The sequence below is a fragment of the Anopheles nili genome, chromosome 2, assembly GCF_943737925.1.
Source record: "Anopheles nili chromosome 2, idAnoNiliSN_F5_01, whole genome shotgun sequence".
NCBI classification, from domain to species: domain Eukaryota; kingdom Metazoa; phylum Arthropoda; class Insecta; order Diptera; family Culicidae; genus Anopheles; species Anopheles nili.
In genome coordinates, this window is record NC_071291.1 from 8616203 (window position 1) to 8760381 (window position 144179).

Here is a 144179-nt window from a genome sequence, read left to right on the forward strand (position 1 = left end):
GGCTCGGTTCGGGTGATGGTGATTCTGTTCTTTGTGAAAGGTGAAAGTAATTGGTGGTCCAAAAATAGAAAAAGGTGCGCGTAGTTTTTTCGGTTACGCGCCCCGTCAATTTGCCCGTTGTTGTACCCTCATCAGTTTCATCATCCGTTTCGTGGAATTTTGTTTCGCGCGTTCCCACCATTTTGAGTGGAAAATGATCCATCAGAGGCAAGCGTTTGCAAGCGTTTGTAGGAAGGCATGGGAATACGTTTTGCCCGCAACCGAAATCAATTAATTTCTCGTCAACACCTTCCGTAATAGGGTGCGACAAATTGCTTTCAACTCGCCTGGTTGCTGGCACTCGTACGATCAGATTGTCGCGGGTGCATTCCCGGCTAGATCCTCTTATCTAGATGGTCATATAGAAGGAGAGAGTGAGAGAAGGACAGTACACATAAAAACGTAAACCGGTGGCATAGACTGTCCAACTGTCTTCGCCGGGAGCATAAAGCGGTGAAAGAAAATGCACACGCGCGAGCATCAGATCCACGAGATCATCTGTGTGGCTTCAATTTCCTGTTCAACACTCGTTTTCCAACCACTAGCTGGCGCGCTCATTAATCATCCGACCAGGCTACGCTTGTCAAATCCACCCGAAAGGGTTAGCCAGTTGCCTCAACCTGCTGCCGCATGAATTCCGCCACTTTATAATCATTTGTCATACGATAGCAAAACTTGTGTCCGAGATAAAACGAACCCCGCGTTGGAGGGTGGCATTAAATTAATGACCCCACCGTGTCGAAAGCCTTCGTGGGTAGCGCGTGTTTGTTTTACTGATTGTATGCTGGTGGTTGTTTTTTTTGCTGGTAACTATCTTATCAAACACAGGGTGGCCGCAGATTATGTACGAATTTTTATATGCTCCTGCATGATCACGAATTTCGCTCGATGATCAATTCACTTTCATGTGGGAGGAGTGCAGCGTTTGTCGTGTTTGGCTTTCCTTCCGTCCACTCGGGTGGCGTTTGAAACCATTTCCCGCCATCATCATTACCGCGCGTTAGCGATTTTGTGCGACCGAATTCGTAATCCCCTCATCGACCCAGACAAGAGTTGTTTTAAGGCAGCCTTTTCTTACACTTCAAGGCTATTAAGCGTGACAAATTAATCAGCTAAATTTGGCCCATAAAACAAACACAGGCCAAAAACTCGGGTGCCAAACGCAAACCGGCTAGGGGAAATGGCCTCGAGCTTTCTTTTCCTGTCATTAAATTAATTAATTCGATGGTAGCCGCCAATTGAGTGCGCACGAGTGTCGTTTTCTCTGCGATCGGTCGCCGACGTCGTTCGTTGTTTGTTTGCTGGCTTTGAGCGTTGGTTTTTCGGTAGTCCCGTTTGGGGGTGAGTGCGTTTTGTCGTCGGATGCGCGAGCGAGGCGTCTCTGGTCCTCCGCGCTCTGTTGGTGCGCTTTCTTACCTCTTTCCTCGAGATCGGTGGAAAGTCTAACGAGGAGCTGCCAAAAACCCTTCGCATTCACGGGCCGCCTCGTCAAAGCCACTTGATCACGCAGCAGCACCTTCGTTTGCGTTGGTTGCTTTTCGTGCGGAAATTGACACTTTTGTCGGTTGGTTTTAGGGTTTGTTTTTACCAGAGCGGAAATTAGTGCCCGTAGCCAACGATCGAAGGGTGGCTTTTCTTTTTCTGGAGGAAGTATTCTTGCAACACACGTACTGCAGCATTGGTAGCTTATCGATGTCACTGGTGTATGGCTTCAACTGCCCCTGGCGAATATCGATCGAAGTAATTGAATTCCAACCTGATGTTTGGTGTAGCATTAGCAGCAAAAAGGTATAGGAAGATGTCCTTAATTTCCCTTCCTATTAGTTTTCTTTACCGAACCATTACCGCTCATAAATCAAATCAACCCAAAACGGAAGCAGTGAAAAATGAATCGAATATACTGCACGACACGTATCGTTTTCTAAAATATTACCGTACCTCACGAAAGTGTTGCTGCTTTTCCACGGTAGTAAAGAAACCTTGTGTGGGCGCCGCCAAGAGCACGGCTTATGTAAAACCGCTATCCACCTTCCGTTGGCATTAGCCCGTGGAGGATTATCTGCGCTGCATCTGGCCGTTCTTACTGCACCGAGGCAGCCTTGAAGCGATTCGGTGTCCCTTGTGCAGCTCGAAGGTTAGCTCGAAGAAGCCCTAAAAGGCGCATCCACATGTGCGTGGCATATTTTGTTTCCCTTTCTTGGGGGTGAGAAGAAAACACAAAGCAAGCTCCACTGGCAGGCAAATAAACCATTAGCAGGTGACACTTCACTACCGCGTTGCAAGCGCAACTGCACCCGTGCATTCCGAGTGCGAGTGTGGCGTTTTTTGGTCGTGGGGCGGAAATTGCACTTCCCGTATCGGGTAGCTGCGTGCGCCAGGAGAAGGATGTCCGTTTTGCTGCACCGCGCCCGATGATCGGGTTACGGTTCAGTAGTTCTAAGCTGCAAGGGAGCGTGCATCGGCTGGCTGCAGTAAGCCCCGGTGCAAAATGAGAAATCAATCCACCGAATGGTTGCCATTTGCGTGAGATCCATAAAGAAACGAGCCACAACAACGGCACGTTTTTGTGCTGGTGGGTCTGGGAGGATCGTTTTACAGATGTATTACGTTCTGTTGCTTGTCTGCTGTCATTTCCAACGAACGAGGGTGCAAACGTGTGCTGTGGAAATCGCTCCAATCCCAGACCGGCTCAGGCGGATTGGGAACAATACCGGGCACGCCAAACGACGGGTGGCTTCGTAACGGGTGAAAGTGAAAATTTTCGATCCAATTGAAAGTGAATTGAAAAATGGCAAATGCGAGAGGAAGCGTCGCCTCTCGTGCCCGCACATTCCATGTTGGTCCCATGGGCGCACTAAGACCATTTGACGCGGGCACCGTCCCATGTTTACTATTTTACGACACGCCAGTGCCACAATAGAGCCCGCCCGGGTTGTGGCACTGCTGCGCTATGCGAAATCGTTCCTAATCAAGTGAAACACTCGATGGTCAAATTTTCCTTTCGTTCGTTCGCATTACACACAGAGCAGGGATGGGAGGAAGAAACGACTTCGTGATCGTCATTTGCGCCCGGAAAGCCGAGCGAGCCGGAAAATGGAACCATCGCACCGGAGAACGCCGTGATTGAAGTCTTTCGTTTCGTAATGCAAGCGACGAACCCCACCGTGGCGCTCGGTCGGTGTTTTGCCATTATTCTGTCGGTCTCGATGAGCTTCACATTGTGCAATCGGGCTGGTGGGCATCGGTGGCTGGTGTGTGCTGGTTTCGCGTAAATAATCATCTCTCCTCCAACCCATCGTGGTGGATGACAATGATGCACCAGGCCGGGCGAGCTGTGATGGGAATCATTTTCCCTTCAAGAATGTCTCGTAACACGAACGTTAACATTGCTCTATGACAAAACAACGGTTCAGCTCCAACGACGTATCATCGCGGCTCTCTCTCTCTTTCTCTCTTGGGCTGTTTAACTCAGAAAACATTATCAAACGTATCGTTTCGTGTGTTTCGTGATTTTTAAACAATCTTAATGGAGATTGAAATACGAACGGCGAAGGAAAAACGCAAGCAGCCAGTGCACTTTCGCCCATTTCCTTCGCATTAGAGCGAGATTGATAAAAAGGGAATGTAAATTTAAAACCATTTCTCTGTTTTCTGATGGTTTTCTACAATGCTAGCGCACGGTAGGTCAGGTGGCAGGGCTGCGGCCGAGGACACGTGGAAAAAAGGCCCCAAAATTCTTCACCCTCGACGGGCGCTTTCGTGTGACGTGAGGTTTCCATTTCCGCCTCTTAGATTCCGAGATGGAATTCGGTGGCTCCACCGTTCACTTTCGGTGGTTGTGGTGGCGGATTTAATTTAATTTTCCCTCCCCACACGAAACTGGCCGCGGCCGTATGTTGCACTTTCGAACGCATCGGTCACGGGGTTGATGAGGGTTAGAGTGCATGCATTAGCGTAAATTGCTCCTTCAAAGGGTCTCAAGAGAGAGAGAGAGAGAGAGAGAGAGAGAGAATGAGATGAAAAAAGTGCACCGCTTTTCGTCGACACCTGAGCGAAGGTGGAGTGTTCGGTCGTTAAAAGCGCGCTACATGAAGCCACTAGTACGTAACTGGCCGGCACTAATCATTAGCCGTGATGGGACGGAATCGTGGCACATTTATCGCCACTACCGTATGAGAAGCGGCGTTCAAATGCGTCCACCCAGCTGCGAAAGGGAAGCATATTACCGCTTTTCCGACGCAATGCCTAATCGATTCCGATCGACGATTGCTACCCTTAAGGGAGGATGTGTTACGTACGCTCTCTTTCTCTTTTTTCCCCCTTTTGCCGGACATTATGCAAATGGTCAACGGTTTCGGATGCGCACTCGCGAACAAATGCGCCTGTGACACTCGATTCGAGCAGCTTATAGCGGCTAAAGTTTTGAAGGAGCGTGTTTGTTGAATGCAAAACAGCTACTAATTTTGTTTCTATTCTCTTTCATTTTTTTCGTTACAGGTACGTTTGAGATTTATACGATGTAGCGAAATGCCGAATACACAGTAAGCTCAGTAAACTTCCATTCTAGTGTTGGGAGAATATTTGGATGAGAAGCGTATTCCAAGATCGACTGACTGCAAAAACATAATATTTACACTCTCGGTGGCAATTTTTACTACCTCACAAATGTGCTGTTGATTTTTCCACCACACACCAGCAAGGAGAGATGATCGGAGGTGATATTTTCTCTTGCGGCTAGCGTGCCGCCTCCGGAGGGGCTTAAAATTATTAGTGCACGAAAGGAGCACGAGCCTATGCATCTAAAATCCGCCCGCAGGCCCTGAGTTTAACGGGCCGGCGCGCGCCACGACCCGTTTTGCTTTCTTTATTATTGTTATTTTATTTCAAATCGTTCACGGGCTGCTTCGCTGCAGCACCAGACACCATCTGCGTCAGGTTGATGCAGCCTGCGGGCCGTTCGTTCGTCGAAGGGCGCCTTCTGGTAGCATAATTATGCCACCGCCGTTTTCCTGGCCGCCCGGAACGGAAGTCCTGGCTGAAGGTATGGGCCGGTGTGGGACTTTCCGCTGCAAGGAAATCGAACCACCGAACGTCGCATCATTTGCCACCATCTCGCTGAGCGCGTAAAAAGCATAAAGCGAAGGCAAAGCAACGGAGAACTGGGAAAACTTTGCATCACACCCTGCGGCATTCGCTCGGCTTCGTCAAGTCAGGCTCGGGCCCATTCTGGTGGTGGGAATATAAAATTAATAAAAACCCATTTAACGGGCACCGCCGCGATCGTAGGGAGCCACGCTCCGTCAGCAGATATTTGCATTTCGCCGCGCATGTGCGGTTCCATTCGTTCGTCTGAATCGGCCTTTTTGACTTCCCGGGCAATGCATGTGCGCACCGCTTAGGGGCAATCTCTTTATCCCGATTGCGAATAGATCGCGAGCCGCACGAGCGACGGTTCCGGACGATTGGTTGTGGTGCTGGTAATCACCTCAGGGCCTTCGAAGAGCTGAAAAGTAGGCTGCACTGTTTAGTGTTAAATGCATGTTTATTAATTTCCGCGGCACGGTGTGTCTTTTGCATCGGTCTGCCGATAGCATTTCTATCAGCTCGTTCTGCCGGTTGCTATTTATTTCATTGTAGCAAAAATATTGCATCCATTTGTTTTATCGAAAAGGGTTGGTGTGGTTTTAATTAGAACGTTCTGGAAACGGATCTTAAACATCAACATCCAGCACCACTGTACCACTCTTAATCGGTAGGATGATCATGGCCCCCGGATCCAGGACCGTAACGCCGTTGACAGCCTCGAACGGCACGAGGTTGAAAAGGTGTTGATTTGATTTGCCTTTCCCGTCATTCAACCCCCAGCCAATCAGCCAGTCAGCGAGTCAGTCAGAGCCGCTAACGGGCCTGCTCGAAACTCACCCGACAGTGAGCTCGAAATTGCATTCGAAGACTAGCCGCACTAGACGAGGCGCGCGAGATGGTAATCGATTTTAGCTTCGGCTGAAAAAGGGGAACGGAAGGAAAACTCGAAGAAAAAATAAAATCACATCTCGCTGGCAGGCTGTTGGCTGCCGCCGATTCGTTAAGCCGAGACGAATTGCAACGTGGGTTCCCGCGTTTGCAACAATGTCCCGCGAAAAGCGTGAAGCTCATACACAGCTATCGTCGGTTGTGCATACGAGCGGCCCTTTGACCGGTGTGAGTGTCCGGCCGTAGGTTGTCATTTATTTTTCATTCACCGATTCGGACGGAGGCACGCCAGGAAATCGAACGACGTGGAAATGACATTCGGGCATTGGAATTGAAACTTGAACCGTGGACGCCGCGGCTCTCGACACGATCATTTCTCATGCCTTGGTCGCTAGTTGGGTGGCTGGCAGGGGCCATTTTTCCTCGTTCGGCATCATTCGCGGGGATGGAAATTTTTGATCAAAATTTCTCCTCTTGATTCTAGCGAAGTAGCGAGCGTGCGACAAGAAAAGAAGAATCAGTCTTTGGATTTGCTTCCGATCACAAAAACCGAACGAGATTGCACGGTTTCTGCGATGATAATTTGTTACGGGAACACAAAAAGGTTGCAGCGTGGTAATAGTAAAATTTGACGTTGCTTGGTTCAAGCTGATCTCTCGATTGGGTTCCAGGAGAAAGATCACCGATCTGCACTTTTATATTCTCCATAAATTTGGCTTCAAAATTGCGATCAAAATGCGTCGTGCTCTCTCCTTCTTGCCTCCTAAAGCCGTGCCATGCCAAAGGCCTAGCTTGTCAATTACGGACATGACATTAGAAAGGAAACCATGCGCCAGCCAGCGCTCCACAACAACGATGGGAATATGGTCAGCTTGGCTAGCGGCTGGTTTGGAAGGCTCAAATCCCTCGACTCACGAGACTCGATCGTTGAGGATCACGGTGATAGGGGGAGTCTATTCGCTCGAAATTGAATTACCACAGAGTTGAGGCATCATTCACGATGAATGTGTCTTGACCCTGTCCTGTCTGGCGGCTGATTGTCTGCGTTCTCCTGGGGTTAACGCACGGGAACCGCATCCGTAGCGCTGTAATTAGATTATGTTCACTTGAATTACACACGCCCTTGCGTTCACCGGCCGTCATCGCTTCACCATCGTTGAAGTCTTTCGATCTGGTGGCTCAGTCGTCACTAGTGAAGGCTGTGAAGAGTTCAATCCCGACGGATTGGACGGGGTTGTACATGAAAATGATGAAAGATGATCGAGAGAGAAGGGGGCGTTTCGGCCACCGGATCCCGGATTTTCAAATTCCTTTCGGCGGCGCATCTCTTTGCATGCGCTGGGTGGAGTTTGAACGCGTCGAATGCGATCACAGTGCGGTTGTCAAAAAAAAGAGGCTTGCCTTCTCTGGACGGATCGTACGCCGCCTCCTTAGCAGAGCGAGTGAAAGTGGAGCAAGAAGATTGATTTTATGACACACGATGAAATCCTTCGCTGGAATCGTGAACTTGCAAGGGGATCTATTCCGTTACGCGAAGACAATCAAGTTATTTTTATCGCACGGATAATAAATTTTAATTTGCCATTAAGCAGCTCCTTTTTTGACAAGCCTCATACACGTAGCGCTGAAGCCTACCACCACAGGCGTCCGAGCGTTTAGGGATTAATTTTTCACTGCCACAACCCCGCGCAAGGTTGAATGGACGCTACTCAGGCAATTAAACACGCTGCAATCGGGAGGGAAAACACGAAGGCATTAAATAAAAGGAAAAACACGACAAACCCAGCGCTCTAATGCAACCCGCGCGGTTGTTGGCCAAAGGCTAGCTGCTGGCAAACGACGTAAATAGCTCATTTGGCGAAATAATAAAACAAAAACCTTTTCCTGCTTAAATTCCACCCGAGCCGCGGGCGGGTGCATTGAGTGCCCTTTTTCCACTGGCCGGAGGAAAAACACATCAAGGCGGCGCCCTAGCGGGAGAGTACAGCAACAAGCGAGCGGCCCGTTGTACGAAAAGCCCAAGTACATGACGACTTAAGCATGGTTTTATAGGTTTTAATAAACACACTATTAATTAAGCCGAAGGGAGGAAGCTGATGGAGCAAAAAAAAAACGCACGTTTCTCGCGAACACAGGCGATTGCCGCCGAGCCAAGACGTGAAAGACGAGGTCTGCCTTCTGCCGGGAACCTCCAACAGCAGCATGTAGGCGATGTACAGCGGCTGCACTGGCTGTGTAGGTTCCACTATGCTACAGCTGGTTGTACTCCCTGGGCAACTCCACAAGGCTACAAAACCGTGCTCGGGATCGGGAGATTCCTTCGCGCTCTACATACAGACACCGGCGCAAAAGGCCACAATTAACCCTTGAACTCGGCCTGAAGGGCGGCAGTTCTGTGCGACGGGCCGAACAAATGGTGCACCACAAAGCGTTCGTGCTCTATTTTCTTTTTGCTCCATTCTCGACGTGACGATGCTCAGGTCGGTGCGATTGACCTGACTCAAGCTTGAACCACTCGAGTGCATAAGTTCGCATGGAAGCCAGCGTGGAGTTCGCCGCATGAAAACCGCCTAATGCACGACACCGTAAATTCGAAGTGTGCAGCTCGCTGATCGTACTCGAATTGTGCACGTGTGCGGGTGTGGCTTTGGTCGCTTTCGATCGCTCGAGAAACGGGGTGGATTTCTTTCACGATCCACGATCACGCACCGGATGATGGGCTGTGATGGTTGCAGGAAGAACAGAAGAGAGTGCCTTCAAGGGGTGAGTGCAACCTTCCCAAAGGGGTTTGCTTTCGCACATCGCCCCAAGCCGGAGATTAAATCGTAATAACGATAATCGTAAAACCAGGGAGCCATCGCCGGCAGCTCGTTCTCACTCACTCTCGCGCTGGTACATCAGCTTCAGGATGCACTGTAGCTGTTTTTTTTTCAACACTTGCAATGCACTTTCGCCTCGCCTTGTTGGAAAAGCGAACCCTCGGTCAGCCTCAGACATTAAGGCACATTTGCCTGGTGTTGCAAACGGCAACCGAGGCGTGAGGTCTTCCTGTGCGAGCAGTTATCTTGCGCCACCGACTACAGGGCCGAACCGACCGGTAGGTGTTTAGATAAATGGGATAGATCACCCACCGCTATTTGTTGCCGTTGACTAGCCGGGCCTGATGGGCGAATCGAACGTTTCTACTTGACCCAACGATCCGTTTCGTTTTCTGTGATTTTTTTTCCCCCGGTCTGGTATCCGTGCCGTGGTAGTAGCTCGCGTGTCGGTGTACCATGTTTCAACATCCGGAGGTGCAACGGTACAGTGCAACACTCTCGATCGCCACCGGAAACTGGATGGTATGGTCTGAAATCCTGACGCAAGGCTTACGATGGATAAAAAGAGCCGGTGTTCCTTCTGCCAATGTTGGGGTGATAAATTTTTAAGTCACCAACATCGAACGTTAGGAGCGGTTTTTCGTTCGAGTTTCTTATATCCATTTTATCGCTCCGCCGATTTCACACGCAACCGCAACGCTTGTTATTAGTAGTTCGTTGTAGAGATTGATTAAGGGAGTGATTTTTGTTTCCATAAAGAAATGCGGCATGTTTCGTTAGCGGCAGCTCTCATTCGTTTACTTTCTCTCGTTCTTAGACATGAATTAGCAACTGTTAAGAGGGTGGGGAATGTTGTGGACTTTCTTCCGTTCACGTCCTCACCCGATAAGGTCTCAACCTCTCTCGAGGGCGAGCACCGGGTTGCATGTTAATTGTCGTCAATTTGCTCGTCATTACGAGGCGCCTAACCCAAGCTCACGGGTCACCGCAAGCACCAGCGTTTTGCGGTCGTTGTTTGACAACCCTGGCGACCCAAAACCGCCCCCTACGATGTGTTTCTTCGCTGCTCCATTGTTAGCAGCGTGCGTTACATTGTGTTTAGCATAAATCATACAATTAAAGCATTCCACACGGGGTAGCGCAAATAACGGGGAGCTTATGTTGGGTCGCGGACAACGACGATGTTCACACAGCTTCCCGGTTCCGAGGATCGGTTTTCTCGAAGGAAAAGTGCAGGCGTCGTTGTCGGCGGCCCAGAATGTGATAATGTTGTTAAAAATGCAGACGGAAGCGTCCGGCAGCTGACCAAACGACCAGCACCGGGAGTCGCCATCTGGAGTGGTCTCACTTGGGTCATGCAGTCATGTAATTATGCTAATGAAATATTGCTTTTTAATTAAATAATCGGTTCTCCGCAATTCGCGACCATGCTAGCAGCATCCTCACGGTTGAGAGAGGAAACTATTTAGCACGCGGTCGACGGCGTCTGTCGAGAACGAGTTCGTGACCGACCGCTGATGCTGGGCTGGCTGAGCTTGAGAAATATGCGTCCATGCTTGTGAAGCGCGATCTTGCGGTGGAAGTGGATCCTCAGCATCAGGTCCTAATGAGACTCATTAGAGGACGGGTATCAGCGTGTGGATGAGATGAGAAGAGGCTCCAAAGACCAACCTGCTAACGGTTACGTAGGGAAGCAGATCGTTGGCGAAAGGTCGTTAGACAGGGATCGTTAACAATTGGTTCCGGCAATGCGGTTTATGGAAATTATGCGATCACTTTCGTCGTGGTGAGAGCATCTCCATGGACAGAAGGATTTTTTTTCTTCTCTCAGCTCGATAGTAAAACAACCAAAAATGGATCACGGCGACCAAAGTTTTGGTAAAAATATTATTTATTTCTAAATAGTTTAAGATCAAAAGTTCATCATAGAATTTTTCTAGTTTTGTTTTCAAAACCTCGCAAAAAAGTCACAACTCTGCAGATAAGAAAAGAAACTTACATAGACAGATGGCTGCGCGGTCCTTCGATCACCTACAAACCATGAGCAATATTTCGCTTTGAAATTTGATTTCCTCGGAAATGTATATTCGCAGATTGAAAATCGTTTTCCACGCGGATCCCGAAGGTCATCGCAATGATCCGCGCTTGTGTAAGATGCAAAAAAAAACGCTCCCTCTCCCTGTTAGCTAACCTTTCACGTTTCGCGTTCCCTTTTGTCGACCGCACCGGGTGTAGCGAGAAGGAAATCTAATTATGAGCGCCAATAAATTTTTCGCAAGTGTAAAATTCGAAATTAGAAATCGTGACGCTGCCCTTCGGCGACCAGCAGACCACCGTCGCGGAATCGAATTGTTCAATCAAAAGCCACGACGGGAAGAAGAACGCTCAACTTTGCTCTCCGCTGCCACGCCAGAGCACAGTTTCGCGTATTACGTTTTTTTTTTCGCTTCCTTCTCGCGGCTCTGATTACCCGCCAACAGCAGCCCTTAAAGGGGTTTAAGCCCTGCGGTAGGGGTTGTCGCACCATTTGCACCCCCGTAGTGATTTCTCATCAAAGAGGTGGGGCACGTTAACGCAAACACCTGGCTTGGATCCGCAATTGGCGCATCGTTGCCGCGGAAGAAAGGGTCAGAGAGAAAGTGCAAGTGCAACTGGCGGCGTCATCATCGTCGGTGGGCCGCCCATTGCATTGCGAGCTGCACCATCGGTGGAAATCGATGCGGAAGCTAATGAGTGAGCGAGCGTTGTGATAAAAAGGTAGAAAAAAAGAAGCACTCAAGAGGTGGGCAACAGCGATCTGCTGCACTCCGATTCACTCGGCACGAATCTAGAAGTTGGTTAACGCTTGCGCAAATTCAGCAGCCCCCCTGTGGTAGGTGCGATCGCGATAATTACCATATAATGGCGAAGGAAAGCGAAATCAGTCGATGCGAAGCTCGTGAAATGGGGATGAAGCTGTTGTTTACCAAAAGTCAAACCACGGTGCTCGTTGTCTTCTTATCGCACGACGGTTGATGACGCAGTGGAAAATGGGGAAATTTTATGATAACGCCCGAAAGCACGATAAACCCCGAGAAGGTGGAGAGATGGCGTGCGTTCGCGAGGGTGAAGAAAGGTTGTTTGGTTGTTGGCGGGAAAAAACGAAGCACATTTCATAAACGGAAAGCTCTCGATATGCTTTCCCTTTTTAGTTTTGTTTTTCGAAGAGCTAAAGCCGCTTTGAACGCACTGAAGAAAAAACTCATCTATTACCGCCGTGTGTTTGTTTTAGGGACACTCACACAGGGCGTTAACACGAGCCACTGCCACCGGCTATTACTCCATCGGTCAGCTTTGCCCGAAGCTGACAAATGTTACCACATTTGCTGCGCTACTGCCGCCGCAAGCGTTCAAAATCAACCATCCATCCAGGTTGAATTTCTCCCGGCGATGTGTGATACATTGGCGCATTTTCTCCGGCCCGGAAAACGGGACCGAGCGAGGAAAAACGCAGTTCGCAAAATGACGACCACCAAAGAGCAACCGAAAGTGGGTAGCCGTCCGCGGGCAGGAAAGTCCTGTTAATTGCTTAATTGCTACATCACGAACGTTGAATGTTCTCTGCTGCAACGGTGCTGCTTCTTTGCCATGGTCAGGTTCGTCCGATAAACGACCGGATGACGGGAACGAGGACGAAACCATAACCATCATATGGCGGGTGTTCTTCTGCTCACCACATGATGCGGTAATGCACGAACTGCACATTACCACCTTTCGGGTTGCACGATCGCTCGCGCTTGTGGTTTGGCGGACAGCGTGTTTTTATTGGTTTGTTTCGTTTCATTTTTTTTGTTCAGTTACTTTCTTCGCTCGATCGCTCCGGGAGTCTTCACAATGTCCGATTGCGATAGAGCAACTACACTAGCCCGTTCCACGTTCTTGTTCACGTTGTATTGAATCTTGAGGAAAACTCCATTCCCATCCAACCGGGACAACAGAGCGTGTGTGTCACGTTCGGAGGACTCTCAGAGTCACACTCCACCGAGCGCGCGCACGGGCAAGAACAAGTTGATTATGAAATGGTGCGACAAGATCGCTCAGCATAATTGTGTGACATCGACTTCACACTCGCTGTCGCTGTGTCGTTGGTTTCTTGCCGCTTTTTTCTGCGGCGTTACGGCCGATAGCGTCCATCCCGTACGGTGCACGAACTCGTTAAGGGGAGTCCGTTTGACGGTTTTCTCGATGTCCCGAGGGCTTGAGATCGCCATCCGTGTCGCTTCTTGAGCTCAGGGAGCTGCGTCACCTTCACTGACGCCAAATGGCACCTACATGTGCGGCTCGCCCGGTGGCATACCATCGCCCAGGTTTTTTTTTGCCGACCAACCTAAAGATCGTCAGTCGCGCCGAGGAGGAATGGCGTCACAGAAAACGAGAAGAACCACCGTCGATGGACGACGAAATGCCGGTTTTCCAGCACATGGATCTGTTGGACGTGGAAAGAGGCACGCGGCAGGGCTGTTTCGCTTAATGGAATGGACGGCGAAGTTCAATAAATTCTGTTTCGTTCTGTTTTTTTAATGGTTCCTCGCTGTAATGATTTAATTGGTCCCGTTTCTTGATTGAGATGTCTCGCTCTGGCGACATTGTATTTCACTCCTCACCGGGAAGGTGCGCTCTCTGTTTATGTTCTGCTCGGATCATGATTACAGTTTCACATTAAAACATAAGCAATTCGGTGGCAATTTCGTTCAATGTGGTGGTAAATGGTTGTTATCTGCCGGAAATTGAAATGCAAAGTAAAACAGATTTACGATACGTGTCTTATCTTGAATATTATTTTTTTTTATCTTCACCACCCTACCAACTGCAGGTCGGTGAACGGAAACATGTTCGACATTAATCCTGCCTCATGCATAACGCATCAGTTTGAGTGAAATTTCGTTCAAAACGAAAGCACCTTTGGGCAGCTGAGTTAACATTTTTTTTTCTTGTCATGTTCGCTCAACTGATGCCAACACTGATTTGACATTTTGCTCCAAATAAGCAACATCCGTGGAGAGATGGGAAAGTGTAGTTGCAGCAGCTCGCTGAAGCCGCTTTGTTGGAAGTAGGTTGTTGTGGGTTTTATTTTCCTCCTCGTTACGAGCGTGATCGTTTACGTGCCAAAAATAAATCGCACCATCCCGGTGTATCATCCTCTGGTGCTTTGTCGCAGGCGAAAATCGCATGAGTGCACCGTGTTCGCGAATGGGTCTGCATTTCCGGTGCGATTAATATTAATCTTGATGGTAATAAATGAAAGGAATCCGAGACGGTTTTCACCACCGGCGCTGGTATCTTTCCGATCTTGATGAAAAAATCAAAATAAATGAAAAACCAACCAAATAGCATTCACGACGTAGCTTATTCCGAACGATTGCCGGTGGTTTGTAGCAGTTAAATAAATTATATCCGGCTCGCAAATCTTATCGCGGTGAAAGAAACTAAAGAGTTGACGCGATGCAGTGTCGCGGTGGGGTTGTTTATGGTACAATTTTGATTAACGGTTCATGATCTATATTTACCATGCCGCATGGTTTGAGGAGCCTGATTTCGTACATTTTTGATTGTTGAATTTCTTTCGTATTTCATCTTGCAGGGAAGATGTAGATATTGAGTTTATTCCATTCATTTCGCGAGTCGTCCATTTTCCGCGGTGTATCGGCTGGCGCACCTAAATGTAACCTCTTCATTACAGCGCTCCTTTTCCTCGTTCGTTCTACAGAACGATAAATCAGTCGCCACCACTTCGGGTTCACATGGTACTTTCCACTTTTTGCAGCATAATTCACGCGCGTTGTCATTCGCATCTCGATGCGAAATGACACGCCGATATAGAGGTCGGTAATTATCTACGCCGTCCCATCTAAGTTCCGCGCCCATTTTCCGAACCCGGCAGACGATCGGTGGTTGAGGGAAAAATCTTTTCTAAAGCGCTCCCTCGCCATCTCTTTCTTTCGCTGGCGGGTTGTACAGATCGCGCAAGCAACTTGCCAGTTCGTAAGCTGACGTAAAATAATGCCTGTATTCGCTGGATGGGCGGCCTCTGTCTGGCGGTTGTTGGCTTGAGTAATTATGTGCTCGGTGTAGGTTTATAGGCAACAGGCGGCTGCATTCCTTTCATGGGATGGGAAAATTGTGCTGTTGTGCATTCTAGGTCGCACCTTAATGTTGCAACGGGGAAGGGCTCTGTTGTTTTCTTCACCAAAGATTACGAAGGCTATACATCTCTCTCATGATCAATCGTTGTACTGGATTCGACACATTTTGAGAGATGCAATTACACGTTTTTATGTTTTTGATTTTTATAAAAATTTCAATTATAATATACATGATAAATTGCATTGATACTTTAGTTCCTTCGTGAAATAATAAACCATCAAGTTGAACTCTTTTCCACAACTTTCGTTCTGAACAACGTTCTCATGGTCGAGTTCGTCGCCTTGCTACCGTTAAAGTCTTTTGTAACATGTAAGCTTCAATCATGAACTATAAACGGAGCCAACTATGTCGCTTTTTAGAAATTGGGAACGCAATCGTTGCTCGGTCAAAGTTACACATGTTTTGTTCCGTTTTCTTTTTTTTTTTCGCTGGGCAGTCAGATTTACTTGAACAATGTCAACTGCAGTGATCGCAATATGGGGTCACTTTCTACACGGCTGGTAGATGGGCTTTCAATGAATATCGCTGATCAAGCGGCGATTGTGTAGTTGAAACCAACCGTAAGCCTCGTGGGGTCTCCGATGTATCTTCGTGGGTCAGGATACCACACAAGAAGTCACTATCGTCGGTATCTGAACGCGTGTACTTGGATTAAATCATTATCATACATACGTAATTTATTAATTACTTTTTGCCCCGGCGGTGTTTCACCATTGGATCTTCATGTGGTCGATCCCCCGCGGCGGTCGTTTTGATGTAAACTGGCTCCACGAAGATATGTATCGTTTCAGGTCGTAAATATTAATTTAAATTTTGTCATTTATTTTCTTCCGTGAAAGTGCTCGTATATTGCTTAATTTTTCAAAAGCTTATCATTGAAAGTGACTTGTTTTATTACCAAGAAGATTATTCTCTCAACGAGTGAGTACTTCATCGAGTGAGATGTTTGAAGTATCTACCTTAAAGTATCAAGCTGTACAAGTAAAATTGACATAATCGGCCGACCGGAAATGGAACACAATAAGAGAAATGTTCGCAACCACTCCCTTCCGAACGGCCGATGTGCTACTGTGTCTGGTGACCACGCTAACTCTGCAAACCGACCTGAGGCACTTTAAGTTGGACGAAGCTTTTCTCTAAGTTTTAACTCACCTCAGCAGCCCTTGATCTCCTCACTCCAAGAGCACCGGAAACCCACGGAAACGAACTCAACCACCGACTCGGGTGGTTTTGCGCTCGGAAAAGTCAAAAGATCACTCGTTCTCTAATTATTTTCCACATAATTGCACCGGTTCGGTTCGTTTGTTCGTTAATGTCATCGTTCGCTTGGCGTCGAGGCGAGCGATGGAGGGCTACATTCTTTCGCCGTCCTTGTCGCGCATTTCTTCCCGATAGAAATCGCGTTCCTGCGCTCCCGCACCCGCCAAACTCTCGCCATCATACTTCTTTATCTCGGCGCTTGGCACAAAGTAAAAGTAATGGGCGGCGTGGCAATAGAACTAAACCATTATCCCACCCACCCGGTGGGCTGATTTCACAGTGGAAAATGTGCCCTTCGGGTGAGCGAGCGCGATAAACCGCGACTCAGGACTCGAGCGGGGGCCATGCGCTCGGTTTTAATGATTGTTGACAGATCGACGGTGTTTCCGTTTTTTTATCATGTCAGGATGATTTACTGCTGCCGGACGATAGATTTGGTGCCGGCTGAATGGCTCCATCGTAAGGGTGGAGTAGGACTTTCGCTTGGGTCGTAAATTGTGCAACCGTCTGGTGTGAGTTGGTTTTTCTCCTCCCGAATGGGGCCCTCCCTAAGGAAGCTGTTGTTTTATTTTCATATAAAATATTTGTCAAACCCTGTACCCTTTTTACAGCTCCATGTAGAAGCACGCACCTTCGAGTGAATTGAAATGTTACAAAAGCGAAGCAGCGTATTTCTGCGCACCCCTGTTTGGTGTGATGTCGCTTCGGTAACCTTTCAAATCCCATTCCGGCACCGATCGGCTCGCGGACCATCTCACGGCCTGTCAGAACGCTTGACACATGATCGGTTTATGCTTGGTTATTAAGCCATTTCCTCCTTTTCCCCGACAACGTGCCATCGAGAGCAGGGGGGTGGTAGGTTGATGGAAGCGTGTGGGGGTGAACGAGTAAAAGCGATCGGCCGGCCAAGAGTTAGTTCGAGCTTGATCACGATTTTTCTGCTGCTCCATCCGCGAAGCTGACATTTTTACGGACACCGACCACAAACGTATGCATCAATTAAATGACCGCGATCGTGCCTAAAATCGCAATTGGGCGAGCGCAAAGGGCTTGTTCCGTCGGAGGATTGGGTATGGACTCGAAACCCTTACCGCTGGTGCTCCCTGGTGGCTAATGATGGACACAATTGGCGGAGATTATCCAATTGGTTTCTTCTCGCGCCCTACGGTCGCTTAAGGGCGCCCTATGAAGGGCCACAGAGGGCACGTTTGTGCAACAGCTCCACGGTGGTTGATTAGAACGAAGGGAACGCGGGAGTTGCGCAAACATTGCGCCCTTCGGGTTTGCGCCAGTGGCATGTCGATCGGCATTAGCGCAGCAATTCCGTCGCCGTGAGCCCTACCTTCTGCTGGTGGTACGCAAAAGTATGTGACCATGCTTGGTTCGGCTTCGGCGTGTGTGGACATGACGAAGATATCGCGCCACTTTCACTCACAACTCGGCTTGTTAGCTGGTCGGTTGAAATACACCAACGAAAAAAAACGTAATTCCGTTCGCGCTCATAACCTCTTGGTGGAAATAATTAATTTATTTAGTATTCTGTTAGCGTCGATCAGATCGTCGATCGTCGGTGAACGGAGCGTGCTGGGATATTTCTCGCTCGCTCGATAAACGATCATCGATCGATATATCAGGTACACGCATCGAGTGTTGATGTATTGCTTAAGCATAATTTATGCTGCCATACCACGAGAAAAAGGGGAGGTGATGCCCACCCATTGTTTGCCGAACGAAACGCGCCCAACTGCGGCCCTCCTATACGAGAAAGTCGATCTTTATAAGCTCGTCCACCTACGAGGGCGATCGCGGATTATCCTGTCTTTGCCGCACTTTAATTACTTCCTATCATGCTGTGGTACGATCGCTGGCAAGAAGCGTCTCATCGTATCTCGCTGGAACGATCGAGCATAAGCCCCCTTCGTTGCATCTTTTTCGCTCCACCAGGAGGTTTACTGCATCAGGAACAAATATGTCAAAGTCCCGATCACGTTGTGAGACTCATTGGTATTCCGCCAACGAACGTCATCGGTGGGTGAGTGGGCAAACGGGTGAGGGAAATCAATGAACCCCCTGAGCCGTTCGCCTTTCGCGGATTAGCGATCCCCGGGCTGACCCTTCTCAGACAAAACGTACTTATTATTGGTCCCGAGAGCAGCACCAGGACCTTTTCCCTTCATTCTTGCCGTCGCGCCTTTCGTTCACCGTTTGGCTGGCTGACAACGTGTTTCTTTTCTAATGAGCACCAGGCCAACGGACGACGGCGACACCCACCCCATTGAACGCTGGGATTTTCCGCGTGCTCGGAGAAAATTGCCGCCTTCACTGCGAGGCCCACCGGGTGGGGGATGATTGTTGACTGATCGAAACGGCAGGGAAAAGGTGGTGTGGTGCCGAACGAAGGGAATTCGATCGGATCCGCTAATCCGCAAGCGCGTGCATCACCCGCTTGAAAGCCCTCGAGTTGGGCGGTGGTAGAAGACATCGAATTTCCATGAGGGTGGGTACAAATGAAGCAAATAACTGGACTCGACGTCGTGCTTCAAATGCGATCGAGGAGCGTTGATCTCCTCGCGGTCGATGAGGTGTAATTAAAACGTGTCAGAATATTTATTAGTTTATTGTAAATTATAGTTTCTATTTGTGATTATTCCGTTCCGATGAGCTATAAGGAGCGAGTGCGAACTGCTGCCGGCCGGGGTTGTTGGCTCGCGTTGGCTCGTGATAATGATGATAGGATTTACCTGCGATCTGCTTCGAGCCGGAACTTTGTAGCCGGTTTCGTCGGTCGGTTTGTGTGCCCTTGAAAGAGAAGCTATGAAGCAGCTTGAATTGCCACCAGGTGGTGTGGAAATGACTATAATTTACCTCAATGTGCAAGACTAGTTCACTCCATTTGTGGAATAAAATGAGAAAAATAGGCCACAAAGTCCAACCATATAAATTGTGATGAAAAGATTATTTTTCATTTTTCCTGATGAATCTCTTTTTTTGTACTGCTAGCATATTTATTGGAGCATTGTTTAGTTTTGTTACTAGTTATTTATAATTTACAATGAACATATTCAATACGCTTTAGATAAAACCAACATAAAACATCTCTAAAAGTGAAGCTTCAAACTGAGAACTCTCCAGAGAAAGCAAACGTACACTACGTAGCAACCGTTTTCACTATCGATATTCAGCGCACAGATGTGATTAAGAATTCTCATCTTGTTTCTCATCGGCGCTTTCGATGTTGTTGCAAAACAGAAAACATAACTCCACTCGGCGGGGCCAGCAAGTGTCCGAGATCTGTGGACCATCTCAGAAAACAACTCCAGACAAATCACAGCCAACCCACGGGAGACAACTGCACCGATCGACGTCGTTCGCACGTGAAAATGATCCATTCCAGATGAAACACGATAAGTCGCCGTCCGGCAGTCGGTGGCAGTGTTGATGCTATCTCCGTCTCCCGTTCAGTCCGTCATTCGCTCCCGAAATAGAATTAGATAGCCTTCTTGTGCTGCACGATCGAAACGCATCACAGCAACACCTCGGAGTTGAGCGCGAGAACTCAACATGTGCCCACAACGTGTTGTTGAGCTGACGGCACTGTGCCCAGAATGACATAACCGATCGCTCTCGCTATCTCTTTTTCACGGGCAAGTTGGTGGAAACTCCGTGGCGACGGCGTTCGTGTTAAACTCCATTGCAAGCGCTGAGACTGAGACCACGAATCAGCATTCTGGGCAACCAACGGACGAGATTCTGTTTCGTGTGCCGGAGCTAAATTTATGCGCTCGGCCAGCACAATCTCGGTCGGCCAACTGTACGACGAGGACTGCTCCCGTGTCCGTGCAATAGCAGATGTAAAATAACATAATCGTTTCGCGCTTTGCACCGCTGACTGTGCCACTGCGTTGCGGTCATGCTTTCGCTAGCGCGGCAGTGGGAAAGTAGCAGTATCTTTCTCCGACACCAGACCAAAGAGAAGGTGTTATGGCCGTGTTCCGCACGCTGCTGGATGGCGATTCAATGCAAATGAGTCCCCGAAGACCGTTTGATTCCACGCAGCCAAGCTATAACTGTTGCCTCGAGAGTGTTGGATGCGTTTGAAGTTCGTTCTGTTTTTGCAATATTTCATTCCATTCGTATATTGATCATAAATTTATTACGAATATTTGATTCATTTCTGCCTTGCTTTCGTTTGGGAAGCGATTTGTTGGACAACATGTCATGTTAGACGAGGCTAATCCATCCCGCGGGAATTTCATGAAGAAATCCTCCCCAAAAAACAATCCGTTATTTCACGCTCATCGTACAAGCGTCTCGTTCACTAATTGCTCTAATGATTCCAAGCCATTGGGGGAAAAAATCCATCGATCGACTTAGAAATAATCTCTCTCTCTATGCGCACGTTGTGATCACCCAAAGGCGCCTGATTGTTGGAATGTTTATCCATCGAGCGGCAAAATAAATAAGCGAGCCATCTGGGAGGGCTAGAAAAACGAAAGAAATCTTCGACGGATGGCCTTTGACGGGCTGTCACGGCTGAAAGCGACCTTAAAAACGTGGCCCTTTTTCACGTGGGTCGGCGACGTTGCACTCAATCTCGGATCATAATCGAACATCAATTAAATGGCCTTTCCATTTCACTCGCATTTCACCGGGTTAGGGAGGCTTTATTTTTTCCATCCTCAAATGATTGATTTTCTCCTAATCTCTTTCTCGTATCTCTCGCTCTCTTCTATTTGTAGGTAAGTTTGAGGAAAATGTTTTACTGGCCGCCTTTCCTTGTCATCACTGACGTTCCGGCCTTCGTTCGGAAGCAACCAGGGTTTCTTTGGGCCAGTGATTTTTATGTGTGCGCGTTTTAGTTCCATATGTAAGTACCGCTACTGAGTGGATTTATGCTTATCAACAGTTTGTCGGCAACCGTCACAGCCACAATGTGCCTAACATAATTCATTGTGCCCCCTTGTCAACCCCTAATTGCAACGTCCGTACGGTTCCTGCGGAACTAATTAAAGCTGCGTCCAGCTTCCGACTCCGATAATGGCTCCAGCGAGCGAACGCGCCAGCGACTGATGACGGTTTGATTATGAGACGCGCATACCAAGCATAGAGAGCATGCACCTTTCACCTGTCCTGTTTGATCCGCGCTGCGTTCGTGTTTGGTTGCACTTCGAAGGTGCTCTCTCGCTTGCACTAGCGCGCACCCTGCGATGCTACGAATCCGAGCGCGCTTCCACACAAAGGAATTTATGTGCTCCCTTTTTGCACCACGCGGACGCGGCCCAAGGGACAAGAAGATATTGCCCTCTGCCCCACGAGATGCACCCATGAATCATCGGCACAAACGAAGAAGGGCAAAGAAAAGTGCTCGCCGACGAGCTTTTGCTTGTCACCACACACCACAAACCATTGACAATTCGGTGAAAGGAGGCTGTCGGGTGATGAAATCAAAGCACCCGAACGCGCAAGAGAACCGGTGAATGAATGAATCGGCACTTGTTCAGCGATTCCACCGGTGGAAGATGGATCGGTTTGGGGTGCCCTCACGGCGGGACGGCTTGTTTTCCCTTTTTCTAACAATCCGCTCGGTGGAAAAATCGGTCGCAATGTTTCGCCCAACGGCGGGCGTTATATCATAGTCGTCTCTGTCGCCGCGGCATGCACCGGAAATTATGCTGCTGACCGGCGTTCGCAATCCGACGGAGCCCCAAAAAATGTTCCCACTTTTCTATTTCGTTCTGTGCGGAGCTCGAGTTGGGAACATCACCTTTCACTTTTTCGCTCGATGTTTGTCCCACGGCCCGCCTTCTGGTATGGGGTTTTCTGTTGAGGCTGAGGTTTGCTCTCGGGGCGGGCAGAATTTAGGAGTATTTATAGCTTTCAGGAACGTTGGCTGATAAATTGTTGGCGTGTTAGGCGAGCGCAGTCGAAACCGAAAGGGCCCGCGATGGATTTTGGCTAGGGGGAGGAATTTTTGGCTATTTGTCGAAGCCATTCGAAATGAGCCGAATTAGGGAAAGGTGTGTTTTTTTTGTGTATTTGGGGTGAAATTTTATATCGATCTCGAACATCAACATCACAGCCCATTTGAATGTAGCCATTCGTTTATCGCGAAATACGCGATTATCTACATTGAGGAGAGATTTCTCAAGAGCAATAGCGAAACATTTAGGCAACAGTTAATTACTTTCGATGAAAGAACGAAAGTCGGCATTCGCTTTCTCTTGCAATTGTTCGCTGCTCATATTAAACCCACCCGGAACCGCATTTCACGTCGTGTGTTTGGCTAGTTCATGCACTACGCGATCTACAACTGTAACACTACACGCACCGGATCATGTTTCAGGCGTGATGACATAATGAAGACGGCGACAATGTCGCAAACTGGCTGGTGCCACGACAAAGGTGACTGAAAGTACGTACAAAGTCAAGTCTTGTCGAGCAATACGCCACTTCTCGTGAAGGGCAAAAATTAATACACTCACTTCCACGACCGTGGAAAACTCCAGCCCTGCCGAGAGGTTATGCTACCGCCGTTTCTATAAATCATACAACACCTCATGTGTGGAAATAAATATAATCATGAAGTAGAGCAGCGGTGAAATGCAGAGCGTGCAAAACCACTGCGCCATCAGATGCAACCGGCTTTTCCTTGGCGTTTGGGCCGAGCGAGCTGGCCGGGAAATGTGGGAGGAAAAGCTTACCAATCCGCACGTGTGTGTGTCTTTTTCTTTCTCGTTTTTTTCGGTTTGCTCCTTTTTTTTTTGAACGCGGAACAGCGAAGAAAATACATCGCCCGGAGATCATCATCCGCGTTGTCGGCACAACAACCAGCAACGTGGAAGGCGTGAAAACCGCGACCAACCGAAGCGCACCTGGACCGGGGCTTTTCCCTAACGGCCGGGGGGTTCGCTGCCAAGCGCGCTTCTTCGGTGGTGGCTTTAGCTTTTCTCGCTTTTGGCGCTTCACCTGAAGCCCCGTTAATGCCGTTTGCCGTTTGCCGTTTGCCGTTTGCTTGGCACAGCCGCGGGATTTGGGCTACGGGCGGGCGGTTGTTGGTTCAGTTTGACGGTGGGTTGTTCTTTTTCCAGTCAGTTTTCCGCGTGTGCAGCGGTTCCAACGGGCAGCCGGGGGTTTGTGCATCCGCGCGTCGGCTTTTCGAGCGGTCGTGATTTTCGTCGATCCATTTTTCGGGCCACTCAATCGATGATCGAACGGGCGGTGATGGGAATTGTGAACACCGCTGGCGGCAGCTGCTACGGAGAAGCTTTCTTCAATCTCAGTCGCGGGCAAGCATCCACGGAATGGCATGTGATGGACGCGCTAGTCTCGCGCAGGACCGGAAATCGCCGGGCGGAAAGTGAAGTTTGTGGCTGCTTTTCTTCTTGCCTCTTGAATCTCAAGCCCGGCCCGACGAAAACACACTTTCGATCGGTGAGAGCCGGCGAGATCGAACCATTGTTGCCCGGGAGTGGCTAGCCAAGATATTCCGTCTAACGAGGAAATAGTTTGCAGATTACCTCTCGACAACGGACCGAGGCATCGGCCCAATCGGACACCCATCTCGAGCGCAGGTGCTTGAGGAACACTAATAATGATCGGCACGGGGTGAAAAGAGTGGACCTTCGAGTGGTGCGGCTGATGTTGCGTGATGCGCTAATAGGAGGTTAATGAGAGGTTCGCTTTTGCATCGGGATCTCGTGTCACACATGTCTCGTCCTCTTGAGTGTGTCATGTTGACTCCTCTTTGGGTTGGAGCATCATGCTAAAGGCACGCCAGTTTCACATATTAGCCTGTCTTCTTGGGTGTTGGGACTGCAATTGAAAGGGAATTTAAAATGATGCTCCTTGCTAAGCCCATCACGTGCCGCTACGGCACGGTGGTGCTTAAAAGTGGCAAGTGTTTTGGGAGTCGTGAAAAACAAAACACGGACGGACTCGCGTCGTTTCTACACGTATGATCACTTGTTAACGACGTGAAGCATTTTTGCATGTTTCGTTGTTTGTTTTAATTGTTAAGCTGATGTGTTTTGGATGGAATAAAACAGTCAGTTGTCAGTCAGGCGACAAGCTACTTGATTTAGAGCTACCAAAATAGAGACAAAACCATTTTTGCACGTGCTACCGTGCCCGAGTGTCGAAAGAAGAGTGGATGCACTTCACACGAACGTCCGGAAGGTAGCAAAATCCCTCACGTCACTTGCCATCAGAGCCAATAAAATGTCATTTACCCGCAACGCTAAGAAGCTCAGGGGCGTCTGTTTGGTTCTATTCATCGCGAACCAGTAGCTTGCGAAACGTTGCTTTTTTTTTCGCCAGACCACGGTGGTGCAGAAGTGTGTAACGCCTGGATGCGCCTCGCAACGGAATGCAATCTCCCCTCTCGAATGGTGATGGAAAAGCTGCGAAACAAATAGGGAGGCTTTCCGCTTGGTCGATCGAGCACCAGCCAGTCGGCCTGGCAGCTCGTTGAACCACGACGGCCAGAAGCAGCGGGAAGGACGTGTTCGGTCCTGTGGTTTACGGTGGATTAGGCTCGAATCGAACGCTGGCTCGACCCGGTCCCGCCGCGCGGTTGTCGTGTCATAAAACTGTAGAACTAATTTTTGCTCATCACGCTCCATAGTTCCGGCTCCGGATGGGTGGCGCGTCGTTTGGTTGACGCAAATGGCGTCCTATGGTGGGTCGGTTTTTCCGGCACAGATGGAAGCATCTGTATCTCACTCGCGTCCAGTGGATCGATGTCAGTGGAACAGAGAGTGAAGGTCAGTTGGCGAGAGGAAACTGGCCGTTCGAGAATCGATACTGCGACCATCAACCTCGCGGTCACATGGCGACAGTCGGGGTACGGTCGTAATTCCGGATTATCGCGACGAGTTTGTCAGCGAGTAGGAGATCAAAAATCAAATCGACTGGGCAAATAGACGATGAGACAGAGGAAAAGCAAATTCAAACATCACCCCCGGACTTATTCCGGCTTTAGCGGCAAAACACCCCCGAAACGGGCAGGAAAAGCCGTTCCATTAGCGCTGTTGATGCGCTCAGAAGTAACGTAAGCGTAAAAGAGAAAGAGAGTGAGAGAAAAGAAAACAAAAGGAAATGGAAAACACATAAAATACAGCTGACTCGAAAGACACACCGTCCGATGGTTCTGTCGACTAGTGGGGATAAATGAAACGATCATGATTTGTTTGCTTCTCGTTCTTTTTGTCTCGCGTTCTCGTTTGCGCTCGCTCTCTCGCGAGAATTTTCCCTTTGGATCGAAGTTTTTCACCCGAGAGATCTCAAACCCCACCTGGTGGGGAGGCTTTTTTCTCCGGCTGCTCTGTTTTCATGTGCGGTGAGCTCCGTCTGCTCGAGCGCTCTATACACTGTTAAACATTCCGATGGTGTTTTCTAGCCATCGTTAGAGCACTCAGCAGAAAATACAGTCAGTTCATATGCTACGAATCTCCTAAAGTAGAAAATAGATATGAAAATAAGTCTAGGAAAGAGTTTAAATCATTCATGCAGATGAATATCCTTAAATCAATAAATCGGCTGAATATAGTTCGGTTATCATTGTATTGAAGGTTCCATTTGAGTTTTCCCCAGTTACTAAAGCATATTCGAAGGAGAAAGGTAGAAGATAAAAATCTCACTGTATTCATATTCAATTGAAATATAATCCCTCCCAAAAATAAAGTATTTAATGTCAACAAAGCCCGCTAACAAACTAGCGAGCCCAAATCCCTAGCGCTAGCTCTGCCACTCGCGTTTTATGCTCGCTTTCCGTGAGCGCTATGTTGCAGCATAATTTCTCTCGCCCACTCACAGCCCAGAGGGGGGCGAACTTTCGAGAGTGCTATTTTATTAATGTGGCTCCGACCAACATGACCAGAGAGCAGAGCTGACTCTAAAAACCGTCCTGCATACCGATGGAACTCCCGCCTCATGGGGCTGATGGAGATGCGAGAGCGAAGCTGACATGCTGCGGTTGCCTAGCTGTGGCTTTTCCGATGCCTACTAGACGAAGCGCTCTCAATCTCCCATCGCATTTTCACGCATCGCGGGAGAGCACTGATTTTCCACCGTGTATCCATCGGTGGCGTGGGGGTCACATGGGGAGGGAGTGTGCACGCTCTCTCTCTCTCTTTCTCTCGCTCGACCACCTCGACCGGGTCGGCTGGTGGGCCGTATAAAATGCCGCTGGCACCGTAAATAAAACCTTAGTCCATTCTCCAGCCTCGTACCGTGCGCATTCGTACAGTGGTGGGTTTTTCCGTTTCCGATTTTTGCCCTTTTTCCTTCGCATATTCGCTGAGGGATTGCATTTTGGGGGGCATTTTCCTGCGATTTTCCCCCTTGCATCACGTGGCGAAACGACGCGCCTGCTGCAAGGGAGCAGACTGACTGGAGTGTGCTATTCGTGCTTTGTTTTCCTGCTGAGTGCTAGCGTTTTTGTTGTTGTTGTTCTCGTGCATAAAAGGACGGCCACAGGACGAATCACTCTTGGCTGGCTAGACGGCTTGGGCTCCACTTGCCGGGCGGATTAAGTGCTGTGGATAGGGAAAACGGTTTTCCATCGCCACAGCCGGTGCAAGAACAGACGTATGAAACAAACAAAAAAAACCATAGCCCTAAGTGAACAGAAGGAACGGTTCGGTTGTATGCTTTATTGGCATTGCCCACGGATCGGCAGACATTGCACGAGGACAATGAACTATCGCTGTGGCGGTGTTGTGGAACAATAATTGCAAATGTAGTTGATGTGGATGAAATTTGTCAGCCGAACGATATCGTTAGTGAAAATTAAGTGAAAGCCCCTAACGAACCCTAAACCGTGAACAGAATGGAACATTTAGGGACGATTGGAACGAGTGTTTGTGTAATCGACGACTCAGAACTTCATGGAGCAGAGTTTCTTTTTCGGCATTTTTTCTCCATAATTTCGTACACCAGTTGGCTTGTTGGCATGAAAAATGACAAGCTTTAATAAGATTTTGTTACACATTTAATAATTCGCTTTATGAGTATTTAAATTTTTCTACTTTTTGCCACTAACACTTCGAGTGACCGTGAAAATTATTCGATCTAATATCGATCGAACGAGCTTCCAGCGATATCTTCGAGATTCCTCCGGGCTCGACCTCGTTCTGGTACAGTGTGTTATCAGAGCCGCAGCATCCTTAACCTTCACCAACGTGCTTTGTGTTGCGATCGGTCGAATCGGTGCCCCCGTTTGCTGACGTCACCGCTCAGATGGTCTTCAGAAGCTTCAGAATGGGGTGTTTTGGGAACTTTCCTCACACAGCGAGACTCACACGGCACTTTAAAGCTCGTGCCACCGCACGAATATGCTTTTCTCGCTTTCACTTTCTGGGTGCGAGGATGTCCTCGCTGTCAGAGGACATGCGAGCATGCTCTGCTCTCATTTTTGCGCCATTTTCCACGATCCGAGGGCCGCTTTTGCGCGTTGCGTGATGGCATTTTGTCTCTGTTGTGTGAGCTTTTGGTCCCATTCATTGGCTCCGCTTACCTTTTCGCCACTCGGCAAGGGCAACAGGATGCTGGCAGGGAATCCTTGCTCGTCGGGAGCTCGTGAACGATGACTCACTGCGGCATTCCTCGGCATTTACCCACACCGTTACACGTCCGGAGTTGGATGCTGGCAGACGATGCTCCATCCCATTCCCGGTTGTATCGATCCGGCTCGGTCGTGCATCGCCCGAGTTGTAACAAGCGCCCGAGTGTCCTAGGACGCCCCATTCTCGACCGGTTTCATGCCATTTTCCACGCTCCATCTGCCCAACGGGAACCGTACTGTGCAGACTGCGGCGAGAATATGGCACCCATACCAACGAAAATGGGGGCTGATTCGAGCCTCGCGTCCGGAAGATGACAGTTGCCCCTGCCGAAACCCCGAGAGCCCGATTTGTTTGTGCTCGCCATTTTGCCCGCATTGACGCTTCTTGGAGTGGTGTGAAAATTTGTGTCAGAACGAAGTGAGAAAATTTGCCGAAAAACCAAACTTTTGCTCAGCGTGCGAAACGCAACAGATGAGGTAGAGTTGTGCAGCCATCGTAATAGCCTATAGCCTGTCTCTTTACCTTTCCCGGTTGTGTGCAGATTCCGTTTTTGGGCGTTTGATTTCGTTGTTTTCCCATCAATCACAAAACATCGCACGGAACCGCCGCTCGTTCACGTACAGCAGCAGCGCTTTGGTTTCACGCGCGGACGCGTGCTATCAGTGTCGATAAAATCGGTGCACTTTCGGTTTTTGTTTTTCCTTGTTTTCCTGGCAAACGTCGTCTGGTTGACTGCTATCTTTTGGCCTGTTCAACTGTTCCCGAAGTGTGACCAAACTCGCCACAATTGACAGCATTTTTGCAAACGGAAATAAAATGGCCACATACGCCGCATTCAAGCACGTCGAGCTGTACAATGTTGGAAACACGAAGAAAAGGTAAGATTCACATTCACAGGTTGAGAGCTTTTTGAGGTAAAAATGTCTTCTTTTTCCACACTTTTCATCCATTGGAGATGTTATTGATTTTTCGACTGAAGAAAAGTGCCCATTGCTGTATCGGAAACGTCGAAGGAATCGTGTTTCCTCGTAATTCTTCGAACGGGCTCGAGCAAAACCCCCATAAAGGGCACCTCTTTGGGAAAAGTAGCTCTCAGGTTTGACTTTCTCGTAGCCTTAACGCTTTCTCCTTGGTGTTCTCGTGTGCCGCAAATCGTTCTTGCGTGCGCCGACCGTCTCGCCTAGCGCCAATGGTCGCCAGCTGACTGACCTTGGCGTTAATTTCGGTTTTATGTTGATAAAGCAGTTGATCCTAATCCCCGGTCATTTTAATCCCTTCGTTGACCCACTCAGACGTTTCCCGTGCGCGCGCCAACTACGATAATGTCCAGAAGGTCTCAGCTTTGGCTGGGGTTTGGTCGTAATAATTTAGGAAGCATGTACACCTACCAATCGGAATCGAAATTGCGTCTGCGGACGGACCTCCTTTGCTCGGAAAGGGAACCGAATGGGGCCAAACGGCTTGCTTTTCTCGTCCTGCCGAATATTGTCAAGCGCGCTCGGGTGTTCGCCAGGATGGACCATCGAATAAATTAATTTGCTATGCAGCATAATTTCGGGTGGGGTTTTCGCCCCAAAAAACCACCACGTTTGGCCGGCTGTGGTCAGACCCCTGCACTAAATCGCACCTGGTTTGCTGGCACCCGAATCGGCTAGCGAAGAAACATGGTGATTTTATTTATCTAGGTTCTATTGCAAGGATATTCGATACAGCGCCCGAATTTAAGGCACCCAAACCCGGTCTGCAGACCCTTCAGAGTTTCGCCCGAAATCTGGGCCAAAAATGATACTTTTACCCCGTCCAGCCGAGCTTTGCGACTCCCTAGTCGAAGCTGGGTTAAGGGCACCGTCTGCTGGACGTCGAGCTTATTTTTTAGGCGATTCGAAAACGCAACCAAACAGCCATTTCGACTTCGGACCCGGACGCGGTCCTTCACCGTCGTCGGGGTTGATGGATGGAAAGCGCTGATCGGTGGCTTGGCGTTTGGTCGATGGCTCATTTGCAATCGGCTGTGGGCTGGCTGGGATGGATTTTCCACCCCATCGGGTCGAGAACGAGCGGATCAACGCGCGATACCACGATCTAAAGAAGCAAAAGAAAAGCCGCCGTTTCCGAATTAATCGATTTCTGGTGCTCCGAAGCGAGGTGATGGTTTTTATCGGAAAATTCGTGTGAAAGGTGTCATGGTCGAGATTAGTTCCTCGAAACATGCGCTTACACAGTGGGCACAGCGGGAGTAAATAATCCCGACCCTTTTAATGCACTGCGTTATTGAGGTACCCATTGGTCGTACCTCCTCGAATCGCTCCCGCTTATTCTATTCGATCCATTGAAATCCTTTTCCCAACCCAATTGCCGACCTAGTTGTGTTCCAACGGGCCGAGTGTGGTCAATTTCCCTCGATCTCGCACTCGCCCTACGCCAGTGCGGGCCTAGTTGTGAGTGGCGATGTTTAGTTACTTTCTAAACCAAACCCAAACGGCTTGCCGGCATGAATTACACGTAAAATTTCTCCGTTTATCGAATTTGACCCTCTTTACTGGCTGGCCTGCTGCCTGTTGTCTGTTGCTTGTTCACGCTTACTCGCCATCCCTGCTCGGTGCAGTAATTCGGTGATAAATTATTAATTTCTCGATTATTGCAACAGCGACTCTCCTCACCGCATGTAGGGCTGGAGTGAAGTGGGTGGGTGGGTGAAGACCTGCATGCAACCTATTCCACATTTACTCCAATTGCGGAGAAACAAACACACAAAATTGTACCACACGCGTACCGTACCTCTCGCCATTGCGATTCGCTTTTCCGCCCCATCATCATGCTTCGCTCGATTGATGCACCCTCCTCGGTGGCTGGTGGCTCGTGGAAACGCACGGTATGCTGCTCATCACGGTCAGTGGCACCTCCCACCGTTGGGTTACATTTTCGGATGCACGAGCGATGGAAAAATGGAAGCCACCGGCCGGGAAAAATGAACGAAACCGGCGCGCGCAACATCGATGCCAGCATAACGCACACCTTCGCCGTGGAAGCGGCCAGGTGGTGATTTACTTAAACCCACTTCTTGCTGGCTTCTCTACTCGCCCTGGAGGTGGGAGAAAGTGGTACGTTTTTGCAACAAAAGGGACACCGCGAACAATCGACGCACGAGCCGTTGGAAAAGCTGACCGACGGCACGCGTGTTAAGACAGATGTTCGAGGATCTCTCTGGCGCACGTACGTTGCAACAGTGACTGCATGCTCTGCTTACTCTGCATTGGGCACGATCGTGAAAAGAACGCACAGAGCGAGCACTTTCCTTCCATTGTACCGTGCTTTGTACCGAGGAAGTTCTCGTCGTAGCTTGGTCACCTGCCGCGTGCCTGGAGCCCTCGTCGAGGTACGTCATCCAGCACAAAGCCAATATTGACGCTCGGAAGTGCGTGCTGCCGTGTGTGTGTGGAAAAAGAAAAACTTGGGGTTCGTTTGTTTCACTTTTCAACGCATCGGTTCCCGTCTGCTGATCAGCTCGATGTGCACCGATTTAACGGAAGGGCACCGATTTAATTAATTCCCTTTCGATAAACGTTTCACCGCCGCCGTGTGGCGTAGATATGATTATGCTGCGAATGCCCAGGTGGGATTCGTGCATGCAAAAGAAAACATGCGTTGATTGCCACCCGTTTGGGGTGAAAATTCTCCTTTATAACCCTCGCACCGGAGCTTCGGGTGTTCCTTCTTCTTCGCGCACTCGCCATTAAGGGCACCGGCCCGGTCCGTTGTTTTATTAATCAACATTTATTCGAAACACATGCAGGTGCTTTCTAATGGGAAAGTCTCGGGAACTGCGGTATGTTTGCGAGTTGGGTTTAATTTAATTGGATGGTGTTGTTACATGGCTCTAAAGCATCTCGATTTAGTGGAAATGAATAAGTCATTTCGAGGTGAAATATCGTTGAACATATCTTTAGTGGAGATTAGCGAACTCCCTCCGATGGTGCCACGTGGCGTAGCTCATTTTACACACCTTGGGTTCAAAACGTCGAGCACGTGTTGTGTACCGTTCAGTGACACCGAACCCGTGGCAATGATCCGTGTGATGCTCGTCCGGCTCGTGTCCCATATATCGAAATTTGCTCCATTTCCTCCCCAATTCCACAGCCACTCATACACACACGCTGACTGACTCTCTTACACATGATTCGGGCATCGGGAACAATGATGTCGGGAATCGGGAACAGATTCCGCCAATTACGGATAATTACAAATGAGCCACTGGTTGCATTTTTCGGGGGCTCCCAGTCAACGACACCAGTAAAGCCGGTCGGTTGTAGCACGGGCAGTCGTCCGGTGAAGGGGGTTTGCTGGTGGCAGGTGATCAGCACCGGAAGTGGACGATTTTGGTTCCGCATCTCTGCGCTTACCCTCGACATAGAGCCAACCAGAGAACGTGTCGTTGACCACGGGCTGTCGATGGTTTTATTAGGTTTAACTTTGGAGGTTTCAAAGCGATAGAAGATAGCGCAAAAAAAAGCATTAACCCGTACACGTACGTTGTAACACATTCATTAGCTTTCATCACACACATCACATGCGGCCAACGGACCTGTGCCGTGGCTCTAGGAGTCTGGGCTGGTCAACTGAACATACGAAAAAACGAGGGATTAAAATCAAAATGTACCGTCATTGGTGTTATGAGCTTTTAATTCACCATCCAGACGTTCGTCGACTGCGAGTTCATCTTCTGCGGGTCTTCGGGAACTCGGAGGGGCTTTTTTTTGTTATGCAAATGCGGTTATGATTGTAACTGTCATGGAAAACGGCGCTAGCATAGCTGACTCACCCTCGATCCGTTCTACCATCTTCCAGTGTGGTCTGTCCACATTGTGGGGCGTTTTTTTTCCTTTTCTCCCTTGTAAAACAACATTTCGGAAGCAAAAGCGACCGCGGGACATGCTGCTGCTCCCGTGTGTGTGTGTGATGAATAATTAAATCCATGCACACCGAACGGTTCTCGTTTTCCCGTGGCTTGGGAAAGCGAACAGAGTGGGTAAATGCGATTTACCACCGGGCTCGGGAAGCAACTGTTCTTTCCGTCTTGCGCCACGGAGTCAGTGCGCGTGGCATTACAATTAATTATTGTTTTTTATTTTATTAGTGGATTCTTGGGCGGTCGAAGGCAACCGTGTTGCACCTGAGCGTGTCGAACGTGCTCACCCCGCGGGTGGGCTTGCTTATTTTTCCTGCTCTTCGATGCTTTTCTGCCTTTTTCCGACCCACCAGCATCTGCCCGAAGCTAACGGGTTTGAGGTCTTCCATATTTCACGGATTGCACCCATTTTTCATGCCGATTGCATCGGAACGTTTATTTATGTTTTACTCTGAGCGATATAGCCGGTTTTTTTTGTCTTTATTTGCATGTTTTAAAATGGCCAACGGGTGGAGCTTTTTTTTTTGGTTGAAAACCGTTAAACCACTTCGCTTTTTCATGCCGCCGGTGGTGCGCCTTTCCAGTCAGGAAGCAGTGAAAGTGTTACCGTTACCGAACACCGGCATCTAAATATGGAAATAGTCAAAATAGTCAAAACATTGCAGGAAGCGTCCATTCCTCACCCGTGTGGCTAATAAAACTTGAAAGCCTAATCTTTCGTTTTTGTTTGTTCTCTTTCTTTTCTTCTGCTTTAGGTAAGTGATCACCAAAACGATCACCACGATCGGTCGTTTCCTTCCGGTTGCTGCGGCTAGCCTGCGGAAAGACCCTACCCATTCCCCGAGCTATTTAGGATGAAAAAGTGGAAAACCAACAAACCCGGACAAATTACTCCTAGCTGTCAAAACTTCCACACCGCTTACACAGAGCGAGATTTGGGGAAAGATCGTGCTTTAATCGTCGAACGCGTCCACAGCGAGGCGATTTGGGTCTCCCAAACTGTCTCGGTAACTACCGTTTCCTCACCTGATGGAAATCGGTGGCCCTTCGTGGGCAGCTTGGGGTGGCTAATCTCGACCACCCTATCGTCGTATATGTGCCCTTGGGGCTTTATTGCACCCGGGCGCGGACAAACCGGGGCCTTTTGTGGCCGTCTGCTAGCAGAATGGTGCACACGTAGAAGAAAGTAGGACCCAATTCATTTGTCTGATGGCTGGGGAAAACAGCTGCAGGAGCCAGTTCGGTCCAAATACACACATGCACGTGCACCGGAAGTTCGCCGCCAGCATGGCCATAGATCTGGGATGATAATGCGTCTGCAGTGGCACCGAAATGTGTGTGTGTGTGTTTTTGGAAAGCGAACAAACCCCGAAACGATCGCTGGCAGAGAAAAACAAATGTAATGAGGTGTCGTCGCTTCAGTAGAGAGAACGGACGACGTTGGATGTGAACACGGCGCGTTGCACTGAATTAATTCGTGTATCCAGCGGGTTTTGGTGCCTCTAGTGTCACGATGCCCTTTTCTTTGGACTAATGCGACCCACATTCGGTTGCTTCCATTCGAAGTACCGCTAGCTGAACCTCAAAGAAGATGTTCGTTAATGTTGGAACCGATAAACGAGCGCATTGTGTGCTGCTGCTTGTACGAGCAAACGGGCATTTTAAATTAGAACCACAACTGGCCTGAAAGTGTTTCCAATCAGTCAGAATCTCACTAAGCTCTCGGCTAGCTTATATCTTCTCCCCACACGCCAGCAGGTCGTGACAGCTGAAGTGTGCGGTGTATGTGCGATTAAACGCGCCCCGGGTGCAACGATTTGTTGGTTAATTTAATTAAATTATCCCAACACGATCCAGCGATCCCGTTTCCAATGGCTACTTTGCCGGGCATGTACCGCCGTCATACAGCTGGCCCTAATTAGTCACCGGGTCGCGAACAGTGACAGGCGTACAGTGAATTTCCATAGACGCGCACTCGCCCCATCGCATGGCCGGCTGGTGCGATCAATCATATTTTCCACGAGTCGCTCACTAGAAGGCCCTCGTCCCGGTGTTGCGAAGTCTTTCGGCCACTTTCACCCTGTTCTTGGGGGACGTGGATCGCACTCGGAAATCGGTTTTGCTACAAAACCGATTTTACGACCAACCCTTAAGGGCCGACGCGCGCGCACGTGTGTGGGTTGGTGAATGATGACAATGCTACCGGGCGTCCAACTTACTCTACCGCCAAGCCGGGGCTAATGCGCAACGCACCCTAATGGATGCACCACTGCTTCCAACTGCCCACTCGCGGGTGCGTGGTAAAAGCGGGGCATTGAAATTGAAATTTTGACAGTTTTCTTAACCGCTTGAAAAACGATGACACGAGCGGAATAAATCTTCACACCTTCGCCGAGGGTTTGGCACGAACTTTGGGGTGGAGAAGAGATACGCCTCCCTGCGCAGAACATGTTCATCGTGTTATGTTTGCGAGCGAAAAGAGGAAGCGTGATCGGTGGTTTGCGATAAAAGTGGTGAGACTTTTTTTTTCCTCTTTGGGCACTTACGGTGTGTCGGTAATGAAGTTGGCTCGATCGATTATCATACGTCGGAGCACTCGAGGCGGGAGGCTGTGTGTTGGCGCGCAACATTAATCATAAGCTAGGAAAGTAATGCACCCGGCGTGCACTATTGGCGTGCACAACGGCATGTTCGGGCTCGATCGCGAGATGTTGAGATCTCTGAAGGGAGCTCAGGCTACACCGCCTTCATCGAGTTGGTCGGTTGGTACTTTCCAAACTAAGCGCTGCGTGCTGCTATTTATTCGTGCGCAAATGCACACCCGTTTACTAGGCTAGGCTTCTCTGCGACTTGCGTCGGGAAATTCATAATTCGAGCGGTGCATAGAGTCGAATGGAGATATTATAATACGAGTGAAAGAGAGTGTGCTTTTATCTATGGAAGAGCAAAAAATATCTAGTAAACTGTCTATTTCAACCAGGTTTAGTTATATACGAGAAGAAAAGCGTATGGTCTGAGGATAAATGATGGGATTAAGATAGTTTTCCAAACCTTAATGAAGCAATTTTGGAGATGCCTCCCTTGTGCTGATTGTAGAGCTTTATCGATGAGATCCTTTTATTTACTAAAGCTAGCAAAATTAGTCTCCCCTAGTATAATTAATCTCAATTTATCCCATATATTTTATAGTGCTCTAAAACTTGTTTATGGGCAGATTTTTTTTCACGAAAACCTCCACAATCGCAATCGTCTCTTCACGGTAATAAATGTCCCGCAAGATAAGCGAGACCAATTTAAAGCTTATCAATATCAATTCTCTGGTTGTGCTGATCGCACCGCTCGAATCGTCTTCCATCCACGGGAAATGGCTTAATTAACGGAATTTCCTCCCCAATCGGATGGCCGTGCATCGTAGCAATCGGTTCGCGCTTCTTAACGCAGGTGCATGGAATCCGAATCTCCCCCCAGGGACTCATCCATCACACCTTCCCGGGCGGCTGAATTCACACCCCGTGGGCTGAACGGAAAACGCGCGCTGTGAAAGACATATAATTTTATCACCAAAAATCAGCTTCCATAAATTGTCCTCCCTCTCGGGGCTCGGTAACTTTTTTTTCCGTTCAGCTTTCGAATGCCGCTCGGACGAGGAAGAAAAGCTTAAACCTGTTCACAACCAACAACCGCCCCTAAATAAGCGTCCACGATCGAAGGGCTCAAATGAGCGACAATAAAATGTTAATCGGTGGGTAATTTATTTATCGACTATCGCTCCAGCAGACTCGCCGTTCGCGGGAAGTGTGTTTGATGCGAGTGGAAATCAAAATCGGCCCAAGAAAAGGCGACCCAAATAGCTCCAGGAACAGCGAGGCCGACCCAACCGAAAGGTGGCACATTTGTGTGTGAAACTATAGAAATAAAACATCAAAATGGGCCCCCATGGCAACCTCCGAACGTCAAGATGCATCTCGGTAGGCATCTCTATTATTTTAATTAATTTTAGCATGCGCGCCACGTGTTCCAGGCGCGGTTCAGTGCATGCACGACACAAATCCAGCGCCCGGTTGGTCCAACACGATCGCGATGCAATTAATTAAATCGGAAAATTTACATACCAATGGGGGCGGAGGTGTGTGTGTGTGTGTGTCTGTGTCCGTGGTAATCGTAAAACCACAATCTTTCCTGTGCGCGCGCGCGCGTTTGCCATGCCATTTGCTCCGGGTTGTGCCTATCTGTGGTCATTGATCTGTTGGAGCCTCTCCTGGAGCTGCGGTGACTTAGTTTCTGCTCCTATTTCTCTTCCCGATCGGGACGTGGAATCCCGTTTCGTGGCGTCTCGACGGCCCATTATCATCGTGGAATGGAGTGCAATGTGTGTGTATATGTGTGGCTGTGTTGAGATGCAGAAAAGAGATGCCTTCATGAGCATCATGAGTTATGTGCCACTTTTGCTGACAGTTGTTGCGGTCGGTTTAAATCGTATCTCGCCCCCTGTTCGATGAGGATTAGCAAGGCAAGTTCGGCAATCGCTCCACAACGACCGCGAGCGTTATTTACTCCACTAAATGATGTATCGAATGTCGCTGAAGCGTTCTTTCATTCGCTCACCGATTCTTTCATCGGCACGAGAACATGCCGCAAACATTATCGCATCCCGTAATTGTCTCCGTAATCTGCGGTTGATGGCCCGTTGGATCTTGCGGTTCCGTGGAAAACCGCACCCTGACCGAGCAGCGCACTCGTTGCAGGGTAGCAGGATTGCAAGCTCGTTCCCTGCAGTCACTTCTGCACTCGGCGACGCCTGTGTCATGTTTAATTTACTCGTGCACCACGTTTCTCAGTCCCCATCGTGCTTAGCGGACGTCCATTTTTGCCACCCAATGGGTGAAAATTATAGACCACGGGCGCCTCGTTGTTAATGCGCACTCAGGCCAAAGGCCCTAACGAGGCTGCAACAAGCGATCCCCGAGCCGCGCGCTTGCTAGAAATCGTGTTATCATGTCAACCGTATCAGCTGTTAGCTGTGGCCTACGATCAGGAATGTCAATGGGCTGGTCTCGCGTGCGTTGGAAACGGTAGCATCTCGAGACGGAATTCTTGAATGGGGTGCTTGATAGCATTGAATATCGGCCGTCGGATTTCGATTGAACGTTGAATTGGAAGCCCGAGAGTAAGACCGGCCAGCAGGGGTTGCTTGTAAAAAGGACTCATCGAGCGATTAGCTAGCCGCGTCGTTCCACACACGCGCACGCGTTATTGCTCCAGCGAGGGCAATAAATGGAGTGGTTTAATTCAACCGTTTCGTTTTGTGGCTTCGAAGATCACACCGTGCAGATCATGCTGCAATAAATCGAGTTGAATCCGAACGCCCAGGGGCTTGGTTTTATAGCGATCCTTCTAAGCAGGAGCTTTCGCTTGAAAATTACCCAATATTGTAGGCTTCCCCTGTTGCCGTACGCAATCAAACACTGTAAACCGTCGGTCTAAGTGTTCCGGCCGAGGGGAAGTAAACAGCCAAATGGCGTTCAATGAACCTCGCAGGGGGTTTTGTTGTTATTTTCCTCCTCGCTGAAATCCGCGTCCCACGAAGCCACGTTAATCCGCTTAGGGCTCGTACCGAGCGCCTGGAAGAAGAGCTGCAACCACACCACAGGAGCCTATTGGATACGGACGTGGCGCAGCCGAGAACAACCTGTCTGGATGGGCCACGAAGCGACCGGCATGGCGAATGCGATCGGTTGGGAACGGGAGCAATAAGCAGTCAGTCAAAGTTGGCCTCAAGTGGAACGAAACGATTGAAATTTTCCGATTGAAAAGTAACTGGAAACCTCAACCGGCTGTCGGCCGTTGGCTTGTTCGTTAGTGTAGGCTCTACTTCGTACGGCATGGCCACACAGACCTGAGGGATAAGGGTTTAACCGCAGCCAGCTTTACACGGCCTAGGTTCACGTCACTCGGCTCCATCGAGAAGCTGAAGTTTAAGTTGCGCTAATACGATTTTCGACCATAAACGCGAGCGACCGTGGGGTGGTTTTCCTTCGGTTGGTTCCGGATTCCCCAGAACAAGCGCCTCGGTGGTGTATTTCTGGACCTGGCCCAGTTAGCTTGGGTTTCCTTCCACGGAGCGCTTAGAATGCTCGAACGATGGTGCGCCGCGCATTCTTGGAAGCAATTTACCTCAAACTCGTGTGTACTTTGTAGGGCTGTTCTGCGGCAAACGACAACTACGGCGGCTTGTGGGCACGCCTCTAGCGTCTAGTAGCGGTGAAATAGAACACTTTCCCTGTCATTGCGTACCCTCGGTGGCGTCCCTTGTGCGTTGGATGCACGCCACCTAATTTCCCGATCGCTAGAATTGTCGTACGCAGCTCCAATGGGGTTGTGCGGCATGTGACCGAAATAGAATTTCCCCGCGAGTACTAATTTAGACGAGGGAAAGCGTCCGATGCGTGTTTTCCAACTCCTTTCCTTCACTGTCTTTCCGGATTCGACCACCAAATCGTGCTGCTGGTTTGCCGTAACCTGCCACCGGATTGTGGTACCGATTCCGTGAGCTGATGGGGTTACGATTTGTGATTTGTTTACGAAACGCCGCTGGAAGTGGGCTTAGAAGGAATGCCAGAGGTAAAAGATGGCCTACGATGTGTCACCGGAATGTCTAATGATTGGCGTGTTGAATTGTGATCCAATTGAACTCGAGGCTCGAGGTCCCACCTTTTGTTTCTTCGTCCTGTGATCGATGAAGGGTTCGTGTGCCATTTGACACTTAGTTTTGACAGCTCATTGCATTCTGTGGTAATGCTTATGTGGGGTTTTAGAAGTGCAGGCGTCAGCTTTTAAGCGGTTAAAAGTCGAACAGTCAATTGGATGGATCCTGCTAATTGCAAGAAAAGTATGGTGAGTCGTTTAAGTTGCGAGATGGTTTGTGCAAGCCATAAAAATGCTTCAACTTCTCGTACCAAATTTGCACTTGCTCCATTATCGATTGACCCTTCATTCGGCCTTATGGCGCCAACCCTTGCAAACGTCTTCAGTTACTGTTGGTTCTGAAATTAAATACCAGGAGGAAAATATTCTCCAAGCCCGTCGGGAAGTTCATTGCCATGGAAAAGTTGCCCGACCCGAACCCTTGCGATGGCGGCTTTGGTCGCGTGAGTGCAACGCTTTCAGCAACGCGCCTGCAATCCGCGAATCCTCCATACTTGCTCGGACACCTCCCCAAAGGCAGCCCATTTCCGTGGTTCTAAAACAACGACCACATCTCGGAGGTTAAAATTACCATACGACGAGCAAGCGAGCGTGTTTGTGTGGCGTTTGCGGCTTTCCATTGGCAAAAGAAAACCCGTCCAAGTTTGCAACTGCACTCTCTCTCTCTCGCGCAGGGAACTTCACCGGCCAGGACCGTGAACCCTAGCGGACTCCACCTTCACTGGTGCCGAAGACCTCCACGGGACCGACCGACTGTTTCGTGTCTAGCGGTTTAGAACGAGCCTATAAATAACCGTGTCACGTGTGTGTTCCCGTGACAGCCGTCCGTGATGCAGCAACCGACCTAACCGCGGCCAGAGCATGAAGATGCTCCTTAGATTGTAGCGACGACGGTAGCGAACATCCAGGAAGATCGGGATGGCCATAAATGAGTGATGAGGAGTGTCTGTTTATTACCCGATGCTCGTCGTCCACCAGCGCTTCCTGAACCAAAATCGAAAAACCAACGAAAGAAACCAAGCCAACGAACGGTCCGGCGGGTACGGTCTGTTTTATCGCGCTTTTCCGATCGAGAATTGATTGTAGTTCTACCGCTGGCCAACAGCACTCGGCTGTTTGGTTGGTTCCATCAACACCTTCCCACCAGCCAGTGGAATTAGGATGCACCAAGCCCCCAGACCCTAGCGGGGTCGTTCTTTCGTGTGCTTATAAATAGCTCTGGAAAGGCCAACAACTCCCCTTACAGCGGGTGTATTGTGGCAGGCCGTGTGTTGGTGGCGCTCCCGATGGGTTGCATCACTAACCACACGTTGTGGCCCTACAGCCGGTGAGCCTTCGCGAGGGCCACAAACCAAACGCCGGTGGTTCAATGACCTCCCGTTTGGTGCGAGGCTTGTAATGATTTTTCCACCTCAGTCTGTGGTACATCTTCTGCCACCTAACAAGCGACCTGACCTCCTCCACCTGAAACCTAGCAGACCTCAAATAACCCAAACACTGTTCGAGCTCGCGCTCGTGCTCGTTACATTATCAATCAGTGTAATATTTCCCTACGCGCGCGATATACGAGCGGAAAAAAGGGCCACTGTCGATTTATCTTTATGTAGCATTGCGGGCCATTTGTATTTGTGTGGCTATCTTGCACACTATGTAGATAAAGGCTGCCCTATTCCGTGAGAATAGTCGCCCCTTCCGATCGGCGATACGCAAACATTAGCGCCGCGCGGCTCTTGTTTTCCCTGTGAGCAATTTATATTAATGATCCCAGCAATTGCCCGCCATCGCCTGGCAAATGACTAATTGTGCGTGCTCGGAGGGCGCGTCCCCGATAGCCTAAGGGTGTGATGTATGATATGGTGCTTTCTTCTCGCTGCATTTCAGCTCAGGAAGGCGTTAGACAAAAGAAAAACGAGCTACTCACCTGAATGAGCGGGGTTTTCATCGTGTTTTTATGATTTAATCATTTCCGTTCGCACTAAATCATGTTCACGGGGCGTTTCCTTCTGCTTCAGCCGCTCGGTGATCGGTGGGGAAATCAATAAAAATCAATCGTCATAGTAAATTTGCAGCTTCGTTGATCCGTTTCCCCTTCGAATTCCTGACCTGAGTGGATTTGGAAATGGCCTTTCCCTCCTTAGTGATCGCGGTCGACCGATCGCGAATCTTCCGGCCACACGATTGTATGTGTGTGTGTGTGGTTACGCGTGCGAGTAAGGATGTGTTACGGTGGGACCCCCCACGTGTCCCGGGCGTCAGCGTGCGATCGTCGATCTCCTGGGGCGAAAGCAAAATATGCCCGAAACCGCCATGAAATCTCGCCATGACCGAGTGTTTCGATGTTTCCCAGCGCGCGCGCCCATGAAAAGAAGGAGATCCCGTTGGGAGGCATAGGGTGGGTGAGATTTTCGTCGAAAATTAGTCACTTCCCTTTCGCCCATTCGCGCGGCGGCCAAAAACAAAACCAACCCCGCGGAGCAGAGAAAGATCACATAACCGAACCCAAATTAATCTTAAAACACTAAAAAACCGGCCTTAATCCGTAAACCGATCATCTCCATCTCGACAGGACCGGAGAGCTCGCTCGCTCGCTCGCCGGTGGTCCACTGCTTTGGTGCAGGTTGACGATGAGCCAGTACCGTTTGTCGGCACTACTGCGGTTCCCATTGCTTCCCCAGCGTATCTGGGACGCCCTTATGTTATTTTATTGTAGTTTTTTTCTCTTACTCTACCGAATACCGCTTTTACCGCCGGCATCGCGCAAAGAAAGCTTAATTCATGTAGAAGAAAAAAACATTACCGCCCTTTAAGGTTTGTTGCGGTTTTCTTCTCGCCAGCCCTTGCTATTCCATCGATCGACCGACCGCGCTAACTTTACCCCAGCTGTCACTAATCAGCATCAATTAAAGAACTTCAAACGCGGGCGTGATCGTGAATATGGTCCCGAGGGCAGTAAACCGCTCGCCTCGATGGCGTCTTTGAGAGGTGTATGATTTCTTTCGATTACATCGAGACCTGGACTTTGAAAGGGTTGAAATGAGACGAGCTCGCCCTCCTCGATCGTGTGCGGGTGGAGTTTTCCGTGTTCCGGTGTGCGCGAGAGAGAGAGAGTGGTTGTACGCGATTGCATTTGTGCAAACATCACAGGGCCACAACTCCGGCGCAGGAAATGGGTGGTAAAATTTTAACAACCATCGCTCGCCAACGACTAGACAACGTCCGCCTGCGGTGCCGCGTCGTTCGCGTCGAGTCACATTAAATTAAATCTCTGAACCATTTGCAACCTGACGCCCTGGGCGCGGCCCTTTAGGATGGTGTACCGGCTCTTATATGCTTTCTGAGACCTCAAACCCTCTGGTTGTTCGATGGTGATCGCGATCCGAATGGCGTGAGGCTCGATCGAACACACTGATCTTACCGGTTGGGAATGGCTTCGGTTATCTTGGTGCGGGAAAATCACCGTATCGAGTGTCAGCCCATCGGCGCGACAATGATGGTTGTGATCGAGTGTTGGGAAGTGGCCGTTTGCCGTAATTTTACTACCGACTAGTGCCTCGAAGTGAACGGTTATGGCGCCGGCAAAGTGGAACAGATTAGCTCTGCTTCGCGGCGAGTAAACAGCGTCATAAAATTTTGCGAATCGTCCATAATGTTTGCTTAGTTTTTTTGCTCTCAACTCTATGTAACACTTTATCGAAAATAGAAGCCAACCGGCGGACGGGTGATGGAAGCGGCGACATGATCGAGGAAATAACTTCCACCGTTGGATAGTGCATTTTCATTTTCGCGAAAGAGAGAACGGCCGCGTAATGGGCCACGGTGCCGATAAATCACCTTCAGCGCGTTCGTATCCTCCTCCGGAGACCGCGGTCACGGTTTACCGATATCGCTCGAGCCCGTTCACGGAACATCAATTCGGCGGCGTTTGCAGAAGCCGCTGAAAATTGGATGATCTTTCTTTCGCTATTTTTCGAGTGAAAGTCAAACGGCCATAATCGCAGCAGCAGCCGGGTGCGATGGTGCTTCTTCTGCTAAGGCATCATCTAGCTTTGGTGGAAAAATTATTATCCCTGCACTGGTGGGGTTTTCCTGCTCACCTTTAGTAAGGAAAGCAGGGATTAGCGGGAAAGTAGCGATCACATGCACCCACCCAAGCTCCATGACGGTGATGTTAATCGTGATCCCTTCACTAATGGCAACTGAAAATAGCATATGCCTTGCGAGTTTTCCTTCTTTTTCCGCAACGAATCGGTAACAACTCGATCGGAAGCCACACACGCGGGTGTCTGTCGTTCGTGCAGGTGTGCAAGCTTTTTCCCCAGACGGTGAAAGACACATTGTCTGCACTGGAACCCTTTCCACGGTCCGCGAAAGGAAGCGTTTCGTGCAAATCCGACAGCCGTGACGTGACAGATGACATTCTGCTTTTTCCACCTCGGACAATAAGTTGCTGGTTGGGAACTGCGCGGGTTTGCCAGCGATTAGCGGCACCAAGCTTCTATTCGTCCCGAACGAACCGAGATCGGACCTGCAGCACATTAAAAACGTATCAAATCACATTACCCAGCAAATATAGACGGCCGGCACGCGCAGTAAAGTTTTCCCCAAATACATTTCGGGCAACAGCACTAATGGGTGGTTTTCTTTTTTTCTCGTTTTCATTACAGGTACGTTTCGGGGGAAAAAAAACGCCAGAATGTATCGTCAAACCATCGCTCGGGCGTTGTGTGCCACCAGTCAACAATCGTCAATCTGATTGAGTGTGGATGTGTTTCTTTCGTTTCTTTTTTATTTCTCTCATTCCTCCATCCGGAAAACCACACGGAAAGCTCGATCCACCACCGTCCCGAATATCGATGTAACTCTGGCTTCGGCATGGAGAGCTTTCGCTTGGTTTTCGCAACCTAAACCTTCCGACCCATATTAGCATTCAGGGCATGCATAAGTAAATCATAATGTGCGGCAGATCCGCGTGAGGTTAACGGTTCGTGGTGCGGTAAGGCGGTGGATAAACATAAATCCTTTTTAGGACGACGAAACACAATGAGCTAAGCGCAAAAGTTCGTCCTACGGTGGGCTGTGGGTTGCGTTTTATGGTACGCCAGCGCGCGTGTCCTTTTTTCCCCTTTTTATTTCGAGCGGGAATGGCATTTTAGTCCTTGGACGTCGTCGGAGAGCTGGGCCGTGTATCGATCAGTCGGGGGTTGGAAAAGGGACTCCTCGGTCGGGTTGCTCGGAATCTCTCGACGTTGTTTGACGAAATTCCATTGAACTAGTTTCCATCGCGCTCCAGCAAGGACGGACAGTTAGTCCAAAAGTTCGCTTTTGCTGGAGGGCAATTTCGCGCGCGCGACTCGCGTTTCGCCTGTGGCCTGTGGCCTGTCGGTTCGTCATGGCGACAATCGCAAACAAATAAAGGCTTCATCTTTTTGCACGGGGTTCATCCAACTTCCGGCGCGCGCGATGAATCGCAACCGATGTTTTGTTTCGTTTTCTTTTTGCATTCCACAATCGTTGTCTCGCGAAGGGCGACCCAGGACCAGGCTGATGTGTTGGAGCTGGGGCTTTCGACTCGCCACAAGCAATGAATCAACTTTTGAAGCACCAAATCGTCGCTGGATAGCATCGAGCTCCACTTTTTCGACTCCCCCTTTCCATCTGGACGTATAGTAAGCGAAGCGCTGGTGTAACCAACCAACTCCAGCACCACCTATCAAAGGCAAGTGCCGGCAAGCGCTGGTCACAGTTTGGTGAGCCGAGGAAAAACCATTACGTGAGCGTGTGGTGTTCGTGTGCTTCTTTCGGTGGCCACAGAGGTTTCGAGGAGTAGCTCGAAACACGCCAAGGCAAACAACCGGAGGGAAGACCCCTGCCGTGGTTAGATAAGCGGAAAAGGCGTTTCCCAGCGTAAGAACCAATCTGCCGAGTAGTACCGGTCGAGCAGCCGCGGTGTACTGCCCCTGGTGAAGATTACGGGAATTTAGATAAAACCAGTAATTTTACAGCCACTGGCGCGCGGCGCGAACGTTTCGGCCTTTTTAAGACCCACACTGCGAGTCGAAATGCTGTCGAAAAGGAAAACAAAAACGATTAAATTTCCTCGCGAAGGCGGCTTTCGCGGTCGCATCGGAAAACAAATTAGGAAGATGAGTCTCCTGGGGGGCGGAGGCGGTTGGGTGGATGCGGTGACCAACCCATTTCCTTCCGAGCGTCCAATTTTCCGGGAAAACATGCCGAGAAAATTGCACCAGCATGTGGAGAAACGGTCCCGGTAGATCGTCAACAGGGTTTAATGCTCGAATTTTAGTTCTCCCATCCGTGTGCAGGTCGGTTCTCGTGGCTAGCAATAATTATAGTTGTAGATACAATGTTGTTTTTCTTCTGTTTGTTCTGGATTTAACGCAGAACTGCTCACGCTAGCCCGCCCGACCACACGCTGTTCGCTCTTCTAATTGGGTCGTGTCAGCCGCTATCTCGCTGGATCGGGATCTATGCACTAATATTTGTGTTTCCGTTCGTTACAAATTTGTTGGGCTGACTTTTTTTTTCGATTTTGAAATACACGCCACCAGTTAGCTGACAAGAGAAGAGAAGTAAAACTTTTCGAATTGGCACGGATGCGAAGGGAAACATACATATCGTTATTGGGAGCCGTTTATTTGAAATTCATGACCTTCGTGCAATGGCGATGCATGCCAGGAAGTGGAATCTCTTTGTCGTTAGCGTGGGTAAGCATCCCGTCGAATCAAAATCGAAACCATGTACGTACGTTCTGTCTCTGCCCTCTAGATGACCCATTTACTTCACTTCCCATTCGTGCTGGATAGCGCGCCCAATGGCACCGAACAATATCGCCGAGGAGGGAATTATTTAAATTATTTTATCGATACTCCATAAACCGGGTGGCCCATTCCCAACGGGCGCGAGCACGAGCGAGAGACAGGAAACGTCACCAATGCGCCACGGTGGGACAGTGCTCCCTCCGGAAAACAGCCCTTCTAATGAGGGTTCGCAACGCAACCCACCCTCGAAACCTCGAAAAAGGGGAGCTGGGTGCGCATGGATCACAGTTCGGCTGCGACAATATAAAGGCACGCTTTTTTCTCCGCTTTGTTTTTTGTCCGATCCAGCGAGGACGTCGCTGGGGCCCCATTTGGGTTTCGATAAATTATCTCTCTCTCTCTCTCTCTCTCTCTCTCTCTCTCTCTCTGCTTTACTTCAGTCCCAATCATGCACGCACCGGAATGAAGTACCTTCCGGGAGGGTTGTGGCTTCTACGGGCGGCAAACTTCACCAAAATCACGCTCGTTTTGGATCGATGATTTTGGTGCGCCATTCTTCAGAACCGAGAATCGGGTGCTGTTAAATCGAAACGCAAATATGACAGCGCTGTCGGGCGAACGAGACCTCACTTCCGGAATGGTTTAACGAGAGAGAGAGAAAGAGAGCCCATTACACTTCCGTTGACATTGATCGCGTTGCGAGATTCGCCCTTTTCAGTGTCGATCGAGAGGATCGGCCTTTTTTTTTTGGTCATACAAAACAAACGGTTCCGATTTCCTATTCCAATTCCTGACCATCGAATGGGGAACCTCACGCCGGTAAATGGATGCTAATTTTCATTTATCAGACCGCACGAGAGCGATAAATATTCTCCACATCATGATCGTGCGGTGATGGTGGGATCGTGTGGCCTGGAAAACCTTCCGATGCACCGATGGAAATTGAATCTTTGCCACGAACGCACCGAAGGAAGGAAAACGAATGATCTGTCATCTCGGCTAATGTGTCCGTGGCCCGTGGATAGGGACTTCCTCCCCGTGCACACAAATCAAGATGTCGTAGAATGCTGGCGGCGGCGGCGTGTGCGTAGGCCAATTTTCCCGCACCAGTGTACGTGATTCATCCCGGATCGACGGGAGATAAACCGCGACTATGAGCGCCATCGCCCGAACACGGACTTGGTCCGAAGCGGACAATTTATGACACGGCCAGATACAATTTCATGCCCATTATTACTAATGATCCAAATTGTGGCTCCCCCTGGTGTGATGCCCCAGGATACACGGTCCTGGATCGTTTACGTGCCGACTCGGCCATGCGAGGAGATAAATCGGCCAGCGTTGTGCATCGATTTGCATTCGCATTCGTACTCAGTTCAGCTGGTCCGGTGTTTGCGAAAAGCTTTGCCATTTAGCCGGATCGCTCGTGTCCGGGTTTACCCTCACGAAAGGTCTCCATTTCACCTGCTGCCACCGCCACTCGACTTCGCTTCGGGGCATGGTAAAGGTTGATTTGTTTTTTGTTATTTCGCCTAACTCCCTTTTCTCGCTCGACTGAGAGAGGGATCGTGTGAAAGCCGCCTTAGCGCCCCGCGTGTACGGGCATCCATGGGAAGCGCCACGCGAAAAGAAAAGCATCTCCCAGGGTGAAGATGATACGGTCGGTCGGTCGGTCGGTCGGTTCCTTCCGGCATTTGCTTCCGAGGGTGCGGGCGCGCACACACGGCGGTAATGAACTGCATTGATTTTGCGTAACAAAAGCGCAAATTACCGGTTCAATTTGTTCGTCGGTAGCATTAATTCGCAAATGCAGCCCGGGCTGCTTGCGCATCTCCTCTTGTCGGGTGTTTTTTTTTTTGCAAGAAGTGGCTCTTCGAAAGGAAAACGAAACCACCCTCGAACAGCAGGGAGCTTGCGGGTCGGGAAAACAAACGCCATTAAAATAGTTTCCATGCGCCTCCGTGGAGGTGTTTTGCCTTTTGGAGCGCCTGCTGCGATTCCAGCTTCGTCTGATGTGCGGAGTTTTTCTTGCTTTGCTTCTTCCCGCGAGCTGCATTTCCATCTCACCCTGGGCGAATATTTAATTGGCAATAATCACGACGCGGGCGGCAAAATGATGCACACACACACACGCACGTCGTCTCCCGTGATGCAGGATGTTTTCTTAGGCGTATAAGAGAAAGAGAAAAAATGAGACAGTCAAACAAACAAACCCCTTCTGTAGCTGTGGATCTAAAGTGCACTCGAATTGGGTAGAGAAATTTTCTTTTAATATGGCAGCCGCCGGTTCACTGGGGGCAGAAGCGTTGGAAAAGTGCAGGTGGCTGACAATTTTCGCGCAAAACAGCTACTGGGGGGGGGGGATGCTTCAAATTCCATTGCGCTGTAATTGCATTGCTACATGAGCGCTTGTTGCAGAAAATCAGCTGATCTCTCTTTGTCCGATCGCCTGAAGAGGGTGAAAATGATACAGCCCGGGTTGTGGGTGGTGTTTTCTTAATTAAACCTCATTAAAGTTACACATCGTTGCATTCTCTGTGGAGCGATTTATTCCTATGAAAATCCAATTTAAAGAAGATATAATTGCGTTTGATTTTCTTTTTCTATATTGAGCAAGGAAAAAAAAGTCCATTACATGATCTCTTCCTGATCGTCTCGACGGTGGGTTGTTATTTTTCCCTCCCATTGTGCCCGTTCGGCGATCAATTGTATCTTCAGCCTGGGGCAGAGCCAATCCAGATCGGCACTCTCGCGCTGTTGAGAAACTATTTGGCTTAAATAACAAAAAAAAGTAGCCACAACTCATCTATCGATACAGCCAACGGCGAGGACGACGACGACGCCGTTCACGATGATGATGATGATGATGCAAACGGTGGATCATAATGGTGAATTTTATTAACGCTGGCTCGGTGCCCCATTCATGCGGCGGTTGATTTTCCATTCTCTCTTATCTTCAAGAATGCCTCACCACGCCCCACTAGGCCCACCAAAGCTAACGGATTCATCATTCTTGCCGTTCGCCCTTGGTTTAGAACGATGTGGCAAGATGCGCCCACGAGGAGGCTGCTTTTGTGCGCCCTGCCATGCTCCATGGGGCGGGAAATTTCCTAGAACCAAGCGAGGAGTGTTGGCTCATCCCAACTGCACAAACCCCCCGATGACGATTGTTGCATTCCGAAGCACGCGATCATTCTGATCATCTTCGCTGTGCTGCCGTCCTGGCGAGCCGGGTCGGTCTGTTCTAGGTGTGCTGCGAGAGGACAATCGATGTAAAATCACTTCCACACCACGTCCTGTTGGAGCGATCAAGGGAATAGGTGGAGCAAACAAAAAAAAGAACACCTTCACCGTACCGTGGCTATGCGGGGAAGAATGGAAAATGAAATATTCTTCTTTTAATGGATCATCTTTCTCCGGCTAGCAGCAGCACGGCGTTGAGGCGAAGACGCAAACGAGGGAAACGAAATTGTGGAACAAAATTTAATTTATTTTCTTCCCACACACGCTCGCGTGCAGAGCCGTGCTGAAACGGGATGGGATCGAATTGCATCCCGCGAGTAACCCGTGAGGTAGCTGTCTCGTTTGGGAAACCACCCTGGAAGGGTGTATTATTGTGAGGCATCCATGCTGTTGGTGTTGCCTCCCTCATGTGGTCATATTGGCTCACAGTAACGGATTGCAGCGACTGCCGGCAGACGAGTGTGTAAATATTCATCAACGATCGTGTTTATGATGGAGTTAATTGTCTCATGTTTGGTGTGAGGGTTTCCTCTATCGTGCGGTGCAACGGTTGCAGTTGCATCTGATGAGCTGCGGTTGTGTGTTAACGCCATAAGCAGGTAGCTGCTACCACCTGGAGAGGTTCGTCTTCGCAATCGGTAGGCCATGAAATTGTTATTGTTTCACTCAGTGCCAACTAAAACCCTAGCGAATGGCACAAGCACGGTCTTATGAGTGTTCGAGGTGGAAAAAAGTGATCTTCTTCTAGTGGATCTTTTAAAGCACCATTGCTTATGGCTTATTAGGTCAAGTGGCATCTGGTAGCGTATTCCTCAACCACACTAATAGTTGGACTAAGATCTTAAAGTCCAACGTTCGTGAGCCATAGTCATCGCCATTCGTATCAGAGATTCAAACAGCAACATATAAAAATGGCGTTATGAACGCTAAATTCACATTAACTTTATCTGAGACCATTATTTTCGATTTGTTCAGACATTTCTCTGCACCCCGATAATGAACGTTCCACTGAAACCGACGGGCAGCATGGTTCCAGATGGATAATCAGCTCGTTGGAAATATCTCAACCGTATCGACTTGCTGCCGCTCCCGTCTGTGTACTCGACTCAGCTTAGACCCTGGTTCCCGATCCCGAACAATAATTGTAATGCACTCGAAACACAGCCAGAATGCATCCAAATGTTTGCGCCCCGCTGGTGGGAAAGCCTTTGGACGCCTGGAAATAGTCCGCAAGGCAAATGTATTCACTCGCCTTTCGAAATTTCTCCCGCGCCTGGCCCCACGAGGAATCTTAACAGGCTTTTGCTACAAATTTGGTGCGCATTGCGATGGCCATTTACGATGCGGCTCGCGATCGGGAAAGGTGCCAACTAGCTTTGCTTTTGCCCAATTGGCGACCGGATCGCGGTCGCATTTGCTTCCCGCTAACGAGAGAGTCCCAGGAACCAAGGTGACATGTTCCGGCATCCGCCAAATCCTCGCTCCCAAACGACAGGCGCTTGTTTGATCGATGCACCGGCCATCGCGAGGTGCATCGTAATTTATGTAAATTTCCGGAATGTTTTCTCTCCCCCCATCGAGAGCGTAGCGCTGCCGTTTTGGGGAATCGTTGGGAATACGGGGCAAGGCGCTACGACAGCCCGTGAGTGGTCGATCCCACGTCGTGTTAATGGTGTGTTTCGTTTTTATTTATTTCATATGTTTATCGGATAAACATGTCCGAAACCACTGGCCCAACCGCTTGGAATTAGTGGCTGGTGCGTTGACGACATATCGTGGTTCACTGATCGTTCCCAGCGGGAAACTTCCTTCGAAGGGCAACCGACCATTTCCATCTTCGGGGTACAAATTCCTCGAGGGTTGCAACGAACGAGGCCCCTTGTTTCTCATCGGTTGAAGCGCGAGAGTCAAGTGTCAAGTGTGTTGCGCTTAAAACCGGCATCTTTCGGGCGGCTTATCGGTGAGATTTAGCGGCGGTCCATCCGACGATGGGTTTCGCGTTTCCAAACGACTTCATTTCCCGTGCACCGATTGATTTCGAGGCGCTTGTTATGGGCGAATCTTTACGGCGCCGCGACCAGGCGTCGGTGGTGTCGTGTGGTGTATGGTATTTTAAGGAATTTAAAGCTCGTTAGAGCAATCGGGAACGAATGGGGCGCGTTGAACGGGGCACTTGAGCCAGCGCAACGGTTGAAGTGGAACATGACATTAACAAATCGGTGCCTTTAGTGTTTGAACACGCTTTGGATGGGAAATCTCTACGTGGATCGTTTATTAGCGGCCGCCTCCCTAGTGAAAAACGACGTGTTTTGACAATTTTAATCGTTGAATGTTGTTCGATAAATTTAACATTTTCCTAACTCAAATGGGATGTGACGTAAGCCTAAAATAGGAAAGCCTACCGTCGGAAGTTTCCGGTAATTCTGGTTGGAATTTGCCTCCTCGTAAAATTTCACACGACCGATCGATCTTATTTGTGACAGATTTGGGTGCACTTTTTTTTTCGCTACCGGCGAGAGTTTGTGCTCGCTCGATCAGCAAGAAACGAAACCAAAGAGACCCGTGAGAAGGTTCCCATCGATCGTAAAACCGAACCAATCAACTCCCGGCGGTCGGTTGCTAGCAAAAAGGGGGTCGAATTTTCGGGCGGGAACGTGAGCCAAATTGTCAATTTTCTCTCCCCTCACGGCTGCTGCCACAATCCACCCCCCCAAAATGGGGCGGAACACGGTCTATTCGCGAGATCGCGAGATTGAGTCCAGAAGTAGCAGCAGCAGCTGCACCATCGTCTGTGACCACGAACACTGACCACAGCGGACACCATTGGCGATGGAAAATTGATGAATGTGAGTCGTCGAATTCCCTCCCACCGGGCTAGAAGGGGTTCCGCCCTCCTCTCTCGATGGGCCAGTTTGCGCACCACCCGCCGGGGTCACTATGTAACGGGGTCTCGGTCTGATGGAATGTTTGGGTTCGCGCAGGTGCCTCCATCCAGGCGACCGCCGGAAACCTCATTTCTCACGTCGATTAGGCGCACGAGGCCCGGAATGAGGTTACGGGCAGATCGGTGGCCCTTTACATGGTGAGCAACACTGCGTCATCCGTCCGATGGGCGAGTGTACCTGAGCTTGCCCTGCGGAAACCGACTGTTCGTACGTGTCTAAGGCACGTTTATGGTTAGTCACCATCGGCTTATCGGCAAACCCAAAGCCAAATGGCTGCCCAAGGTCGTCGGTGGTCGGTGGTGGGCAGCTCATTAACCCAGACACCAAAGCCGACTCGTTCTTTTCGACTCCTTTTCTACCGGGTACTCTCAAAGTTCGGGCTGGTGCTGGGTCTCTTGGAATCGAAACGAATTTGGTGGCCCACAAATGCCTCTACGACGCGCACAATTCGACAGAAACGCCGCATGCTGCGTGACTCGGTATTCTAATTTTATTACGACCCCCGACGACTGCCAACACACACACACACACACCCACGCTTGAGCGATCGCGAGTGAGCCCTTTTTCTAACGGGGAAAACTCACCCACCCACACAGAGGGTGGCAGACGAGCGCAATCATTCCGATGGTCGCATTCGGTTGACCCCGGCCAACATCTGATTTGTGAGCCTTGACTTCCGGCCTCTTCCGCAGCCCTACAACTCTTCTTTCGTGTCCTTTCGTGGGTCCTTTCGAACTCCTTTCCCACAGTGGTCCTTTACAACACGTGTCGCTTAGGGGTAAGATGTTTGTGCGGACCGAAAGTAAAGTAAATACTTGACCCAAAAATCTTCCACTTCTATTGCCCGTGGCTGGGTGAGTCGGTGTGTTTGTGTGTTTTCGGATTGCGCCGTGATCCTGTGTCGTGTGTGTTCGCATGGACCCCTGTTTGGGCACCCTTGCTTTGCACCCCACCAAAGGGCCCACGCCCTTCGTGATGCCATAAAAGCCGGCCCACGGTTACCTCCTTCCCAGGCGCTTCCTTTCGCCATTGCTGCCATCACCAATTAGCAGCTCTCTCTCTCTTTCTCTTTCTCGCTCTAGCTTACGAGCCTTTTCCGTGGCCGCTTACCTGGTGGTTGGAATCCCCTCAGTACTGTTGGCAAAGCAGCGCCAGCCAGCATAAGCATAAAACATAGCCCGTAGCCCATGCGTCTGTGTGCATGAGCTCGTGTGAGAAAGAACGAAAGAAAAGCGAGCCAAAGCGAGATGGAAAGCTAAACTATGAACGCACACACTCGTGTATGGTAGCAACCGGCCGAGCCGTGTGCATATCCTTTCGGTCGTTTCAAAGCCATAACGGAAAATCTAGTCAGCCTGGTTAGTCAAGTGAACAGCGACGGTGTTTTGGTTTGTTTTTCTTTTTTGCAACGCAGTTGGCTATAAAGAAACATTAGTGAAAAGCTGGTCAAAATAGGTTTTGTGGAATACGTGCTGAAAAGATAGTTGATTTTATTTATTTCGGCGGATCAGTGAAAGAGGATTTCAGTTAGCGAAAAAAAAAACCGCAGATCGTATTCAACGGCTTCCGTGGCCGGCATTTTTAAAATAGTCGCTTGTGGTATTACATTTTGTAGGTTTTCCCCCCCATCGTGCGATTGATACTTGGAACCGAAGAATTAACATCACCATTTTTTTGCCTGTTTATTCCAGAGTTCTGAAACCGCCGGGCGGTGGCAGCAGCGATCTTTTCGGCCCGGAACAACTGGCCTCCAACACGCCGCGCACCATGAGCAAGAACCGCATGCAGTCGAACATCTTCGCGGCCTCGGCGGAAGCCGCCCACAAGAATGGTAAGCATTTCCTTCTCCGGTTGCCGTTTGGTTTTCGCAGACTCTGCATGGTGCACTTGCGGCGCAGCATAATTTTAAAATTATGAAAACGGATCCCTCTCAAAAGGAGCTCGCCTCAAGAGCTGGCGTTTGCGATGGCTCCGTGTGTGCATCATGTTTGTGCTCGCCTTCCAAGCTGAGTTGATGTGTGTGAGTGTGTGTGCGTGCGTTTAAATTCGCCCCTGGAAAGTGCACGTTTGAGCCGTGCGGGAAAATACCCGGTGCCTGATGCTACCGGAAGGGATGAATAAAGGCTCAACGAACGATACTCAAGCGATACGCACTGAAGCGAATGCATCGCTCGAGCAGGAGGGATGTGTATTTGTGTGCATTTGAAGTGCAGTTTTGTTTGCTTGCCGTGCGTTTGGGTGTGGTTGTGGTGTTGTGCAGGCCTTACCCGGACTCAGAATCCTTGTAGGCTTTCCTCTACCCAGCTGTGTTTGCAAAGAGGCGAATTTGTTTGCGAACTGAAAAATGGCAGAGCGACAACGAGTTAGTTCTGTTTGCAATACCGTTAGGTCTAACCTTTTCGGGTATTATTTACATTCAATTAAATAGGCGATAGATAGCACACACCTACATTTCTCGAGATAAAAGAGATCCTTCTAGCAGTGTCAAAACATCAGCGTCGATCATTTTTAACCACTTTGTTATTGCCTGCAATTGTCTAATGTAATTTCTCTTTTCTGGATATATTTTCTTTGCATTGCAGTCTTTCGACAAGGAGCACACCGATACTATTTTCTTGGTACTTTTTACTCAAAATTTACTACATATAACCTTTGCTCTCTGTTCCCGAACGTTTAGTCTGTGATGTTCATTCCATTTAAAGTTATTTTTCAACGTTAAATGTTTCTAGATCTCTTCCTGTAGACATCCTTGTTGATTGTAATGGTTATTTTTCGTTCTTTTTGATGAATTTGTTCTTCCAGTTGCTATTAGAGTTTGAAAATGTCCATATTCTCTATCACTTAAATCGCCTTCTTAAGCGGTATGCTGTTGGTTTCTTGTTCGTTTTTCTTTTCTCTCGATTTCATGCTCATCCAATTCATAAGCTCGCTTTTTAGGTAATCATCAAATTATTGCCCGTCATTCCGATTACGTTATGCTTTCATGCAAAGCTCCATTGAACCACCCGCCCCAACTCTCCCTTTCACGTCAAACGCCCCCAAAGGAACCCAACGGGAGAGGTGGTGCTTGTTCCATTTTCTCATGATCACAGTCGTTTCGATTGTTTCACGAAAATATCCAAACCCACGTAGCCTGTAATCAAGTGTCGTATTGTGTTTTTGTTTTGACCATCGAATTACTAGCGGTAGAGATTACCGTTTTTCTTCATTCGCATCCCTTGCGTTGTTGCACGACAATTTTCTTCCGTTCACCGTGAGCCGAACCTCGGTCTTCTTCTCGTCGCGCTGGCTTGAAAAGGGCGACGCTCAATAAAAAGGTGACAATTGTGTCTTTCCAGCCACCCCCAGCTCCTCCCTCACGGAGGACAATGGGAAAAACGACCGTTGTCACCTTTTGGTGCCGCGCGAGAAAAGACCAATTTTCTTCGGTTCGCGGGACCCAACCTCAGCGCCTGGAGCACTGTGGAGGAGCTGGTGCTTGCAATCGCAATGCTCCGTGCGCATTATCTCATTACGTATCCCTCGTGCCGCCTCGGTGAAGGGCTTCGAGTTGAAGTTCCTTCGAACGAGATACCTTCCCGTAATTTGCTCGTGTGTCGCAAATTGATCGTAATTCGATGAACGCAGGTCGGAGGTACATTCGCTTACGAGACAACGCGTACATCCTTGTCCCTGTCGCGTAGGATAAGTGGCACCGAGTTGTTAGCAGTTTAATTCATTTTAAGGTATCCCCGTCCTCAGTATGCCAGTTGTAGCTTGTTATATTTATCGTAGAGTTGTAACCCTTTCAATCGCATTCCAATCGCGTTGCTTGTGCTGAGGCGCTTGTTCTGGCATGTTCGCGACAACACGTCCATTACGCCATGTTCGAGCGCCTGAGCACGCGCCGACGCTGTACCGTGAAACCCTCCGCTAAATCTTCATCAATGTTTGACGCATGAAGACCTCCGTTCTCTAGACAACGGTTCCCTGGATTGGGAATAAAGCGAAAAGACCACTAGATCCTCTACTAATGATATTACTGTGTTTCGTCAATTCCTCGCAGGATCGGAAACTCCTCGCCGTGGCGGAACTGGACAGGACTCGCACAATCGCCTGTTCGGTGAGCTGAACCGTCCGTTCACTCCGGCCAAAAACCACATGAAGAGCAACCTTCCGATCGGCAACGGGCAGGACCACGCCGATGGAGCCAAGCACCAGAATGGCAAGTCGAACGGAGTGGCCCATCACAATGGCAACGGAACAGCGAACGGACACCACACCAACGGGCACAGCAATGGCAACGGACACATCTCATCGGCTTCCTCGGACAATGGATCTAGCCACAGTAAGTACTCGAGGACGTCCATTTCGGTAAAGCAAGGAAGTCCCGGAAGTCCCGACTCCGGTTGAAACCTCAATTTGTGTGTGGTTTTTACGTGTGCGTGTGTTTTAGTGTGGGATTTTCCGTGTGTATGCCTACCTATTTGCCTTTCTAGTGTTGTTTCGGTTTGGTTTTGGAACAAGCTTTTTATTTGGCAGCCAGATTCTGCACGATGCGCGCTCAAACCTGACATGCTGCTTTTGAGCACTGAACTTCACGCTCGAGTGAACGACAACGCCTTCAATTCCTGACTTAAATTTGACCGTGAAGTGTTGCAATTTATAACCCGAATCGATCACCCTCCCGTTAGGTGGGTGGGAACCGTAACGGATCCGTACGGTTGACGGTCGAGCGCTGACAATTGCGCCGAAAACCCCTTCTCAATCATGTGCGACGGTTCCGGATCACTGAAAGTCTGCTTCTGAGCGCACAGATCGTCACCTTCGATTGCGGCATATTAGCGTGTTGCTTCAACCCGCTGCAGAACCGTGACATTAGCGATCGATCTGGGTTGACTTTGAGCTGGAGGAGATGCGATCTAAATCCAAATGGCGCCGTACATTGTTTCCATTTGCGTCGGGTACCTCCATTAGATCATTGTCTTTCGGGGTTTTGTATGGCATAATTTAAGGCTAGTTTTTGTTTGGTTTCTTTTTCCCTTTCAATGGTGGTTTTCCGCGATGGTTAATCAATTTTTTCGTTGCTTCTTCTACGCAGTCTTCCTGAGGAGATTAAGTAAGTTTCGGTCTGGGCGTAATTATGCGCTTCGCCGCTACCAATTTCTATCTTGCTTCCTCATCTATAGATGCTTGAACATGCAAATACAACGTCGTTACATGTCAACCCGCCACAGGTCACATCATTAGCATTAGTTCACAAAATTACATCCAAATCTCTTTGCTTCATCATTTTTATAGCGTATTTTTTTTGTTGTTTCCTTAAACACACGATTGGATGATTGTAATGATTGGCATGTTTTATCCAAGAATATTTTAATTACATTTGTCGCTCTATTGTGCTTCTGCGAACTTCTGCGAGTACGATTGTGTCGGCTGTCTTTCTTCGAACTCTTTTCAAGATGACGGTGTGGCGAATAAAATATCATCAGCATTAGTGTCATTTTCCGCTCTGGTGAGCCTGTGTTGAATTGCCTGATTGTCGTTGCTAGAGGAAAATGGACGGATTTATTGTTGAGTGTATGAAAGACACAAAAACCACCCTTAATCTGACATCCACTTCTATCGTGCCTTTCGCAATCAGAATTGTAAGCGAACGGTGGAGGAACATTGGCACTAGTGTTAGCTTAGATCAAGATTAGTCATCATAAACAATCCAGGACGTAAGGCTTTCAGTTTTCATTTCTGCAATTCATGGCGCTCTTATTTCATGCATTCTGTATATGTGACATTTCATGGTTAGGTAGGTCTAGCACATCACCAGATACCACTGACGTAGTATTTGAACAGTGTCGCTACAATTCCGCACGATCGGACCCGTATATGTCGGCTGCAACGATCATCTGCTGCACGTGAAGTAGTTGTTGCCAGTAGTTAAAATGTAACACTCTAACGTCTTACGGAACCGAATGTTTGTTTCTGTTTTATGTCTGTCTCAATGGCTTGATCCGTTTCATTCTGGAATGCGCTTGCGTGTATCTTCCGTATGCACCCGTATTGACAATCCGATGCGTATATCTCCCGTATGCGCGAACGCCTGCCTGCCTGTCTGTCTTTGCAACCCCTAATCAACCACATCCTCGCTACTAAAATTGGGCTACCACCACAAATCGGCGTGTTGAAATGTACTCCCCCAAAATTGACTCCGCAACGATAACAATCTCGGACCCACCGAAGGTAACGAAGAAGACGTGTCTCCGGATTCAGCCTACTCGTCCTCGCAATCACATCCTCCGGCCGGACCCGGAGGCATATGGGCACCATTCGATGCAAACGGTGCTGGATTGGTCAGCCTGACTGGTGCTCCTCTCTCGCCGAGACGCCAGCAGATGCAATTCTACCCGAGCGGCGAAGCGCTGAATCCGACGTACGCGTCCAACATTAATCTCTGCATCAGTGATGACATCATCATCAGCGTGACCGAACATGACGATGCTGTGGAACCGCTGACCGTCTTTAACACCGGCAAAGGTAGCTGCGTGTAGATCATCCTCCCAGACGTGGAGAGAAGCGCGCGAAAGGCTCGCATAGCTTGAGCCTGAATTTTCTTCTTTCCCCTTTTTGTTAGACTGCTAGACGTTTGCGTTCATTTTCCCGTTCTCGATGTGACTTGTGACATTGACTGTTTTAACCGCTTTGCTTTTTCTGTTCGCTTTCACTAACCCTCATTTTCAAACGAACTTCAATGCTTTTCCCCACAAACACTAGCATCGCCGAGGTCACCACGCTCACCACGGTTTGCGCAAAGGAACCCGGTTACCGGCAACGGAGTCGAAGACTACGCCGACAAACCACGGAAGCTCAGCTCGAGGCGTGGAGCAGGAGGTAAATTGCGTCGCACACACATACACTCAGACACACACACACACACATACACACACTCGACCTCTTCTATCCTTCTGTCCTGTTACGCCTTCCCACGCCGCTCCTAAAAGCAATGCACAAAAACACCATGGCCCGGCACATTGACGCGTGTTTGTTGAACTGTACTTGTGTGGAACGGTTTGCTGCACTATTCCATATCCTTGCGCCATTTGTTTTCCATCATCCGACGGATCCATTTCCTAACAACATGGATAAGCGAATTATCACGACTAATCTAGGAAGCATTTTGCGCCACGTTAACATGGTAACATGAACTTACGCTTTCTCATGCTGGGTAATGGCTTCAAACGTGGAATATTACAGCATCTTTGCCTACCGCAACTCACTTTGAACGATTTCAGCTGGTTCGATGTACACAGGATGTATCGAATAATGTTCGATCTTTCCGCTGAGAGGATGAGAGACATTGTGGTTGAAAAAAGGAAAGGACCTCGTCGACTCCCACAACACCCTTTATCGAAACCAATCCTCCTGACCAAATGCGCTTATGCAATGCGTGTTACAATAGCTGCAATATACTGATGATGCATTTTTCCTCTTATCAAACCCCCATTTCTCTATCGTAGACGGCAACCCGGTAACCGGCGAAGGATACAGCAAATCGAACGGTGCAGCAGAAATCAACACGACGGTTCCGTCGCTGAACGCAGGAGGCCATGTTATCAATAAGAATCGCATTCCGCCCGGAGGATTCTCGTCCGGCCTTTGGTAAACGGTTTGTTGTACGGTTTGCGGTGAAAACCGGATACGATTGTCTAGCAACAGTCCCCGCCCTGCATACATACACACATACGCACTCAACATTAACATCCTATGATGCCGTCGAAAGCAATGGTTCGTCAACAGTGGACCGTCCGCCGGAGCAGCGGAACATCAAATAGATTGGTATAGCAATGGTAATAAACATAAAAACACATATATTCGACCTCCATCAACAATTCGTCCTCGTGGAAGTTTAAGCGAAGCAGTATGCAGGTTTTCACACGCAACCATCCAATAACGGAAGCAGCAGAACGATATGATTACACCATAAACTGAACGAGCAATCGCGCGATCACGCGAAATGGTTCCGAATACGAGTTTGTGTCGCAAGGAACAAAACGGTCGATCCCGCGAACTAAGTAAGGATACTGTACAATGATGATGATGGTACACATTTTCTGGTTGAAAATGAATGAACCCGAGGGTGAAGATTTGTAGAAATCATTAAAACAGCTAGGAACCGACAGAGAAAGAGGAAGAGGTAAAGGGAGAGAGGTCATCAGATGAGGGAAAAGTTATTCAGGAAATCAGCAAAATCAAAACCAACTAAGCCGCGATCGCATCATAAACCGAAAGGAACAGACAAACTGGGCAAGATGCGACATGTATAAAAGAAAAACAAAAAATGTTGAGCATCGTTCTGTTAGTAGCGTGATCACAGCAAAAGAAAAGAAAAACGAGATTTCCGTGTTAAAATGAAAAGTGTGGGAATGAGATGTGGAACGGTGAAACTAATATGGCACTATATCCATACCGATATAAATTCTTTGTATTAACGAATCTATAATAATCACAAACGAGTGGATTGACGTTGATTTAGCAAAACGTCGCAATGCCCAAGGGAAAGTGTGTGTGTGCAAGAAAGAGACAGAGAAAAAGAGAAGGAAAGTTTAAAAAGATTCATACTGATGCAATCGCGAAAGACAACATGAAAGCTATCAGAGTGGAAAATGAAATTTATACACACATACAAAAACATATATATCAGCGCCATGTGAGAATTAGCTACTGTGGATCACATTGCGTCGTTAGGAAACAAGTGTACACGGTCGGATAAATTCAAATTCAATATTAAAGGAAATATTGCAATAAGAAAGCGGATAGAAATGGATCGCAAGAATTCGAGGACATACTAAACGTATGTAAAACCAAATTGTTGTTGATTCCCGAACGAAGGAAGGCAAACTGTAGAGCAATGTTTTCGGTTCCAAATTGTAGATTTAGCTCCAATCATAATCTCCTTAAGCAAAAGCGATATTGGCCTTACCTCACGGAGGAGTTCGTTTATGACTTCCAACAAAAGTACTGCTTTGGGTATATTTTTCAGTTTTTTGTTGTTGACAAACAAAACACATAGTTCACATTTGCAGAAGGTGTATAGATTCTGGATACATCTACGAGTGGCTTGGTTCCCTCTCATAACTTTGCATAATCACGTGCGCGCGCTGGTAGACGATGTGCGAGTTTGATGGATTTAATTTCCCTAGAATCGGTCTGCCGTGCGCCACGTGTGATCCATCCACTGGTGGTGCAGTTTCATTCGATTATATTTCCGCTTGCTATTATAATTTTTATAAAATTATCAGCTACATAAAACGAATGGAATAGGAAAGGAACATGCGAAAGCGAAAGGATCGATCAATGTGCGATCGATGGTGCGATTCCAACAGGGATGCTTGAAATTATTGCATAAATCATTTAGAGAGCGATCAAGAAGACGTGTTTGTTTGTGTAATATCTGTGTCTTTCCATTTTTTGTCGTACAATTTATGTTTCTTCCTCCCTACCTGGGTGTTTCATGCACATTTAACGATAACTTCCAACGTTCTTATTGCATTTATACATTGCAAAGTAGTTTTGTCCGTTTGAGCGGTTCGAGCGCACTCCCGTCTACCGCCGATGAACGCCGCGAAGTTCGAAAGGGTAAAGGCACCGGGAACCTGTTTGATTTGTGCCTAAACCAACGGACTCCAACCAACCAACCACACACACGAATTCACCATATAAACGAATGTATCTCCTAAACATAACGGAATGAATTATTTTTTCTCTTTTGTAATAATACATTTTAATTTAATAAAAGTTGATTTCATTGATGTTGTTACGACATCCGAAACGGGTTTTCGAACATTGCTATCATTCCGTACGTTTCCGCTAGATGGCGCAGCTGTTGGCTAGACAAGACAGTTAAACCTGCCTTCAATTTGACAGTCACTATGTGCGTGCGGTTGTGCTCAGCTGTTTCTGCCGGCGATTTAGTTTGTGAGAATTTTATCTGATAAATGTAGTTAGATGCGGACTAATTGACATTCTTTTTGTTTAGAATGCACAGAAATGGTGCCTTCACAATAATTTCAGTCATCATCCCGTGAGTTTCGTCATCGCAGAGGACCACAAAGGACGCAGAAAAGAACATAACAAAGCCAGTCAAGACGCCATTGCGCTTTGCTCATAACATGAAGGCTATCGTACAGCGAGTGACCTCGGCGAAAGTGATGGGTAAGCCTTTGATTTGGATCATTTTTGCCATTTGATTCCTTACTCCTGTTCTATTACAGTTGGCGACGAGTTGGTCAGTTCGATCGGACGAGGCCTGTGCGTGCTGGTCGGAATATCCACGGACGACAACGCGAACGATGTAGACTGGCTGTGGGTAGGCGCAACATAACAACGGTTGTTCCAACGACGATCTAACACTCTGCTGTGATGCCTGTGATGCCTTCGTTGCAGTGCCCGGAAGCTGCTTAGCCTGCGTCTGTTCGAAGAGCCGGCCACCGGTAAACGATGGATGGAATCGGTCGTGGACCAGCAGCTCGAAGTGCTTTGCGTGAGCCAGTTCACGTTGTACCACAGGCTGAAGGGAAATCGGCCCGATTTCAGCCGCGCCATGCAGGGCTCGGCAGCGCAACAACTGTACGGAACGTTGCTGGAGAAGCTGCGCGGTCAATACTCGCCGGAACGCATCCAGGATGGCCGGTTCGGGGCGATGATGCAGGTTTACATCCAGAATGACGGGCCAGTTACGTTGGAAATTGAGTCGCCTGTCCAAAGCGAGCAAGAGCGCCAGAAAATGCAGCGTACGCAGGAGCACAAGGCCAAATCAAACGCCAAGGCAAGCGAAAAAACACCGGAAGTAGTTCCAAATGACGGAATTGAGAAGATAAACATTACAGAATAAGAAAAAATCGCCTTAGAATCGTTAGGATTTGACTCACGTGAAGGTTTCTGTATTTAATGGACTCAATAAACTAACATCAAATGCAAACGCAGCTTAAACAATGCTTTTTCAATCAATTTGATGACATTTTTCGTGGAAATTTCTGAAAAACGGTAAGTCTGTTCGTTTTCACGCTGTGCAAAAGACGTCTGAACTGGTTTTTTCGCTCTATTTTGGTACGAAAATTTTCGGATTCTGATCCACCTACTGCAAATCCTGCTCCCCTGGTATTTTGGATCGATTTTTCAGCTAAAATTTTGCTCGCGATCGAAAATTTTTCGATCAAAAAATCCGCCTCCTGCAAATCCTGCTCCCCTGGTATTTTGGGAAAAATTTCGGCCTAAAATTTTGCTCGCGATCGGAAATTTTTCGGTCAAAAAATCCGCCTTCTGCAAATCCTGCTCCCCTGGTATTTTGGGAAAAATTACGGCCAAAAATTTTGCTCGATATCGGAAATTTTTCGGTCAAAAAATCCGCCTCCTGCAAATCCTGCTCCCCTGGTATTTTGGGAAAAATTTCGGCTCAAAATTTTGCTCCAAATCGGAAATTTTTCGGTCAAAAAATCCGCCTCCTGCAAATCCTGCTCCCCTGGTACTTTGGGAAAAATTTCGGCCCAAAATTTTGCTCGCGATCGGAAATTTTTCGGTCAAAAAATCCGCCTCCTGCAAATCCTGCTCCCCTGGTATTTTGGGAAAAATTTCGGCCCAAAATTTTGTTCGAAATCGGAAATTTTTCGGTCAAAAAATCCGCCTCCTGCAAATCCTGCTCCCCTGGTATTTTGGGAAAAATTTCGGCTCAAAATTTTGCTCCAAATCGGAAATTTTTCGGTCAAAAAATCCGCCTCCTGCAAATCCTGCTCCCCTGGTACTTTGGGAAAAATTTCGGCCCAAAATTTTGCTCGCGATCGGAAATTTTTCGGTCAAAAAATCCGCCTTCTGCAAATCTTGCTCCCCTGGTATTTTGAGAAAAATTTCGACTCAAAATTTTGCTCGAAATCAGAATTTTTTCGGTCAAAAAATCCACCTTCTGCAAATCCTGCTCCCCTGGTATTTTGGGAAAAATTTCGGCTCAAAATTTTGCTCGAAATCGGAAATTTTTCGGTCAAAAAATCCGCCTTCTGCAAATCCTGCTCCCCTGGTATTTTGGAAAAAATTTCGGCCCAAAATTTTGTTCGAAATCGGAAATTTTTCGGTCAAAAAATCCGCCTCCTGCAAATCCTGCTCCCCTGGTATTTTGGGAAAAATTTCGGCTCAAAATTTTGCTCGCGATCGGAAATTTTTCGGTCAAAAAATCCGCCTCCTGCAAATCCTGCTCCCCTGGTATTTTGGGAAAAATTTCGGCCCAAAATTTTGTTCGAAATCGGAAATTTTTCGGTCAAAAAATCCGACTCCTGCAAATCCTGCTCCCCTGGTATTTTGGGAAAAACTTCGGCCCAAAATTTTGCTCGCGATCGGAAATTTTTCGGTCAAAAAATCCGCCTTCTGCAAATCCTGCTCCCCTGGTATTTTGGGAAAAATTTCGGCCCAAAATTTTGTTCGAAATCGGAAATTTTTCGGTCAAAAAATCCGCCTCCTGCAAATCCTGCTCCCCTGGTATTTTGGGAAAAATTTCGGCTCAAAATTTTGCTCGCGATCGGAAATTTTTCGGTCAAAAAATCCGCCTCTTGCAAATCCTGCTCCCCTGGTATTTTGGGAAAAATTTCGGCTCAAAATTTTGTTCGCGATCGGAAATTTTTCGGTCAAAAAATCCGCCTTCTGCAAATCCTGCTCCCCTGGTATTTTGGGAAAAATTTCGGCCCAAAATTTTGTTCGAAATCGGAAATTTTTCGGTCAAAAAATCCGCCTCCTACAAATCCTGCTCCCCTGGTATTTTGGGAAAAATTTCGGCCCAAAATTTTGTTCGAAATCGGAAATTTTTCGGTCAAAAAATCCGCCTCCTACAAATCCTGCTCCCCTGGTATTTTGGGAAAAATTTCGGCTCAAAATTTTGCTCGCGATCGGAAATTTTTCGGTCAAAAAATCCGCCTCCTGCAAATCCTGCTCCCCTGGTATTTTAGGAAAAATTTCGGTTCAAAATTTTGCTCGAAATCGGAAATTTTTCGGTCAAAAAATCCGCCTCCTGCAAATCCTGCTCCCCTGGTATTTTGGGAAAAATTTCGGCTCAAAATTTTGCTCGAAATTGGAAATTTTTCGGTAAAAAAATCCGCCTCCTGCAAATCCTGCTCCCCTGGTATTTTGTGAAAAATTTCGGCTCAAAATTTTGCTCGAAATCGGAAATTTTTCGGTCAAAAAATCCGCCTTCTGCAAATCCTGCTCCCCTGGTATTTTGGGAAAAATTTCGGTCCAAAATTTTGCTCGCGATCGGATATTTTTCGGTCAAAAAATCCGCCTCCTGCAAATCCTGCTCCCCTGGTATTTTAGGAAAAATTTCGGTTCAAAATTTTGCTCGAAATCGGAAATTTTTCGGTCAAAAAATCCGCCTCCTGCAAATCCTGCTCCCCTGGTATTTTGGGAAAAATTTCGGCTCAAAATTTTGCTCGAAATTGGAAATTTTTCGGTAAAAAAATCCGCCTCCTGCAAATCCTGCTCCCCTGGTATTTTGTGAAAAATTTCGGCTCAAAATTTTGCTCGAAATCGGAAATTTTTCGGTCAAAAAATCCGCCTTCTGCAAATCCTGCTCCCCTGGTATTTTGGGAAAAATTTCGGCCCAAAATTTTGTTCGAAATCGGAAATTTTTCGGTCAAAAAATCCGCCTCCTGCAAATCCTGCTCCCCTGGTATTTTGGGAAAAATTTCGGCTCAAAATTTTGCTCGCGATCGGAAATTTTTCGGTCAAAAAATCCGCCTCTTGCAAATCCTGCTCCCCTGGTATTTTGGGAAAAATTTCGGCTCAAAATTTTGTTCGCGATCGGAAATTTTTCGGTCAAAAAATCCGCCTTCTGCAAATCCTGCTCCCCTGGTATTTTGGGAAAAATTTCGGCCCAAAATTTTGTTCGAAATCGGAAATTTTTCGGTCAAAAAATCCGCCTCCTACAAATCCTGCTCCCCTGGTATTTTGGGAAAAATTTCGGCCCAAAATTTTGTTCGAAATCGGAAATTTTTCGGTCAAAAAATCCGCCTCCTACAAATCCTGCTCCCCTGGTATTTTGGGAAAAATTTCGGCTCAAAATTTTGCTCGCGATCGGAAATTTTTCGGTCAAAAAATCCGCCTCCTGCAAATCCTGCTCCCCTGGTATTTTAGGAAAAATTTCGGTTCAAAATTTTGCTCGAAATCGGAAATTTTTCGGTCAAAAAATCCGCCTCCTGCAAATCCTGCTCCCCTGGTATTTTGTGAAAAATTTCGGCCCAAAATTTTGTTCGAAATCGGAAATTTTTCGGTCAAAAAATCCGCCTCCTGCAAATCCTGCTCCCCTGGTATTTTGGGAAAAATTTCGGCTCAAAATTTTGCTCGCGATCGGAAATTTTTCGGTCAAAAAATCCGCCTCTTGCAAATCCTGCTCCCCTGGTATTTTGGGAAAAATTTCGGCCCAAAATTTTGTTCGCGATCGGAAATTTTTCGGTCAAAAAATCCGCCTTCTGCAAATCCTGCTCCCCTGGTATTTTGGGAAAAATTTCGGCCCAAAATTTTGTTCGAAATCGGAAATTTTTCGGTCAAAAAATCCGCCTCCTACAAATCCTGCTCCCCTGGTATTTTGGGAAAAATTTCGGCCCAAAATTTTGTTCGAAATCGGAAATTTTTCGGTCAAAAAATCCGCCTCCTACAAATCCTGCTCCCCTGGTATTTTGGGAAAAATTTCGGCTCAAAATTTTGCTCGCGATCGGAAATTTTTCGGTCAAAAAATCCGCCTCCTGCAAATCCTGCTCCCCTGGTATTTTAGGAAAAATTTCGGTTCAAAATTTTGCTCGAAATCGGAAATTTTTCGGTCAAAAAATCCGCCTCTTGCAAATCCTGCTCCCCTGGTATTTTGGGAAAAATTTCGGCTCAAAATTTTGTTCGCGATCGGAAATTTTTCGGTCAAAAAATCCGCCTTCTGCAAATCCTGCTCCCCTGGTATTTTGGGAAAAATTTCGGCCCAAAATTTTGTTCGAAATCGGAAATTTTTCGGTCAAAAAATCCGCCTCCTACAAATCCTGCTCCCCTGGTATTTTGGGAAAAATTTCGGCCCAAAATTTTGTTCGAAATCGGAAATTTTTCGGTCAAAAAATCCGCCTCCTACAAATCCTGGTCCCCTGGTATTTTGGGAAAAATTTCGGCTCAAAATTTTGCTCGCGATCGGAAATTTTTCGGTCAAAAAATCCGCCTCCTGCAAATCCTGCTCCCCTGGTATTTTAGGAAAAATTTCGGTTCAAAATTTTGCTCGAAATCGGAAATTTTTCGGTCAAAAAATCCGCCTCCTGCAAATCCTGCTCCCCTGGTATTTTGGGAAAAATTTCGGCTCAAAATTTTGCTCGAAATTGGAAATTTTTCGGTAAAAAAATCCGCCTCCTGCAAATCCTGCTCCCCTGGTATTTTGTGAAAAATTTCGGCTCAAAATTTTGCTCGAAATCGGAAATTTTTCGGTCAAAAAATCCGCCTTCTGCAAATCCTGCTCCCCTGGTATTTTGGGAAAAATTTCGGTCCAAAATTTTGCTCGCGATCGGATATTTTTCGGTCAAAAAATCCGCCTCCTGCAAATCCTGCTCCCCTGGTATTTTAGGAAAAATTTCGGTTCAAAATTTTGCTCGAAATCGGAAATTTTTCGGTCAAAAAATCCGCCTCCTGCAAATCCTGCTCCCCTGGTATTTTGGGAAAAATTTCGGCTCAAAATTTTGCTCGAAATTGGAAATTTTTCGGTAAAAAAATCCGCCTCCTGCAAATCCTGCTCCCCTGGTATTTTGTGAAAAATTTCGGCTCAAAATTTTGCTCGAAATCGGAAATTTTTCGGTCAAAAAATCCGCCTTCTGCAAATCCTGCTCCCCTGGTATTTTGGGAAAAATTTCGGCCCAAAATTTTGTTCGAAATCGGAAATTTTTCGGTCAAAAAATCCGCCTCCTGCAAATCCTGCTCCCCTGGTATTTCGGATCAAAATTTTGCTCACGATCAGATTTTTTTTAGGTTGATCAACAGGTTGATTGGAAGTCGAACGGGAACGCGTAAAATCTTCAAATTCGTCAATTTAGTGCTGTTTTTCGGCATGGAAAGCTGCTTTTCGGATAATTATGGGGACATTTTCTTTCACCTTTTCCGGTTAAATCAACACACGTTGTTTTCAACAGTTCATAATTTTCTCGTTTATTTCTCCATCCGCTCCGTGCGGTGATTCTTTCGCTTAGCTTTCTTCGTCTTCTTCGCCAGTCATTTAATATATATATATGTATATGTATATTGTATAAATCGATTTTTCAAATGATTTGCTCCAGATATTGCGGAAAAATCTAAACCGAAACGCTTAAAATAAAAGAACACCGAAACCGTCGTCCCGGTTTCCGTAACTCGTCTTTCGCAATTTTTTCTTCCCCGTGGCAAGCCCCGTGTACAATTGCGTGTGGCACTCTCTATCAGGCGCGGGAATGTGTGCTTATAAAAAAAACGGAAATAAAAGTAAAAGCGGCCCGCGAGCCGGTCAATTCACTACTTAACCTACTCCTAAACGCACGGTAGAAGAACTAAATAGACGCTATAACACTAAAAAACGGCTGCAAACACGATATACCGACGGCGGAGCCACATTTTGCGTATTGTGAGTGACCCTTTGCCGGTTTTCTTATGAATAAAAACACGAACAAAGCTTAAATTAAAAGCTTACAGCTATGAATGGAGTACCCGAACACGAGATATACCGGTCGCTAGTCCCTAGCTGTGCTTCTTTTGCCATTTTTCTTCAACGCGCGCATTCTCGCTTTTCTAAATTTGGGGTTTTTTCGTCCTTTGAACTCTCGTTTGCTCGATGGTGTGTGGCTTATTGTGTAAATAGACCAGTTTTAACTACAATCACCACAAAATACGCGCTTCTTTTTCCCGCGAACGCTTCCGAACACCACACGACGAGCTGCGCTTTCCGTTGCACGTGAAAGGATGCGCCAGGACATCCACCATCATCTGCACAACGAAACGTAGGATGGGGATTTTAATGCGCACTTTCCGCTCAAAACTTTCTCATCGGTATCTCGCATTTCCACCGGCGGATTGTGTTTCCCAACAATGGCAACGCCTTTTGTGGCTTCTAGAAGCGCTTTAGTAAGTTGTCCACTTCGAAACCGTGCTGCTGGTGGTTTTGGGGCAGAAAAAAGGATATCCTTTTGATAAAAAAAATAAATTGCTGTGTTTTTTCCTTCTTCTCGAAATGAAACTGATAGCTCTCTCCTAGCCGGCCTCTCAAGGTGTGCCTGGCTTTTGCTCAAGCCTTATCTTTATCTATCTCATGGTTTGTGTGGCCTTCCCGCCTGACTACCGATACCGGTTTAATTAACCGTTCTATTGGAAGTGCGCGTATGTGTGTTTGGATGTACGTATGCTTTCATCTCATGTCGTAATACGTATAAGCTCTTTCTTCAGATTGTTCGTTCCAATTCCACCTGTTAGGTCTCAAATCCTGCAGTGTGCTGTGTCACTCGAGCCGTTAAGGATATGCAAAGTGTAGTGTTTGCGAAACCGTGGTTTGCCCTCTGTCAATTGCCATTGCCCTTTTGTTAACCGTAACTGTACATCGCATAATGTTTCTAAATCGTTCGCTACTACACAAATGCCTTGCATTGCCCAACAAAACGACTGGTCCTCGTGCTTCTTCTGCCGCTTCCGTAAATCGTCAATCAACACGCTTCTCTGAGGGGATGCACTCGGTGAGGATTCTCTTCCTTCTGATCACTCGAAGGATTAACAACAAAACGTACAAGGGCAGTGGAGTTTCAGCGCTCATTTGCCTGCACGTGCATATCCTTATCTTTTCTCTCTGTCGCTTTCTCTTGCTCACGCACGAGTGTATAAATATTGTCCCGAGCTTCCTCCAACTGCATCCAACTGGCTCTGAAGCAAAAGTTGAATCTACTTCAACTAGCGAAATGAGCTGCCAGGGATGGTGCAGGAGTCGTGCTAGTATTTGTTTTCGACCTGCTCGTCCTTCCTACTGCCGGACGGTAAGCTCGACAGCAACATCATCATCAGCAACACCGGAGAAAACTGCAAGTGCACTACGAAAAAACTACCGTTGAAACGCGTCGAGAGGACTACTTTCCGAAACCCGGATAACTTTTTTTTTCCCTTCCTTCATCTGAGGCACCGGGGTTCGTTAGCAGATTATGGATACATTTTTCATTCCACTTCGCTTTGTTTCGCGTTGGTTCAAAACTCGCTCTCATGCTCTATGCTTTTTTTGTTGTTGTAGCCCTATTTGGATGTTTTTAAAGTTCCGATTCAACTAGCCACGCCGTTCAACAGCGTTCATCATGCCCTAACCCTCTGCGTGCAGCATCCCCATTATCGTCCTGTTCGGCCCTACCCCTTGGTGTTACAATTCCATGATAAGTTTCATCTAACGTTCGCTACGGTGGTTTCTCCGCACGATTGAACCAACAGATTTGGGGACAGATTAGAGGGGAGATTCGGTTAACTTCCTTCCTAACTCGCTTCTAACGACCAAAACACGGTGCCCCGGCACGAGCGGAGCGTTTTGGAAATGATATGTCCGACAACAACAACAAAACAAAACCCACTACTCTGCTCGTTCGTTCTACGATTTTCCGCAATGGAACGCAATGGGGAAAAAACAACAACCGAAACGTGTTCGTTTTCTCTCTTCCCGTATCAAAAACCGGTTGAAACCGTTAACACCAGGAGTTGTTCGTTTGACATAAGCTCATCATGTGCAGTGTAATAGTATTGATAATAGTGTACTAGCGGTAGTTGCGGTAGTAGTGATAAGTAGTAATTGTAGTGATTATCTTGATTTTATCAACGTGATCTTTGATCGAACCATCATCGGTAGTAACACAGGCCTAAGTGAAACGGTTTTGCGGTGAGAAACATTTACAAATTCACGCTCACACACAAGAAAAATCTCACACACTCACACGCACCGCGGAAGCGTGTGTAAATTGGGGTTTTTTTTTTGTCGTAGGCGAGCTGCCTCAGGTGGGGTTTTGAGTTTCAACATTGATATAAGCGCGCCCGGTTGTTGCTGTGTTTTGGCTGGCCTCCCAGCAAGTTTCTTGGGCCGCCATTTGCTTCAAAACAAAAGCTTTTCGCTCCAATCCGCACTATATCCGCTTTACACACCCCTATCGCTAATATTAACAGCTTACGATATACTACGGTATCGGTGCGGCGTATGTGTTTGTGTGTGTGTGTGTGGGGGGGAGTTGACACCCTGTCTGGGGTGTGTCCTTGTCGTGCGTTTCGCTCGTATCCTTTTGCGACGAGAACTAGCTTTTCTGTCGCCCTCTAATGCGCCCTGTGTGCCATTAGTAATGAAATCTGTTCGTATTATTGCATGGAAAAACTTCTAAACCTATTTGCCCGCTGCTCTGTTTGGGCTTTTTTTGTACCCGGCGTGGATGGGGGATAAAAAATAGAGTACCTCAGCTAAAGATGAGGACGCCACTATATGACCACAGCGGTGGCCATTTCCACCGAAACCAAAAAGCTCTGGTTTGGTCTCTTCCCGAACTAAAAAAAAAAATACCCCTAGGGAACGCAACGTTCTGATATGGGTGAGTTTTATGGGCCGATGGTGGATCACGGGTCCCTCTTCTCAGCTCCGCCCGCTTTACGTACATTTAAAATAAATACATTTAAAAAAGAAACCATCCGCTCACACACGCACACGAGGGTCTCTCGCTTTCTCACGCGTGAGGCAAAGCTTCGTTTAAAGCCATTGAAATTGAAAACAAAAGCACGACCCTGTCCGAGGTGGGGCGAGAAAGCAACGCGCGGTTAAATGGCATCCTAAACGGTCCAAATAGAAGACCTCGGCTCGGCCGAAAAGGGAAAAGGGAGCGGTCTCTCCTCCGCACTGTCTGACTGTGGTTTTGTCGCTCCCTTTGATCGCGCGGATTTTGTTTTTCCATTCTTTTCCCTTCCTTGAGGGGTTAAAGGCGAGAGCTTTCACAGTGCAAAATCAAAGCTAGCCAAAAAGGACGAGCGACGCTGCTGCTGGTCCCTTCGGGGGTGCGGGAAAAACCGTTCACGGTTGGTGAAACTGACCGAACAAGAAACACAAAAAAAAAACTATGCTAGGACTACAAACTAGGTCCGTTTTATGTAACGATCAAATCCCAAACAACAACGCGGTGCCTTGCTCTTTTCCTTGCAATAGTCCCTCCGGGATCGGATCCGTAGCGTCGTCGTAAGGAGCTGGGGGGGGGGGGGGGGGCGCTATTTTCGTTTTCGTATCGTTTAATTTCGTTCGAATCTCGCGTTCCTTTCGCACCCTCGCGGGAAAGGACATTCCCGTGGCACTGTGCAAATGCAAAACATTGGACCCTGGAATTTCTGTTCTCTCTTTCTCTCTCTCTCTCGTTCACACACGTTTTTTTTTCATTCACCGCTTCATCCTTCCGCAGGGCGAAGTGGAATGCCGTTTACCATCCCACTGAAACCCCACCACACTACGCCACACCTCGTGGTGGTTGCCAGGACCGACAGCAACCCACGCTCGCTGGCCGTCGCTTTTTTCCTGCTATACAACATTTGTTTCTCCATCCCAGCATTCGGCTTGCCCGCGGCGTTTCCTAATCGCGTCCACGCTTTGATCTCTTACCAACGATTATCACATTTGAGAATGGTTACCATCATTTTGATTACAAGAATAACATTCGCCTGTTGCTGTGGCGCAGCCTGCCCCAATTCCGGGAAAAGGTCCTGCCGGCAGCAACGCAGACTTACACCCACACACCGTGGGGGTTTTTGCTCGTCGGAACCGCATTCTCCAGCTGCCTCGGAGAGCCGATCATCCGGCGAGTGCTGCCTGGTTTGACCGAGCCAACTGCAAAAGAAATTAGAAAAGGTAAATGTTTCGTAAAACAAATGGCCACTTCAGGGTTCAATACGAATGTCTACGCTAAAGCACCAATGTCACCACCGTCACCGCCGCATGCAGAGTTTGAGAGTAATGAAACGCGACGCTTACACTCGGACTCACCTTCCAGCAGGTGGCGGACCTCATCGGCCGGTGGCACCACCGCCAGGCTCTGCAGGTTGACCTCCTTCATCTCGTGCACCAGCTTCTCGACCTGCTTCTTCTTGTCCGCGATCGCACCCTCGAGCTGCGCCACCTCGCCCTTCAGCTTGTCGTGTGCCTTGTTCGCCTGGTCCGCGCTCTGGACCGCCAGGTCGATCTCCACCTGCAGCCTGTCAACTTCACAGATTAGAGCCCGCTCCAACAGCTGCTGTCGGTTCGGATCGTACTGTCGGCTATACTTGCGCTGCTCGACCAGAATTTCGTCCATCAGCAGCCGGATCTTGTTCTTGCACTGCAGCAGCTCCGTCTCGCAGTTGGCCAGCTTTGAGCGGAGTAGTGTGATCTCCGATTTGAGCGTCTTCTCCTGTTGCCGCACCAGTTCGCTCTCTTCGTCCACGTACTGGTAAGCCTGCAGCTGGTCGGTCGCCTGCCGGTACTGCTGCTCCTGTCGGCTGATCTCTTGCGTGATCGCTTCTAGTTGATCCGTCTGGTCGCGGCTACGACCCTCTAGAAATCCGATCTCTGAGTCGTACTACGGATCGGCAAGCACAGGAACCAACCCACAGGAAATAAAAAGAGAAAACGAGCCATTAGTCGCGATTGGGAAAATCAAGTGACTGCTTCCCGAGACGCAAATGATTAGTACATCAATGACACACGAGTAGGCGCTCGGGAAGAGCTCTAAGGACGTTCCGAAAAGGATGTCTTAAGACAAGTATCGTCAAACCATCTCTCTTTCTCTCTCTCTCTCTCGACTAACGCACAATTATGAGATGAAGGCTCTAAGGAGGCTAGGAGCGAATCGCGAGCCAAAAGGACCGACACTTGAACCGAGCACCTTCAAGAGCCACCACAAGGGCCATCGTCATGCCTTGTCATCATTATCGTCGTCCTTCTGCAGGGTGATGAACACAACACAATAGTAGCTGTTCATCCCTCCCCCGCCACACGCTTTCGATTTCTGCCATCGAGCCGCTCGAACGGTGCCACTCGAGACCCTTTTCCCTGGTAAAACTGGCAAGACGACCGCACTGGACCGTGCACAGGTAATCGGAACGTAAGTGAAACCCCACGGCCTCCTCCTTAGAGGACTTAGATCGGTTTTGACAGGAGCCGCTCGTGCACACCGGAAGCCCTGACCCAGCAGGCGTCGTGGCACGACTGGAATCGATATTGGAATGGGGTCGGTGTTGCGCTCCTCTCAAAAAGGGCACCACACTGAGTGAACGCGCGCGCACAATCGACACTAATAAGCGGATATGAATAGCGGATCCGTTCCGTGGCAACGAGCGGGAAGTGAAATAAAACACCTCCCGGATGAGGGAAAGGAGAAGAGAGATAAGAATGGAGAGAAGGTGGTCAACCGTGGCCACGAAACCCACCTTCGAGAGGTCCGCCTGTTGGGTATTGATTTTCTCGCGCTGTAACTTGATGAGTTGCATCAGCTCCCGGTAGCCGGTCGTCGAGGACGATGATGAGGCCGCATGTGCGTGGAGAAGGCTATCCGTTCCGGGGTGTCCTGGGTCCTCTTGGACGGTCACTCCCGCCGGTAAGATCGTGGATGGTCCTACCGACGACGTGGAAGAGGCTGACGATTCACCCACCACCGGTGGATGATGATGGCCCATTGCGCCACCGACGATGGCGGAATGATCCTGATGGTGCCTTCGGCTCTGGTTGCTGCTAGCCCCGCTTCCGGTACTACTCAGGCTGGTGAGTGTGTGTGAGAGCGGGCTGTTGCGTGGTGGCGGAGGATCCCGGTACGGTGGCGGAACAAGCGCTCCATTTGACGAAACGCCCGTGACCGGGGAACTTGTCGACGGATGATGCCCGGAGGTTGTCGCCGAACTGCTGCTGATGCTACTGACACTGCTCGTGTCCAGGTGTTGGCTGTCCGTACACAGCAGGTTTTGCAGCTGCAGGTGATGCTGGAAGGGTGGTCGACTCGCTCCGAGATGGTGATGTTCCGGTTTGAGCGTTGCTCCGACGATCACGCTTGCTGATGAAGGAGGTGATCCTGCCGATGGTGGCACCGCTGGTGGTTGCTGTGAAGGACCTCGCTCATTCAGCCCACTGCTGAACACGAGTCCGTTCACCTTCCGGTCAAGCGAGCTGCGCAAATCAGCCGCATTGAACTCGCCGACCACGTTGCCGCCCGAACCGCTACCGGAACCGGATGTCGCAGGGTGTGCTTTCGGTTTTTTTATCACGCTCGCGTACGTCGCTTCCACGGGTTGTTGCTGCTGCTGCTGCTGGGTAGAGCTGGGCGAAGATGTTGGATGATGGCCACTGGATCCGGAAGCTCCACTACCGCTTCCACCGATACCACTGCTCGTGCTAGTGTTGTTCGAGGACGCACTGGAGCTGGAACTACTGCTGCTGTTGCTGCTGTTACTGCTCGTGCTGCTTGTGCTACTTTTGGTGCTTGGGTTGCCATGCTCACTGGTGGTCGCACCCTTCGGTAGAGTTGGACCGGCAGCAGTGACGGCCGCATTTGGTGAATGTCGCTGACCAGCGGTTCCAACATGGTGCAACTTTTGCTGGTGCTGAACAATCCCCCGGACGATGCCGACGTTTTGGTGCTGCTGCTGCTGCTGTTGCTGCTGCAAATGGTGCTTTTGCTTCTGCGATGGCTGCTGGTGATGGGGCGTTTGCTCCGACTTGCTACCGGACCTGGAACGAGAGACCAGCCAGACAGTAATTAATTATTTGCGATTGGTTTTCCGTTGGGTTGGTGCTGTGTAACGCCAGTGTGTTTGTGTGTAAGTGCAAGTGCTTAGTTCCCCCAGCCCAAGACGAGCAGCAGGAGAAGACGACGAAGAGACGCGGTTGATTAGAGGATACTTTTCCACTTGCAATCTCGGAAACTCGGCACGAAATACCCGGCACCGGGTGTAGCGTACGCCCCCCAAAACCAATTACGAAATCGGAGAACGACAGCGATAAAGGATGCGGCCGACACCATGTGCTGGTCAAGGGTTTCCGCACCAGCGAGCGATACACGGAACAGAACAAGAAACAAGACGTCAACCATCCGTGGTGGTGTCGTTGCAATCCTGTGGAATGGTTTGTCTGCCGCGGTTGCATTTCGTCTTGCGATGGACACCGAGTGATAGGCGAGATTTATACCAACATATTGCGCACCGTTTACGGTTAGTTCTTAAGCGCTCCCTAAAGCAACGTTTGGTGGTCGTACAATTACGCCACATGACGGCACATCCGAGTAACAGACTGTGGAATGCCGCGGTTCCAGGAACACCACGGATGCGACAATTAACAAATTCCAGCAATTTGTCCACAGTGGTGATGGTAAACGGGCCGCGAACCCGGTGAACTCTCGACCTGTGGCGTGACACCTTCTCACATGTCCTGGGGGCCGGGAAAACTGGAGTAAATCATCATGCCCACTTCGGGGACACGCTGGCTTGCGAGGGTGATTACAAATGGGAGTTTACAATCGAGATAACCGGTACCGGAGGCCTACCAACAAGGGAGCCAACGAAGTAAGCGCAAATAATAAACACCACACGCCGCTTAGCAAATTCCTTCTCGGACCGGACGCAATAAATCCTTCAAGCCGGAAAGTGCCGCTGTTGTAACGGTGAGTTCGATGGTTCGCGCTGGGCCGGAACACTCCCGACAGGTTGGAATACAAACGACCGGCGAGAGCGCGCGCGCGCGCCTGTGCTAATACTGGTGTAGCATACCGCGAAGTAAAACATCCACCCATTCTTCTTCTCATGGGGTAGCTGTTTCTTATCCGGTATTTTTTTTGACAACTTGCCTCGAGAGCTTTCACCCCTCAAAAGGATGGTGCGGCGTTGTAAAAAGAAGAGCGCCCGTTTTTCTCCAAAAAGGCCCCATAAATAACGTCAACCGTCAGTCACTCCGTTTAGTGCTCTTATTAGAGAGCGCCCTTCAAATTTGTCACCTGCTCCTTCAATCATGGCACACCGGAGACGGCGCCTTCTCACCGGGGAAGTGAGGTTATCCATCGAAAAAAAAATGTTGTTTTCGCTGCCCTTTCAATAGAACCGAACCGAAATAGAGTCTCATTTCCAACGATTCGAACGTTCCGCTCGGTGCGATCGCCGGACCAACGAAGGATGATCGCGCGCGCGCGCACACACACGCAGGTGACTGTCAACTGCAGGACACGATTTATCAATTTTCCAACCATTTATTCCGGCCGCCAGGGGAGAAAAAGAAGACCCGCTTCAATGGTGTTGCTGTCGCGGTTGCGATGTGGTATTAAATTCGAATCGAATTTACACCACGCTGTGGTGGCGCTTCACATCATCAGCGCCGTGGCTTCGGAACGACTTCCGGGAGTTGGAGGCGAAAGTGGGAGCAAAAAAAAAATAAGAAGGACGAGTCGTAAAACGATAATGTGCACTCCTCTAACGTGCGCGCGTTTTGGTCCGTGGCTTGTGTGTGTGTGTGTGTTGTATTTGCCCGGTTTTTCTTCCGTTCCAGCGCTTCTTGGCGAGGATCGTGTTCGCGCAATGTGGCTTCCCGTTGTGTACGGGCTCCGGGTTTCTCGCGGTTGGTGGTACCGGAAGGCAAAGTGGAACAAAAAAAAAAGCAACCACCTCTTTTGCCTCTGACAGACGATATCTGTCAGGGCGAAACCGTTTAAGGGTGTCGTTAAAATGCATAAATTCCCCCTAACTGAATTCCGGCCTCGCGGTGGAATGCCGCGCGAAAACGGGAAGCGAAAGAAGAAGAAGAAGAAGAAGAAGAAACGGGCCCACCTCTTGTAAGTGGATTCCCTCACGAAATGGGTGAAACGGGATCCTCCTACTGTCGTTTGGGTGGTAGCAGTAGCATTCCTTCTCCATGAAGACGGTGGAGAGGTGCGATTTTCTTTTTTCGATAGCAAAGAGAAGTAGCTTTGGACGCTTTTCTCACTTCCGGCGGTTGGATTACCTTTTCATAAATTTGTAGCACCACCACCACAGCACGGCAGCTCGCGTCTGCTGTTTGCGAATAAAATATTTCGTCGTCTGCTTCCGATTCATTAGCGTAATTTTCAACTCCTCGCTGGCAGAAGAACTCTACGTGCACGGACCCATTCGAAATAATGTTGTGTCGCACCGCGAAACCAAACACCCGAAAGGAAGCCCAGCAAATTGGCACGGAATTTCTCCGAAAAAGCGTGACGCCTTCCGCAGCTCATTACGTGGCGTGTTGCGGATGGAAAAGAAAAAATCTCAACGATCCTTTTGCCCACGTTCCTCGGATATGCACGTTCCAATTCACGGCCGCGCGCAAACACATACACCCACCTTCCATTACTTCGTCGCCCGGTTCCTTTTTGTCGTGCGAATGGGGTGCCAGTTTTCCACGGCAATTTCCCGACCAAACCCGTTGCACCGTCCGGTGCGACACCGTTTAATGCGATTAAAAACATTGGCTCGCCACAGATTCAATTAACACTTTAATCGAATTACGACCAACCAGCCGAACATGCGTGTGTGTGTGCAAGCACGGACACCAACCGCGAACTGAGCCTGGTCCGGGCACAGATAGCGGCACGTTCGGCACAGTATCGGTGCGGTTTTGGGGACACATGCGGTGACAACATTTCCCTTTTCCCGAAAGTGGCCATCGAGAACCCACCCACGCCCGTTGAATGGCCTTTTTTTTCTCTGGTGCGTATCCCGATGAAAGGGCTTCCCGGGAAGGCACCGAGAAGCCCGGTGGTTTGGGAGGTTGGTGTTCGCTTTACGACGCGATAAACCATCCAAACACGGACGTACACACACACACACCTGTTCTTGGGGTGGATGGGAGGCGGAAGCACGTGGTGGCTTGAAAGAGGCTTAGTTACGCACACGGGAACTAACCGCTGCCAGTCCGGTGTGCGTGGCGATATCACTTGAACGCCGGCGATGGAGGCGCCTGGTGTTTATTTGCTCATTTCTTACCCAGGGGTGGGCGGCCGTTAACAGGGGGCGAGCCGACACATGCGGGTGCTAATCCCACCTAAATCCACCCATTTCTAACCAGCAGACAATATAATCAGTGGCATTAACGGTTCGCGCCAGCATATGCAGCAGGATATGTCGCGAGCGCGATCCGGGAAGCCGCGATCACTAAAGCGAAACTAATCAGCACGTGTGCGGCAGTGGTGAGAAAGAAATTCAATCGAGTGCTGTCGTTCCTGAAGGATTAGAAGCGAGTCGTGCTCGTGGAAAAAGCGAAACACCAGCATTTAATCGTTGGTAGGAAAATGTGTCACCGTGTGTTTGAGGTTTGTTTTAAATTTGTTTAGGTGCCGCGGGAAAATGGAACCCAAGCTAGATCCCTGAACCCAGACCAATATGGGCTGGGTAAGGCCGAAGGATAATTATTTACTGAGCAGGTCTTATCGAGTTTTATTTCCGGGCATTAGAAAGCGCGCGAGTATGAGTAATGGCTACGGGAGATAGCGTTACTTAAACAAAAGATCACACGAAACACACCAAATGCTGCCCCAGTAATCTTACGAATCTTCCACAGATAGCGGTAATGGCGGTCGTAACAATCTCCCACCAACAGTGATTTATTGGTTGTCGCGTCTCGGAAAAAGGAAAGCGAGAAAGAGAGCGAAATAAATCGCATTGCGCACGTGGTGAATCCCGAAAGCTCACAAAAGCATGGGGATGGGATAGAAATGAACAAAAAAAAACACGCACAAAGCCAAATCCGGACCCAAAATGGTCCAATGATGAAGTGGCACTTCGAAGTGCTGGAGGAGCGAGAGAAAGAGAGTCGTTGTTTGACCTCTCGCTGGGGCCATAAATCAGCACCCCAAAATGCGACCCCCAGCCGTTTAATGTGTGGAAAATGCAGACAGGTTGTAGAGAAATTGTTGTGAGCAGCTCGTGTGTAGCAAAAATTCTACATTACACCCGCAAATGCGCTACTGGACGACGCACATTTGTAACGAATTGTGATTTCAGATTCCCAACCCCAAACATTGAGGGGTCCGATTAAACGCCACATTTAGGAGAATTTTACGAGTTTACACGCTGAGCGTTTAATTTACGATCGCCAACTACCCCCGGACCGAATTAATGCGTGAAAACAAGGGCGTAAAGCAGCAGACCAACGAATGCTAACTGCAGGCTAATAAAGATCGCGCCACGATTAGGCCGATCTTAATGGTGATAAAATGGACAAGCGTTATAAAACCCGGAACGCGTCGTTACGTTATCGTCGCGCGAGATAATTCGCGTGAGATGAGATCGGGAAAGCGATTTCACGGGAGTCATCGATGCAAATGTGGGAAAAAGACACCCACCCTCGCTTTGGCAAACAAACACTCGTCTCGCCGCCCATTTAGTCTAATGAATTGCACACTACCAAATGACGGTAGCAGCAGCCGCGGCCGGTTTATGGGGCGGCATTCGTTTTTCAAATGCAAATCACTGCCCATCGGTCTGTGTCCGCGCAAATGTGGCGCATAAATGAATAGAAACCACACCGACGAGAGCGAGCCCCTTAAAGAGCTCTAAGTACACACTGTAACGAATTATGTGCCATAAATTGTCGTGCTGCCACCGGATGCGGATGGGTCGCTCGCTTTGGGGCGCTGTGACAGTGGAAGATTCAAGCGCAAGTACCACCAGGAGCCATTTTGGCCACCGTTTTTATGGGAGGCGATAATAGGGCGTGAATCATTCCGTCCATCTGTTTGCGCTACGACGCCGTACCATGCTCCAGCGGGTTGATGTTTATGGGCAGCATATTCACCCATCCACCCTCGAGAGATTGCTTTTATTCTTCAATCTGCTGCCACGAAATCTTGAACACCATGAAGACGTCCAGTGAAAGACGGTAGCATTCTTTCGATGAAATTGTTGCCCTTATTTATTCGATCGAGTAGCCGTTCCTACGACATGTTATGTGATTTATATAACGGTTCTCAAGCTGCTTCGAGGATATCACTCATGTTTAGTTCCGCCGGCCGGTGGTTGCGATTAAACGCCCAAATATGGGAACACATTTTTCAGCGATCTAGGAGGGATCTTTCAAACGTTCATTCCTACATTCCTTCAAACGGAGCCTTTAAAGTCGAGCTAAACACACCACGAAAGGTTACCAGACCGTGGTGCCGGGCGGCACCCGAAACAAACAAACCTAACAAACGCAATAATCAAGCGCAACAGCGAGAGCGAGAGAACGAGGGCGAAAAGAATCTAACCTTATTTTGGAGCCGGTGCGGAGGGATCGTTTTTCAAATCAAACAAATCTGTCCTGCGGCGTCCTCTAGGAATGCGCCGTCCTTCTTACGGAATGTGGTGGTGCGCGAGCGGGCTGGATATGTATTCAATTTATGAATGTTGATGTGATTCCTTCGCACCACGGTAGCGGGAAATAGGCGAAGCGATCTCTCGACCAACGCTACGGCACTGAAGGGCGTACGGAAGGTTGAAGTCGGCGAAGAGGACGAGGCTGATACGCAACGCCAAGGGACATCTAACTTATGAAAAACATTCGACATACCTTTAGGCTAACGGAACAGGATGCGACGTCCCTCATCCTTGGGCCACCTTTTCCATCGTTCCGACCCGAGCAATGTGAATTGGCGTTGCTCAATTTTTCAAAATCCCTCAGCGAACTTCGTGCGAGAGATAATGGAATATATCTGGCCACCAAACTCCCCACGTCTCGAGTGTATCCCCGAGACAGGACCGCTGTCGGTGGGTCGAAGGAGAAGTTGGGAAAATACTAAACAAAAATCACCGTCACAAACAGAGGGAAAAGGCGAAAAAAAAACACAAAAGCATGAACCATTGTATCGGAACATCGCTACCTGAAATCCTTTTCCATATTACATTGTATCACCCGGAACCACCGTACGACAATGGTGTGTGGGAAAATCCTTGCGGGGCCTTGGGTCTGACGTGCGGTTCAATGGTGTGTGCTGGAAAATTCCTGCCCGTCGAAGCGTGCAGCAATCGCGCTCCCGAAGGATAGTTTCGAGCGCTCGCAAGGACAATCGACTTCGGCACATATCTTCGACAGCGGAATAGCTCTCGCTTAGCTTGAGCTTATGTGTCACGGCGATTCGATGGCACATTTAGTCGAAATCACCGAGCGATACAGCAATTGCGAAGTAGAACGGACGAAAAAACAAAAAAATAGATAACAAACCTCGAGTGGCCGGGTCGAGCAGGAGTAGAGCGGCTAGCCAGCAAAAAAAAAAAAGCACCGTAAAAGACGCAAAAAAGGATGCGACAAAAAAAAGAGGACGATTCCAGATTGATAATGTCAAACCGGTGAGTGTGGCGTACGGACCAAAGGGCGGAAGCACAATCCGTTCACTTTTAAATTGCTCGGCAGCGTGGTGGAAAACTCCGCCCACGATTCCACCCCCTTCAACCCCGGTGGTGACCGAGCGCGAGACAAAAGTTATCTCCAGCGGAGTTGGTGGAACAGGAGCTTTTTCATACGTCACGTGGAAAATGCCGCGCGACACTGCGGTAATCGAGAAAACGGACCGAGATCGAGGTTGGCGACACAACAACCGCCGGCAGCTTGTTTTCATCATCATGCGCTAGCGTCTCCTTCAATGCGAGATCCACCTCTTCAAGGATCTCAAATCTCAAGCAACAGCAACAACAACAACAAAAAAGGGATGAAAACGCCACCATGAATGCTCGCCCCGAGGATACAACTTTTATTGCGCTTGTAATTGTTTCGGGTTTGTTTCGGGCGGTCCGGAACGCGGTGGCTTTCATTTCCGCTTCCGACGTGCCTGAATGCCATCCACCCCGTCACCCAGAGCTTGGTTTAGGAGTGCTTCTTCTTTAACCTCACTTTATTTGTTGCTCCACTCAAGGTGACACCTGTGCGCAGTTTTTCTGTTCCCGCACGGTGACGGCGAGGAAATCTCGAACCGGAGGAAAAAAGAGAAAATAATTCAGTGCATAAAAAGATGTTCGCCTCGGGTACGCACAGACAAAAGTTTGATTAAACAGTGCGCGTGTGTCGTGTGGAGTTTCGAAAAAGCGGTCAAAATGGAGCCTTGCTCTCGTGCGTATATTTCCTTCCAGAGCCTGCCCAGAAGGGTGCGCTCGTTCGGGATAATATTTGATTGCAAACCAAACCACCCCGAGGAGCTCTGTTTAGCTTTACGGTTATGGGCGAAAAGAAGCCCGTGAAGCATTATCGATACATAATCCTTGGCTTAATGTATCTCAACCCGCTCCGGGCTTTCCATTAAAAACTTCCGTCACGGCTCGATGCCGTTTCGATAATAATAATAAAAGTTGCTGCATTCCGTCGAGCAACTTTTCGCTGCAGCCAAGGGTCGCAGAACAACCGAAACCCTTCGAAAGAAGCAAGGAGTGAATAAAGACAAAGAGAAGGCGAGAGATAGAGAGAGTGAGAAAGGAAATTAAATGCCAAAAACGAGGGTGCCCCAAGCAAAAAAACGACACAAAAAACGACGAACGATTAGATGCTTTCCCCGTCAGGGTTTTGATAATGCACAAGAGGGCTATTGAAACAAAACAAAAAAGGGCCACCCTCGCGTACCGCTGGCGGTTTTCTTTCGCCCGACGCCCACTCGGTCTGGGTCGCAGAAGCGGCTCTCTGTAGCAGACAGCGCGCGGGATGGCAATACTTTCGTCACAACAGATTACACTGGTGTCAAATTATATTTGATCATCATTTATCTTCGTTGGTTCCGGCGAGAGGTTCCGTTTTCCACCCGCTACTGCCGTACTGACTGTGCTACAACAGTGGACTTGGGGCCTGCTTCTGACTCGAGCTTTTGGCGCTGATAGTCCGCGAAAGGGTGGGTGGAATAGAGCCCTCGTTTGCCGACGACGAGAGATACTTTCCCTCTTGTCAGGAGGGTTCGGGATATTTTTTTTTCCTTCTTTACACCCCAGCCCCGGAAGCCAAAAAGTGGGCGTTTGTGGGGCGTTCTTACATCGTAATCGATACGAATATCGCCAAATGGGGCCCCGCAGGTTGGCTTCGGCCTCGAGTGTATTTGTTGGCGGGAATAAAATCGAATGTTGCCAAACTGGATGGAGTGAAGATTGAGTTACACGGTTCCGTAATTAAGTTCTAGCGATGCTTTCATTACCGACCCAGCAGCTATTAGGCGTACGGGCGTATTGTGCGATTTTAATCACCCCCCGGGTCGAATGGTAGCATTAAAAGCTTCATTCAAATCCGAGCAAAAAAAAACATCGCCCTTCAGCCCACGCCGCCGCTGCCGGTGTGCTTTTCACCGCGATAAAAGAACCCACCAACGGAACAGAAAGACTGTAACTGAAAAAAAAATCTGTAACGAAAACGTGCACTCGGAAAAGTGGTCCACGGGGAACAGTTCGTTTACCGGGTGTGCTGCCACCCTCACCGCTGTCGGCAGTGTATCACCGTTGCTTTCCGGTGACTTCGCATCTGTCCTCTCTCTCTCTCTCTCGGTCGTGCTGCCCTCCAAAATGGGCTCCAATCGGATGGCGATGAAACGACGCGAACAATCGCCACACAATGGCCGAGCCGGAAGGGAGCGTGAGCGTGATGAAGAAAAAAAAAAGGTCCACGCGCGCAAACGATGCCACTTTTAGTTTTTAGCTTGCAAACGCCCACGATCGAGTGTCCCGCTGGGGTGTAACAGGGTGGACACACAATTGCGCACGGCAAAGAGAGCATAAATGGGCGGGCGTCGACATGATGTTGCCCCGTGGTGATGCTGGCGAAAAAGAGGGCGCGATGTAAGCATGTGTTGTTCCGCCTCTCTCGCTGTCGAATCTCCCACCAACTCCCCACATGATGCCCACAATGATGGCAATGTTTTTTGGAGCTTTTTTTTTTTGGTCATCTAATAAAACGAACGGCCCAACTCGAAAAGGCAGGCCGATTTCAAGCGTGCCCGCAACGCACGCAGCTACATCAATATTAATGAGCCCAAATTCACGACCCTAAAAATAAACCAGTGAAACCCTTCACTGGGTGGCCTCCTTGCGCATCACAGGACATGGCCCCACCACACACACACACATACGAGGACGAATAGTTACGCCGCGAACTGTGACGCTGTGACGTGGCGGCATTCGCCTGCGACGTATGGATTGGAAAAATAAACAACAACCACCACCTTTCCGAGGTCCTCCTCAAACCAGTGTTCACTGTGCGCGAAATTGGCCCGCAGGTGAAAATCGCTCGATATGGAGCGATAAAAGTTATACGAACCCATCGGAGGGTGAACCAGAACCGGTGTATATGGGCGCCTAGGTGAGATAGAACGAGAGACGCAGCCGTGAATGTAAATATTTATACGTGCCGTTGACTTCCCTTCCGGGAACGTTCCCGAACCCCGTGTCTCGCATCTGCTGGCGGCTGTGAAAATGTACGAGAGCACAAAAAGAGCTGTTCCTTTCTTTACACATCCTCGATGATGGGGTGGGAGTCCTTTTTTGCTCCCGCAGCAAGTTTTTCGGTGGTTTTAGTGCCGCACTGTAAATCAACCACGGGCACGGGCCGGCCCACTTCCTCCCACAGATCAGGAGAGACATGTGTGTGGGAGTGTGTGTGGGTGTGTGTGTGGGTGGTTTCCACATCCATTATTGAGTGCACAAACGAGTCTAGTGTCGCAGCGGCATAAAACATAAGCGCTAACCGTGGCCGTTGTCGTCGTCGTCGTCGTCGTCGTGTTTCGAAGGGCGCCTCTTGGTTCTGTGCTGGCGCATTCTTTGGCTTTCGTCTGGCGGGCGATTTTCCGACCCCAACAGCAGCACGATGGGCACGAAATTGCACCCGATTGGAGGTGCGCAAACTACATTAACGTTGGCTTTCTCCGCCCTGTGCACGTGAGAGCGACCGCGGTCGACGATTTTCGGAGTGTGCTCGTAAAAACAATGATTTCATTCTCATAATTCTCATTACGGTGGCATTCACCGTTCGGGGGAAGGCCAACAACGTCCCGACGTTTTATGGCAAATCGCGATGGCGGAGGTTTTCGTGGCTCCGAATGGGGAGAAGATATTGGCTAGAGTGCTCGTTGCTGGGCTAGATTCTTCCGACGACCAGCATGCAGGAGTCACCCCATTTTCTGGCTTCCAGGAAAGGAAATAAAGCGCAATATGCTTGCTCATAACCTGGCGCAACACGCGCCCCCGTTGGGTTGCTTAATCTCACTTAGACGCGCGACCAGAGAGAGAGAGAGAGAGAGAGAGAGAGAGAGAGAGAGAGAGAGAAAGGCTGAGACGAACGGACCGGAATGGGAATGATTTCATTTATTTGCCATTTTTTACCACAACTTATTACCACCGGGCAAAACCAAGCATCCCGAGTCCGGGACTCGTTCGGGGAGTTGTCCGATCAGTTGTTGCTGGGACCAGTGGAGTCAGAAAAGGCACCAACCGCCACACCACAGCAAACGTCAAAAGAAAAACACAACTCACAACTATGACCCTTCGATACACACCGTCCTGCGGTCACGTCCGTTCCACCCGCAAAGTACACATTATGCGGCGGTTTGCTGTCGGGTTGGAAAGTTGAAAAAATACACACAACTTTCCCTTAATCTCACCACACCATACGATGGCTGGGAAAAGTGGAGTCTCCAAAACAAAAAAAAACGGACATGGCACACCGGGAAAACTTAGATCCCGCGCCGCTGAAGGTGGTTTGATTGGATTCTAATTTAAACTTTTCCCTATACCTCGGACAACCCAACCGACCCCGAATCCCGAGCGATGTCGCTTGATTTTAAGGACATTTTTATGTTCCATCCCTGCGGTTGTCCGTGCATGCGTGTCCGCCTCTGTGTGTGTGTGTGTGTATGGGAATTTTTTTGTTCCTTGAACGGCCGCAACAACGGCAACCTAACGAACTTGGCCGACTGGCAGATTATGAGGACCTCGGACAAGAGAGCGTGTCGCAGTTCTCCAACCCTGCGGCAGTTTGGCCTCTTAACCAGCCCTCCGAGACACCGTAGTGGTGGTGATTGTTAGTAGAGGTAGATCCCAAGGGAAACCAGAAAAGAAGGTGGGGACGCGAGGTTTCGGTGGCATGTTGACCCCAATTTTTCATTTACCAACTTCATCAGAGTTGTTATACTTCGTTTTTTTTCATGTTGTTTTGCTGTGTGCGATGAAACCAAACGCCGGCCTTTGGGTTCTCTGTCGGCTTCACCGTCACGCATACATGCTCACGCCGCCCACGAGGAGGATAAGAAACGCAAAATCAAATTAGGATCGGCGGATTAGGGAAGCGTGTCCCACTGGGTGGGAAGGAAATAAAGTCTCATTGGATTGAATTTTCTTGTTCCGACTTCGGTGCAAAGCGAACCGGAAACAGATGGAGCCGAAACAGACAGAGAGGGAGAGAGAGAGAGAGAGAGAGAGAGAGAAAAAAAAGGACGAGCACACAACGAATGTCCTGGCCAATCCGCACGGCTCATTTCCCGTCACCGGTCGGCCGGATTATGTGAAAGGACCTGCGATCCCTTCGTCCTTTCCTTGAGCGGCAATTACCCCAGCGTACGCCGTCGTGTGCGAAATTCACCGAAACCACGTCCCAACACCCCAGCGATCGGTTTACGATGATTGATGATTTACGGGGAGGCTTTACAGCCTCCCCTCTTAGCTTGGGTGTGTAATAAAATTATTGAATGTTGGTTTTTTTTTCCCACCAGCGCGCCATTTCGCGCACCCCAACAGTCTGCGGGATTCTTTCGCCGCTTACTTTCCGTCCCATTAGTGTACATTATTTATCCGATTCCGCTCGACCGACGCACGAGGGCATAATCACCGGAATTAAGAAAGCGTTGAGAAACTTTATCACTCCCGCGCCGCCGCCCGGCTAATACGGTAGATGAAGTGGCGTTGGAGAAACAAATAAAAAAGAGAGCGTTTGAGGAGGACCAGAGCAGTAGGCAACCAGAAGAAAAAGAAAAAAAAAAGATCGCACACACCGGTCGTAAAATAAAATTGCAAACTCATCAGCGTAAAAACCCGCCCGAAAAAAAGCAGCTTGCGGCTGCATGGCCTTTCGCTGGGGCAATTCTCGAGCGCGAAGGTTTCGTTTCCCTTTTTTTTTGCTATGTTCTTGTCTCTAAATCATCGAACATTTCATCGAATTGCCCAACCCGACCGTGACCGGGAAAAGCGAGAGGAAAATTGAAAACGGGTCCCCAAATCGGTAGGTCATCACCTTTTTTTTATAGTGATTTCATGGGCGAAAAGTAAAAAAAAACAGCGAAAGACATTAAAAAAAAAGGCACACAATCTTAAACGAGTAATTTTTGTGACATCGAGCCACCGAGGGCACCCAAATAAAGCAGCACTGGGGTGGTAGCTGTCCGGTCCTTCTTCGCGAGCACACAGCCAAATGTGCTAATTAACGCAAATTAATTTAATCAACGGCATGGGCGGAGACGCTTCCGGAAGCGTCCACATCCGCGTTTGCCCCGGAACCAGCGAGTGCGATGAATAATTTCGTTTAATTTCATACACTCACATACACGTGGCAATCAACCCAGGGTGGCTCTGTCCGGCTCTCCCTTCTCTCGACAAGGGCACGGGAATATTTGGGTCAATGTTAATTATTAGAAACCAACTTCGTCGCTGCCAGGAATGGAACGCCCTCCAAGGTTCATCGCCGTCATCATCGCCCTTTCATTGCGATCCGATCCAGCGCCCTAAGAGTCGGGCGGGAAAATCCTTTCATTACAGCCGGTGGGAAAATCGTTCCTGCCAACGATGCGACCACTCGAGGTCCAATGGCCCCATTTATCGACCCCAGGAAGGCAACGAGAGAATGCTTTCCGGCGTAGCGGCCGGCAGCAGGCAGTTATTTAATCATTCCGCAGGCTTATTGAGGGATCGATGGCAATCGATGGTCCGAGCAGGCGATGGTTTCCCGGCAAGCACGATATTTGCCACCAGCCCAACCGACGGAAGGTCGATCGAATCAAGCGAAGGTGTGTCATTGAAATGCAGACGAGCGTGCAAACGAAAACAACTGGGTTTCGCAACACCACGCTAAACTGCACTCGGCTACCGGAGCGTCGGACAGGACGACGCTCGCTTCGTCCTTTCACGCCCGGTAAAGGTAAAGAAAATCAGCGTGAAATGAGAGCCCTTGTTTCGATCGAACCCCGGGTGATTGGAAATGCGAATCGTATTTCAATTTGCTACTGCAGCGTCCGGTTGATGGGAAATATGCCTCCTCATCGGCGTGGTGGTGTGTCATTAGTTTCGCAAATCAATAGCGAGCGGGGTTTGATTTATTATTAAAATTTCCATTTTCCTAGCCGCGTGAGGCTGACCCTCTTCGCCGCCCGACGCTCCGTGGGGCACGTCTGCTCATTTCCAGGGATACAAGAATTTAATTTGCACATCCGCCAGCCATCCAGCAGCAGCAGCAGCAGCAGTAGAGCCGGTGGTACTGGGAGCCTAATAGCGGAATTATTTTATTTCTAATTGAAAGCGAGAGAGAGAGTGAGAGAGAAACGAATTTCCCCCATCGGAGAGCGCTGCGGGAATCAAATTTTCATCATCGGCGCACGGGTTGTCTTTCACCCGACGGCTAGACACTGGGAAGGTGGGCCGAGAAATTGAATCCACCGTCAATTAACCGTCGCTAATTCGCACACCGGCGTTGATTCGGTAATAATTTTGTCGCTCCCCGCCATTAGGTTGCGCACCCCACGTGCAGAGTGATGGGTCGTTCGCCGAAGAAGAAGAAAAAACAAGCTGCTCTAAGAATATGCCCCAACGGCTGGTGTATGCGTGTGTTTGAGAGTTTCGATCGGCAGCGAAAGACGGTGTAGCACCACCGCGAGACAGGGAGAAGAAAATAACAACAACAGGACAAGACAAAACAAAGAAAAACACTTCCACACGACCACCGGAGGAATATATATTACCCCGAATAATCCCCAACTAATTAGTGGCCGTATCCTTGCCCAGGATCCCGGCGCGTCCATACGTGGGTTGGAGGAAAAACGGCCCGCAAAGGACGAGCATAGGAGCCTTGCGTTTCCTTTCATCCTCTGCTACCAACACGACGGGGAAATGGGCAGGACGTAAAAACAAATCAATAGATTTTATTGACCCTCCTCGGCTGACGCAGACGGTTGAGCAGTCGTTTGAGGTTACCCTGTCGGTGGGTGGGTTCGGGTGTGTGTGTGTGTTCTCCTTCGCTTGCTTGTGTTGTTACTTGTTTTCCACCACCAACTGATCCCTGTTTTTCCCTTGTTCCGTGAGCCTCCCCCTGCAGGAGAAGGAGAAAAGCTAGTGTCGGAAAGGAGCCGCAGGGCAAGCCAGTAACATGATCCTTTGGCGTAACGCTTCCCGCAGCGAGCTTTTGGCCAGGGGGGGAAAAAAAAGCCAAACACGGAGGATACACACGGCAACCTGCTCGCCCCCGCACTCGGAGATACGGTTTCGGGACGGATTTGGTAGGGATTTATTTACAATCCGTCGCTCACCTTGCGCTGCTCTTCCCGGTGAAGCTTCAGAGTTCAGCAGTTCAGAGAGAAGGTTTTCAATATTTGATGTAGCGCAAGCAAGGTGTACCCGGCAACACCCAAACGCGTAGGTCATTTGTTAGCGCTTCTGCCCACTACCGTCGCTCTCGCATCGAATGGTCTTTTCGATAAATAAAATCACAACACTTCAGGAAGTCAAATAAAGCAGCAGATTGAAAAACGCGCCTGCTAAATAATGAATGTTTGCAGCGTTACGACGAAATTCATTACATCGTATCGATCCTGGAGCATGGAACGTGTATCCCCCACCTGCAGAAGGTCAAACCGAAGGTGTTCGTGTGTTGTTCCTTTTGACGCTGTCGTGGAATGGCCAGACATTTGCACTTCCACTTCCTACGGTGCAAACAATTGCGTGAGAAGCAACATTGTGGCGAATCCGTCGTGATTACTACAGCATACGTTCGTCGTACAATGGCCGTATAAGGACGATATCGACGTTCCGCGTCAAGGCTCACATTTTCCACGCTCGGAAATGACGATTCCTGTCCGCGTGATGGACGGGCTCTGACGGCACAGATCTGGCCCAGATGGATGTGCTTTTTATTGCTCGTTCCCATGATTTCCCAACGATTTGTTGCTGCCATCTACTGCTGGTGCGCCTCTGTCGGTGGACATCATTCGTCCTTTTCGTTCTAAATCGCCGAGCACTGCCGCCTACCGGTGCCGATCCTGCGATCCGCTTTACAAAAACCTGTTGTTTTAGCGCTGGTTTTCCACTTTTGATTCCCTCGCTGAATGGAAGAGCGGGTTCCTTTTTTTACCATTTTTAATTTTTTTTGTCGCTTTCCTCCCAACCGATGAAAAGTACACCCCACCTTAACCGGTGGTGGTTTATTTAACTGCCATTTGTGTGTGTGTTTTTCTTTGCCGTTTTGTGTTTGCACCGGGAGCTGCGACGACGCAAGGCAAGGTTGCGAGAGAAAGGCGGGATCTCGCTCCCCCATCTTGCATTGTGAGTCTATTGTGGAAAAACGCCCCACAACACCGTCCGTTTTCCCGACCGTCCTAAATGCGCTAGCTAATAGAGATCCGCCAGAGCTCTAGCCGGTTCACAGCAGCGGTCCGTTTTGTTGGGAAAACAATCCGCCGGCGTCGGTGGAACTCTCAAATGTTCGGACAGAACACCGGTGCTATGTGGAAAATGGAGCAGAGCTGGGGTTTTGGGGGAGTTGCCCGCCTTTGTGTACCGGAGGATTTAAACGGCATTTATTATACGGTCTCTCCGTGATCCATACGACCGAGGTGATAATGGTGGTAAATGTTCCTAATCGAATCGTCGCTTTTGGCGCGAATTTACCCCATGAAAAGGGAGCCCTCCCCCCCCTGCAGCAGTTGAGCACTTCCGTGGGAAAGTAAACATAATCAATTTGTAGTTCTCGATTTTGTTGTTGTTGTTGTTGGTTTTGTTCGCAACACCTTTACTTCAAAATTTATAACGCGGTTCGCCGGAAAAGCGTAACTTAGATTGACTTCCAAACTGGAATCGAATTATTCGGATTACCTCCGTCAACAGCGGGCGAGAGTTGGGGCCGAGCTGTTTTGTTTCGCCGGAAAACGTTCCATCTAAAACGTCATTAGCGAAACGTAACAAGCCTTTCGAGCTCGACAACGACAAACTTCAAAAGCGTTACAAAAACACCATTTTTCATAGCCCTTCACCCAAGCGCACATGCCCCCCCCCCTCCCCCGCTCCTTTCCATGGTCCTGCTCAGGCCGGCGGTTCCAATTGGGAAACTTCCCGGAGTCAATCAGCGCTCCGTCGACACGGCCCGGCCCAAACGAATTCAGCTGAAAGCGAGACCCTTTATCATGCAAAACTGTGCCACTGGCAGAGGGCACAGGCGCCCATTCGGTCCCAACCTCCCGTAAAACCTTCTGAATAGGCAAATTGAATAAATATTCTTTATGAGCCGAAAATTGAATTGCGTAGTCCGTAGAATGCGATGACACGTTTGGTGTGAGAAGAGTGAGAACGGGGGTTGGGTTGCTGGTGGGATGGAAAATGGAGAGTTTTCTATTTTCTGTTCTGTTTTTTTTTCCTTCGTTGGCTGGTTGGTTTGTTTGGCCAGTAAGTTCCACCGGTCCATTATGTTGTGTTTGGCAACGGGCAAAAGTCAAACTTTTTCCGACACCTTTCGCCGCAAGGTTCCCATCCTTGCGCTATGTTCTCGTGAGCCCAAGGCCTGAGTAGTGCGAGAAAAAAAAACCGTTCAGATTGACTGTAGAACTTTAGATACGAGAGGTGCGCTTGCTAGAAGAGCGGCAATATTACACCCAAGCGAAGTGCCTTTGTTCCGTCGTAGAGGCACGCCAAAAAGTGCAATATCGCGTGTTCCGCGAAACTGGCTCCAACTTGGCCAGCTTCGCTAATGCTAATATGGCACACGCCACCGCCAACTTGCTAGGGCAGCTCGCGAGGGAGCATTTGAGGGCTTCTAAATGTAGTTTAAATTGCGCAAGAAACTACTTGGCGAAAAGTTGCCTCAGTTACAGCTCCCCTCAGGGGGCGCGCCAATGAGAGCACACGGAAAAGCGCGCCCGGTAAACGGTTCGGTAAAGATTTCTTTTCCAGCGTGCTTTCCCAGCGGCACCATTGGAAAATCCCCAACTTCCGGGCGCACGGGTTCTGTGTGTTCGCAAGTTCACGCCAAAAAGAGACAACCGTGCGCTCCTGTCGGGAGTTTCTTGCCGGGGCTTAAATTGCGCCTGGGAAATGCGCTCCTGCTACCGGAGGATGAGCGCAAATTTGCTGCCAATCGTGGGACCGCCAAGTTGTTGGGAAAGAGTTAGTTGGTTGTAAATAAAACGCGTATGCATGGGCAACATCATCACAAAACGATTACTTTATCAATTGCTAGCGGGGCGCGCACGGAGCGACTCGTCTAAATGTTATTAGTTTTTAATTAGTTTTCACAGTCGGAGCGTGGAAGGAAAGTGTTTGAAAAATGGTGAAAAAAAAACACCAATCCGTTATATCGTCGCACCACCCAGAAGGGCTTTTAACACCCGTTGCTTCACGTCGAATCCAACTCTTTACGGCCAGCGAGAATCAGAGCGAAAAAACGAGCTCACGAGCAAACAACCAAACGACATGTTTTCGACAGTAAATTGTCATAATCGCCGTGAAACGCTGCCTCCGCCAGCACGGGAAACCTTCGCCTTACAACGCAATCGGGCTCAGTTCCTTCATCTCGATACGGCACGTCGACGTATTCGTCACCGTGTGCGCGTTAGACCACATACAGCCGCCTGCTCGTGTGTGTTTGATCGTGGAGCCGGAAAATGAGTGCCTCGGAAATGCGCTCTTATGGCAAAGCGCGCAACAAAAACGACGACGAACGGTGTCAACCATTTGAAACGGACGAAAGAACCGCCGTGCTCTTTTGCGTTTGGTTTTGCGACACCAAACGGAAAGGTGCTTCCACAAGAAGATCTTCCACCATTCGTTGCCATTAGAAGCGCGAGCGCCGTTCCGGTGACCCTGATAGGTCCGGAAACTAACCGGAAAATGGGAACTGAACGCATTGACGGATTGGAAAATGCGTACAAAACACCATCCTCCAACGTCTGATGCGCATCGAGAGCATCATAAAAAGGGCGACCAACGAAAGCAATGCAATAGAAGCATCGTAGAAAGGTACACAACTCTCCATGCTTAACGAATTTCGCGTAAATGCTTGTGAAAACATTTTTTTCCACCAAACCACCACCAACCGATCACTCGACGAGTGCATGTTTGGTGTACCGATTTTTTTTATGTTGCATTCAAACCAAACAACTCCATCGACTGGTGATAGCGGAAGAATGGCTCACCATTGCCATGCAAACACAACTGTGGACGAAAACGTTACGGGAAAGGATTTCCCAACCAACTTCATCCGATTCGCCGGCAGGAACGCGAAGAAGCGTGACCATTTTCCCCGACAGGAGAGTCGCAAAAAAAAATAACAACTGAACATCACACACGAACAAACCTCGAGACTCCCAGGTGGTACGGGGTTACGATAGACAAACACACACACACTGGGGGTCAAACAGGACCAGGAATCAGTGGTTCATCGTGACATGGCATGACCGCTACAGGCACCACACGAAAGCCACATGGCGCAAGGATAGGCGCAAAGGTGGCTTCATGCGACCGAACGTCAACCTCACACACAAGCCGACCACGCCAGGACCAGCGCGCGATGGGCGAATGACCGACCGGGTTTTCCCCGTTTCCATTCAGCAAACCTGGTCACACTAATTCGGTTAGCCGGTCTCTGGCCACGTGGTTCGACCTCTGGACGCTGTGTGTGTATGTGTGTTTGGGCCCATGGAAGGATTTTGTGGGCTCCACCATCGCCAGTCTCGAGCGCGCTCACTTTTCGCCTTTGCAGGAAGATTTATGGCCGAAGCGTGCAACCCGGGGTTGATGTGCTTTCGCTTTTTGACATCCGTGTGCCCTCGGTCCGGCAGCGATGTTCTGCTCGACGGCAGCTTTTTCGTACGCGGTGGTGTACCTCGAAGACGAGCGTGTGCGCTAAATTTGGACGCATTTTTCATGAGCCATGATTAATCGATCATCGCTTGAGGTCGGTGTATGCGTCGATCTTGCGCGCGCTAGGGTGAGGATCGACAGGTTATCTCGACGGGGTGACTTTACCTTCGTTGGTAGGTGACCTGCTCCTCTAGTGCTTTCTCAACCCTTTCAGGTGGTTTAACCCACCATCGTCGTCGGTGGTGGTCCCATCCGTATCAAACCCATCCATCTAGTGTGCGGTGTGGATTGTGGTTATTTTATTTCATTAACACGAGACACTCTCTGAGTCGGTTCATGGCGCATGGAGCCGCAAAACTTTGAAACCGCAGGAGCAGAGGCGCCTACTGGAGAGGTGACTTTTTTCTCCATTTCATAGACCTTTAGCAGAGTGAAACCGGTCGCTTGGTGTCGTCGTTGAATTGAGCTTCATCGCTTGCGTGTGTCCTAGCCGTTTCGGTGTTGATTAGCTCACGATCCACGTTGGATAGCTTTCCAGGCACAACGGCACTGATACACAGGCACACGCACCCTTGCACTATCTCGGATCGGTTGGAGCGCTTCATGAAGATAAATGTTGAAATGAAGCGGCATCAAACAACCGGTGACAGTTATTTAACGGCTGAGGCATCACGCGCGCTCGGAACAGACGAGGGGCTTATCTGCCGAAAGGTTCTTTTCCCCAGCCTTTCCCGACAGACCTCCGGGGGGCAAGCAAAACGATGGGAAAATAAGTCCACGGTAGGTTTTATGGCACCCAAGACTGGCCGGCCTGTGATGCCGTGGAAATGGCACCACCGCCCGATCAAGGAACCGAAACCACCCGAAAGAAAACTCGCCAATCCTTGATGGGGAACGGGGATTGGGCAATTGTTTCTCATTTAGGGACCCGTTGAAACGTTGATGGAAAAGCTCCCGGACCGGCCGTTTGATTGCAGATTTACGATAACGAAAATCTATCTCTCAAGCTGCCAACTTACGTCACCAGCCGGTGGGGGTTATTCTCCGTGACCCATCCGAAACGGTCCTTCACCGCAACAGCAGCACGAAAAGGAGCGATAATGAAAAGTTTCACTTTTAACTTTTTGCGCTAAAGAATCGACAAACAGCGACGGTGGATGTTCTAAACATCGATTTCCCGCAACCCTCCCAATACGAAGCCGAAACAATGGGCGAAAAGTTTGAAGCGCTTTTTAATGAGTCAGTGTTTGCTGATTTTCCGGCGGCATCTTCTCGGGCGGGCCGTTTTCTGGTTTTCTCTGGGTAAACCACCGGCAAAGCTTTACCGGGAGTTCGAAAAGCATAATCAAATAACTATCACGACGCAATCGTCCATCAGCGACACCGGAGGAGTGGCTTGACGAATACGACCTTCCGTTCGTAAGCTAGCATTCGCGGAAAATCCCTTCACGAGCGCTTATTTCTCGATCGAAAGATTCAATTAGAATCCTGGCGGATTCGTTGGAAGTACGCAAATTAAGCTTACGCGGAAACAAGACCGCTTGATTGGGAACGAACGAAACGGTCAATTGCCGAACACGTCAGGTTTTGGAAGGCAAACAATGCCCATAGATGATTCCTTTTGCGCCGTGTTCATCCTGAATCGTTGGGAATCTAATGCGCGGCGACGCAGACGTATTACACACGCGGCGCCATGATATCAGGATCGCGGAGAAATGGAAAATCTCCGGAGACAAATATTTTACGGTACCCACTTAGAGTCGAGGAGAAAAACCAACGACGCGGGAAAAAAAGGCAGAAATGAAAAAAACAAATATTTTTGAACTTTGAAGATGAAGAGCTCTTTAAATCTTCTGCGGCCGTAAATCTTTCACGACAGCCACAGCCGTCATCCTGCATTGTTTCATTCGGTGCGTGTTTTTCCAACTGGATGCGGTGGAAGAGGAAAACCCCGGGCCAAATCATACCCCAAGAGCCACGGAGAAGCTGGCCCCGAAGCAATATTTCACCGAATATTTACCGATTCAACAATTAGCGGAGCGACACGAACGAGAGCTCAGGCGTTTGTTTGAAGATGTGTTTCATTTTTTTTTGCGTCTAAATAAACCTCTCAGTCTCATCTTTATTTATGCTTCGCGTGCAGATTTTTGATGTTGTTTGCTAAAAAAAAGGGATAAAAATTCGGCAGAAAAATATTGTCAGCCGCACCCGATGCGAGTATGCGATCGGGGTGCAAACTTTTCTTCAACAAAGAACAAAAAAAACCATTGCGCTTCATCTTTTACGCTTCTTTTCTAAGCTCAAACCGTCCGTTATACTTAGAAAAATCACAAGCAACACACACACGGGCTTCGCACATAAGGAGGTGCCGCTTTTTCAAGAATTCCTCACGACAAGAGCTGCTGGAAGGATGAAATGTTGAACGAAAAGGTAAAACATGCGCGCTCACTTGAGCTGCCACTGTCAAGCTGCGTTCGAGAAACACAAACCCATCCATCCTTCAGGGCCCCATCCTACCGACCTGAACGCAGGTTGACGATTGCCAAAAAGGAGGCAAAGCGACGGCGAGTACATCCAAAGTCGCCCGGGGAATTGGAGGAAAATTTGCAAAACTTTTTGCCGAAATTATGTTAATTCATACTTTACGGAAAGAAAAAGAGCCATCTTCCCAAAACACACACACACACACCCACGCGTACAGTTGCTCGGGCGGGAAAGTTTTGATCCCGCGCACGCTTGTCCCACCGACCACACAAAAAGTGCCACTTTGGCTGAGATTTCCCATCGTGATCATTAAGTGAAAGGGGTTTGTGAGCGCGAAAGAACGATTTATGGTTCTGCGTAAGCGACGGCGGTAAGCGAGAACGGTTTTTTCTTGATTTTCCCAGTGAAAAACAACCGATGATGATGATGGTGATGATGATGGTGATGTGAGCCTGCTGCCCAGCTTCTCGCCCCACGGATCTCAAATGGGAAAAAACGCGGGTCTGGCCGTGTCTCTCTTCACTAAATTAACCATTTGCATTGTAAATGGGCCGTCGGTAAGCAATTCAAATCGTTGTATCCTGCTTAAAAAACAGCGTTTTTTTTTTCATTTCTCTTGTACCCTGGCAAAAAATATATGCATGCCATCCTTTTCCCGGTTTCCAGTTCCGAGTTTCCACGAAGGGTACTTCTTTTCGTGGCGTCATTCTGAGCCCACGTGGTGTTTGTGGCGGCGTAACATAATTCCATCACATGGTGCTTTCATCCATTAGTTTCCAAACCGCCCGAAATGGTGGCCATTTCATTTAGCGGGAGCGCAAATAATGCCCCGACCGATCTTCACTCGAGTTCCGGTCCACGCGTAATTACCCCCGGACCGGACAAGCCACCGTGATTTACAGCGTTCTTTTACATTGTTAAACCCTCCGCATAATCGTACCGAGTCTCCGGATGCTGCAAACAACGGCTCACGAGTATAGCTGCCTGAGGCTTGAGCAAAGGACACTCCAAACTCGCCGACGTCCGGCGTTTATTCTGCAGCGACTCATTTTCGACGCCGAATGCCACCTTCCGGGCTGGAAAAAGGGTGTTTCCGGATTCAACCAACGCAATGTGCACGACGGTCACCGGCGTTGGTGATCGGTGCAGAAACGTATACGCTATCACACCGGTAGCATGGCATGTGTGTTTTGCAACACGGCAGCATCCCATCCAAAGGCGGACAGTCAGCGTCAACACATCGAGAGAGTGCGTGCAGCAGTCCCCGGTTTGGTTGACAAATCGAATGCAAACCCTTCCACGTGAGTGGTCATTCTGATGCAACATAAATACGCCAGCTTTGGTTGGGGCACGCACGTTTTACGAGAACCCACCCTTGTCTGGTGACACAAATCGCACGAACCAGTTGAACCGTGAATGCCAGCCCAACCATGGCGAGTCAGCGCACTGGGACGGGAATCCTCACTCGGGAGTCATCGAGCCAACAATGGAACCTGCGACACGATCGTGCAGAATGGCGTCAACTCGCCCGTTTGTCAGCCACGCTCGATTGGCGATGGACTGATTGACTCCCCGTGTATGTGTGCTTGTTGTGCAGCTGCAGGTGCATCATCAGGAGCTGGTGCGCGTTTATGACTGTGTGTGACAGAAAGGGCTTCATCACCGTGGGCTACCATCACGACACGACAGCGGTAGCAATCATTTATCTATGTCAGAGGGCGATCGTTACGTGGCGTTACGAACAATCGGTAGCTTTTGCTACGTGGCGATACATTCCAATTGGCAGCGTTGGGGCTTCGATGCAGATATCCAATGGTTTCCCGGGGTTTTTTTCCAATCTTCCCTTTTTACCGCTATTTGCTTAGGTTCATGGGACCGGTTGGAAATGCATGCACCTGCCTGCCCTCTGCAACATGTTGCTGGTTGGCGGACACAAGAGATCTTAATTGAGATCGCTACGGCATGTTAACAATCGAATGGCGTTGTTTAAACTAGCACATCGAATTTACTGCCACCATGTGTAGCCGGTAGAAGAGCTGTTCCGAATAATCCACTCGATAATGGTGTTGATATCGAATGTGCGGCTTTATTGCATGTGACAGTAGCTCGTTGCCGCTGCGTGATGGCAGGCATTTGAGACCATAATTGGGAGTTTAAATTTGATACCGTGACTAGGATTAGAGCCACTTTAGAAGTAGCCCCCATTTGCTATAATGAAGCATGGCATGGAGGCCTTAAGCTCTGGTGTGCCGTAAAACAAAATCGATACCGTTGTCATGTAACATACTCAAACAATCTGCTACCACTGCACTGGTACGTTTGCTGGGTACTGATTTTGGAGAGGTGTGAAAAAAAACGAAACTAGTTTAATGCACTCGAAGGAAACGTCCGTGAGGACGTGGAAAAAATACGAACCGACCGTGCAGAACCAAAACAAAAGGAAAACAAAGGCTACAACTATCGACAAACCGCTTACCCAATTAGTACCCATCGTAAGCACCACGTCGAGGGCGAACACCTTTTTCCGATCGTTGGCTCACCCGAAGGTTTCTTTGTAGCACGTTAGGCCGCCTTTTGCGCATTTCGCTTTTCTGCCAACGGCATTCCAAACCGGCCCGGCCATAGGGCCGAAAAGGTGCAACTTATGGTTGCCTGTCCCTACGTCCTCGACTACGTCGGCGAGCTCCCATTTGGCGCTCAAGCTTGTATTTTCCATTTTCCAATCGGTTACTCGCCCTCGGAAACCCTCAGCGAACGGAGCAGATTCCAGCCCGCGGGCATTGTGGTAACGGCGTTTACTGTCTTGTGTTTTTTTTTGTATCTCCTTGGTCTACTCTCCAGCTTACATTCTCGAGTGGTGCTACGGATTTTGGTTTTCTTTCGCCACCACTTCAAATTCGAACCCGAAACGAGGCGGAACAAACCGACTCCGAGGGCGCACACCTTGGAGGGCGCGAGCGTTCGAGAGGATAAACGAAGTTTTCGGTAAACTTAATTTAGCGAATCGTGTGGCGCAAAAACTCACCCCCGGCTACAGGCTTCATCGAGTGGGAAAGAAAACCCTTCGCTGCCACCTTTCTCGCGGCAACTCAAACATCAAGCCCGGAGTGGCATAAAACAATCAAACCGTTTCTCTCGCAGGATGCTTCTTCACCGCGAAAGGATGCTGATTGCAACGATTGTGGAGCGTTTAAAATCGGTCCGTTTTCGGACGCCATCGATTGTCAACCGTCGGGCTTGGCGTGCTCGGTGTGGAAGAGATAGATGGAAAATCTTCCACGAGAATTTCACTCGAGAACTACACTAAACTTAAACACGGTTACTTCGCTCGCCATTCCATTTGTTTACTCTTCCAGTTGATTCGAACGCAGCTTCGAGCTTTCGAGCTCGATTCTGAGGGTTGAAGAATCTCCCTGCTGGGGATTTTTCCTTCGCTGGCGAACCTGAACTCGTGCCAACTAAATGATGGCAAGTTGTCAACAGCTGTCGTCGACTGGCGAGGTACCGTGGCGAAAACATCGATTAACGATTTTCTTCCGAAGATGACGGTAGCCGGTCAGAATAAGAAAACCCTTCGTCAACCGAACGCGAACCGTTCCGTTCTCATTGCGGAGAAAATGAACAAACACGCCACATTCCGCGTGGTACGCTTTCATCGTTCCAAGTAGTCGCCAATGCGAACTGTCGCCACCACCTGTCGCGAAATATGCCGCCGTTCGTCACTGTTACCTGACGAGAGTGACATTCCACAATATTACATCATCATCAGCGCCGTCATCATCATTATCGGTGCCCATCAGTGGCACACTTCGGTGCTCGAAAAGGGAGGATGATGGAGCTGGCCACGAACGGACCACCACTCGAGTCCCCGGGCTCCGATGATTTCGTACTTTCCAGCACTCGCTCGGAGTGGAAACCCGGATCGGGAAGTGGGTCGACGACGGAAAAACACTTCCCGCCTTTGGCGGAAGTGCTCAAAATCAATGACCAAACCATCCCGGCGTGACATGGCCTGTCACCTTCATCATTTTTATCGTTCAACGCTTTCCAATCGGCCCTCGTTTTGGGTGGCACCAGTGAAGGGAATCGCGCCTCACGCGGACCCACCGGCGGAAGTGAGATAATTACAGGCAACGATGGCGCATTTGGCGCGATGTTCGAGCTGGGAAAGAAGCCGTGGAATGGCGGGCAGAGCGGCAATGATTAAGGCGCAATTAGGGCTAAACAGGAAAATTTGGCCATAATCCAGTTGGCGGGAGTAGGTGCTCGAATTCGGCTGCCCTGTGGGTGGTGGCAATAAAAACCGATTATCGATTCCAGGCACCAGCATCGCCGTCGTCGTACCGTGTGCAATAAAACGACCGCCCGGGAGAAGGGAGAGTCTCATAAAAATGCGCATAATAAACCTGCACGTGATTGCACTTTATCACTCACGCGGGGTGACATTTCGTTTAATTGCACATCAGCGCAGGTTAATGAAAAAAGCAGCTTACGAAGGATGGTGAACGGTGTTTTCTACACTGCGTTTGTTAGTACAATTGGACAAACAAACAAGCACGGTAAACCTGCTGAAATTAACGCAAAACAGAGCGTATGTTTGGATGAAACAAAAACAGGCTTCTTATTTTGCAAACTGCGCGCTATGTGGGGTTGGAAGAAGTAAAAAAAATGGCACCATAAACAGTGACACATTGTTTTAAATCGTAGCGGTATCACACAGCGCGCCCAGCTGGCCAGTAAATGGAGCTGTAAAATAAAAATAAATGTCCATTTTTCGGTTTCCTCAATGGCGCTAGGAAAATCACCTCCACCGGGGACCGATCGGTGGATGCGAAAGATCAAACTAGCCCCGCGCGGAAAACGCACCGAATGGCTAAAGTTCATCAGAACGCAAATGGCGGCGACACTCCCAAGAGACGCGACCCATCACCATACCTCCACACGACTGGCGCACCACCGAACAAACCGGAAGGAAGGTAAACCGACCGTGCAGAAGAAATGGGCGAAACACCGGAAAAGTTAAGTCAAATCGTAATGACTTTTTGCGTGCGCGCGGAAAGATGGTGTCAATGACGGTATGGGAATAACGGATCTACTCGTCGATCGATGTGCCTCGTCCCGTTCGCCAGCCTCCGTTACGTTCGTGCTGAACCGAAGGGAAAATAACGCGAAAAACTTTGCACCGGTGGCGTAAAACGAGCGGTGGGTGGAGAGAAGTGAAAAAGAGAGCGAAAAAAAAATCCCAACCATCACCGCGCGCGGTTGTGGGATAAAAAACGGGTGAGCACATTAATCCGGTTGATTCGATTAAAACTTTGCGGATAATTTCCGCAGAGCGGTAACAACAAAAAAAAAAAAGAAAAACGACCAAACCACCACACGAAGGTAGGGAAATATCGCATGGGCGATTTATTCTTGCCATTTTGCCTTTCCCTGCCATCGTGCCATCAACTTGACGATTCGATTAAGTAATGAAAGCGCTCGAGCGTGGAAGCGCAACATATGAATAAATAATCGCTGGTGAGGATGGCGCACTTTTTAATGGCATAATCTCGCACAACAAGGAACTAGGCCCAATGCCGCCACATTTTGCTCATATTAACCCACGAAAGTGAGACTTGATCGAACGTTGGCGAGAGCGCGTAACGTAACAGCGCTTCTGCCTATCGAGGGAGAAGACGTGGCTCCGATAAGTTGTACTTTTTCCTCAAGCCAAATGAGTTAGAGAAAAAATCCAAACGAAAAATAACCCCATCGCCCAGCAGCGGCCCTCGCATCGGCATACTATCATTACTAACCACCGACACGTGCCTTTTTCCGAACACTTTCGCCGTAATCTTGAGCAAAACTTGATGTAATCAAATCGAATCGGTGACGACACGGGCAGAGTAAAAGCACCGCCAGCAGTAACGCGCCTCAATGCAGATGAGGAGCTGGCAATGGAAATGGACAGATCGAACTCAACACGCTGCGGACGTAACACTACTGGGAGCGATGGATTACGGTGGGAGGCGAAACTTCAACGCAAACTTTGAGGCTATGGAAAAAGCGAGGGAAAACAGAAGCAACAAAACGAAACGCGTGCCGAGTGACGAAACAGGAGTAGCGCTCAATCGAGTCAGTCGGTCAGTCAGTTAGGCACTGATTGGGCGCATTATCACGAAAAAACCGCAACCAAGAGAAGCTGTGGGTGGATGGGTGGGTGTGCATAAAACATTCAGAAAACATTAGCCCGCTTTGGGGGCGGTAGTGCGGATTGCGATCGATAATCTTATGATTGCGGTGTGTTTTTTTTTTGTATTTTCGCTTTTCATTTCTCCATTACACTTCATCTGCGTTCGTGTTCGCTGCCGTTTTTTTTGTTGCATTTTCACTTTCCTCCAAGCGATGAAGCTAAAGCGCGAGTTTCCCGCGACGGAAAGGAGTTTTATCTGCATTTTATCGCGTGAACCTCTTCTCTTTCGCTCTGGCGTGCCGGAATCGACCGGAAGCGCTCAACATTCCAGGCGGAAGAATAAAACAAAAGTCCAACTCTTCAAGGTGGAGTTCCGGGGTAAAAGTGCACGTAAGAAAAAAGCACACAAAACATTGTAGGCTAGAGCTGGAGCAGCTCCGAGCATGTGCTTCGAAATATGCCGCCGGCAGTTCTCTTATCGTTAGAGAATGTCAGTTTGAATATTTAATCGCCCTGCCGGGGCGGAGTTCCACCCCATCGAGAAGGTGGTGACACCGTTCACGAACCGGAAAGGATACCCTAACGAGCAAGGGGGAAGAAGTGTCTCGAAGGATCGCTGGCTTGTGGACGAAACAATAGGCGAATGGGTCTGCTCCTGTGCTAGCAAACGAAATGGCAGAAAAATACATTGAAATTCCTCGTTTCCTTCTCGAACTCCCAGTGTCCCAGGCCTCGGGGAGCAACTGGTGATGTGGCGAGAGCCGAGGCAAAGCATCATAAAGCAATGCTTACGGTAGATAAAACCAAGCACCACCAAATTGGGGCAAAAACGGCCGGATTCACCGATCCAGCAAGGGGGCCAGTAGAGTAGAGGGATAGCAGCAAAACAGCAGAAAAAAGGGATAACAACTTCCGCAACGGAGCGCAACTCCGTGTGGATGTGAGGAACGTCCTCCCTAGGGGGCACGGTGAGCAGATTGCTTCCAGTGGGAAATAATAATAACAGCCCTTTTGCGCTTCACAAGCGAAGGAAAAAAAGGTACGATCCCTCCCGTTAGAGTTCGACCTCGAGATAACGATTTCGCAAACGATTGCCGTTGATCGTAGATTTATGCATTAATGAGACTGATAAAGTATGAATGAGAGCGATAGGGAATGCGGCCTCTTTTTGATTGCAGGTTCAGGAAAACTCCCACACAGACGGCAAGTCCAGCCCGAGGCGTCGATACGGGGAAGAGCATGCGATAATAATTGGTGCGAGTCCTGAGCCCAACTCTGACAGTCCTTTTTTTTCTGTATTTGCAACGTCGAACGAAGTGAAAAGAATGAAAAAATACGCACCACCGAACGGAACCGGAAATGAGCGACGGGAGCGATGAAGGGACGATACTCGAGTGAAACTTTGCCTCGATTAAACACCGCCTCACACGAGAAACCACGCGGAGGAAAGTCAGCAATTTTCCTCGACAAATTTGCGCCACTGCCAGTGGTCCGTTTATCGGCTGCCATGCCCTATCGGCGTGATTCTCGACAACACTCTCCAGCAGAGAAGCGAATTGGTGGTATATATCTATATTCTTCGGTCGAGTTTTGCAAAACTCGAGCAAAATTGATTGCCATTTATTCACGCTCCGGTGATCGCAGGCCGACCCGTCTACGGGGTGGACTTTTAGGGGGGTGTGCTCTACTAACGCTCGTGGTGTGGGTGCCAAAGTGAATGATTTAGTCGTTCCGAGGGGAGAGTTTCGTTGGCATGTTTTTGACGTTGCCCGGCAGTCGAAGGGCTGGAGAAGTGTTTAAAACTTTTCTCGTTTATCTCGTAATATGACTTTCACTCCAGGCTCGAACCGACACGATCGCTAGCCGGTGATGGATACGTTGTGATAAGGATTTGTGCCCTTCGGTTATCACCTCTCGGATGGATTGAATTGTGAAGAATCGCATTCAATCAATGCTGCGTGGAATTGTCCTGTGTACGGGATTTATTTATCGTGTAAAACACAATAAATGCAAATGCTCTTCAGATCAGCATTGTTGTAATACAATGCTCGCTTTTTTGCCAGACAAATTATAAGTTTAATATTTTACACTGACCGTACGGTATGTGTGATGTTGTTGTTCCTCCGAGTACATCAGTTTCGCGTATTATCAGCACATCAAACGACAGATGTCAGTTGATCAAACGCAACCCAATGATTATGCGAAATTCTACGAACTTTTAACCCATTTGCAAACTAGCTGCGCATGAGGCTCATCCCATTGGTCGAAATTCCATCACGAATGGGGCAAAATTACACATCAGCACAAATAATGGGATATTTAAAAATGTGGTTATGCAAAACCCGAGCACCCACCAATCGGCCTCCCGGCGGCGCTTCATCATTGCTGTTTCGCACCACGCTCTCCGTTCCCGGTACTATTAACCATCGAAAGCTTTTAAATGAATACAAATGATGATGGAAACCGTTTTATTCCTCGACTAGGCGCGAATCGACGGACTTCCGGGGCTGAGAGGCAATTTGCCTACCCATGCTTCCCACCTCACCGATTTTGGTGATGCTTTTCGGCCAAAAAGTTCAGCCTGACCACAACACACGCGCTGCGATGTTGCGGTCGTGAGATAAATCTCGAACAAATCACAGATATTTATCGCCGTCCGGATGTTGGGTGCTTCTCGCTCGCTGTGTTGTGGACTATGGCAAGCAGGTTGAAAGGTCGAAAATAATAACCGACGAAAAGTGGATAGAAGTGGAAGCGTTTGAGTAGGGGTCGTTTTACGAGCAGCAAACGATGGAAAATTAATGTTTAAGATGAGTTTTCGAGCAAAAAAAAAACATACACATGAACAACTTCTCCGTGTTCTACCATCACCCAGGGAGACAAGCATAACATTGTAGCATCACAGCGCCACGCGATCCGGAGCTGATGAAGAAATAGTTTAGAATATCTTCTCACAAAAAAGAAATACTTCACTTCTAATTTCGCCCTTCATCCGCTAGATCAAGCTCTTTCTTACGTGAAATTAAACCCACGTCTTGTTGCCGTGTTCCTTCACGCGCGCGCCCCGGGTTTGGCCTTTCTTCGACAGCATGACCACGAATCGGATCAAACAAGCAAACCGTATCGAACTAATTGAATGAAAAATTTGGGATTCTTCCCTCCGCACCAGCAGCTCACACAGATTCCGTTGACCCATCGCGGTGGTGCCTCGCACGGATCGCACACGAATTTATCGACGAGAAGAGAAAGATCAGAAAGCCGTTCCTTCGCTTTCCCGCAACGATCGATTCTCGGGGCGCGCGCACGTGAACCAAAGGAAAATAGGGCCTCCTGGAGAATGAAACACCACATTGCTACGGCCGAAGCCCTCGGGCCGGACACACACATAAAGTAACGAGAAATAGATAAAAAAGCCCACCAGCCCAACCCAGAATGGGCCCGAAAAAGGGAAAATTAATAGTCGAAGGTGGACCTTCGCAGCCATGGAACCGGCCAAGAAGCGAGAACGATGAAGAGAAAAAAACCGGTCCAAAGGAGCGATCTCAGAACCAACCCATGACCACCACCACACACGGGTAGATATTTGTAGAATGGGATGTTTGGTGTACTCACCCAGACGAATTGAGACTTTTCCTCGTTTCCTTGCCTCGCTCGAGGGCTCCAGCGCCGTTGCTGCTGGTGATGATCAATTCCGATTGCTTCCCGGCACTGACCGCAGCCACGGCAGGATCATTTCCGGTTCGAATTAACGCACCGACGCCATTCGATTGGACATGGTGCTGTTGTTGCTGTTGATGGTGTTGGTGATGCCGATGCTGGTGGTCGGACGATGTCGAAGATGACGAGAGCTGGTGCTGGTGATGATGCTGTTGCTGCTGCGCCTGAAGTTGATGATGGTGAAGCTGCTGTTGCTGCTGCTGATGCTGCTGGTGTTGCTGGTTATTGGCGATGTTCTTGAGATTATTTTGATGAAGTTTGCTCTTTGCTTGCTGCTCGTCACTTGTCGCGTTGGCATTATGATGCGGATAATGGTGGCCATTGCTATTGTTGTTGTTGTTGTTGATATGGTTATGCGCCGTAAGTACTCCGTTCGGGATTATAGTAGAGCCGTTGTTGTTGTTGTTGTTGTTATTGTTCCCGTGGCTTTGAACATGCCCATTGGGACTCGTGGGAGCGCTGTGCTTGCCATTCACACCGATATGGTTGTTGTTGAGTTGATTTAGCTTTTGCTGCTGACGGAGCAACTGCTGCTGGGATTGTGGAGCCGACGACTCATTGCTCTTTTGCTGCTGCGGCGGCTGCTGCTGCTGCTGCTGCTGTTGTTGCTGATCTTTTTTCTGCTGTTGCTGCTGGTCAGATCGCTGCAGGATAAACTGAACGTCGCTGGAGTACTCGCCCCATTTCATCAGGATCTTGAGCGGGTTCTCGTGTGGTGCAAGCAGACGTTCGTTGTTTCGCCACCGCTCGATGAGCGTGAAGCGTCCCGTCTTGCCAGTCGCGTGTGCCAACGCAAACACGACATCCTGACAGAGAAAAAGAAGAATACAATTAAAGCTTTATGCACTCTGAGACGAACGAGTCGCGTTAGCCGCATTAGTGTTAAAAAAGATATTGCATTATAATGCTTTCGAATGTTTGAGTTTTTCACTTCTTAAATTTAAACGATGGGCAGGAGACATGTGCTCAAATTGAAATATCAACGCTGTTCTAACACACAGAGCGACTGATTTGATTTTCCTGCTCGCGAATACGCCACAACGCAAGCAAATCCCAGAAACAAGCTGAAACCAAATGCTAAATGGCGCTACGCAGTGGAATTATGGCTCGTGATGTGTGACACGTGATTCGTTCCATTATGACATTTTTCCCAAGGCAACCGACCGGGAACCTTTCCCTCCCAAACACACACACACACGTACACCGCCTACGTTTCACACATGCCAGGCTTGCATTATGCCTGCCATTCTTCCGGCGAAAGGCACGATCCGATGAAGCCTTATGCCGTTTGCGCGGCGAATCCAGCACGCCCCATTTTCATCCGTCATCGTCGTCCTACGCCGGAAGTGGGCGGAAAACCGTTGGGTGGGGTGGTGGCAACCACACCGGGGTTGCACCGGGGACAAGACAGGAAGCAACCGAAGCGCAGAAAAACGTTATCATGCGCAACCCATTTCCATTTCCCGCCGGCAAAAGGGGCGTCCGTCGTCCTTCGTCGTCCTCATCGTTACCACCACCGTCGTCGTATGGGATATCACGATTACTACTATTATTATTTTTATTATTATTTGCTCTGATCCTTAACTCCTGGGGGCGCGCGCATCATTTGTGTGAAACTGAAGCTGGGATTGGAACCCACGGGCTGGCTTCGGGAAAGTGTGTGTATGCGAACGGGTGGTCCTTGCGAGGGGAGTATAAAAGTAGAGCATCTCCCTAAGTGTACGTGTGTGTGTGTGTGTGTTCGTCCACCCGTTGGCACCGGTTTTACTGATCCTATTTGGCTGCGATTGGAAAACGCGCATTCGGAACTCCTCCGAGGCTTCGTCGTCCTCGTTGCGATGCAGTGCAGCATCCTTGCTTTTTTATCTACTCCCTCGCCTGTCCTTCGCTCTCGCGACCTCTCCCTTGACCCTGCGGCGGGGATTATGTCGCTGGGGTTTCTTTTTTGTTTCATTTTCCCCCCCTTTGGTACCGAGAAAAACAAATCATGGATAAACATTTACTGCACCAGCGGGCAAAGAAGGGATTTCATCATTCCGTGCCGTTTGATTTCACCTCGATGCGACTCCGGTCGAGAGTGCAGGCCTGTTTGGCTGATTGTTACAATCCACACACGCACACACCCAAAGGGGTGTCAGCTAAGGGCAGAAAAGGGAGCATAAAATCAATACGTTAAGGCGAACGGCTACTCAAAAAATCAAGCAGTGGAAGAAAAGCGCTTGCAAGGGTGTGGCATCTGATATGGCGTAGAAAATGAAGTGACAAAAAAAATCTCTACAAAAATGAACCCCAGCAATGATGACGTGTTTGTACGGTTTGAGAACGAGCGCATATTTAAATGAGGTTCCATCACGTGTGCTTCTGCTCAAGGGGGAAAGCATAAGTTTCAGAAAAAAGTGCCCCCAGCAATGGCGGCGACGGTGGAACGGTTGCAGACGCTTTTCCAATCCATTTAATCCCCCTTTAATCCATTTATTCCGGGCTTCCGGAAGCTCGGCCTCGCGTGCTGAAATAACAACTGGCTGTGTTTGGTGAGCACGCAACACGCAAACGAAAGTCCCCGAAAAAGGAAATCATAATACGCAGAAAGATGACAAACAGAACGTGGCCAAACAAAAGCAACGCACCACAACCGTCATACGCGAAAAGCGGCTTGGCCTGGCCCTGCGAAAGCTTAAGCTCCCCGGTGGTTTTTCTTTTTACTTTGTGCTCTCACTCGACCAGGGTGCCAGGAATGCACAACGGTCGGATAGAGATAAATCGATACGGTCGAGTAAACCTCGTAGCGATTGCTATTTTTGTGCTGCGCATCGCCGCACATTTTCCGGTCGACCTTTCGGGTGCCGTGGAGTAGATGAAAATTCGATCTATTTTCCACCCGACAAACAACGTGTGCTCGTTCGATTTGCTGCTAAAGGCGCGTTTGCATATGCATCTCGCTATTGGCGCGTCGATTGAGCGAAGGTTATGATTCGGGCAACAGGTTTTCCCCCTCTGGCTCTTTTCATCCGCCCATCCGGGCACGCATAAATCATTTTCACTCACTGGTTTCCGTTTTGCGAGCGGTTTCTCACGACCGATCGATCGCGTGGTGGCTGGTTGAGTGATAGATTTTCATTGCTATGGAGGGAGGAAATAAAAAGAACCACACCAATCATACAATGCAGAAAAAATCGCATTCGTCATCGCGTCAAGCGGAAGCGGGATATCGCAAACAGTTTTTCCAGGTGAATTGCAACTAAACCGCAAACACTAGCGCCATAGCTGTACAATATTATGCTTTTGCAATCATTGATTATGCATGCATCGATGTTTGTTATCGGTGTTGAGGTTAAGATAAAGGGTTACGAGGTTGAGAAACAAAAACGGAACTAATTTTAACTGAGTGAGGCTATAAACATTTAGCCAACGAAAACAGATTAATACATTGTTCAACCATCGATTAGAAGTAGCGAGATCTATGAACATGGTTCTCCATCTCAACCCACTGCAACGTGCTACGTGTCACAGTGAAAACTGTACAATCTAGCAATTGGAATTTGCTATTTACTTTCCCCGAAACGGTTCGTGCCAGCCCGCTGAGTGCAACCGCGAGTTTTCCGAAAGGATTTGCGTCTAACGGCAACTAAATTTATGCACGATAAAGTTAAAAGCAAACGCAGGACCTCTTCCCTTGCTCTTGCGGTCGGAAAAGCGGTGCCTTCGATCGAAAGTTTGCGAGTGAAATAAACCCATCTGTGCGCCTGATCCCGCGCCAGCATATTATTTCTCCCACAACGATGCATCCGCCAGCCAAGGACTCGGCTTTTGGCTTTTGGCGCCATCATAAGCGAAGTCGTTTCAGATTCATCCCGCGTTTCGGTGAGGTTTGCCGCATCTTCCGGTGACTTCCGGTGTTTCGCTTTTCCACCGTAACACTTCCTGATCCCTTCTTCCCTCCCATGGCCACAAGACACTTACCTGACACGTGGTGACTTCCGTGACGCCGCACACGATACGTTGGATTCCCTCGACCCAAACCTTCAGCTCCATCGCACCACCGCGGAAGGGTGCCCGGGCACGGTCCTAGGGGTGGGAAGGCCACCTCCGCCCGGCCGCACCCTCACGCCCCACCGTTTTCTTCCTCGACTCGACTCGGTCGGTCCTCCGGACTTCCGGTTTCGATATGGGCGCGGTGATGCGCCGTTCCTCTCAAGTCGCCTGCTGCTCACCTTCGGGAAATTCTGCCGGCAAAATGTCGAGCCGTCGTCGGTTGTGTCCTTCCGCTGGCGGCCGTCATGAGGCGAAGGAAGCACACACTCACACTAACAGACACACACACACTCACTCTGCCCGTCCACGTGTCTCGTTTGCGTTTCGCTTCCGGGGCCCGGAACTGGTGGCACAAATCCCTCGTCCTCGTCGGTTCGTCGTCTACGACGTTACACCGGCGGCGACGGTTCTCATGTCCTGGATGGGATCGGACGCACGGAATCGCTCGTGGATTGGGCACTGGCTGGCTGATCACCATGCGCCAATGATCCGCCGGAACGACATCTCCTGCCAAACGGGGAAAAAAAAAGGAAAAATCACGAGAATAAGATGAGTGAAAACACGCACCGGTTGAGATGTGGGGATGCATACAAAAATCATAAGCTTTTTCCTCGCAACACCGCTAAGTACCCGAACGGGGCTCCTTTGGAGCTGCCAGGGTAAAACGGTCCGAACGAAATCAGGATCGAGCACGAAACGAGCACCAAGAGGAAGGCAACAAAGTGGTAATCAATTTCGTTACGCCGCACTTTTTTCCCTTTCCTCCTGGAGATTAGAGCCTTCGGAAGCTGCCCGGCTCTAGACCGTCGTCGTCTGGGCGTGTGTGTGTGTCTGTGAGGGAGTGAGATAGGGAATTTATGCTGCGGCTTTTGGGTTCGCGTTTTCAGAAAACCCCCCACACACACACCCATCTGCCGTGGCATCGTGCCGTAATCAGAAAATAATCGAAAAAAGAACACTGAGAAAAAAAAAACCGAAGCAAAAGGGGAGCAACAACGGTTGAAAGCGGAAAAAAAAATTTCGTGATCCTCCGAGGATTAGCTACGCATTCGCGTTTTCATTTTCGGTTTATTATTTTCCTCTCTTTTTTGTTTTCGCGTTCCCGCTCACAGCCCAGGTATTTTCTTTCCACCCATTTCACAGCGCCCGCATCCTGCGTCCGGTTGATGAGATTTCGTTCCGGCGCGCAGCTCAACGTTGGCCGTCGTATTTTTTTTTTTTTCGTGTGCCCTCCGGGAAAAGGGTCGCACGGACTCACGTCCATCGTGCACCGCGCGGAGGCCCCAAAATGGAGAAGGGCCAACGTGATTAAGGGAACACACATCACCGGCCGAAGCACGGTCGGGGCACATTCTCAAGATTGCACACTCCACAACACAGGGCACCCTCTTCGGACGCCCTTGAGAATGCATGTTGGCCCTCCGGGCGAAGGGTGCACACAGGATGTTTCATCGGCCGAGCCCAGCCATTTTAAAATCTCAGCGACCTTTTCTGCTCAGCGACCTCCCGAATGGAGGCATTCGAAAAATTCATCTTTTTTCGGAATTCCTGGCCCGCTTTCGCCGATCGCCGTTGCTTGAACGTAAAAAGGGCTTTAGTGAAGAAAGATAGCGAGGGTTGTTGTGTTGCGCGGCGTTGATATTCATACCGGAGCAACGGTGCATTTAAGCGTTCCTTTGCGCTGCGGTATGCAACTTTCCAAGAAGCTTCTACACGAAGTGGGTGTGGTTTTTGCATAATCATCATTTGCATCCACCGATCCGGACCGAGCGCGTGCAAAAGCTCTTCGAGACTCGCGCGCACGTACCACCACGTAGCTTGCGCATTTAAAATGCATCCAAAGGAAAAACGGGACCACCGCACGAAGCGAACGGCACCGGTGGATAGCACCAGCACACACCGGCTTTCTGTGGCATTGCAATTGCATCGGCGAGCTGCAATTCTACCGTAACACAATGCGTTTTAAATGCGATGAGTTTTCGCGTCACTCGCTCTCGTCTGGCGGATTTTCCACGCTACGCTTGAGGCACGTCTCGTCTTCTCCACTCAGCCAAGCCAAGGGAAACAACACGCAGGCACATCTCCTCCCAGCCCAAGCACCCCAAAGCTCGTGTTACCCCCTGCACTCGAGCTAAAGTGAAATCCCACTGGTGTAAAATGTCGCGAAGGGCGAAAACGACTCGAGAATGCGAAACCGGCCCGTGCTGCAAAAGCGGGAGGTTTATTTGCGATAATTACATACTCTGCCGGTGGTGGAAGACACCGTCGAGCGGTTCTTTCTTATTGGGATGGAAAGACCTAGAGGGTGTTAACCGGAGTCGTCGAGGAATGCCTAGAAAACAGTCACCCGCCTGGGGAGATGTGGCCCGTTTGTGGCGGAACACTGAATCCCTACACCGGCGGTTACCATTAGGAGTCTCATTTGAGATTACGGCGAGAATGGATGCCACCGGTGGATGATGATTATTTGCCGTGGCCTCTCGTAGGCTTCGTTGTCCTGCTCAAGTCTTGCTTGTCCCTGCGCGACCCAACGAGTGGGTGTGTGCTGCATTTTTTTCTGCACCGAGAAGATACAATTTTCCCGACAAATGTCCTGACGGGAAAGGGGAAGCTCTAGCAGCCTGGGGTCGTTGTATTTATAGTGCACTTCCGCGGAAACAATGCAGTCGTCGTAATGTCCTGGTTCCATGCACGGACCATGCGGCACCATCTGGTGGTGCCCATTTTTGCTGCGCCCGGTTAAAAGCGGCACATCGCGCACACGCTACGCGAATATTGATCAAAGTTAATTTTAAACTTTACGACCACCCTCCAAAACCACGAAACAGCCACAGCTGCTTGCTCGGAACGACATAAAATCCTGAAATCGGCCGATAACGCCGTGGGAAGAAGATTCGTTTCGTAAGGATGCGCGCACATACGGCTCAACGTTTTCCAGCACAGTTTTCCACCCATTTACACCGATTGGTTGGTTTGAAAGTAAAGCACATGATTCCAATTTTTCACCGAAAAAAACATCGCAGAAAAAGAGAGCAAAAAAAACAGGTGAAAAGCTATGGCGAAGGGCACCTGATAAGCAGCATGGTGCGTTGCTAACCTCATTAGCTTGCTAACCTCGTTTGGTTAAGCCTGCGTCACTTGCCACATCCTCACGCCCGCACCAAAAGCCCGGGAAAGATTTGTGTGGGAAGCTGATTGCTCACCACCTCTTAGCACGCTCTCCTCGCTCCCGCTTTTCCGGCGAGCGTTTTCTTCGCCCGATTTTCCCATGGGCAACAGGGTGGCCGCCCGCCGGCTCGAGGGAAGGAAGGTACACCATTTACCGAGGCGACATATTAGCATCGGCAGATGTGACAAATGGGGGCGGGAAGCCGACGAAAGTGATGAAATTAATTTTGCCAGCAATTAATTTTGTCCCATCCCGGCCGAGCTTCGAAGTGGCACCCTGCCGATGTCTCTCGTCGGAGGAAAAACGCTGCTTCTTCTTACGCTGTTGCTGCTGCTGGTGCTGGTTTCCGAGGAAAGCCCATGATTTATAGAAAGGAAACACGACACAAGTTCCCTTCTTTCAGCCCCGTGGATTCGAATGGGGAGAGGGCTTGTGATATTGTTGCCACAATTAACTCCAAATAGCTCGCAAAGGAACATCGCGTACGCCCATGGGGGTGGGTGGGCGCGAACATAAGCTTTAAATATGTATGTATATGTGGCTGCACCGAACCACGCTCGTCGCTTTCCTTCGGTGAAGCATTCTTTTTTGCGCTGCTAAAACGGCTCCATGCCAACACGAGAACACCATTCGAAACGAAATCGGAACCAAATGAACCCACTCTTTGTTAACATTTCGGTACACAGCTCCTCCCAGGGAGGGAGTGTGTATGTGTGTGGGTGTTTGTGCGTATGTGATTTATTATGCAAACACTCGGCCTTCCACTTGCCCGGAGGTAGCTCTTTTCCGAACCGGCTTCGACCGGCATCCACGGGATCGGTGGTGAATATTCGGAGAATCGGAATCGTCTTCAGCGTGTGGCTTTGTTTTTGCCAGCAGATGCCCGCTCGCGTTCGGAATTGACATCCGGCGCAACTCAAGGCCAGAATGTGGTGTTCATAATTGATACACCGACACACAGAACATGCCGACATTTATTAACATGCATCATTACATCGGACCCGAGCATGTGTACTGAAGCGCGCCATGTTCAGCCAGAAGCAGTCTCGTCGTTAGGCAGAGCCACCGTCACGCCCAGACACGAGCAAAATGATTGACACACAGTTTGCACACGGACACGCAAAGACATCCAACCATCCATCATGCACCACACGTCGAGACAGCAACGTTCGACCACCGAAGGGGCACGTTCTATGCTCCCGGTTGAGGCACAAAGCGTGGTAAGGACACTGAGGTGGTTTCTCGTGGTCTCGGTGGTTTTTGCTTCAGCAAACATCGCCCTTTCCGTTCGATCAGTAAATGGGAACTCGAGGGCTTAGACGGGTCTGGAGCTGATAAGAGTCGCCAAGTCGATGGCGTGTGGCTAGCCTTATTCACCGGCCTATGTGTCTTGAAGGGCGTGCTATCGATCCCTAGGATTGATTTCGATCGATTTCCAGTTATGAAACAACGGACTTATTTCAAAACCAACGCCACGCGGTACAGCCGACGACCTACGGCTGCCTAGGAACCCGTAATGAGTCATTCGATCAATCGATCGACCGAAGCCAAGCCGGAAACCGACTGTGTCGGTTCTTCGCTTCTTGTGGCTGATGAAATATTGCCAGCCCAATTTACTTCGGCCTCAGGCTGCTATTGCGTTCTCGGCAGTAGCCAAACTGCACGGGCTATCAAATCTCGACACAGAGGTGCCACCGAAATTTGTGTGAAGCTCGAGCGAAAGCTTTCTAGCGAACCACGTGGGAGCGATGAGACGGTAAAAGCAAGCGCCACCACAAGCGTCTCCTTTGCCACCGGGCCAGGATGTAAGATGTGCTTACGTGCGCGATCTCCACCCAAAGGAACCACCCTTCGGTTCGATGGTTCGATTTTGAATCGGAAGCAAATGTACCACACGCTATCACAGCTTCTGCTGCTGCTGGGAGGCTTGTGTTCGATGCTGGGCGGGTGAAAACATGCGCATGATTAATTTATGTGATTGAGTAGAACAACCTGCGATGGGATGGAGATGGCAAATGCTGAAGCCGAGCGCCCTGAGGGTGGTCGGAGAGAGCCTGCTGGAGCTTGTATCGATTATTCGTAAGATGAAAATGAATTTGTGGTTACACGCAATACAATTGATGTTGCTTTTCCACCGACTGAACACTCTGGCATGGGGTGGTTCGGAAAAGTGTCGCAAGAGTGCTTGCGTAAAGGCGAATCAGGATGAAGGTTTTCTCATTTGTTTTAACCCCCGCAGGGAGTATGTTTCGTGCGTTTTCGAAGGCAAATGGGTATCCTTTTTTTTGCCATGCCTGGTGGGGTATTTTCAAAGCGCACTTTGTTCTCGATTACCACAAACCCAAGACAAAAATTAGATATTCGCTTTGCTGAAAGCGCGTCACAGGACACCCATAAATACATGCAAAGGAACAGGGGTACGGAAAAAAAAACAATACCTATATCCGTTATTACTTTGTCAGCATTTCTAATTCACTGGCGTGCGAGTTCGGAAAAGACGCAAACCACATCAGCTCAAAATTTCTACGAATGCTATTGTGGTAATGAAACAAAGGACATATGCGAGAGCTTTCCTTCTCACAAGCTCCTGCCCCACGTGATGGAGGCAATATCGAGCAATTCTAGTTCATATTTCTGCATGGAAAATAATCTCTTCTCATTTCGTTGAAAACCCTTGCTTGTGGGATTCGAAGTGAAGACCCACGATCTTGCTAGTCTAGCGAACCGGCTCCCGGTCGCTTCGCCCGAAACGGTACTCGCTGCTACATTCGCTCCAAAAAGCACCACCAATATGGCCGCGTTGCTTTTCCGTTGCCCCAAAACTGGATGGTGGCTTGCAGATGGCGCGTTTGGCCGTACCGTGACACTACGAATCCTCGCCGCCGCTGGGGCTTCACACAAAAGCACCAAAATAGTCGCACCAATTCCTACACATCCTACTACTATCCTCTTACACAGGGTTTACACATTTCGGTGCACAACAATGCCGCCTCTTCGTGGAGCGGAATGGACGACGGTGGGAAAATTCATCCCCGGGCTGGTCTGGTCATGATGATACCCTCCCTTCTTCGGCTTTTCACCGACACCCTTGTCAAACGTTCGTGTCCCTTTTTCCCGTCCCAAGTCCGCCCATCCACCCACTAGCCCCGTGCAACTGCACCACTACCGTCCTAACCGACGCCACGCTCTATAAAACTTGTCAGTTGGATGCTTTCCAGATGGATTTCTGGGGCGGAGAGCCGAATGGAGGCGGAATAATAAAAAAAGGAAGGCCCATTTTTTTTTCTGCCGCCACTCGCGCTTTGGACGGTAACATGGAATTTCGATTCGGATACTATTTTCCACCAGTTTCTGCCACTTCTGCCGGGCATTTTCACATTTTGACAGCGCATAAAGTGGCGGTGTGTGGGAAGAGAGCGAGAAGGGACTTCAGTGCACTTCCGTTCGTCATTGCGGTGCGGATTTATGTCAACCGTTGATGATCGGTTCCCTACTGCTTCCATTTTCAGCCTGGGGATCATTATTTGATCCTTTTGCCCGAGGAACGCCGAAACCGAGTATCCCTAGATGGTTGAATTCGAAAAGTAATGCTTACCAGCGGTACTTTTCGGTTATTGCCACATAACGCGACATCCAACGCTCCCCAAACCCAGCGGTTTGGAGCTGAGTTTTCGACACAAAAAAGGAAAGGATCCTTCGTTTTCGGATTCATACATCTCCCTCCTTCGATTGCTTTAACGGAATGGAAGCGTGTGATTGGTGGGTGAAAATTTTGGTTGAATAGAAATAAGTTTCGATTTAGAGCAGTCGAAAACCCAACCGAGCCATTAGATTCCTGCATCCATATGTTGGATGCCCGCGACCGGCGGAAGCGTTTGTGGAAAAGTTTTACCAAACTCCGTCGGCAGAATACGAATTTAACCACTTGAGCGAACTCCTCAGAAGCACCGAAGTGGTTACCCAACCGTGCCATGACTGCTTGCAGCTACTCACACAGAGCGGGAAGATTCAATTCGCTCGTTTCGATAAACTTTCGCCTTTCGATTTACCAATATGGTGCGCCTTTGACCCTCGCTGATGGCGTGCAGTGAGAAGCTTGGGAACTTGCCAGGTCCTGACATCGCCGCGCGACAGACATTCACGCCCTGTTGCTGCTTGAGGCGGAAAGTTTTCCACTCACTTCCCGGCCAGTTCGAGCGACTGATGGTGCCGGTTGACGGTGCTGATGACTTCTCGATCGGTGACGATTGATTTGCAAATGAACTCGTCGCGAAGAAAACGAGCTTTTTGGACGGGCTTTCGCTCGGGAGTTCCATCCTCGCGATTTGCTTCGTGTAGACGAAGTTTTTTATTGAGTTTCCGTGATTTTCACGATTGATTTTCCGCTGGCGTTTCGCTGATTTGATCGTAGATCAGTGGTTCCTACCAGGAGGAACGATGGACTGAACGATCAACAGTCATCGATAGCGTGCGCTATGGGAAAACTTTTTTGCCACCCGTCTAGGATACCGGAATGCGAATTGTTCGAGCACGAAATTAAAATAAAACCTCCAGATTAGACGGCGTCAAAAGAAAGCAACACAATTGATCCGTTTAATTGAATCGTCTCCCTGGCAATTATTTCTGGCTTAGCCCCGCGCCCGAAAGCAAACCTCGCTGTTTGTCAATAATTGCGACGTACGTGATAAACAAAAATACGCTCCTAGAAAACATCCCACCACGCGGTGATGCCGTTTCGTCCTAGAGCGAGAGAGGTTATTTCGCTCGTGTCATCAAATGACGCAAGCAAAGACTCCGGGAAGCCAGCCAGCCACATCAAGATAACGGAGGCTTACGCCTTCACGCTGTTGCGATGAGTAAACAATCTTGTCTCGTGGCGTTAGCATCCCCTAAATGGCGCAGCATGCCATTAATCGCACTTTGATGCTCGACGAAACGTTCTGCCTCACGCCTTCACCCGCACCGGTGGAAGGTTCTTCCCGAAAGTAGACACCACACGCCACGCCAAGGTACGGCTTATTAAACGTGCCATAAAAAGCCCAGCTCCAACGTTTAGCCTTTTGCCGGGCGTATCCCAAAGGACTCGGTCGGGTCGTCTGACCTCCCTGGGGGTGCGCGTGCTTCCCTCCACGTGACGGGTGTGGGGGTTGATTTTATTTCATAACACTCACCCGAACCTCGCTCTACCAGCAACAGGTTGCAGCAGGCCGCCTGGAGCCAGCGTGAGCGGTTGCAATCCACCGAAAGATAACTACACTTCCGGGGGCCACCGCCATCGTGCCCCGCTTCGTTAACGACGATGAAGACACGGAGGGATTGAAATATTCTACACACCCATCGCTTCTTGCGGCCTCTCACGGTTGACATATGGGCTCTTTTTCGTCTAGACGAACCCTGGAAAAGCGCGAAGCACACGTGCCTCATTCGTACAAACGCCGCGTGAGCGAAACGCCGATGCGGTAGATGATATCTTACAGCTTCACCGTCCTTAAGCGCTAAGGGCTTCTCACCAATCAAGCAGTATTACACTCACTCACACGCCCATTCGCAGTGATAAAGCAAATCAAAACCTTGAAAAAGGAGCATTGAATGTGTATTTCATTTGCACGCTGGCTTATGGAACTCACTGGCTTATGGAAAGCTGGCTCACCTTCGCGCTATCGCTCTACCAAGGAGCGTAAACCAAGGGTGGGTTTTGGCAGCTCGTGAAGGCAAACAAACGGAATGGGTCCCTTGGAAAAAAGGGTACACCACTGGCCCATCATCACGACGACTCGCGGTGTGGCGAAGGGCATCCATAAATCTCCCCGAAGCTAACCGGTTGACAAATCACGGGCGTTAGCGTGGAGTCACTCTAATCCGGTTCATAAATATGCTTCACGGTCGGAGAGCTGTCGCAACCATGGCTTGAAACGGCAGGAAAACGGAAGACGATGATGATGGGCGGGTGCCATCGTTTCGTCCATGTAAAACAACACGACAAAAGCAGCGGACAAAGGATCACCACGTCTGTCTGAGATGAAGAACGTTCGTCCGAAGCCCTTTAGACAGGGTTTTCTTTGGACGGGTGCAATGTTTCACAAAGCCATGTTTAAGAATACAAAAAAAGATTCAACAGTCTCGAAAGGCTTTCAAGTTAGGATCATTTCCCCAACATATCATTGGAATGATAAACGAGTGAACATAAACACCCGAAGTGAACAAAGCAAGATTGTTTTATTAGATTTTATATTGTGCGCATAAACATTATTCAAGAATGATTAAAAGATGTCTCGTGAAAAAATTAAAAATCCCAAGCAAAAAAGAGAAAACGAGGAGCTATTACACCATTCGTAAATGTAAATTTACCTCTGACATTGCACCAAGAAAACGTTTCTATGAAGAATAAATCGTACTGGCTGGAAAACAGCTAAATGAAATCCCTTCATTATTCGTTCGCATCAAAAGCCATTCACAGAACCGCCAATTCCAGCCTTGGATGCCTTACATCGCCGGCATGAATGTGCGGTCAAATAGATGACTACTGTCGCCGTATTCATGCTCTACATCCGGGTCGGACTTCCGTGTCGTATTTTTCACACGGACACGCCAGCATCGGCTGGCGAAAATTCTTTTTCATGCCGAAAAAAGAAGCTGAAAATTGCGAGGCCACCACCTGTCGTCTGCATTGGTCCATTCGTTGGAGAACGAAAGAAAAAAAAAGATCAAGCGCTCTAATGCACAAATCCGAACTTACTCACCCAACCCCGTCGTATGTTAGTCCTATTCACATTCTTCGCCATTTCCGGTGTCCTATTGTCGGACCTACGAGCAACCCCCCGGTTGACCAGTTGACTCATCATAGACGCGCGTTAGGGTGAGAAAAATGGGGCACCATTCGTGGAGCCTCCAAAAAGGTCACCCTGCCACATGTTTCGGGGTGCCATAATTCACGCTTTCCAACAGGAAATTCCACCTCCCCCACGGAACCTTGTAGACGAGGTATCTTTCTCTCACATGGACCCGCAGACGAAACCTGGGCCTATACCCGGACCAACGATGCGCCACCAGAGTAGGTCGCACTATTCGGGCTTGGAAACGAACAGATGAAACCTCAAATCGTAAAGCCAACGATTGTCTAGCGCCTACAACGCCACGGTGGCGAGGGCCCAGTGAAGTAATCAGTATTCTAAATTGGAAAAAGGGCAGCCAGCATAAAGGCGGGAGAGGAAAAAAAACACCCATACTAAGCTTCCTTTCTAACCCGGCCTTGCGCCTCTGTGCGCTTGAATCCACAGCCACATCTTTGCCGGTGCATTCCGGCAGGCAGTAAGTTGGTAGCTTAGCATAAATCTTGCTTTAACGATTTATGGAGATAGCTGGCCCACCATATTGAGTCGTTAAAACCAAACTCAGCTTCCCAACCCCGGCTAACCGTGATCAATTGCGTAGGGGGTTTTTCTCGGGCCACAAACGCAAAACAAACAAGGAAATAAAAATGGAAAGAAAAACACAACGCGAGCATTGGAATGTCCTTCGGGTCATAACCCGTTCTAGTCCGGTCGGTTAGGTTTTCGCACGTAATAGACTGTGCCCACTCGCTTTTGCCACTCGCTCGGAATGGAAAACGGACTCCGTGGCGAGGGCGAGAAAATTATCTAGCATGGTTTGCGTTTGTGGGTTTTGTTAAAAAATGCGACCAGGAACGGATGATACGCCTGAGCACCATCGTCAAACATACAAACACAGAGAGTTTTCCATTACCGTTCCGATCCGTTCAGAGCTAAAGGGACGTCCCGCGTAGGCGAAAAAAAATTGCCATGAAGCGAGCGAAGGAAACGTACGAGCTCGAACGTCCGTAATCTACTCACCAAAATATTAGTAGCTTAATTCATTTTGGCTTTTTTTTTCCTTTCGCCACAAAGCCACAATCGGCTGGCAGTCCCTCCATGGGTGCTGACTGCTCAGAAATAACTCCCTTTTTTCCGACGACCCGTGCCGCCGCGTTTCCTGTACCGGCACAAGCGCCAGGATGATGCTCCAACAAGTCGTAAGTTTTGAGCAAATTCTGTTATATTTTTCTCTACTTTGTTCATAAAAAAAGGACTACACTCGGAGCTTAAGGAGGAGATTTACTGGCTGGAACCATGGGAGGATAAGAACCATGGGTGAGCAGGAAAGAAGCGAATTTTTCACAGCTTGCTGCGGGTAAATAGCACCGAGCGAAAACAGCGCCACTCCCGGTCGGAAGAAACGAAGCCGAGTGGCGTGAGGATAATTTATTCCTTTCAAAAGCTAAACAGGCGGCTTCACCACACAACGGAAAGCGGAATTGGTTCGGAAGGAAAAAGTTTACCACGGGTAAGTCGTAACTAATCAGCACAAAGTAAGAACGGATTATTTCGCTCCTGGCACCGGAAAAACCTTCTCTTCCCATCATCGGGACTCTCGTTGGATTTTAATTTTAATTTCAGCTGAATAACATTTGGCATTTCCAGAAATTAATCAACATAAACTTATGCCTTTAATCCCCCGATCGTGCTCCACTGATCCCATTCGGTGTGGAATCTATTGCCATGGTGAATATTCCGCCAGCAGTCACATCCAGTTTGGTGTAGGCGAAGGTACGTACATACGTATTATTTTCTTTCTCTTTCTTCACTAAATGACCGGCCCAATCAGCACGAACCCCATAAAGCCATCGTTAGGCAGCCAGGCGCCACACGCCAATAGTTCCGGAATCCGCTTCCCAATTTGCTGCTGAACAAATAAACTGCAATTTCTACAAATGGTAATGCCCTTTTTAAAGGCGCTGCAATAAACATCCCATATCCTTTTAAATTCATGACTCATGTAGAAGCCACACAGACACACACATACACGCATGCTCCCAACACACGGTGTGGAAGGAACAGAAACGCGGAAAAAATGCCATCGCAATGTAATGGTCGCGAAAGCACTCCGGTGCACTACACAGTGTTCGGAAAAAAAAGGGGAGAGAAAAAATCTCGACTCCGAGCGAGAAACAACGATTCTTTATTCATGATATCATTCTCCCAAGCTTAGGGCGCGGGTTCGGGAGCTGCTGGTGGCCAGCAAGGACGGCCAGCATGTGCAAGTATGCATATTTCATTCGGTATCCAAACACCACCGATGTGGCCAGGCCCTGCCGAGTGCCGCAAAACAAAACGAACGCAAAGGGCACACCGAAAACTTTTACATCAACATTCCAAGTATGATAGCCGGGGTGTGCGCGCTCTCGAGCACACACACACACACGCACGCATCCTAAAAAAGAGGAGCAAAAAAAAGCCACCGGGAAAAACGCTCGGTCAAACACGGCTTGAAATTAATATGGTACATACCACCGCCGGTTCTGCCTGCGTTCGGTTCGGCCAGCAACGGAGCGATAATTGATTCCGCACACAAGCCACCCTTTGGGGTGGAAAATCGGCTTCTGGAAAAACTTTCTCGTACGACCCGAGCACGAACGGAGAGACGCAGGTTAGCCAAACTGTCAGCTTCCGTCGATGGTTGGTGTGTGACCCTCTGTTGCACGGGGGTGGTAAAGGCTTATAAATTTCATGCACCAGAATTAGCCGGCTCCGTTGCTGGTGTGTGTTGGCAGGTCTTTCGTGGGTCAACGATTTTCTTTAGCCACCCTTATCGGCCCGGCATTCACCCGAAACCACCCCCGGATCGACCGAGCGCATCCAAACCAACCTGTTTGACACTCGCTGCTGGAAATTTGACCCAATCGAGAGATGGAGAAGCATTCGGAGCACCGGTAGAGAAGCAGAACAGTGTGTTTTATCTGCCATCCTACACCAACCGAACATGATCCCCAGCCCGACCCCATCCTTCGCTCACGCGGTGATCATGTGTGAGGGATGACTTTTTCCATCCTTCTCGCAATTTCCACGGCGCACGTCATCCGGTGGAGGGTTACTTTTATCGACTGGCCTAGTCCAGCCAGCTCGACGTCAGCAAACAAACAGATCACAACCAGGCGGGACCGAGGAAGGTGAAGAGGAACATGGGGAAGGGGGCATAGGAAATATTATCATCCCCAACAACCCGTCCCGGCAGCGACAGCTAAACACACGGTATCATTTCCGTGACCGACAAGACCATAAACATTCCATCGCCTCACAGTCCATCCTTAGCACAAGGAAAGGACGAGTCTGGCGCGATGTGCGTTTGGGGTTTTTTTTTAGTTCCTTCTCATCCTTCTCCAGTGGGTTATCCGGTTTGAGGGAAGTTGATTGAATATAGACGCTGCAGGGCGCTTATGGCGTATTAATTCACTTTGCCACAGCCTTCAACCGGAGCATGAACGGAGCGTGTGGAGAGGAGTTTATTCGGTGCCTTATCATTATGGAGCAGCTCGCGAGCGCCCGTAGATGACGGTGGCGAAAAAATACACCACGCTATCGCTGTCGCTTCACAAATTGCTCCATTCGAGCGAGCTTATGGTTACGATAAAGCGAGTTGTGGAAAACCAGCGGGACCACGGATGTGGCGCGTTCCATTTTTGATGCTTGGGAAAAGCCTCGCAAATCGACGAAAATCGATCACGCGAAGGATCCTTTGTGCTGGGATGTGTAACAAAAAAAAAGCATGCATCACTCAGCAGATGCTGTGATGAAGGCAAATTAGCGTTGCGTTCACACAGCGTTTGGGTTGGGGGATTTATAACCAAACATAAACACCTCTTCTGTAGCGCGTTTCCGTGTGCGATGGACATGAACTCCCTTAAAATGCCCTCTCTTAGCTGCAGTTGCAGTATAACTACACTTCCAAATCGACCCTTGAATTATAAATCACTCCAAAGCGTGCCCTTAATGCACACTGCCACCTAAAGTTGATTAAGTTTAAGGTGTTTTAGAAAGCATTTACCGCTCCACGACCGCTCCGAGACTTACATAGTTGGGCAAACTTTCCCACCGCGAGCATCCTCTCGCGTCTTCTTCGGCAGCGCGAAAAGCGAGCCACAGCACGCCACACGTTTTTCCCAGGCATACCTTTGTTTTTCCTTTCGCTCGTCCGAACCCTGGGGCCGCAAAAGCGCTGACTTTACACAGCACATTAGCCACGTGACCCTTTTCGCTAGCGTTGCGATCCGACCCCTCCAAAGGGTCCTATCCTTTTACCGGACCAGCAGCGCAAGCAAACGCGCCTGGCGGATGTAATCAGCCTCGATGCGATGCGCAAATGGGAAACCTAGACCCCATGATGCTCACCACCCGAATGCAATTGCACCACCGGAAGGCACCGTTTTCCGGCGGTTCACGGTCGGAAAAGTTTAACCCCCTTTTTTGCCGCTTTTCAGCAGCAGAACCCCCCCTCGCGCATGCAGATAATCCACAGATGGGATGGATGCTGCTGCCAAGGTGGCATCTCGCACTGATGGATGGAGACGAGGGAAAACATAATAATGAAACGACCCACCTGCCCCATGGGTGGAGTTTGAACCGATCTTCCGAGCCCCAGGCAAAAGGGGCGAAGAGTCGAATGGAGACGACACGCCATATCCACCGTAGTTTAAGGCAACAATGTGCGCGCACTTCCGTCCACCGGAGGCACATCTCCACAGCCGCTTTTCCCGGCTTTCCCCGTGGATCATGCACAAGGATCAGAGATCATGACCACCGTTTGGTGCGCTCCGTCGGCGTCCTCGGCAGCGGCAGAGTTCGGGCGCTGATAAATTGCGGGCGCCCCCATAATGGCCGTGTCCGTTGTGTCGGAAAGCGCATTGTACGATTCAAATCTCAACTGGAGCGACAGAATGATGACAATAACAAGGGCATTTTGTGGGGGAGCGAGCGACGCATGGTCATGAGAAAAGGTGTGTCACACCGTGTGTGTGTGTGTGTAGGTTATTAGGGCTTCATGTGCACCCTGGGCTCGGTCGAAAGAGAAAGAAGGGCATGCTCTCGAATGCGAGCTTCTTGTGCACACGTGCGGTGGAAAGCGAACGCTTTGGCGTTTTGCTGGGCAAACGACGCACCGATAGAAACGAGTGCAGCCTCACGCGCAGTCACATTATGGGAAAGGGAAAAATGAGACCCAACAGGGGGGTTATGCTTTTTTCCTCCCACCCATCTACCCTTCGTTAATACATCTATATAGGTCACATGCGCACATCTCTCAATGGTCGCGTCAAATGAGGGCGTGTGGTTTCAGTTTCTGGCGTTTGCACGTCTCATTTTACCCTACCACCTAGGTGTCTCGGTGTCTAAGCTCACCTTCCCGTCAAAAGGGGGCCACAGGGAGGGTGAGAGTGGGCACGCGAGAGATGTGAAACTTTTCCAATCCACGCCTCGCTCAACCGTTCCGGCTAGAAGGTTCGTTGGGTAGGGCGGCGCGGGTGCTCGAATGAGTGAAAGCTTTCCAAACTGACGAAAAGTCACTTTCCGGATAAGGCACCGTCTAATAGGACGAAGTTTCGACAGGAAAGAAACCCCGGAGGCACAACGAAAGCACACGAAGCAAGAACGAGACAGCGAGCATGGGAAGAAAAAGCAGCCCTTTACAAACAAAGCAAGAAGGCACGGAAAATCGTCGTGGTGCGTGTGTCCCTTGGGAGAGGTGCAGCCAATTCATAGGACCTTGGAGAAAAACGGAACCAAGCCACGACGACGCAAAGGGTGGTGAAAACCCAACGTCCATACGGTCGCCCACGCTTAAGCAGGACGCTTGGCCAACAAAGCGCAACACTTGAAGCGACCAGTGTGAAGTGTTGGGTCCCCAGAATGGGGTTTCCAAGAAATGGAAAACAGATGGCTTCTTCCGAAGAAAAGAAAACCACCTCCAGCTTCAGCAGCAGAAGGAGAAACGTTGAGTTGCCACACTTCACGTGGGTGGGTCGGTGCTTGGGGATGGCACGGAGGCCGAGATTCGCACCCTTTTCCCGTGCTTAAAGAACTTTTCCGTTCGTGTCGAAAGCAGGACACACTCGGGAAAACACAGCGAAAAGATCGGTTTCCAAACGAGGAGTTGGGCCGGGGTGATATGTGCGAAAACTAATTAAGTGTGATATGCTTCCAGCACAAGCACAAGCGCTTCGAAACGGACGTTAAAATCTGGCTCCACAGCGGGTTGCGTCGCCGCAGGATGTTGAGCGCACCCAAGGAACCCCAAGGGACAGCCACCGACAGAGCCGTTAGCTGATAGAACCATCCGATAAGGCCCAGGACCGGTACTAATGTGTTCGGCACCATGCCCGATTGCCGGTGGAGGAAAACTAATAACGAATGGAAAAGCGAAATATGCTCTCACGCAGCGCTCCATCTGCTCCTCCTTGCCAAAAGGACCCGCCCCAGATGACAGTTTTCACAAGAATCCACTCCGGGACCGTGTCCTTACGAAGCGCTCATCAGAATGAGAGCGCGATTACTTCAGCTAGCCCCATCATCATTATCGTCATCATCTCGTGCGATGAACTAACGATCACCGCGGTTCCACCAGCGAGCGCTTTCCAGTGTATCCTCGTGTTTGTGGAAAAACACGGGTGAATGACGGAAATGGTCCGTATGTAGGGCGCTGCGCTATTAGCCACGGGCGGTAGAGTTCGTTGTTCGTATGCCAACTCGTCCGGGAGTGTCATTCAGGATAACGACGATGAGTCACTGACTGCTGCCGGTGGCTACACTGTGCTTGACAATTGGCAAATGTCATTCGGTGTATGAGGACGGTGGAAAAGCTAGGTAAGCAAAAAGGGCTAAAGGCAAACGTCTCAGTGCAGCCCTTTACTTATGGAGCGTGTTTGAAAGGATAATGAGTGACGTTGGAACGATGATAACCGTTTAAATGGCTTCCTTCACAGAAAGTTGAGGAAACGACAATTAAAAAAGGGCTATTATGAAGCCAGTATTTCTCGCGAAATTAAGACAACTCTGTCGATAGATTCTTGAAAAAGGAGCAGTTCGGTGGATCATTATTTTGACAAAGTGCTGCTCAAGCAAGGTGCTTTAGGTACATCATATACATCTTTATGGAATTGGTTTGGCATCGAACAAAAGTCTTTCGTTATTAATAGCAACGCGACTTTTCCGCAATCAATTAGTCCTAGTAGCATTGAACACTGCATTAGCTGTTCCATCGTATCGGCAAACCAAACAAAAACCCTTCAGGTCCCGATACGAACCCATTTATTTCGGCTAATCATGCAAACGGCACACAAAAAGCGAACCACCTTAGGGCGCTCTAACAAGGCACACGGTGCTTTTGGCGCGTGCATAAATTTAACTAATACCGCATAAACTGCCAAAACGCGGTGGGGCACAGAAACGAACGAGCATGTTAACATGAACATTGTAGCGAATTTCCGAACCCTGGTCGCTCGGAATGAAGCGGTTGACTGCAACATCGTAGCGTTGGTCACCATGGGGGTTGGATTGGCGTACAGGTGAACGAAAAACGGCTGCAGGTAGTCAACCCCGCGGCGTACGATGGCGGCACACCGGTGAAAGCCCGGCCATCTTCAAAGCTACTGCCGAAAATGTGCCTTTGGCAGGCAAACGCAGCGAGGTTTCGGTTTCCAAAATGGCTCGAACTGGTCAAAGGGGGCCCAGTAAAAGGTGCTGAGAGAGCGAAAGCTTCGGTTGTTTCAACATTCGACCCTTTTCGGACCAACAGACGAGAGAAATCCAGCCTTCGCCCAAGGCGCACGCTCCTGTGTCCAAAAAGCCAATCCTTATGTTAATTTTGCGTGCCTCACCGTACTAAGAGCCCCACTCTTCGTGGACTCTCGAAGGGAACCACGCGAACGATGAGCGGTTAAAGGTTGCAACCGGGCGCCACAGGATTACCTTTCATCGTGCCAAAGGTACGGGCCGAGAAAGCGGCATGGCAAACGGAAAAACCGGCTAGCCGGGAAAATGAACGACCAAAAGCCCAGGTGGTTCGCGCTCCTGTGGTTTATCGTCATCGTCAGCCAGCCAATCCATCCATTATGCCTGGCTCGGGGGCTCGCGAGATGGCGGCGCTCTGTCTAATTACTGTAACAAGTGACTTAAGAGGGCGTTGGGGGCCGCCAACGGAGAAAAAAACTCATGATACAGCTAAGAAATGGGTTTCGCTTCCAACACGCACCGCTTGACCCGTGATTCGTGTTTCGCTTAATGCCGGCTTCTGTTCGGCGTTACCCTTTTTCTTTCGCACGGAAGGTGGTAGGGATTATAATTAAAGATCAAAACAGGGGTATCACGAGGTTGGTGTGCGACCGCCTGCCACGCCATCCACGTCTTCGAAGAGGAAATTTAACTCCCCGAGAGGAATGAAGTAATCGCTTCATCGGATCGTAAATTAAATCTGCCCTATTAACGAACCGAATTGGAAATAATCAATGGACGCTGTGTCTGTGAGACGACAGACGCGCGAGGCTTTGAAGGATGGGAAATCGTTCAATAAGCAGAGATTTTGATTAATTTACATCTAATGAAACGGAGATAAATTAAGAAAGCGGTATTTTAATACAATAAAGATTGATCTTTCTCTGCCTTGCTTCAACATCACTAAGGATCTCTTCGACTTGTCAGGAACTTCATGGTTGTATCCTACAAATTGGCTACTTCTGACAGAATTTCTTCTGAACAGAGAGCATCTCAACACGATTGCAAACGTCATCAGCAATATCGTTAGGGTTAAAAGATGTAAAACAAATCGAAGGCAAAAGAATAGCTACATACGCAACCATTTGTAAGCGTTCGGCTCGTGCACACACCGACACGAACTCGTGGTTCTCGGTAGCAGTATGTGATACATTATCATACCATTATCCTTGCACCATTCTAAGGCTGGCGTCGTATAATCTCAAGGACAAAGCGAACGAACAACCCCCGTCCTGAAGGTCCACACAACCCCCTTTGGTTTTGGCGAATAATTTTGCTACATCTATTCAAACAACTGAATATTCATCCTTCGTATGTTACGCCAATGTAGCAACCTTGGTCGTGGTACCCGAGCGAAGCCAAAATGTGCCTTCTAGCAATGGTTTTTCGTTTCGCAATTTTCCACGAAGGCCGTTTTTTTATTCAAAAACAAAAATCCATCTGTATACAGTCACTCCACCGATTGATTAGTGATGCTAGCGAAGCAAAGAAAATGAGCAGCGTTCTGTCGCCGGTTGGTCTTTGGTTCAATTTCGATTTGGTTTGGAAAATTTGATGGAATTCGTATCGAACGCCGGTTGCAGCAAGATCGATTGATATGTCAGCTCGTGCGTTAAAGGGTCGGCTCGACTATTCCTCCACCTTCAGAACCGTGGCGCATCCAGTAACGAAGCTAATCAATGTCGCGCATGAGGCGATTTGACGTTGTTAAGGGCTTTATCGTCGGAGCAGGGCATGGCGAAAAAAACCCACGAATGAACAAATATAATAGCGTGCGCTCCGTGCCGAATGTTTGTGACGCAAGCGTGCGAGGAAATCAATCTGTTCGCACAACAATGAGAAAGGATCGAATTTCCTTCGTCAACTTCCCCAACGCCGGCACGCCGGCACGCCTTTCCACGGCCAAATCGTTCCGCGAAAAGATCACCGACAATATGACATCGGCAAACGGAAATCGGCTCGAATCTTAAAGACGCCGGGGGGAACGCCGCATAAAAGTAACCTCCCTGTTTAGTCTGGGCGCTGACAAAGCGTAAAATTCTTTCACCAGCATCATGCCCACAACGCGCGCGTCGTTGTTCGGGCAACAGTGAGTTGGCTTTCTTGTCGAGGTAGCTCTTTCCACGAGCCTGCACGGGGACACATTTTCTTGTTCACAGACTCCTCTCGGATGAGCCACACACATGACCGGTTCGTACGCAAATTCCCAGCATAAGAAACGGGGCGTCTATTCGCGTTAAACGTACGGTCTCCTACCGTTGATTGTATCCTTCTCACACTGAACATAAAAGCCTCGCGACAGCAGGGAACCAGAGGGGGAGTCCCAACGAGCGGTTACTTTTTCCCACATGAACACAGATTATCACCGCCATTTTCATCGGGCCTTACCACGCCGGGAGGGCGGGAGAAAATTACAGCTGGAAGCAAATCCTCAAGGATAAGGCCCGAAGCCGGCCAGTTAGCGGTTTTTAGGGGCGAAAGAAACTCTCAACCACAATAACGTGCGTTAACGTCATCATCACGCACCAAACCGCGCTACCACTACTTATACTATTGCCGTGGAAATGTGTCAAGTCAGGGTGGCGAACGAGCTGCGTGAAACCCAAACGAGTTTTCCCGAAAAGCTCCCTCCCAAGATAAGGGGATGAAAATTTACTCAATCGGCTTGCGTGATGTTTGTGCAAATTGAAGGCATGTGTATTCGGCGCATGTGTGCGCATTTGTGTTTGATTCGTATTTCAAATGCCATTACGAGCAATACGGTTGGGGGGAGATTTTCTTTTTTATTTTTCTCTACATCTCTAACGCAAAAACAACAAAGAACGGGAGGCTCGTTTTAGCAGGTCCTTCATATCGACAGGGAGTGTTTTTTTTTTCGTAAATAATACTTTTCCTGCAGTACGCGGTAGATCGCTTGCCGACGATGGCAGAATCGAAGCAATCGTAATCGAATCGCAAGGAATCTCGCACAAAACTCTACTAATTGGATCGAACGTGTTGCGGTCGATTTGGGTACAATTGAACGTATCTAAGACGTTGCACTTGAATAACGCGATTCGTCATGCAGTGTGTCACGGAGAAACAAATCCTAGTCAGCTGTATGATTGGAACACTCCTTTGTTGATCAGTCAAACATAATCATTTGTTGAGAATTGGTTCATGTGCATTTAAAAAAAACAACAAAATTCCCTAAAAACTGTCCCCTAAAATCCCTTTTCAATCAACATGCAAAACCATGTTTGAAGAGCAGCAAGTTCGGATGGCATTTGTGCTTCAACTACAGAAGCCAGGAAAGCTTTGCAGCTGCAAAACATAATTAAACGCGTCCGCCGGGTAGAAGCATGCATCACGCGCACGGCATTTTGCAAAATTGAAAGCAAACATCCGTCGCAGGGAAGCTGACTATTCAAAAGACTTCCCTCACTCACCAGCCTGAAAATATGCCGGCAAATATGCGGGCTCTCATGCTAACGTTATGCAAAAGCAAAACTGTTTCGTCATCCCAATCGGTGGCCTACTCTGATTGAAAGTGCATGTGAGCCCATTTTAATTATAGCCCAACCCGTCCACAATCGATCAGTACCGGCTGAGCGGATGCAAAGAGCTGCCTCGGAGCGGAACAGGATACCACAAGGAGCACGGTGGTTTCATGGAGATGCACTAGAAACATTTCTCATTTCCCTTGCTGCTGGGAGATTACCAAGGCAGCACACAACGAAAACGAGCGTACGCATGCAGGTAACCCTTACAAAGGCTTTCAATGCCACGTAAGCACTACTTCTACATTGGATTTTCAAAATCTGCCGATGCTCGGGATGGCAATATTGGAGCATGTTTGGAAAGATGCATCCACATGTCGACGAGGTGGATGATGAAAAACGTTTCCCCTAGCAGTGTAGATCGAAAAAGCCCAAGCGTAGTTTCGTTATCAATCATGACCCGACCCGAACGAGCCTCGAAAGGTTCGTTGGTTTATGGAAATTGAATGCACCGGTGGCAATTGATAAATGCACCGATAAACACGGAAAATCACTGCCTCTAAAACGCCAGCTATTTTCTGCCTATACATTGGCTCGTCAGAGACCAAGCTCTGCCCGAAACATCGAAACCCCACAATCCTATTAAGTGGCTAAACACTCGTGTTATTTACACGACCGAATCGCCATAATTATTCAACGTCCAGGTCGAATCTGCATAAATTCAATTGCTGCCCTTCGGTCGGTTGGTCGTCTCGCACACGTTGGACAGATTATGCCACTTGGATTGCGCCGTTATGCTACGCCGATTTTAGTACGACCGTGAGCCAGTTGTGGTAGGAAATACACATCTCGCAACACCGACTTCATCCCTTCACCTAAACACCCTTTCGAAAATACGAGCAGCGTACTCGACCGGAACGGACGCACAATAAAATTCCTGGCCTGGCAATGACCCACATTGGCGTGTTTTGGGGGTGTTTTTTTTTTCTTTCATACCATGCGGATCTCGTTCGTCCCGCGGACCATTACAAAACCGCACGAAAAAGCGCCACTCCATTTCTAACGAATCTCCCCAGCCCGTTGCCAATGTGGGCGTTATTTTTCGATATTAAAGTGGAATCAGCGCAAGTACAGCCGCGCGTGGACCAGACTATGGGGCGTAGGGAAGCGCTAGAAGTGGGCGGAAAAATACAGTAAAACAAATTAAAAGTTCAAAATACAACACATCGCCCACTCAGCGGACGGTGACGAACGGTACAGAACCGGCGTTGACAAATCGGACGCAACGGAAAGTGATGAAAACGTCAAATCAAGTTAAAAACTGATGGCTCCCCACCATTCCGGGTTTCAATTGTTCCCAGCGTGATCGACGAGGTGAAATTCGCCATGGAAATGAAAGCAGAATAATACAATTTGGACACAAATTGTTTCACGGAAAACATTGTGACAACTAGCTGACGTTTGGCGAAGGACTTGTTTGTGAAAATATCGACTGAAAAGAAATTAAATTCCGATTAATTGACCACTCCATGTTCACGAACACGACCAGCGCATACCCTCTGTGTGCGCTTGAGCTGCTTCTTTTTTGGTGGATTTTCATTCGAGCTTTTCCCCCAATATACACAAACACAAACTTTGGTGAAGCACTTTTACAACTTCAAACGCCAATCTAGATCGCAATTATCAACATTTTAGGTTCTCAGAATTGGTTGTTAGAATCTCTCGTTTTGAAATGTTTTTCGTGTTGAGTAAATGTTCAAAAAGAACCGTACGAGATCATGTTACATGATAGCGTTATGAATGCAATATAATACCGTCAATTTCTCGTAGCCAAGCGAGAGCCTTCTTCAAACTAATACCCACTCATCATCACGTCATTCCGGTCGAACATTCCTCTCACGAAAGCCATCAGAAATAGGCTCCCATCCATCCTCCATGGCTCCTGTCTCCCACCCTTAACGGGTCTCTTTCAATTCCCGAAAGTTAATAAACGTATGGCGCCGCGCTCGTTGGACGTTAGCAGACGCATTCGAGGATCGTCAAAGGCCGGCGTCGAAACGATCGCAGATTACCAACGCACACGTCTTCAAACGCCTCCAAGCGAATGGCTCGACCGGATGGCTTTCTCCTTCCTTCTGCAACGCGGGAAAACGCTACATTTCATTAAACGAATTCTCTCGCGAAATTGTTCATAATCACAGACCGTTTCCCCGTACACACCACCATCGTGGGTCGTGTCCCGGTTGCGATCGCTGGCCTAGAAAGGGTCTCCCGGGGCGACGGGGGATTCGGAAAAGCTGCCGGACGGTTGCACGCCGGCGGAAAAGCCGACCAGCTGGTTTGGTGTGAGGTAACAGACCGGCTAAGGGAACGCGAAATTGAATTGGATAGTCACTACTCCCAAGCTGCACGCAATGAACCGTAAAGAGTGCTGACCGCCAAGTCGCAAGTCCCACGACGACGGCTGTTGCGGTTTGAACCGCGGCACTTCCCCAGCTGAAGGTGGAAAGCGACGCTAGCGAGAGCAAGTCAACGGTAAAACTGCATTGCGGCGCGGAAAATTGCCGCCCGTCACGGAACTGCGGCAAACGGTCATTACTCGCGGCAATAATGAAAAAGCGCTCGAATGGAATCTTTGCCAAGTGCCCGCTCTGACGGATGTTCGAGTCGGCGAGGTGGCGTAGACTAGGAACCGGTATGAAGAAGTGTGCTTGGATTTAGAATTGGCTGGAGAAATAAAGGAGCTTGGCGTTATATAATACGAAACACAGCCCCCTCACGTCCTTTGATGCTTTGTGTCTTGTGTGAACAATTCCTTTCGTTCGCTCTACGCGCATGCTAGCGGACCCGGAAAGTCCCGCCATTCAACCACGTTGGGTGTTAATTAGGAATGAAAAATCACGACAAAACCCAACGTGAAGAAACAAAACGGAACTCAAAGCCAACGCAGTGCACCCTCGGGGCAAACTGCAGCCAAAAGGACGAAAGATTCCAAAAGTACTACCGCAAAGGCGAATCCTTGAGTCAACTGGTTTGGCCCCCAAAGTGCAGCTAACGTTCGCTGTCTGGCGACCAAACCAACCAACTCCGAGTTGAGCCGGGGCCTGGAACGCGGAATACGAACAGCATCTCGGTCTCGGTTGGAGCTTTGATCGGGCTGGCACATCAAAAGGATTCATCATCAAGCTCGTTTCCTTGAAGCTGGTTTGAAGGGCCGTCGCACGTCATCAACACATCTCGGACTTCATCATCATCATCATCATTTTCCTCTGCAACGGTCGTTCAGTGGTGAGTGCAAGCGTCTCACAACCGGGTCAAAGGGTCGCGCGTTGCACAAGGACACCCGGGAAAGCTCCACCGTTGGCACGAGGATTCGAGGGCTCGAGCGGAAACAGGTGCACCACCGTCGGTCGGAATGGCATTAGAATTGATTTGCAATTACAATTCACCCACGCTGGAGCCACTATCAACGGACCGACACGACAGGACCCGACGAACCGTACCCCTGTGTGTGCTCGTGTGTTCGAGGGCCGTCCTCGAACGTGCTAAATGATGAAACAATGGTGTAAAAGCTGTTGTTTTCCTCGGGACTTTATCCTTGCGCTACCGCAACCGTCACCCCCGTCACCCCGGGGGCGGGGCCAATCTCAACGAAATGAAATCAACATAATGGGAAACCGGGAGTAGATGCATGGAAGCGCTCGTATGTAGTTCGTTCAGACCTGCCCCAGGTGGGAGGTCTACGCCCTGCGGGAGCCTCGAGGGTGTAAGTGAGTGATTCGGTAAAAGGATTTTACCTTTGCTCCCTTTTAAGCCTTCTACACACACACACACACGCAGTCATGGTATCGAGCCCTCAGACGCAGGTGTTACCGTAGCGATTGGCGTAGAAATGGCAGCAATCAATTGCTACTTGCGTACTTCTTCATCCAACAATCACTTCCTTTTTCCCTTCGGGGTTAAAAGGAGAGAAATCGTTGGTATGTAGGCGTGTGTTTGTTTGTGTTTTGTGTATAGAAAGAAAGCGAAAATAATGGACCAAGTTGTTCGCCTAGACTCGATTGAAATATATTGCGTAAAAGGAATATTTTTACTGAGCTGTACTCTGTATAACAAATAGATGTTGCGGAGGATACAGTTTCTGTGTTTAATAAAACTAAAATTTCGTTAGATAACAAAGAGAAAAGTTGATTGGCACTTCAATTCGACGTTATCCATGACAAAGGTTGTTTGTCATTATGCACACATTCGGCATATGGTTTGAATAATGAACAATTGCAATTACTCAATCATAAAGAAGTAAAACAATATATCCTGCAATCACCTAACGTGTTGATGCCGTCAGCAAAGGTGTTTCAACAGCTCCCCGATGACTCACCATTCGGTGATAATCTAATTAACTCCTTTTTATTCACGCTTCCACGCGACTCAATTCGCACGATCGCCGAATGTCATCCGTAGTTCCGGAAAAAAAAGCCTAGAGTGCTCGTGACGACCAGCGAGTCGTCTCATATCGCTAATTATAATCACTTAATCGTGCCATCAAGCCCTTCCTTACGCTCGAACGCCGCGTGAGGAACACACCTTAACAACAAGAGCCCGCCGAGAAGCACACCAAGGCGTGGCAGGAACAACATAAAAACAGTGCTTCCATTTTGTCCTTCGTCGTGCCGGCGGCAAACCTTCGCTTGAAGCGCTCTCAGAAAGCGTCGCTCGCACACTTGATTGCGTCCCGATTGCGAAAGCGATACCGGCGAAGTGGAAAACGATTCCACAACCCACCCAGGGTTGTAGGCGTAGTGGGAGTCCTACGTGGAGGTGTCGAGGAAAAACAATGTCGAAAAGGCTCCGGGAGGGGAATAAATATTCTATTAGAATGCCAAATCGCGCCATTCGTTCGCCGCGCAAACGAAGTTTCGATGGGTCCGCGCGCAGTTGATGCAGGGAAGGATGCGTGCGAGAGGAAAATGGGACTTTGTCACATTTTTTCGCACCCGATGCCGCTCGTTTAAAATATGTATACACTCTTTCGGCAGACGTCGGAGAGCAGGGTGGAGCCTGTTTTTCATGACATTTCCCATTCGCGCCACACCGCCATTTTCCACACCACCGAGGACGGTTTCTTTTTCTTCTTGTGCAGGCGATGCTTGAAGGAGTCGTTTCCCATGGCGCGATAGACGCGTACTTACTCTATCTTTTTTTTTTTGCGTTCAATAACTTCGCCGCAGCCCTACCGAGGAGGCAAACAAGCGAGAGCTCCCATCATCCTTTGGAGCGTGACAGTACTTTTCACCACCAGCAACACGTTCCCACACACATTCGCCAGTGGAAAGGGAACCCTGCGAGGCTGGTCCTTTCCACCGCAGGACTCACACCACCGAACCGAACTGAAACAGGTCCTTCGGTGACGTTCGATTGGAAAACCCCTTTTTCCGAACTGATAGCGAGGCTCGAGACCGATCGATATCAGGATCCACTCGGGCACCCTTGCGCTCTCGAGTTCCGTTTTCCCGAATCGACGGAGTGTTGCGGAGAACGGCAATTGAGTGTGGCACTGGAGGCGTAGAAGGAGCGCACACCGGAAACGCAAACAAACGGCTGGCGACAATCGAGTGCAAACTTCCGTTGGCAGTGGTCTCGCCGGAAAATTCGTCGTCGCGTTCGCTCCCCCGGACCGGGCGAGTTGGTTGGTTAGGGGGGTTTTTATTTAATCCCGTACACTTCCCGGAACTTCCTGATACAATTGAACGCCAAACGGGGGCATTTTTCTTACGCGTGCACACACACCACCCCACCCAAAGCTTGTTTTGGCGTTTGCTTCACTTTAAGAGGAGTCGTTTTTTCCCTCGACAAAGATGCTGCGCCTAAAAAAAAGGATAGGCGGCAAATCCCTGGCAGCCCTTTTTTTTTGCTCATATCATCTCACCTTCCGTCTGATTAGTGGTTGGAGGGCCCTGGAATGGCACAAAACAAAGCGAACGGGGGCGGAAGGTCACGAATCCCTGTTGAACATTTGTTGACTGTGAAATTGTTGTTTCCTGGGGTTTATCCTCTTTCACCCACTTCCTGTTTCTTGAACGGGGATTCGATTGAGACCGAATCGGGACCCTTTTTCTATCACTCCCGGTGCGGATCTAAAACGGATCAGCAGCAATCCGAAGGGCTTACGGAAGAGCACAAACACACACACACACACAATCGTCGCCTGGTGTGGGGAAAGATTTTAGGGCTGCATTACCAGTCCGTACGTTCCGAGTTTGGGGCATCGATTTTCACGACAATGAAAAGCCAAAAGAAATCGATGATGACGTTTCGTGGGGTCGAATGGGGACTATTTTTAAGTACCTCTTTAATATTCATTACCACTCTATTTGCGCATGGCGGCAGGGATTTATACAAATATTTGCTCGCCAGTCCGTGGAGGGAGACGAAAGGTCCGAAAGTCGGAAAAGGAACTTCGAAATCGATCCGCACGGAAGTGCACCCCTGGACGGCTGACCGGCTTTCGGCATTCGTTATCCTTGTCCGTCGTCCTCGACGACTTTTGGTGACAAATTCCTCCCCAACCACCATAATTGGGCAGCTAACGGGGCACGTGACCGTCTCTGCTTTCCCAAGGACCATTTGACCAAACAGAATGGTCGAAAAACCAGCGCTTTAAGCACGATCGAGCAGCTCTGTTCGTTAAAAAGTGCCCATCTTTAAAGCATCTCGCTTGCGCTGGCCTACGTCGACTGTGGGTTGATGAAAAGTTAAACCACAACTTCTGTTGGCTAAACATTGGCAATTTCTTAAGAAAAAAAAACACACTTCTCGACAAATGGATACGCAACGAGCTCAAGAAAAGTTAGCAGCCAGCCAAAATGAAGGGACCCTAACGCGAAACCGGATCGGTTTGGGCTCAATTAGACGAAAACCACAACCCAAGCCCGTTCCTTCCGTTCTTTCGTTGGCTTTCGGCGAACCAAAAAGCTAACATAAAAGAACGGCTCGCATCCCTCTAGGACGGTGAAGATGAGCATCCATCGACCCAGCGACTTGGTGGTGTCCTGTTAGAGAAAAAAAAAGACCACACCGCCCAAAACAACGCAAGATTATGCGCCTGCGACACTTTTATAAGGCTCGTCCCAATTATACACTAAATTGCTAATCGGATTTGTTTTATTGGCTTCGGTGGCGAGGGGTGTTGACGGACTAAGAGCGAAGGAGCGGACCCACCCACGAAGCGGACCGTTGAGAAGATGAACGACGATGAACGTCCCTGAGACATTCGCCATGGGGCTGGATTTGCATTTGAGTGACACATTTTGTAGACCGGGAAAAACCCACCGAAACGGGGACAAACTTTCCCTCGTTTTCCAGAGCATCGGCGTCAGCTTGCGCGAGGCGGCTTGGTCCGTTTTGCGTATTAAAATGTCGTTTTGTTACGCAGATGCTTAGATTCTTTTTTTATTATTGCTATTGGCTCACACCCTCGTACCTCTCTGCATTGTTTTTCGCTTGGCCAAAGACACCATACAATTCATTAAACTGTGAGGCGATCCCCGGTGGAAAAATCCCTTTTTCGCACCCAAATCTCGCAAGAAAAAGCTCCCTCACAAACAATCGATTTTCCTCGCCATTGAAGCCGAGAATCCTCCGCGTGTGTTCGTGGTTGGGGGTAAAATGAATAAAATTAACCATCGACCGTCGGTCCCGAACGACAGCGTTTAATTAAGTCGCATAATTTAGTCGAAGCTAATTGCATTAGATTTCATTTGGTTTTTGCTGTTGCTTTCATTTGGTAATTAAATCAATTTACTATCATAAACAATTGCTCCACCGTGTTAGCGATCCGCTGAATTAAGGGTTTTTGAAATATTTTGCGTAAACTAATTCTGGAAAATCCATCCCACCACCAACGTACCCCAGAGTACGGATGGCTCTTTTTTTCGTGCAAGCAATTAGTTGAAACACTAAACCCACCGCGGTTCATCAAATGACAAACGCTAATTGATCGATTAGGTTCGGCAACAGCCACCGGAATTTTGAGGGTTTTCAGTTCGCCTCTGTGGGGAGGGGGAGGGAGTGGGGGGGGCTATCATAGCCACTCGATGAAACAAAAATCCCGCCATCAGCCGGGCCGGCATGTACACAGAGCCGAGCTGGATCGCGTGAACGAAAATACAGTATCCTCAGGCATCACCGGTTGGCCGATCCGGATGAAACGCGGCACTCAATCGGAAGCGAAATCCATCCATCTTTGGGTGACACTTATTTTCTCCACCAGCCTTCGTTCGCGACGTTGTGCTTCCGGGAATGCCACCCAGCCGGAGGGCTTTTCCAGGTCGGAAGATATCGCGCCGTCGGCTCTAGTACATGGCGCATCTCCTGCCACCGTGTCAGTGTCGCTGTCGTGAAGAAAAATCAATCACCACCGCCTCATCGGTGCTTGGAAAGCCGAGCTTTACTTGCACCGGACCCAGATAGCTAAGCCAAAGGCGTCCCTTTCCTACGCCTGGTGACGCATAAAATATCACCCACCGGTCTTTCTCGGGACAGAGAAAAGCGCTCGATGGAATGGGAAGAAAAATAAGAAAATAACCGATAAAGCGGCGGAATGTTTTAAATCAATTCGTTGCTTCCGTAGCCGCGAGCTCGTCCGCGAATGCGGCCACCTAAACCCGATAGGAAAGCGGAAAGCAATCCCCAACGGCGACAGCCACACGGCATTTATCTACGCTTTCGGCGGAAGCTAGCAACCGATCGATCGTCGCTGTACTGTCGGTGGCGAGCAAATTAATAGACCTTCTTTGGCGTTATTTTCATCAGTATTCTTTTCTAGCTCGGCCTGTTGAAAATGATGCAAATTTTAGCTTTTCCTCCCACACGACGAAGGAAAACGTCATCAACGTTAATGCACTGCAATACTTTAATTTGAGTAATAGAAAGCAACACGAGATCAGCTTGAAACGAGCGGTGGAAATTAATATTCAACCCATCGAAACGTGGACCCTCAGACGAGTGGCTCGCTTGTGACGAATTTGGTATTCAATCGTGCACTGTCAATCTAATGCGATCGAAACGGAATCGATCCAAAGGCTGTTTGGTTTTGATTGGTCCACTTCAACGTTCCCTTTGGCTCGATGCCAATGGATGCCGTTTGGAGAAATCATAAAACTCGTCTGCCCTTCGGGCGCATATTCTGCTGTCCTTTATCGATGAAAGGCGCAAGGATAATTCAGGTTCCGAGGAGGGTGGAACAGTTCATATTGCTCTTCGACAAATATTCGCGAAACAGCCGCTCACGGTGAGTGCCAAAAAATAGCACACTTCACCAAGGGCAAGGTCGAAACGGCTTTTACTAGTAGTTGAACCGATGCACCAATCAAACAAAAAACAACCGATCGCGATTGATTCATTCGGTGCTTGCATTTCTCGCACACATGAATGGTTCATGAGCACCATTTCGATGTTTTTGCTGTACCATCAACTGCCGGTATTTTATTTTCAACTGCCTCGCTCAACCCGTTCACTTTCATTCGCGATGCTTTTAGGCCCTCCCGTAAATAGCCAATCCCTATCTAGTGGCGAAATAAAACAAAAAAAGACCATCAAAACAAACGTCCAAATGGGCGATTAAAAAAACAGCATACAACAGCTTTGTTCAGACCGTACTGGTAGTGTGAAATGATCGGAATCAGATCCGGAGATGGATTTTCCTGTTGTTTCAATTCCACGATCCAATGCACTGGATGGAAGCGGAAACTCATAAATAAATTTCGAACTGATGCAATTGAAACTTGCAAATAGCTTGCAAGTTAAAAATAAATTAAAATAAAACAGTAAGCTACATGTCGTTGATTTATATCTCTGAAAATTTTACGAATAAATTATATACCATTATACATCAGCAAAGAAACATTTCAAATGAATACTGTTTTATCTAAAGCTGCTTAGCCGAGTATAACCCTAAATGCACGCAGCTGTTATTAGTTGTTTTACAATCCAGCCCAAAATCTGTTCTTTTCGTTTAAATTCAAATTATAAAGCTAGCTTTGAAATTACGAACAACCGGACGGAAGCACAAAAAAAATACCGACATGCTCTCCATGTCGCTCTGCGTTATCTGAGGCAGAATTTTCCAATAGCATTTTCCATTCCCGGCACGAAAGGGGAGGTTTAATCCAGCTTTATGCAGCCTGCGTCCCACTGGCACGACGCGCCGTTCAGCCGATTCGAGACAGGGCGTTGAAAACATGCTAAAAACTATGCTAACAATCCGGACCACACGGCACAACCCTCCCGTGGGGGTTAGGAGCTGATTACCGGCACACCAAACAGGCGCAAGAAAGCGACGGCAAACACAAATGCAACAAACGCACATACACACACACGGAGGGGTGGGGGGATCCGCCCCACTGGCAAGCGTTTCGAAACAACATTAACACGTCAGCGAACGCCCTTTTGCGGACCGACCGCTCGATTTCGAAGCAAAACCCGTGAAGTTGACCTCGGCCGCCTTGGGAGTAGAGCATTTCTTGCCGCTGGCACGTGGCTTCGGTGGAATTCACGCGACATAACTCAACGCACACGATCCCGAGATCGGGTCCAAGGGCTGGGCTTTTGGAAGCTCGCGTAACATTTGAGTTATTTCCCGCGGGACTCCTACCACGCGTTGGAGTGGCCATTTGAAAAAGAAAAAAACTCAGAAGGACCTTGGAGGGAAATGAGTCCCACCGGAGCCGGGTAGGACCGGAATCTGCCGGGACCAGCTGGGTTTCAGTCGGTGTATCTTGCCAGCGTATTTTCCGCTATCGAAAAGAAACCGGCCACTTTCTGCGTAACCGAACGTGACCAGCATGCGGCGGTCCGGGTGACCCGAGGTGACACTAATGGACTTATGCTTTGTGCCGGCCGAGTACCGACTGCGAAAGGTGCGTAAAATTTTATGACTCAACTGAATGAAAAGCCCATCCCTCCCTCCGGATGGGCGGAAGGAAAACGATACAGGCTCGATGCCGGTTAACGAGCCGCTAATAGCCGGATGATAATCCTCCCGTGACTAATCCGACGAATCAATTCGCCGTCCG

At 49.0% G+C, this 144179-nt stretch overlaps 3 protein-coding genes across 4 annotated transcripts; 2 read left to right on the forward strand and 1 right to left on the reverse strand.

Moving 5' to 3' along the window:
• The first annotated feature begins 28605 nt into the window (after positions 1-28605).
• Positions 28606-62178, forward strand: LOC128721323 (microtubule-associated protein Jupiter). Its single transcript, XM_053815064.1, has 8 exons — positions 28606-28716; positions 54108-54247; positions 54999-55034; positions 56462-56743; positions 57497-57514; positions 58633-58926; positions 59164-59280; positions 59907-62178. Exons 1-8 carry the CDS (start codon positions 28655-28657, stop codon positions 60050-60052), a joined length of 1095 nt encoding a protein of 364 aa, XP_053671039.1. The 5' UTR covers positions 28606-28654; the 3' UTR covers positions 60053-62178.
• Positions 62179-62558: 380 nt separating this feature from the next.
• Positions 62559-63353, forward strand: LOC128731067 (D-aminoacyl-tRNA deacylase). Of its 2 annotated transcripts, none has more exons than XM_053824162.1 (3): positions 62559-62601; positions 62661-62751; positions 62833-63353. In XM_053824162.1, the coding sequence occupies exons 1-3, from the start codon at positions 62559-62561 to the stop codon at positions 63278-63280; spliced, it is 582 nt and encodes a 193-aa protein (XP_053680137.1). In that variant the 3' UTR covers positions 63281-63353. The 2 variants fall into 2 exon arrangements, with proteins under 2 accessions (XP_053680137.1, XP_053680138.1); XM_053824163.1 differs by having other exon boundaries at positions 62661-62755; positions 62833-62980.
• A 9819-nt stretch (positions 63354-73172) lies between these two features.
• Positions 73173-111865, reverse strand: LOC128731974 (histone-lysine N-methyltransferase 2D). Its single transcript, XM_053825134.1, has 5 exons — positions 111794-111865; positions 107729-108639; positions 74854-76144; positions 73421-74003; positions 73173-73276 (listed from the first exon to the last, which is right to left on the reverse strand). The coding sequence occupies exons 1-5, from the start codon at positions 111863-111865 to the stop codon at positions 73173-73175; spliced, it is 2961 nt and encodes a 986-aa protein (XP_053681109.1).
• Between the last annotated feature and the right edge of the window lie 32314 nt (positions 111866-144179).

Bases quoted from the DNA above. Each gene is read 5' to 3' on its own strand.
- LOC128721323 (XM_053815064.1), top strand. From the start codon at position 28,655: ATGGCCACATACGCCGCATTCAAGCACGTCGAGCTGTACAATGTTGGA. The intron at 28,717-54,107 runs GTAAGATTCACA...TGTTTATTCCAG, and splicing joins GTTGGAAACACGAAGAAAAG to AGTTCTGAAACCGCCGGGCG. The intron at 55,035-56,461 runs GTACTTTTTACT...AATTCCTCGCAG, and splicing joins ACACCGATACTATTTTCTTG to GATCGGAAACTCCTCGCCGT.
- LOC128731067 (XM_053824162.1), top strand. From the start codon at position 62,559: ATGAAGGCTATCGTACAGCGAGTGACCTCGGCGAAAGTGATGG. The intron at 62,602-62,660 runs GTAAGCCTTTGA...GTTCTATTACAG, and splicing joins GACCTCGGCGAAAGTGATGG to TTGGCGACGAGTTGGTCAGT. The intron at 62,752-62,832 runs GTGGGTAGGCGC...CCTTCGTTGCAG, and splicing joins GCGAACGATGTAGACTGGCT to TGCCCGGAAGCTGCTTAGCC.
- LOC128731974 (XM_053825134.1), bottom strand. From the start codon at position 111,865: ATGGAGCTGAAGGTTTGGGTCGAGGGAATCCAACGTATCGTGTGCGGC. The intron at 108,640-111,793 runs GTAAGTGTCTTG...TTTCTCTGTCAG, and splicing joins CGGAAGTCACCACGTGTCAG to GATGTCGTGTTTGCGTTGGC. The intron at 73,277-73,420 runs GTAAGCGTCGCG...TTTCTTTTGCAG, and splicing joins GCTGGAAGGTGAGTCCGAGT to TTGGCTCGGTCAAACCAGGC.